We start from the raw sequence: 107,996 nt of genomic DNA, 5'->3' as shown, positions 1-107,996 counted from the left end.
TGAGAACTGTGTTGAGGTCCTGTGCCCATTTATTAACTGGATTATTAAGGTTTTTTTTTGTTGTTGTTGTTGAGTTTTTTAAGTTGCTGATATGTTCTGGATATTAATCTTTTCTGGATAAGTAGCTTGCAAATATTTTTCCCATTCTATTGAGCATTTCCTTTGCTGTGCAGAAGCTTCCGAGTTTTTTATAATCCCATTTGTTTAGTCTTGCTTTTGTTGCCTGTGCTTTGGGGGTCTTATCCAAGAAGTCATCCGCTACACCAGTGTCTTGGAGTGTTTCCCCAGTGTTTTCTTCCAGCAACTTCATAGTCTCAGGTCTTAAATTCAGGTCTTTGATCCATCTTGAGTTGGTTTTTCTGTATGGTGATAGCTTTGGATCTTATTTCATTCTTCCACAACAGCACCACTTGTTGAAAAGGTTAACCTTACTCCACTGTATGGTCTGAGCACTTTTGTCAATGCTCAGTTGGCTGTGTGTATGTGAATTAATTTCTGGGCTTTCTGTTCTTTTCCACTGATCTATGTGTTGGTTTTTATGCCAGTATTGTGCTGTTTCAATTACTATAGCTTTGTAGTAAGTTTTGAAGTCAAGTATTGTGATGTTTCCAGCTTGATTTTTCTTGATCAGGTCATTGATATTTACAATGCTGGCAGAGAAATAGGAACCAGCTAAGTGGGCAGCAAATGAGGGAAGAAATTTTTACACGTCACAAAAATCAATGAAAAGAGAGAACGATCAGTTGTGTTAAATATTGCTGAGAGGAGTCATAAAGTGTGAATAAAGACCCAATCACTTGGGGCTGGTGCTGTGGCATACCTGGAAAAGCTGCTGCCTGCAGTACCGGCATCCCATGTGGGCACTGGTTCAAGTCCCGGCTGCTCCACTTCCGATCTGACTCTCTGCTATAGCCTGGGAAAGCAGTGGAAGATGGCCCAAATCTTTGGGCCCCTGCATCCACGTGGGAGACCTAGAGGAAGCTCCAGGCTCCTGGCTTTGGATTGGCGCAGCTCTGGCCGCCTGGGCCATCTCGGAAGTGAACTGGCAGATGGAAGACCTCTTTCTTTCTCTGCCTCTGCCTCTCTGTAACTCTGCCTTCCAAATAAATAAATAAATCTTTTAAAAAAATGCCCAACCACTTGAGCCATCACCAGTGCCTCCCAAGGTACACAGTGGTGGGAAACTGGACTTGGTAACAGAGCTGGAACTCAAACCAAGGGTGGCATCTTAAGCACTAGACCAAATGGCCTACTCAGATTAAAGGTTTTTTTAAAAAAATATTTATTTATTATTTGAGAGAGAGGGAGGGAGAGAGAGAGAGAGAGAGAGAGAGAGATCTTCCATCTACTTGCTGGCTCACTCTCCAAATGCTCACAACAGCCAGAGCTGGGCCAGTTCAAAGCTAGAAGCCTAGGACTCAATCTGGACCTCCCCATATGGCTGGCAGGAACCCAAGTACTTCAGCCATCACCTGCTGCCTTCAAAGATGTGTATTAGCAGGAAGCTGGAATCAGAAGCCGAGCCAGGACTCAAAGCAAGCACTCTAATATGAGATGTAGGCATCCCAAGTTAATTACTGCACCAAATGCCTACCGCTAGACTAAAAGTTTTATTTCTTTATATTTAAAGATTTATTTGTTTGTTTGAAAGGTAGAATGAGAGACAAAGAGAGAGAGAGAAGAGGGGGGAGAGAGAGAGAGAGATCGCCAAATGGCCACAACAGCCATGGATGGGTTAGGTTGCAGCCAAGAGCCAGGAACTCCATTCTGGTGTCTCCCACATGGGTGGCAGGGGCTCCAGTACTTGGACCATTATCCGCTGCCTCCCCAGGCACATTAGTAGGAATCTGCACTGAAGTGGAGCAGCCGGGACTCCGTATGGGATGCCAACATTGCAAATGTGGCTTAACCTGCTGCGCCACAACTCTAGCCCTCAGACTAAAGGTTTTAAATTCAAGTTTCACGGCCCTGTAGTCAGCCTTTTTTTTTTTTTTTTTTTTGGAGGGGGGGGGAAGTTTCATTAAAATATCTCCATTTCTCCCCTAGAAACTGATGTCGCTTTCTGCAGGATTGTTAATTTGTAGTTGTAGTTACCGAAGGCTGAATGAGTTAGGAAAATGCCACCTGCTGTAACTAACACCAGCATTTCAGTGGCTGAACACAATACTTGTAGAATGATAGTTTATCCTCTGCCCATGTAATAATCCCATGAATGTTTTGACAAATTAGTGTGCAGTTATGTAGGGACCCCAGCTTCTCCTAAGTCAACAGTTTTGCTGTCCCTTAGTGGCTCAGGATTATTTGCTTGCCTGTGGAAGGACAGGCTAGAGAGGACACAGGAATATCTCAGGACAGAGGTGACACATACCTGATCTGGTTCTAATGTGGGAACTAACCACATGGCTCCCGCTAAGAGGCAGTGGGTTGTGGGAAATGTAGTTCCTGGCTGGGCAGCAGCGACCCCATGTCCTGAAAAGGAAACTGGAGTCTTGGTGGATACCACACATTGCCAGGAGCCATGCCACTCACTTGTTTGTTTATTTTCTAGCTGAAGAAGAGATCAAGATTTCCAGAGCCGGGATCCCTAAGAACTCTGAATTATTTTCCGAAAACCTCAGGTACAGGCATACATCATTGTTTAGGATGTAGATCACAAATGATTGCTGAATTTGACCCTCGAGCAGAAGCATCTGTCTGGTCGCTACTATTGGTCTCTTGGGTCCTAGTGGGCAAGTATGGGGGTGGGTGCATGGCGAGTCTGGCCAGCAGTCTCTACATTGGGTTTTAGCATCTTGCTCTTTTGTTAGTTTTTAAAGCTTTTTTTTTGCTATTAAAAGCTGCCAGTTGCTCTTTGGCTAGTTTTTAAAGACATTTTCATACTAAAGGCCATACTGTATCTACCAGTTACTACCACTCTATGTCTGCATTTGAACAGCCCTGAAGAAATAGGGGAGAGGATCTTGGGGTTCTTTGACGTCATCCTAACGAAAATGAAGACGTCGAAGGAAGACATCATCCCTCTGGAATCCTGCCAGTGTGAGGAGATCCTAGAGATTGTCATCTTGCCTCTGGCCCAGCATTTCCTGGCTTTGGGAGAAAACAACAAGGCCTTGTATTACTTCCTAGAAATCACATCTGCGTATCTCACCCTGGATGACAATTACATGGTAAGCTGTGCCTACCCCAGAACGTGCATCCCACAGAGCCCCAAGGGAAGCTCCAAGGTGTGGCTGCATCGCTCCCCGTCCTCGCTTCCTGCCAGGCCCCTTTCCTATGACGATCACATTGCTCCGAGGGGGAAATGATCTCAGACTCAGAAAAGGCAGTTGGGAAGAGCCACATTTAAAATACTGCTGCTTCGGGAACCTTGCCATGAGCCAAGGGGTCATATCTCAGTCCCCAAATGACACAGGGAGACTCTGAGTGGCAGTGCGTCAGGTCTAAAATACCCTCCCTCAGTGACGTCCCGGGGCACTCAGCCTCTGTCGTCTCCAAATACCCGTGAGCACGAAGTCCTCTTTCCAACGGTGCACAGCTGGTTTTAATCTTGTGATGTCCCCAAGAGGCACACCCATTTTTCTCTTCACAGGACCTGTGCCCAATTATCACACGTATCTGTACACCAGTGAAGCACGTAACTGTTTCTCTGTGGTAATTGTCAGTCAGGTCCCAGGGTAATACGCCCCTAGAAATGAGAGGACTGGCTACCATGAGGGGTCTTCAACGAGTTCACAGGAAATTCGTGTTATGAAAAAGCCATGTGCCAAACTTGTGGAGTGCACTGGGCTTGGGAAGGCACAGGTTTTAGAAAGTCGGCCCCCTTGGCCGGCACTGCGGCTCACTAGGCTAATCCTCCGCCTTGCGGCGCTGGCACACCGGGTTCTAGTCCCGGTCGGGGCACCGGATTCTGTCCCGGTTGCTCCTCTTCCAGTCCAGCTCTCTGCTGTGGCCAGGGAGTGCAGTGGAGGATGGCCCAAGTGCTTGGGCCCTGCACCCACATGGGAGACCAGGAGAAGCACCTGGCTCCTGGCTTTGGATCAGCGAGATGCACCGGCAGCAGTGCGCCAACCGCGGCGGCCATTGGAGGGTGAACCAACGGCAAAAGGAAGACCTTTCTCTGTCTCTCTCTCTCACTGTCCACTCTGCCTGTCAAAAAAAAAAAAAAAAAAAGAAAGAAAGTCGGCCCCCAGGGCTGTCCACATCTCTTCCTGGGACTCAACATGTTTGAGCATTAAAATAAGCTTAGCTTTTAATTCCACTTTTCGGCAACTTTTTGAAGTAATCTTGTATAGTTAAGTACTAAATCAGTAAGTAAGGTGGGTAGCATTGAGCCTAATGTAGCTAAGTCGGGTTCTTTTAAAAAACAATTATATTTATTTACTTTCATTTTACTTGAAAGGCAGAGAGATTTTTGTCTGTTTGTTTAAAGACTATTTATTTGAAAGACAGAGTTATAGAGAGGCAGAAAGAGAAAGAGATCTTCTATCTGTTGATTCACTCTCTAAATGGCTGCAATGGCCAGGGCTGAGCCGATCAGAAGCCAGGAGCCTGGAGATTCTTCCAGGTCTCCCACATGGGTGCTGGAACCCAAGTACTTGGGCCATCTTGTGCTGCTTTCCCAGATACCAGGGAGCTGGATCAGAAGTGGAGCAGCTGGGACTCGAACCAGCGCCCATATGGGATGCCTGCACTATAGGCAGTGGCTTTACCCTGTATGCCACAGCATTGGCCCCTGGAGTGAGAGATTTTTAAAGTCTACTGGTTCAGGGCCAGTGCTATGGCATAGCAGGTTAAGCCACAGCCTGCAACACTGGCATCCCATATGTGTCAGGAACCCAAGTACTTGAGCCATCATCTGTTATTGCACATTAGCAGGAAGCTGGATTGGAAGCAGAGGAGCTAGGACTGGAACCAGGCACTGTGATGTGGGATGTGGGATGTGGGATGTGGGTGTCCCACGTGGCAACTTAACCCCTGTGTCAGGTCTCTGAAGCTTCCAGGGGAGAGAGAAAGGTAAGGGCCAGGCTAGGGGGAAGGCATGTTTCTCATGGAGCAGCTGTCTGGACTACGCATGGAGATGTCTGTCTGAGTCTTGCCATATATGTCTGCGGCCATTGTCAGGAAGTTTCACACCCCCAAGGAGCAGTATCTACAGTACTTTGTGACCACACTGGTGGCCCAATAGCTACTGGTGATCCCGGCAGCCTCATCAACCTTCCTACCTTAGACTTACCTAAAATTTAAACAGTCAACCCTTCAAAATGCCAGGAAGCCCTTGTTTTCTCCAGTATTTATATGGAGAAAGTCGCCTACATATTCCCATGCACAAATGGTGTGGGTGGTGGTGCAGATGTGGCCAGTGGAGCTCAGGAAGAGGAGGCATGGATGCCGGGGGCACCTGTGCATACCCCATTTCACTCCACAAAAATGAGTGAATGATTGGGAAGACCATGACTGAAAGTGGGTCCCAGAGGCAACATCTCAGAATGTGCTGTATACAACCTCTCTCCTATCGGAGTAAACATGGTGGGACCGGGGCTGGTGCCAGTTTCATCACACCAGCCTCTTCTTGCCCCGACATGACCTGGAAATATTGCCTCCCCTTACGTTGTTCCACTCAGATCTTGCCTTGGTGTTCCCATGTGTCATGATTCACCTAACAATGTCAGGTTAAAGATGAAGAGAGGAGAGGAGAGTGAGTCAGGGCTTTGTCTTCTTGTTGGCTCTCCTAAAGATGGTCCTGGCAAAGGGAATGTGTGTGTGTGTGTTTGTGTGTGTATCTGTATGTGTGTGACGACTCATTCCAAAAACAGAAAGCAGCTTCTCCCAGATGTGGGGATGTCGGCAAGGGTGCAGGATTCATTGTTGGAAACAGGAAGGTTGGGGATGGAGTTTCCGAGAAATTACAGGAAATTGCCTTGGGGGAAACTTTAGGTAAGGCAACTTATGTGATAATGTAAGGAAAAGGAGAGATTCCTAGATTCTTTTATTTTTTAAGATTTGTGTTTTGAAAAAATTTATTTGAAAGGTAGAGTTACAGTGAGAGGAGGAGAGACAGAAAAAGAGAGAGGGAGAGAGAGAGAGAGAGAGAGAGAGAGAGAGAGAGAGAGAGAGAATCTTCCAAATGGCTGCAATGGCCTGAGCTGGGCCAGACTGAACCTAAGAGCCGGGAGCTTCTTCCAGGTCTCCCACGTGGGTGCAGGGGCCCAAGGGTTCAGGCCATCTTCCACTGCTTTCCCAGGCACATTAGCAGGGAGCTGGATCAGAAGTGGAGCAGCCAGGACTCAGAGCAGCGCTTATGTGGGTTGCCGGCGGCATTGCAGGCAATGGCTTAACCTATGCTATGTCACGATGCCAGGCCCGAGATGCCTAGATTCATCCTCTAGGTTGAATGATGCAGTGGACAAAAGTAGACATGAAGGAGGAGGCTTTACCCATCCACTCCTGCCTAGGGTTTGAGGCTCATTCTAATCAAAGGTATTGGGGAGAGGGGTGGAGGTGTTACCTGGGGTGGCCCCTGCTTCTCTTCTCTTCCAGCCCTGAGGGCTAGGGCTGAGGCTCCTCTGCAGCCGGGGTCCCTGGCCACTCAGCACTTTTCCCTCTGTGTGCTGGTTGCAGGCATACATGTATTTGAATGAGGGAGAGAGGCTGCTGAAAACCCTCAAGAAGGAAAAATCCTGGAGTCAGACTTTTGAGTCTGCCACCTTTTATAGCCTCAAAGGCCAGGTAAGACACCACACATGAGTTAACCTGTTGCTTGCCTTGGGCCTTTCCATGGAGGTGGAAGTTTCCACTACTATACCTTGTACTTCCCTCTCCCATTCCCCACCACCGATGCCTGTCCAAGACACTAGCACCCCAGCCCCTGGACTCCAACCTCACTGTGGTCCCTGCAGCAAGATCTTCCCTGTTCTCCAGGCTGCATCCTTATGAACTGTTTCCATAGCAACCTCTACAAGTGGATGTGAATGGGTCAGGTGATACACAGCAAAGACACCACATCCTACTCATTCAGCCTTCTTTCATGCACGCATCCAGTACATGCTATTATGCCGGGCACAAGAATCTCTTTCTGGGCCATAGATCACCTCTTTGGAAAGAATTCCCAAAGCATGAATTGAGGGACCCTAGCGACCAAGTCCAGGATGACTGCTTTGCCTCCTTCCTTCTCTCCCCTCTCATCATCCTCATAGGTCTGCTTCAACATGGGCCAGATGGTGCTTGCCAAGAAGATGCTGAGGAAGGCGCTGAAGCTTCTCAACCGAATCTTCCCTTACAACCTGATCTCCCTGTTTCTCCACACCCACATGGAGAAAAACAGACACTTTCATTATGTGACTCAGCAGGCCCAAGAGAGCTCACCTCCGGGGTAAGGGGGGAGCTGGGAGAGCTCATCTCACTCCCCGCAGGAGGGAGACCTACCTGTAAGGTAACAGTCACCAGAGCCTGGGCCTCCGGGGGTGCAAAGACTGCTGTGTGGCTCTGACCACTCGCTGGTGGGGAAGAGGGGGCTGCTCCCAGGCCAGAGCTGGGTTGCCCCCAGAGCACTTCCCAGGCAGCTCTTGCCAGTGGGAGCTCAGATGACAAAAGGTTAAAGAGACCACCTTTGCAAGGTAAGCTCTGGTGGCTCTCCTATGGTGTAGCCCACTGAAGCCCTGGCCATCCATGTTGCCATTGGAACCTGCAACATTGCTTCTGGAACCTCAGTCTCAAGCCCTCTTCCATTCACAGTCAAGACAGTGGGTATGGGCCCTGCCTGAAGGAAAATAGCAGGCTGTGGAGACGTTAGTCGAGGCATTAACCACCTAGTTATCTCCACAGGGATGTGGCTTCCGTGAGGACATCCACTGGCTAAAATCGTACAATGTTTTGTGCATTTCAGCACATGTGAATTTTACCTACAAAAGAACCTCAGAAAACAGTCATGGACTGGGAGAGAAAACAGTGAGAGGAGAGGGAGATGAAATAAGAAAGTTGACAGCTGAAGCTGGGTGCCGGGTTCCTATGGCTTTTGTTTGCTGTGTGTATGTTTGAAACTTTTCAGAGTAAAGGTTTATTTAAAAATTCCACCTATCTAGAAGCTCATACAGAGGGAAAGACCACCTTGTTGGGGGATCTAGAGGGCTGACAGAGAACTTCCCATCCATCTCGGGAGAGACCAGTAGTCTAAGACACAAACATCTGTTCCCATGAGCAAGTTACTACAACTCTTTTTGCGACCCCACAAGAAACTACCCTTGTCTTCTTCCCAGAGTGTTCCTTTCCATGTGGGAGAATCCTGAAATGGGAATGGGATGGAGCTGAGCTCCTTTGCAGGTTGGAGGCAGCTCCTGGGAATCCCTGGCTGCTCCTGAGACACCAGGAAGGGAGAGGTGAGGACGCGCTCAGAGATGGCTCTGAGAGGCTGAGAAGGAAGCAGCCCTTGGCTTACCTGGAGGGCTGCCAATCAAACACAGGATGCCTAGCTAGATTTGGATTTTGGTGAAGTTAAGCAATCATTTCTTTAGTGCACATTTGCTACAGGTCATATTTATTTAGGACACACACATTTGTTTCTTTAAAAAAAAGTTATCTATTTTTAAATGCATATTTAACTGGGCATCCAGTATTTTCATTTGGTAAATTGGATAACCTTAGTTTGCGTCCACATTGTATAAAAGGAACAAGAAGTACCTGCACAAGGGGAAAAGGCAGAAAAGTATTGTGTGGGGAAAAACCTGCAGAGTTGTTGGCTTCCGGTACCCACCAGTCAAAGGAGTCTCACTCTAAGATGAGGGCGGTAAGAAACAAACTCAGTGCCAGGGTGTCTAGCAGCGCTCTGGACTTCTTACACAGTAAGAGATTTTACCCTGTCCCCGTCTCCTCAGAACCTTGAAAAACAACATTTACAACAGAGTCAGTGTCATCTCTGTCTAAGCTGAGTGTAGCTGGAATTCTTCTTTAGGCTCTCCACAATGCCTTTTTCCTCCTTCCTTCTCCTTTTTATTGAAAATCTGCCTTTTGAGAAGCATTTCTGATGCTATTTTGTCCTCGTGGTTTTGTTGCGTCCCTAACAAGGCAGCCCTCTTGTTGAGGCCCCGTTCCTGTCTCACACACGCAGGATGTGGGGCTGCACGATCAGTGGCCCATCGAGGCTGGCACTGAGAGCCCAGACGTTCCTTGTGGAAGGTCATCCGTCTGTTCTCCCCTTGAATGCCTCCATGCCCAGGGCGGGTCACCATTGCCTGTGACGCTGCAGTCCACTGTCTGGAACGTAACTGTTAAAGATGCTCATTCCCTGTGTTGAGCTGAGACCCAGCTCCTAAGCGCAACGTGCAGTGGAGGAGGCAGTGCATTGACCAGACTGAGCTGAGGGTGGACAAGGCTTCAGTCCTGGCACCACCACTTCTAGCTGTGGGACTTCAAGGTAACTGCTTAATCTGAGTCTCACCTTCCTCACACTGAAGCTAATTATTCCTTCTTCCCGATAGGGTTGTCATTAGAATCAACTGTCATGACTTATGTTATCATACATTTTTAAATAACTGCATTTAACTAGCAATTTGGGGACAGGTGACCTGAGGTAGATGCCAATATAAATCATCTTAATGGTCACAAAGAAGGTAGCAGGTGAACAAAGTAGGTATTACGGCCCTCACTTTACAATGAAAAAAGCGTGGTTCATAAAAATGAACATGCCTGCCAGTCACAGAGGCGAGCTTCAGATCCGAGGCGGTGCTGCCTCCCGAGCCCGCAGCAAGCCCACGGTGTGCCTGCACCCCGCTAGCACACAGTGGCCATTCTGCCCTCTATGCGTGGTCCATGTGTGTTTACTTCGTGTCCTAGGAAGAAGAGGCTGGCCCAGCTCTACCAGCAGACCGCCTGCTTCTCCTTGCTGTGGCAGATCTACAGCCTGAACTATTTTTTCCACCACAAGTACTACGGCCACCTGGCAGCTATGATGGAGCTGAACACCGCACTGGAAACCCAAAACGACTTCCAGGTAAGGTGTGCGGTAGCTGCTCCTCGCATTTCTGAAGCTCGCTTGGAAAGAAGAGCCTCGCGAAAGCCCAGCTGGGACTGAAATCGCCAGGCTGCCACGGGGCCTTCCTCACGGCAGGGTTTCGCTGAGGGCAGCAGTGGCCAACTGTTTTGGCCCCAGGATCCCGTCACATGTTTACAAAACCAGTGAGGACCCCAAAAAGCTTTTATTAGTAGGAGCTGTACCTACTGGCCTATAGGAAATGAAAACTGAGGAAATTTATTTTTAAAATTTATTTTAAAATACAAATCATGAACGCATTGCACAGAGACAGCAAGATCTTCCGTCAGCTGGTTCACTCCCCAAGTGCCTGCAACAGGCCGCCCAACTGGGCTGGGCCTCCCAGGAGCCAGGAATTAAATGTGGGTCTCCCACTTGAGCCATCATCTGCCCACCAGGATGAGCATTAGCAGGGAGCTGCCTGGGGAGCAGAGCCAGAACCGGAACCCAGGCACTCCAGTATGGGATGCGAGGTGTTCTAAGAAGTGTCCTAGCTGCTTTGCCAGACGCCTGCCTCATCCTACTCATTGCTTTTTTATTAAGATTCATTTTATTTGTTTGAAAGGCAGAGTGATAGTAAGAGAGGGAGAGACAGAGTGAGAAAAAGATTTTTCCATTCACTGGTTAACTCCCCAGATGGCTACAACCCAGCCCAGGCTGAAGCCAGGAGCCTGGAACCCCATCTGGGTCTCTGACATGGTTGTCCGGGATTCTTCCGCTGTTTTCCCAGGCACATTAACAAGGATCAGAAATGGAGCAGCTAGGACTCAAACCAGCACTTCGATATGGTATGCCAGCATCACAGGCAGCCCGCATGACCATTTCTTTTCTTCTTTTTTTTTTTTTAACATATTTATTTACTTATCCATTTATTTATTTATTTTGAGAGGCAGAGTTACAGAGAGAGGGAGAAACAGCAAGAAAGGTCTTCTATCCACTGATTCACTCCCGAAATGGCACAACCCCCAGAGCTGGGCTGATCTGAGGCCAGGAGCCAGGAACTTCTGGGTTTCCCACATGGGTGCAAGGACCCAAGGACTTGGGACATCTTTCACTGCCTTCCCAGGCCAGAGCAGAGATCTGGATTGGAAGGGGAGCAGCCAGGACTCAAACCGGCACCCATATGGGATGTTAGCACTTCACATGGAGGCTTAGCCTACTATGCTACAGTGCCGGTCCCCATAACCAGTTCTTAAACAAATAAGCAACAACAACAACAAACTACCATATTTCCCCAAACAAAAAACAGTGAGAAGTGTGGCTTTGTATTAAGTTTTTTGCAAATATCTTAATGAGTGCTTCATAGATGACAACAAGATCCTCACACCTGCTTCTATCATGTATGTTGCCTCTGGGAAATGTCAGTATTTAATTCAGAAGGAATGAGAGTGAAGAAGGAGAATGTTAAAAGTGATTTTGGAGAGCCGATGCAGTGTAATAGAAAGTTAAGCCTCTACCTGCTGTGCCAGCATCCCATATGGGCACCCGTTCGAGTCTCAGATGCTCCACTTCCAATCCAGCTCCCTGCTAATGCACCTGGGAAATCAGCATAGGATGGCCCAAGTACCTGGGCCTTATCACCCATGTGGGAGACCCAGAAAAAGCTCCTAGCTCCTGGCTTCGACCTGGCCCAACCTCAGCCATTGAGGCCATTTGGGGAGTGAACCAGCAGAAGGAAGATGTCTTTGTCTCCCTCTCTCTTGCCTTTTCTCTGTGTATCTCTGCCTTTCAAATAAATAAATAAATCTTTTTTTTAAAAAAAAAGTGATTAAAAAATGAATAGCATATAAACGTAAAAGCAATGCATTTTAAAGATTGTATTTAACTCATTGAGTTAATCCAATGAGAGAACTAGTAAGATGATACAACTGACCCCAAGGAGTATTCATTTAAAACTAGTATAGTCCCAGGCCAATAATCACATGGATTCCACTGGACATTTCCGTTTCCATGAAAAAAACGATCGTATAGTTTACATCCTTCTACATTCTGGAGAGTTATAACACGGTTCAGACAGTGAAAGGTAGAGATATCTCAACTGGTGAGCTAGACAGGACACTCACTAGAATTGTTTTTCTTTTGGCTCATTTCAAACTCTCCTTTTAAATTAATTTATTTATTTGGAAGGCAAAGTTACAGAGAGGCAGAGAGAGAGATCTTCCATCCACTGGCTCACTCCCCAAATGCCTGCAATGGCGGGAGCTGGGCCGATCCAAAGCCAGGTGCCAACAGCCTCTTCCAGGTCTCCCACACGAGTGCAGGGACCCAAGGTCTTGGGCCACCCAGTACTGCTTTCCCAAGCCACAGGAGAGAGAGGTGGATCAGAGGTGGAGCAGCTAGGTCTCAAACCAGTGCCCACATGGGATGCCAGCACTGCAGACAGCAACTTCACCCCCTACGCCACAGCACCGGCCCCTCATTTCAACCTCTTTCACTATTTTTTTCCGACATAACTAATACTTTGATATGACGAAACTAGCTTTGACCTTGTGTGCTTTCTGTAAGGGTCTTGGACCAATGGGGGTCCTGGGACCAACTGGGAGAGCCACTAGGCAAAGACTTTGGGTGAGATGAGAAAGATTCCAGGAGACAAGATCAGGAAATTCTGAAGCCAAATCCAACTCGTCAACCTGGCTCCTTTATAAAAAATACATCAAGTCTGTGTTTCTTTTGGGGCAGTCACTTCCTCCTGGACTGCGAATGACCAAGGACTGAGGGAAATAGTCAAGTTGGAGGAGCTTGAATTGAAATAGTCAAGTTGGAGGAGCCTGAATTCCTAGCCAGGAGTCTGTCACCAGCATTAGCTGTTTTCATGAGCCCCGCCAGGCTGGCTCTCCCAGGACAGAGAAGTATTTGTAAAGCCCATCTGGCTGGTACCCCTGCCTGTTTCCATCCCCACCCCACCCAGTCCCCTGGATCACGAAGGAGCCACTGGGGCGGCCACATTGGTCTCTTTTGGTTGCTAAGACCCAGAAGTTCAGTCTCATTCTTGCACTGAACATTTCCTCTGCCTGAAGTGTTCATCTCCTGATCGTTCCTGGGCTTTCTTTCTTTTCTTTTCTTTTTTTCTAAGATTTATGTTGGACTTACTCTCTATCAGCTTAAAGATCACCTGCTCCAGTGAAGTCTATCTCCCTTAACAGAGCCACCCTTCACGTTCTAACCCATCACCCTTATGTTAGCAGATCTTGTTTGTTCACCTGTTAGCTCGTAGTCGGTCCCCATCACTAGCCTGTGACCTTGGGGACAGCAGGGCCTTTGCCACGGTGTTTACATCCTGTGAGCCTAGAACCGGGCCTGGCATTTGGCAGGTACTCAAAAGACACAGATTGAAAGAAATATTTCACTTCCTCTTCACACTTGAGGCAGTGGAGTTGGGGTACGGCAGGGCATCTGTGGTGGAGATGGGAGTGGGCGGGGCAGATCAAATGTAAAAACCAGCTTGGAAGTGAATTAAGAGACTGGTCAGGGGAGGCGTTTGGCAAAGTGGTAAAGACGCCACTTGGGACACCCACGTCCCATATCAGAGTGCCTGCGTGTGAGTCCTGGCTCCTCTGTCTCTGATCAGGCTTCCTTCTAGGGTGCTCCCTGGGGGGCAGCAGATAATGACTCAACTACCTGAGTCTCTGCCACCCATGTGGGAGACCCAGAATTGAGCTCCTGGCTCCTGGCTTTGGCCTCATGTAGCCCAGGCTATTGTGGGCATCTGTGGAAGTGAACCTGCAGATGGAAGATTCCCTCTCTCCCCCTTCAAATGAAAGAAAAAAGAAGAAAGAAAGACAAATGTCAAAAGACAGACTTGTTCTGAATGCAGAACAGCAGGGAAAGCAGTCTCTTCCATGTTTAAAAATGGCTCAGGTAGTAGGAGTGGGACAATGGCAGGAGCCAGCGTGAGAGCCAGGAGGGGTTTCCAGACCCCCACCTGTCTGCCTTGTGACACTGGCGAGCACGTGACCTCGGAGCTTTGCATTCTCCCCACTGAGTGGAGCAGTTGGACTCCACACCCCCCATTTGCAGTCTTGGGTTTTTCATTTCCCCACAGTTCTCTGCTCTCCACCACCATTTCTGACCAGCACTTTCAGAAGGAGGTTCAACCTGGGCAGAAAGGAGTGCCCTGAAGTGGAGTCTGTGGTCTAACACGTCCTCAGGGACCTGCTTGTAACACAGAGGGTGCGGGCAGTCGCTTTGCACCATTTGGGAAACTGCAAGAAAAAAGTCCCTACTCAGAAGTGCCTCCCCCACCCAACTGCTGTAACTCCCAGGACTCCCCGCCTTTGGAGACTCTCTGTCTCCTGTTTGCGTTTTCAAAGCCACTTCCATGAGCTCTGTTTTTATAGATGCAATAAAGCTGGTTTTTTCCATTTCCGTGGAATGGCTGGGGCTGGACTATACTGAAGCCAGGAGCCTGGAACTCCATCTGTGTCTCCCCTGTGGGTAGTAGGAGTCCAAGCACTTGGACCGTCTTCCACTGCTTTCTCAGGCATATTAGCAGGGAGCTGGACAGGAAGTGGAGCAGCCGGGACTGGAACAGGCACCCATATGGGATTCTGGCACTGCAGGAGACTTAACCCAGTGAGCCACAACGTTGCCCCCTTCCATTATTTTTAAAGGCAAATAAACCAAGCCTACTTTTTTTTTTTTGTCAAATTACAAAGGCAATACACACTTATTACAACAAATTAAATACCACAGAAGTACCTAAAGTAAAAAGCAAAGACTTTCTTCTCCCTCAGATCCCCCCGTTGCCTGCAGCAAAGAGGCAACTACTGTTTACATTTTGGGTTGCATCCTTTCAGGCTTTTTGCCATGCGATCAAATATCCATACATGTAAGCCATTGCTTTTATTTCTCATGGAAATAAAAATGTTTATATTTTAAAGACTCTGCGGGCCGGCGCTGCGGCTCACTAGGCTAATCCTCCGCCTTGCGGCGCCGGCACACCGGGTTCTAGTCCCGGTTGGGGCGCCAGATTCTGTCCCGGTTGCCCCTCTTCCAGGCCAGCTCTCTGCTATGGCCCGGGAAGGCAGTGGAGGATGGCCCAAGTGCTTGGGCCCTGCACCCACATGGGAGACCAGGAGAAGCACCTGGCTCCTGGCTTTGGATCAGCGCGGTGCGCTGGCCGTGGCGGCCATTGGAGGGTGAACCAACGGCAAAGGAAGACCTTTCTCTCTGTCTCTTTCTCACTGTCCACTCTGCCTGTCAAAAAAAAAAAAAAAAAAAGACTCTGTGGGCCGGAGAGCCCGTTGAGCTTGTCCTACAGGATATAGTAAATATTTGCCAGGAACTCTATTTGAGTTCCTTTTTTTTTTTTTTTTTTTTTTTAAGAATTATTTTATTTTTTTGAAAGAGTTACAGAGAGAGGGGAGCCAGAGAGAGAGAGGTCTTCCATCCGATGGTTCACTCCCCAGTTGAACACAACAGCCAGAGCTATGCCGATCCAAAGCCAGGAGCCAGGAGCTTCTTCCAGGTCTCCCACATGGGTGCAGGGGCCCAAGGACCTGGGCCATCTTCCACTGCTTTCCCAGGCCATAGCAGAGAGCTGGATCGGAAGAGGAGCAGCCGGGACTCAAACTGGCATCCATATGGGATGCTGGCGCTGCAGGCTGGGACTTTAACCCACTGCGCCACAGCAGCCACAGCGCCGGTCCCCTCCATTTGACTTCGGTATCTCAGACCATGGCTTTGGCCAAATGACCAGCTCTATTTCCAAGTTTCCCAATCCAGTACTTACTGGCAGACACTGGGTGATGTCCCTGGACTTTCCACTTTGTGTCCACCTCCATCTTTTCCCTTCTTGCCTCCCCTGCTGCCATTTCAGATCATTAAGGCTTACCTGGACTACGCCATGTACCACCACCTGGCTGGCTACCAGGGCGTGTGGTTCAAATATGAAGTCAAGGCCATGGAGCAGATCTTCAACCTCCCCCTGAAAGGCGAGGGCATTGAAATCGTGGCATACGTGGCTGGTAAACTGAGTTACATCAAGTTAATGACGGGCTACCTGGACTTGGCCATTGAGTTAGGTAAGGACTGGCTGGCAACAAGGCTCATGATGGTACAAGTAATATCCCCAAATACACTGCAATTGTTTTCTTCCCAGGCGCTCGAGCCCACAAGATGTGGGCATTGCTCCAGAATCCCAACCAACACTATGTGGTCCTCTGCAGACTTAGTAAATCTCTCTTCTTGAAAAACAGGTATTTATCTTTAGGCATTTTCCAAGTTAGGGGGAGGAAGCCATATAAGTATTATGGCGTGACCTGGCTCACTTACCCTGGTCACAGGGCAGGGAGGAGTATGGCTCGCAGGGAGATGACCAGATGGGTCTGAACCATGTTCTACTTTTGGACACTACTGCCCATTTAACTGAATGCTCCCAAATGCGTCCTCGCGAATCTGGTTGCTCTGCCCAGTGACAGGGTGGGGGCTGAGACAGTCACCCCGACTGTGGGGATCAGGTCCCTGCCCATCAAGTGGAGAGAAAGGGGAAAGTCCTATAGGGAGGCAAATACCCAGAGAATCACAACCAGGACCTGGGGGCCCTGGCCAGATTGGCTTCACTCTGGTCGCCCTGTTATAGAGGACCCATGAAAGAACAGTTTGGGGAAAGAGCCAATCAAATCCCTAGATTCCAGTCCTCAGCAGGGGTGGATTTGAAGTCTGTTAGTGAGTTGCATTTGGTTCTCAGTTCCTGAGCAGGACCAAGTGCTGGACCAGGATTGAAATCTTGCCTGTCCTCTCCACTCACTTGTTAATGCCCACATCTTGTCTCTTCCCTAGATACAAGCATCTGATCCAGATGCTGGGGAGGCTGTGGGATCTTTCTGTAGCAGAAGGCCACATCATCAGCAAGGCATTTTTCTATTTAGTCTGCTTGGACATCATGCTTTATTCCGGTGAGTGTGGCTTTGGGATTGAAAAGAGATTGGAGCTGTGGCCCCTGCACTGGTGTGATGTGATAGCTGCCAGGGATGGTTTTCTTTTTTTTAAGATTTATTTTATTTATTTGAAAGACAGAGTTACAGAGAGAGGTAGAGACAGAGAGAGGAGAGAGATCTTCCATCTGCTGGTTCACACCCCAGTTGGCCGCAATGGCTGGAGCTGCACCAATCCGAAGCCAGGAGTTTCTTTCTGGTGTCCCACAAGGGTGCAGGGGCCCAAGGACTTGGGCCATCTTCTACTGCTTTCCCAGGCCATAGCAGAGAGCTGGATCAGAAGAGGAGCAGCTGGGACTAAAACCGGCGCCCATATGGGATGCTGGTGCTTCAGTCCAGGGCGTTAACCCACTGCACCACAGTGCCGGCCCCAGGGCTGGGGTCTTGAGACCGGTAGGTTTCTGGCTGGTAGATTTAGAGGAGAGGGGAAGGAAGAGTCTGATGCTGTGAACCAGGGAGCTGTCTTGTAGGTGCCAAGGTTGGAATGGAACAGCAGCGAGGAAGCTGTTGGATCTAAGCTGCTGGCTTATTTGTCAGATTAATTTACACATAAGTAACAGTGACTGATATTGTCTTCCTATGTCCATCTTCCTGGAGGCATTTTTTGTATTTATATATTTTTTAATATTTATTTATTTGAAAGGTAGAATTACAGACAGACAGAAAGGTTCTCCATCTGCTGGTTCACTTCCCAAATGACCACAAAGGCTGGAGCTGAACCAGTCTGAAGCCAGGAGCCAGGAGCTTCCTCCGGGTCTCCCACGTGGGTGTAGGGGCCCAAGGACTTGGGCCATCTTCTACTACTTTCCCAGATGCATTAGCAGGAGCTGGATGGGAAGTGCAGCAGCTGGGATTCATATGGGATGACAGTAGCTCAGGCTGTGGCTTAACCCACTGGGCCATAACACCAGCCCCATAAAGTTATCTTTTAATGTTACTTTCCCATGAAGTTTCTGACATACCCTTGTATGTGCATATGATGCCACAATAGCTGGGACTCAGCAAACACAAGGCAATGCAGCCACGTGGTTGCCACAGTCCACGGGACACTTTGGATTGAAAAGGCAGAGACTGCTCTCCCTGCTGTGTGAAATCCTACGGCGAGCCACCAGGCCAGAACGACAACCACCCCCCAGCTACCAGCTAAGCTCTCTGGTCTCTCTCTCTCTCTCTGCTAGGCTTCGTTTATAGAACATTTGAAGAATGTCTGGAATTCATTATCCAAAATGAAGACAACAGAATCCTCAAGTTCCAAAGTGGACTCCTCCTGGGACTTTACTCGAGTATAGCTATCTGGTAAGAGAACATGGTGAGCCGCAAGAGGAGGTCTATGAAACCTGCGAAAACTTCATCCCTTAGACGCGAGGCCGCTCCAAGAGGCCAGCAGGATTCAGTCCATCCCCTGCCACCAAGAACAGAAAAGTGAGGTTGTCTCCATTGTAGTCAGTGCGATGGCTTTGTCCCCACACACATCATGCTGTGGTAGCACAGGAGTAAATAAGAAAAGCTTACAGTGCCTTCAGCCCGCCGTCTCCGTGGGTTCTGCATCCGTGGAGTCAACCAACCCTGGTTTGAAAACATTTGGGGATACATTTGTCTGTACTGAATACAGTCACTATTCCCTAAACAATAGTGTGTAACAAGTATCCCGTAACATTTACATTGTGTTATTAGGTATTTGAAGTCACTAGAGATTATTTAAAGCCTACAGGTAAAGCCTACGGGGTGATATGCATAGGTTATATGCAAGTACCATGCCAGAGTACTTAATAGAAGGGGCTTGAGAATCTAGATCTTGGTATCTGCGAGGTCCTGGAAGCAAATCCCCTCGGATGCTAAGGGTTGACAGATCTAGCGTCTGAGGAGTGCTGGGCTTGCGCCCACCCGGGTCCAATCCCACAGAACAACATTATAGTGAGGCTAAGCTTGGAGGATGTGGCTTACATCTGCAGGGAAGGTTCCTAGCCCTGAGCCCGATGAGCAGACTTACCCACGCAGCAGCAGGCAGTTCTGGAAAACCACGTTTCCCCGCCTCTCTTCCACGGGGCAGAGATGTGAGTACCACACTCCCTGTCCCCTCTATCCCAGGATAGAGAGAGAGGTCCTGCACTCCATTTGTCTACTTCCTCTCCTGGAGTCGCCAGCCAACCACATTGCTCCTTATCACTGGAGGAGTGAGAGGAGCAGAGCAAAGATCCTGGGTCCCTCATGTGAAGCAGCAGCACCTGTACCTCGTTACCTCATTAGGCCTAAGGCTTAATCCTTTTAACCTATTGAGCTGTTTTATTTATTTATTTATTTATTTTAATTTGAGAAGCAAAAAAGACAGAGAGGGCCCATCCACTGGTCCACTCCTCAAAGGGCTCAAACAACCAAGGGGCCAGGAACTCAATCCAGGTGGCAGGAAGTCAATTACTTGAGCCATCACCTGCTGGCTCCTGCATTAGCGGGAAGCTGGAGACAGGAGCCAGAGCTGGGAATTGAACATGGCCATTCCAAGTATGGGATGTGGGTGTCCCAACCAGGCTCCTGACCTCTAGGCCAAATGTTAGCACCTTATTTTTTCTTTCTTTTTTTATATTTATTTATTTATTTGAAGGGCAGAGTTAGAGAGAGAGAGAGAGAGATCTTCCATCCACTGACTCACTCCCCGCATGGCCACAACAGCCGAGGCTGGGCCAGGCTGAAGCCAGGAGCCCAGGAGCTTTATCAAGATCTACCATGTGGGTGCAGGGGCCCAAGAACTTGGATCATCTTCCACTGCTTTTCCAGGCGCATTAGCAGAGTGCTGCATTGGAAGTGGAGCAGCCGGGACTTGAACTAGTGCCCATATGGGATGCCTGTGTCACAGGTGGCAGCTTTACCTGCTATGCCACAATGCTGGCCTCCCTTATTAAGTGTTTAACTCAGTAGGCCTATAGCTATGAGGGTATCCTCAAGGAAGGAGATGAATGGTAAAGCTCCGAATGGGTGAACAGAACACTAATTAAATTTCTCCCACGACTTTCCTTAAGACTAAAAATTACCCTCCAAGGCCAGCGCTGTGGCTCACTTGGCTAATCCTCCACCTGCAGTGCCAGCACCCTGGGTTCTAGTCTCAGTTGGGGCGCCAGATTCTGTCCTGGTTGCTCCTCTTCCAGTCCAGCTCTCTGCTGTGGCCCGAGAGGGCAGTGAAGATGGCCCAAGTGCTTGGGCCCTGTACCTGCATGGGAGACCAGGAGGAAGCACCTGGCTCCTGGCTTCAGATCAGCACAGCACGCCGGCTGTAGCGGCCATTTTGGGAGTGAACCAACGGAAAAGGAAGACCTTTTTCTCTGTCTCTCTCTCTCACTGTCTAACTCTACATGTCAAAAAAAAATTACCCTCCATTCTAATCTACCTCAAATTATATGTAACCATGTTGTCCAGGGTGGTCCATCAGAGATTTTGTGATGAGATTAAATAACATGGAAAACATCCCTAGATGAAATACTACAAACTAGAGAAGTTCTAAGTTTGAGCACCAACATCCTCTTATTGTAAACTTGAGAGAAATTACAATCCAAAAATCAAAGTTCAGAAAGTCAAATTAACTTGCCTCTGTGAATTAAGGTTCAAGGAATATGACGTCCAAAACTGCTCCTAACTTCTTTCTTCCATTTCAGCTAGAGAGTTCAACAGCTGTGTCTTGGGTCAGTGCTCCTTACACTTGAGTGGACTTCAGATCACCTGGAGAGTTTGTTAGCTCAGACCCCTAGCCTCACTCCCTGAGTCTGATTAAGCAGATCTGGGTTGGACCAGAGAATGGACTTTGATAAGCATCGCCCAAGGTGACCTTGCTAATGTCAGTGTGTGGACGACACTCTGAGTAGTAGTACTTGGCCTGAGCCATCTGTCTTTGGAATTGGAATAATCTCTTCAAGTCCCTGAGCCTATAGCTCCACGTGTCTGATCTCCCTTCTTAAAATGATAGATGGTAGCTGAGTCCATTTTCTGTTGCCATAACTGAGTCCCACAGACTGGGGACCTTAAAAATAACAGAGCTTTATTCAGCTCACCGACTAGAGGTTATAATTCCAAGAGTGCGACACTGGCAGCTACCTGGCAGTCTGGTCAGGGTCTTCTTGCTGCATAACACAGTGTGGGGAGATCACATGGCCAGACAAGGCACGCGTGCCAGAGAGAGCTCACTAGAGCCACTCTCCTCCATAACTCATTACTCCAGTGGTCAGTTGATCCATGTATAGGTTAATCCATTCAGGAGGGCAGAGCACTCCTGACCCAGTCATCTCCCAGTGATCCTGCCTCCAAACAGCATGAGCATATGAATTTGGGGATGAAGTTTCTTCCTTGTAAAATTTAGACAATGCATTCCAAGCGTAGCAGTAGCTAGTGTTACCTGGGTGTTCCCGAAGATTCTATTCCTCTCAAACCATCAAAATGCTATGCCTTCTTTGCTGCATGTCCCTGGATTTCTTGCTGTTTGGGGGATTGTGGAGTAAGTGGGGTAAGCGGGAGGCAGACTTTCAGAAGCCCCAGCATTGGAAGCAACACATCCAGAGAGTCATTACAGAAAATGAGCCCATTCCAGGAGTGGGACTGATTTTCTTGTCCCTCTGTGCAGGTATGGCAGACTTCAGGAATGGGACAACTTCTATGTATTCTCTAACAGAGCTAAAACTCTAGTGTCAAGAAGAACCCCAACGATTCTGTACTATGACGGCATATCTAGGTACATGGAGGGCCAAGTTCTCCAACTTCAAAAGCAAATAGAAGAACAATCTGAGACTGCCCAGGACAGTGGAGTTGAGCTACTCAAGGTGAGGTGGTTCTCTGGCTTCAGGCACAACGTCTCTCCTTAAAGGGATTTCTGTCTGCCTCTTGTGCTAGTTTTTTTCTGACTACAGAATCTATACATGTGTTAGGCTATCATAGAACTTTATTCAAAAAGATGTCCTTTGCCCTCTCACATGTGATTTAATTTATTTCAAGTTTTCTCTTTTTCTCTCCAAATGCCATATGATTGCCCATCATTATCACTTTTATTTATTTATTTAGCACTTATTTATTTGAAAAGCAGAGTGGCAGAAAGAGAGACACAGAGAGAACTTCCATCTTCTGGTTCACTCCCCAAATGGCTACAAAGGCTGGGGCTGGGCCAGGCCAAAGCCAGCAGCCTGGAACTCTATCGGGTATATCAAATGGGTCACAGGAGACCAAGTACGTGGGCCATCCTCTGATGTTTTCCCAGGCGCAACAGCAGGGAGCTGGGTCGGAAGCAGAGCTCCCAGGACGTGAACTGGCGTTCCTATGGGATGCTAGCATCGCAGTGGGCCATTTGGCAAGTGAATCAGTATGGAAAATCACTTTCTCTCTGTCACTCTACTTTTCAAGTGAATAAATCTTTAAACAATGATATGGCTAGATGCCCTTTTTTAGGCATTTATCCTGTTTGATGTTCTCTGAGCTTCTGGATCTGTGATTTGGTGTCTGGTTTTAATTTGGTTATTATTGTTTAATATTATTGATTATTAATTTGATTATTATTATTTTATTTAATTGCTATTTTAACTGCTTATTTGTTTGTCTTTTTCTTCTCTTTCTGCTATTCCCATTATGCATATGTTATACCATTTGTAGTTGTCCCACAGTCCTTGGATATTTTGTTCTGCTTTTTTTTTTTTTCACTTTCTTTTCTTTGGTTTTCTTTCTACTAATATATCCTCAAGCTCAGAGGCTCACATCTGTGTCCAGTCTACTGATATGCCCAGCAACGGCCTTCTTTATTTCTCTTACAGTGTTTCCTTTTTTTAAAAGATTTATTTATTTATTTGAAAGGCAGAGTTACAGAGAGCAAGAAGGAGAAACACACAGAAAGAGAGGATTTCCATCTGCTGGTTCACTCCCCAAATGTCTGCAATGGCCAGAGCTGGGCCAGGTCAAAGCCAGGAGCCAGGAGCCAGGAGCTATATCCAGGTCTCCCAAGAAGGTGCAGGGGACCAAGCACTTAGACCATCTTCAGTTGCTTTCCCAGGAGTATTGGCAGGGAGCTGGATCGGAATTGGAGCAGCTGGCACTCAAACCTGTGCCCATATGGGATGCTGGGATGCTGGCATTGCAGGGGGTGGCCTCACCGTTATGCCACACTGCCAGCTCCCATCTTAACGGTGTTTCTGATCTCTAGCATTTCTTTTTGATTCTTTCTTCGGATTTTCATCACTCTGCCTATATTGCCCTTGCCTGCTCTCGACTTTATCCATTAGAACACTTAGCATATTCATCACAGTTGCTTTAGAATCTGGTCTGTTTTAAATTCTAAGCCTCCCTGCCATGTCTGGTCCTGATGCTCACCCCATCTCTTCCAGCTGTGCTTTTTGCCTTTTAATACGCTTGGTAATTTTTTCTTGTCGGTTGGACCCGACGCACCAGGTCACAGGGACTTGTGCAAATAAGTCTTCAGCAATGTGGCGATAAGGTGTGGAGGCAGGAAGCCTTCCAGAGTTCAGGGTTGGGTTTGAGCAAAACTCCAAAGTGAGCCTGTGGGTTTGGACCAGCGCTTTTCAGTTCCTCCTCCTCTAGGGCAGACAGGATGGTTCGAGCTGGTTCCCCTCGGCCACTTTCCCCTTCCCAAGTGGGTTAGGCGCTGGTTAAATAGTTTCTCCCCTGCGCAAACCTGGTTCACAAGAACGGAGTAATTTGGGTATTTCAAATTATTCCTCTCCCCTCCCTCTGCTGGAAACATAGGGGATTTTTCTCTAGGATTGACTGTGAGAATCTGGTCAAACTCCTGGACATAAAACTCACAAGTGTGGGCCCTCTGGAGGCTTTTATTTTACTTTTCATCCTTTTTTAAAATTATTATTATTATGGTCAAAGGCCTATAACCTAAAATGTGCCATGCTGACCATTTGAAGTGCACAGTTCAGTGGCATTAGTGCATTCATTACGTGAGCTTCCATCACCCCCGTCCATCTCTCCAGCTCTTTCCATCTTGTGCACCTGAAACTGTTCTCTTTAAGTGTAGCTGGGTGATTTATGGTGTTGTTTAAGTCCTCAGCTCCCTTGCTTATCTCTGTCTGGCCGTTCTGCTCATTCCTGAGAGTCTGCCGTGTTGTTGTTTCCATCTCCAGTTCTGTCCGTCTCTGCACCATGCCCTTTCATGCATTTGTCATGAGCTGCACACGTTTGTAACTGTTCTGTCTTCTTGCTCTAGTGACTCTCGCTAATTCATAATGCCCTTCCTCGTCTCTTGTAACCATTTTTGATGTAAAGTTTATTTTGTCTGATATTACAGTGTCTAATAATGTGATAGGTCTGGAAGTCTTATTTTCCTCCTTCTCCAAGGATTGCTTTTTTGTTGTTGTTGCTATTGTTTTTTGCTTGCTTTGGTTTTTTTAAAATTGTCTTAGGCTGTGTGCCAAGGATTGGCTTGAGGTATAAATTTAAGATCTTCCCAGGTCTTTCCTGAGTCTTTTCCTTTCCCTGGCCATGTGCAGTCACTTTCTAACTTTTCCCATAGAATGTCCTAGTCTTTAATGTCTGAATCTCAAAGTGACATTGGCTCTTTGAACTCCTTGGAATCCCTTTGACCAGAGTGGGTGGGACTTCAACCGTGGAGGCAGGTACAACAACAATGGCTGTTTGTCTATACATCTTTTAGTTTCTTTCTTTTCTTTTTTTTTTTTAATATTTATTTATTTGAAAGGCAGAGGCAGGGAGAGAGAGGTCTTCCATCCACTGGTTCATTCCCCAATTGGCTGCAATGGCCAGAGCTCCCCTGATCTGAAGTCAGGAGCCTGGAGCTTTTCCAGGACCCCGAAGCAGGTGCAGGGGTCCAAGGACTTGGGTCACCTTCCACTGCTTCCCCAGGCCATAGCAGAGACCTGGATGGGAAGTGGAGCAGCCAAGACTCGAACCAGCACCCATATGGGATGCCGGCACTGCAGGCAGCGCTTTGCCTGCTACGCCACAGCGCCAGCCCCAAGCAATTTACTGAGTATAGCTCAGGTTTCCCTATGCTGGCACAGGTTTCTCCTGGTGAGTGCCAGCTGTGATTCCCAGTACTCAGCTGACTCCCTCCAGTCTCTGACGCAGCAATTTGGCCTCCATCCTCACCTCTCTTTCAGAACCAAGAAGCGTTGTCGGTTTTTCTGTCTGTGCAGCTTTATTACTTGTTGCTAGAACCAAGCACTGACTTCCAAGCTCCTTGTATGTAGAGCTGGCCAATTTTTTTTTTTATTTGAAAGTCAAATTAACAAGGAGGGAGGGAGGGAGGGAAAGCAAGCTTCCATCCCCTTTTCACTGTCCAAACGCCTGCAACAAGCAGGGGTCTGCCAGGCCAAAGCAGGAGCCAGGAACTCCATCGAGGTCTCCAGGTAGGTGACAGAAACCCAGGTTCTCAGCCCATCGGCTGCCGCCTCCTAGGTGCGTTAGCAGGGAGCTGGACCAGAGGCATGGAGTAGCCTGGACTAGAACCAGGCCCTCTTATGTGGATTGGGGGTCTCCTAAGCAGCAGCTCTTTTTTATTTTTTTTAAAGATTTATTTTATTTGTTTGAAAGTCAGAGTTACACAGAGAAAGAAGGAAAGGCAGAGAGAGAGAGGTCTTCCATCTGCTGGTTCACTCTAGTTGTGCAGCTGGAGCTATGCTGATCCAAAGTCAGGAACCAGGAGCTTCTTCTGGGTCTCCCATGCGGGTGCAGGGGCCCAAGGACTTGGGCTATCTTCCACTGCTTTCCCAGACCATAGCAGAGAGCTGGGTCACAAGTGGAGCAGCCGGGTCTTGAACTGGTGCCCATATGGGATGCTGGCACTGCAGATTGTGGCTTTACCTGCTGTGCCACAGCGCCAGCCCCAGCAGCAGCTCTTAACCTGCGGCATCATAACACCCACTGCAGGAACTCATTAATTTTTCTCTTGAATTTTCAACAATTGACTTGTATTGCTTTGATCAGCAAAAGAAAATGTGTTGTTGTTTTAATTTCTGGCAGAGAAATATTGATGGGCCCTTCTTCTATCACATTCCCCGGTCCGATGGGCCTTGGGGGCCACTCCACTCCACCTGACACTTACCATCTTACCCCCAGTATTCATATCTCTGTAATACACTCCTCTGTTGACTCTTACCCTTGGAATGTCCCCAAGCCCCCCAGTGGAGGAACAACTTGGCAGCCAAAGACCCCTTTCTAATTCTGATCATGTTCCTGGTGCTTTTGTTTTTAATCCTAGAGCCTGGAGAGTCTGGTGGCTCAAAATACTACTGGCCCTGTCTTCTACCCAAGGCTCTACCACCTGATGGCCTACATCTGTATACTCATGGGAGATGGGCAGAACTGTGACCTCTTCCTGAACACAGCCTTGAAGCTCTCTGAAATACAGGGGAACGCGCTGGAGAAATGCTGGCTGAACATGAGCAAGGTGTGCACCCTCCCTGGGCAAGCCGGGCCGGGGACACTCACCCTTCCAAGAAACCCCAGACCCTGCTTCCATTGGGTTTCTCCAGGCATGGAAGGTCCTTGTCCTAGTCCATTTGGGCTAAAAATATCTTACATTGGGTCATTTGTAAACAACCGAGAGTTGTTGCTTTCAGTTTTGGAAGCTGCTGGCCAGTCCAAGATCAAGGTGCTAAGAGTTCAACGTCTGGCGAGAGCCTGTTTCTCTTTGGTGGTGCCTCTTGGTGGAGGGGAAAACTCACTCCCTTAAATGCTTGTGTTTATTTATAAAGTGATAGTGCTCTTTACCTGGAGAGTCTATTGCTTTCTCTCTCTCTCTCTCTTTTTTTTTTTTGCAAGATTTATTTATTTGAAAGACAAAGTGAGGGAGGGGGTAGGGTGAGGGTTTGAGGAGAAACAGATCTTCCATTTGCTGGTTCACTCCCCAAAGGGCTTCAATGGCCAGGGCTGGGCCAGGCTGAAGCCAGGAGCCAAGAACCCCATCCTGGTCTCCCATGTCAATGGCAGGAGTTCAAGCGCTTGGGCCATTGTCCACTGCTTCCCAGCCACTTTAGCAAGGAGCTAGATCAGAACTGGAAGTGCCTGGACCTGAACCGGTGCTTCAACATGGGATGCAGCAGCCCAACCCAGCTGCACCACAATACCCACCCTTTTAAGATCTATTTTTTAAAAAATGAACATATACATTTGAAGTACAGAAGTAGAGATAGAGACAGAGACTTGGAGAAAAAGAAAGAGCTCCCACCACCGGTTCACTCCCCAGGTGCTCTCAACGGCTGGGGCTGGGCCAGGCTGATGCTCAGAATCAGAAACTCAATCCGGGGCTCCCACATAGGTGGCAGGGACACAAGTACTTGGGACATCACCTGCTGCCTGCACATTAGTAGGAAACTGGAACTGAGCTTCGACCCAAACCCAGCTTAAGACAGCTTTTTAACAGCTAAGCCAAACCCTCGCTCCAAGCCCTTTTATAAAAATACTAGTCCCATTTATATATTAAGTTTGTAAGATTGATTTTATTTGTTTGAAAGGCAGAGTTACAGAGAGAGAGAGGGAGAGAGAGAGAGGGAGAGAAAGAGAGAGAGGAGAGATCTTTCATCCACTGGTTCACTCCCCAAATGGCTGCAATGGCTAGAGCTGAGCCAGGCTGAAGCCAGGAGCTTGGAATTCTGTCTGGGACTCCCACATGGGTACCAAGGGCCCCAGGACTTGGGCCATCCTCCACTGCTTTCCCAGGTGCATTAGCAGGGAGCTGGATGGGAAGCAGAGTAGCGAGGACTTGAACCAGCACCCAGATGGGATGCCCTGTGTCACAGGTGACTGCTCAAGTTGCAGACCACAACACTAGCCCCACTCAGCCCACTCCTGACCTAATCACCACCCGAAGGCCCCCACCTCTTCACGCCATCACCGTAGGCATCAAATCCTACATAAATCAAATCCCTACAAATCCCTACTCACATTCAACACAGGCCTTTCTGTGCCAGCCCCTGTGGTACACATTTGTGAGCCTCCCCTGCAGACCCTGTAAGTTCTCCTAGACTCTCCCCCCGACCCAACCCCCTTTAGCACACTCTCTGCCCCTCTCGTGTGAACTTACCACTGGGTGCCACATTTATCCACAAGTCTCCCCTCCAGCATTTACATCTCAAAGGCCAAAACCGTGCTGAGGACCCAGCACAGCACCTTACTGTCAGTACTTGTTGAGTTAGAGAACGAGTGTGCTATAACACGTGTTTAGTTAAGGAGGCCTATGTTGGTATCCTAGTTTGGGAAGCAAAATTCGTTTTTGTCCCTGGGTTCACCTGGTTTTAAAAGGACCCAAGGATGGGGCGGTGTTTTTACAGAGGGTTAAGCCGCTGCCTGGAATGCCAGCATCCCATATGGGTGCCAGTTCAAGTCCCAGCTGCTCCTCTTCCAATCCAGCTCCCTGCTAATGCACCTTGGAAAGCAGTGCAGCATGGTCCAAGTCCTTGGGCCCCTGCACCCACTGGGAGACAGGAAGAAGCTCCTGGCTCTGGCTCCTGCTGTTAGGGCCATTTAGAGAGTGAACCAGCAGATGGAAGTGCACGCTCTCTCTCTTTGTCTCTCTGTCTCTCTCTCTTTCTCTCCCTCTGTCTCCATATCTCTGCCTTTTAAATAAATAAATCTTTTTTTTAAGCATCTGAGGATGGGCCAGTGCTGTGGCACATAGGCTCAGCCACTGTTTCCAATGCTGGCGTCCTCTATGAAGCCCTGGCTAAGCGGCCTCTGCTGCACGTCCTGTTAATGTGCGCCCTGGGAGGCAGCAGGTGGTGGCTCAGGTCCTTGGGCCCCTGCCGCCCGTGGGAGACCCGGATGGCGCTCCTGGCTCCCGGCCTTCCTGTTGCAGCCATTTAGGGAGTGAACCAGCAGATGGACGCACGCTCTCTCTCTCTCTCTCTCTCTCTCTCTCTCTCTCTCTCTGCCTTTCAAATAAACAACTCTTAAATAGAAAGCTCCAGGGCCATTTAGCCATCTGTGGCACCAGGCCAGTGCTGGCCTCTGAGGCCAGGGAGCGCCAGCTGGTCCTTTGTTCTCTTCCCCTCTCAGGAATGGTGGTACTCAAACTGTACGCTAATGGAAGACCAGTGGCTGCATACGATCCTGAGTCTCCCGGCGTGGGAAAAAATTGTATCCGGCAAAGTGAACATCCACGACGTTCAGAAAAACAAATTTCTCATGCGAGTTAACATCCTGGACAACCCCTTCTAACGTGCTGGGGGTGGGGAGGGAGAACAAAGATGTTAACGAGATCCAGAGATCCACACCCTTGCAATGTTCTGTTTTTGATCCTTCTCTGTAGCCAGCACCCTCAGGGTTCTTTTTTTCCACACTCTCTTCTCTTGCAGTCACGGAGCCGGGGAAGTTGGCTGCTTCTTCCTTGGAGAGACAGAGAGGGTGGCCAGTGTCATGCTTTGCTTCCTCTAACATTGCCTTCCCTTTCTGTCTTTTGTTTAAAGCCCTGACCTGTGTATTTTAGCCCATGCAAAACTGTACCACATAGGAAGACGGTACAACACCTTGTGTTGCAACAGACCCGTGTCTGGTTAATGTATTAAACTGCAAGTGTTTTATTTTTAAATGTTCAGTTGTTAAATCTTTTGGAGAAAGCATGCCATCATAAGTAGCCAGCTCTGGGCATGGTCTACAAAGGCACATTTCTGTAGAGCCTACCTGGTTTCCACGGCCACGGTGATACTCCAACATGGTGATACTCCAGTCCACGCACCAAGTATCGACGGATGGCAATTGTTTTTCTTAAATTGAAGTATTAGGAATTTTATGTGGCTATCTTGTACATGCTTAGTATATAAAAAAAATAATAGCAATCATCTTTATTTCCCAGCTGTCAAGGCAAGGCTCTGCATTTTTCATCCTGATGTTGCAAATGAATCCCACAAAGGAGAGTGGACTGACCACATGGTACCTCCTGTAAGGTTTGCCACAGAGGCCTGGGGGTCTGGCACAGTGGACAGAGTACTAGGCTATGAATCCCAGATGTTTCTCATTCCCTGACCTCCCTATGTCAGCACCTGGTTGTATGGTAGAGAATACAGCATATTGGGGCTGACATTGTGATATAGAAGGTTAAGCCACCACCTGCGATGCTGCCATCCCATATGGGCGCCAGTTCCACTTCAGATCCAGCTCCCTGCTAATGCACCTGAGAAAGCAGTGGAAGATGGCTCAAGTGCTCCTGGTTTTAGCCTGGCCCAGCCCTGGCCATTGTGGCCATTTGGGAAGTGAACCAGTGAATAGAAGATCTTCTCTCTCTCTCTCTCTCTCTCTCTCTCTCTCTCTCTGCCTATCTAAGAAATAAGAAAAAAGAAAATTATAGTGTGTCATATATATAAAAACACAGACAACTAACTTTTACAATAAATGCATCAAGGGGTCAGCGCTGTGGTATAGTGGGTAAAGCCACCTCCTGCAGTACAGGCATCCCATATGGGAGCTGGTTCAAATCCCAGCTGCTTCGGTTCCCATCCAGCTCTCTGCTTTGACCTGGGAAAGCAGTAGAAGATGGCCCAAGTCTTTGGACCCCTGCACCTGTGTGGGAGACCCAGAAGAAGTCCCTGGCTCCTGGCTTTGGATCGGTGCAGCTCCAGCCATTGCGGTCAGTTGGGGAGTGAATCAGTGGATGAAAGACCTCTCTCTCTCTCTCTCTCTCTCTCTCTGCCTCTTCTTCTCTCTGTGTGTAACTCTGCCTTTCAAATAAATAACACTTAAAATGCATCAAATATTAAACTTCAAAAGCTATCTCCTTCAAAGTTGCCATCATGGAAGCTGGGTAGTATCCCATGATGCTCTGTGGAAATCCTTTGCTTTCTAATTGCCTCCGTCACTTTGTATATCACTCATCTAATTTCATTTTCTTTTTCACTCACCCAACAACATTTGAGGAATGAACTAGCAAATGGAAGAATGCTCTCTCTCTCTCTTTCTCTCCGCCTTTCAAATAAAAAAAATGAATTTTAAATTTTTTAAATGGACACAGAAAAAGATTAGAGGTTGCCAGGGGTTGTGGAGAGGATTGGATGGACAGGTGGAGTACAGGATTTTTAAGGCAGTGAAATTATTGTGTACAACACTGCAGCGGTGGACATGGGTCATTTTACATTCATCCAAACCCATAGAAAGGCAAGGGTGGGCTTTAATGGAAACTGTGGACTGTGGGTGATGGTAATGTGTTAGGGCAGGTTCTTCAGTTGTAGAAATGTCCCACTGTGGCGGGGGAGGCTAACAACGGGTGAGGATGTGCGTGTGCCGGCTCGGGAGGTAGATGGAAATTCTGCACCTTTCACTCAATTTTGCTGTGAACTGAAAAGGGCTCAAAAAAACAAAGTCCCTTAATGAAACCCAAACCAGAAACAAGCCTGAAGCCATGTGCACCAGCCTGCCCTCCCTCCACAGAGCATGCTGCTCTGTCCCCACTCCCGTGCCACCTGCTGCCTCCTCAGCCCCTCCCAGGGTGGGGCACTGGCACAGTCTGGTTGTCCCTGGTTCTTCTGTTTCTTCAGCACCCTCCCCACCTGTCAGCAGAGCCAGAAAACCCACGGGATACATCTGGAACATAACCACCGAGCACCACCTTCACCACTGCCGCCTTACACGGAACCGTGGTGGCTTCTCGCTGGGGCGATTGCAGTAGACCAGCTGACCTTCCTGCCTGCTTGCAGTCCCGGCCCTCCCTGACCGCCTCCCAACCAGAAAGCCAAGTCAGCCTGCTCCCTGCTATGTTCCTCCAGTCTCTTCCAAGGCACTTATTAGAAGAAGATGAAAATGACCTGCTCTGTTGTGCAAGTTCCACCCCTTGCCTCTCTGTCTAACTTCATGCCACTCTTCCTCAGCCCTAACGTGCTTTTTTTTTTTTTGACAGGCAGAGTGGATAGTGAGAGAGAGAGACAGAGAGAAAGGTCTTCCTTTTTGCCGTTGGTTCACCCTCCAATGGCCACTGCCTCTGGCGCATCTCGCTGATCCAAAGCCAGGAGCCAGGTGCTTCTCCTGGTCTCCCACGCGGGTGCAGGGCCCAAGGACTTGGGCCATCCTCCACTGCCTTCCCGGGCCATAGCAGAGAGCTGGCCTGGAAGAGGGGCAACCGGAATAGAATCCAGCACCCCAACCGGGACTAGAACCTCGTGTGCCGGCGCCGCAAGGCGGAGGATTAGCCTGTTAAGCCACGGCGCCGGCCAACCTAATGTGCTCTTTCACTCTAACCTGCTGGATGTCCCCAGAAGAGATTAAGTGATAGGTACTCTTTCTTCTCTTACAAAATTCTTTTTAAAATTTTTTTTCTTTAATATTTATTTATTTATTTGAAAGGCAGAGTTACAGAGACAGGGAGGAGAGAGAGAGGGGAAGGTTTTCCATCCACTGGTTCACTTCCCAAATGGCCGCAACAGCTGGAGCTAAGCCAATCTGAAACCAGGAGCCAGGAGCTTCTTCCAGGCAGATCTCTCAGTTGTGCAGGGGCCCAAGCACTTAGGCTATCTTTTACTGCTGGATTGGAAGTGGAGCAGCTGGGGCTCGAACCGGCACCCATATGGGATGCTGGCACTGCAGGCAGCGGCTTTACCCGCTACGCCATCTGTAGTGCTGGTGCCACAAAGTTCCTTTACCTACTGCCAACTTGGGCTAGGGCAGCCCTGGCTTGTCCCAGGGAGACCAAGTCACCTGAGGATGTTCATTTGGGTCTTGGCGTCTCCTGTTTGCTGCTTACTTCTGCAGGCAAAGCAAAGGGCAGTCCGCCTGAAGAGCTCCCCCTGGCTGGGAGTAGGAGAAGGGCACGCGTTGAGTGAAGGCGGGTGGGTGCCCATTGAGAAGCTAAGCTCAAGTGGTGCCTGCCCCTCACTTACTGGGAGAGGTGTTTGACACTGAGCGTCCCTCCGTTATGGGGAGGAGGCTGAGAGGAGCGTTCTGCACAGGCTGCTCTCTACCGCTCTACTCCGGTGCCAGTCCCTGCTGTCAGAGAACACTTGTCAGGGCTTCCATGTGAACAGCTGGCACCCTCGCACCAAGAGCAGGGGCAGCCAGCCTTCTAACACTTGCTCTCCAAACGCCTCTTTTGCACTTTAGTGACTTGTGAGTGAAAGCAACACGGGCCTGACAAAGAGACAGGAAGAGGCGGGAAAGGCTGGGCTGTAATGTTTTTGGAGATTGTATTTCCCCATGCATCTGAATCCAAGGTCGCGTGCAGGAAACTTACAGGAAGCTTGAACTTAGTTTCTGGGCAAGGCTTGGTCTCTTCTCGTCCATTTCCTCATCTCTAAACTAAAGAAGAGAGCAGGTCCCTGTTCCCCAAATCTGGCTGTGATCCGGCTTCCCGCGGACTCAATGGCTGAGCATGCATTTCATGCCCAGCCGGCAGGTGGCAGCACTGGCCCTGCTGTGGCTGCAGCCCACGGGACTGCACGGGTCAAGCTCTCCCAGGCTGTGGTCTCCAGATCTGCAGCCTCAGGTCTTAGCAAGGCTCCCCTCATCACCCACAGGAAGCCTCCAAAAAGACATTCTGGATACGACTATTTTTAGGAGAAAGATGATATAAACAGTTCACGAAGGCCTCAGGAACAGAGAGGGATGGAGAAGTGATTATTATTTTTTTTTAAATTCTTCCTACACCTGTGAACTTCCAGAGCCCCTAACTGTAGCATTAGGCTCAGTGCCTGACATAGAGCAAGGGTGCATACGGGATGCACCATAGGCAGTGGCTTAACCCACTGCTCTGCAATGCCAGCGCCTCCTTTCTTTTAGCTTTTAGAAAGATCTGTTTATTTGAAAGAGTTACAGAAAGAGAGAAAGAGATCTTCCATCTGCTGGTTCGCTCTCCAGATGCCTGCAACAGCTGGGGCTGGACCAAGCCGAAGCCAGGAGCCAGGAACTTTTTCTGGGTCTCCCACGCGGGTGCAGGAGCCCAGGCACTCGGGCCGTCTTCTGCTGCTTTCCCAAGCCATTAGCAGGGGGCTGGATCGGAAGTGGAGCAGCTGGGACTTGAGCCCATGCATACTGGCAGACAGTGGCTTTACCCACGTGCCACAGCAGTGTCCCCCCACCCCCTCCTTCCAACCCCACCTCCTCAAGGCCCCTTACTCATGTCCAGTTGCCTGTCTCTGTTGAGGGTACGCATTAACTACTAGTCTTTTCAAGCCTCTGGCCGTATTCTGCCAATGCTCGAGATATCTTCCTCAGTATTTCTGGCATCCTCCTGTCATCTTGATCCCACCGTTGCTGAAATGAGTTCCTCCAGCCTTGAACTCTGCAATGGCCGCTTCCTTAATCAGTCTCCTGACTGCAAATTTCCATCTGGTTTCAGATTCTCACCCATTGGCAGGGCAAGCTTGCTGAATGCAGGTCCCCAGTTGTCTCTCCTCTGCTTTAATCTGATTCGCCTTCAGGACAACACCCCAGTGTCTCCTCTGTGTGGCTTAGAAGGCCTGTTTCCCCTCCAAGTCCAACCCAACGCAGCAGTCATACTGGCTTCACTGTCTCCCACCCTGGACCCTTGGGACTGATCCTTCCAACTGGATAGGCCTTTGCTATCCCAGTCTTTCGGGTCTCTCCCAACCTGCTCGCAGATGCCCGAGCCCCAGAGCACCATCTCCCTGGTGGCCGCAGGCTGGGCTCACCGGTCGGTCCTTGTCATTCCCCAGCTCTCATAGGACAGCCATTGTCCAAGCTTATCGAAAGCAGCGATTCTATCTTGCTCCTTTTTGGTCCCACAGAACGTGGTGTGAGGTCAAGCATTCGACAACTTTAGCAGGCTCTGTCTTGTCCCCAGTTGCATCACAGCACTTTGTAAAGCATGGGACACGGAGGCAGCAAGTGTTGTGTGTGGGAACGAGGCTGTGTGTGCTCGCGACCAGAAAGTGGCAGCCACCATGGAGCAGTACACCTCACAACTCCAGACCAAGTGAAGAAAGAATGTAGGGGAATTGGGTGTGTATGCACACACACCTGTAACCTGGCACAGCTAATTTTTTTTAAAGATTTATTTATGGGGCCGGCACTAAGGTGTAGTGGGTGAGGCCGCCGCCTCCCATATGGGCACTGGTTTGAGGCCTGGCTGCTCCACTTCCAATCCAGCTCTCTGCTATGGCCTGGGAAAGCAGTAGAAGATGGCCCAAGTCCTTGGGCCCCTGCACACGCATTGGGGGGCCTGGAGGAAGCTCCTGGCTCCTGGCTTCGGATCAGCACAGCTCCAGCTGTTGCAGCCATCTGGGGAGTGAACCAGCAGATGGAAGACCTCTCTGTCTCTGCCTCTCCTCTCTTTATGTAACTCTGACTTTCAAACAAATAAATAAATCTTTAACATAATAAAAAAAGATTTATTTATTTGGAAGGCAGAGTGACAAAGAAAAGGGAGAGATAAAGATAGAGAGAGATTCCCTCCACCGGTACGGTCCCCACATGCCTACATCATCATGACAGCACTAGGCTGAAACCAAGAACCTGGAATTCCATCCAGGTCTTCCATGCGGGTGGCAGGGACCCCAGCACTGGGCCATCCTCTGCTTCCTCCCAGCAGCAGCAGCAGGAAGCTGGATCAGCTGTGGCAGCCTTGACCTGCTGTACCACAGTGCCCATCCCCCACCGCAGCTGGTTAAAAGGCTGCCAACTCTTCCAGAGTATACACTAGTATACTTTGGAACTTTGGTTGCCACTCGCCTCCCCCAAACTAGTTGGAGGTGTTGCTATAGAACCCGCTAACCTGGCCCATGCACGGAAAGCCAATCCCTGACACTGGGGCAGTGGAAGAAAGCAGGTGTTCATTTCAAAGAGCAGAGCAAGAAGCTGGGCAGCTGTTGCTTAATTCCTGCCCCCCCACCCCACCCCAAGGAGTTAGGGGTGAAGGTTCTTATAGACTGAAACTGGTGCCTCTCTGGCTCGTGCACAAATCCCTGGCTGGTCAGTGATGTTCGTTTGGTTGGTCAGTAATGCTGTTCTCGTTAGGGAATTTCTGATGGGCAGGTGGGCTTCAGTTGGTCCAGGGGCTCCATACAGGTGGTAGGTACCTTCTGCCCGCAACCTAGAATTTCCCTAAACATAGCCCTCCGGACAATACGGGCCAGCCAGGTTTTATCTGTTGGAGAAGCAAATGACTTCTTGGGTCTGATGAGTAGAGCCTTGTAGGGCCCACTGTCCAACTCTGTAAATGCAGTGGACTCCTTTTGATAGAGGCAAGAATACCCTGGGCTAAGGGAGACAGACAAGAGACTGGGCCCTGCCCTGCCATGATAGGGATTCGCTCTCACTTTCTGTGCTGAAGGGAATGGTTTGTATCTACACAGATCAGTATGGTAGCCATCGACGTGCAGCTACGGAGCACCCGAAACACAATTTGTGTGACTGTGGCTCTGGGCTTTAAATCCTATTTGCTTCTAATTAATTTAAACAGCCACATGTGGCCAGCAGTACCATCTGGGACAGTGGAGGTCTGTAGGATCTGCATTAACCTAAAAAAAAAAAAATGCCAATACAAAACCCCCAAGAGTTGACACTTCTACAGGAGACAATGGTATCAGCTTGCATTGGAAGGAAATAATTAATGTGTAGAAGAAAAGCCTCAGGTTAGATAGGCTAAACCTCTTATCAATATGTCGTTATCCAACTGGTGCCATCCCAGGGTGCAGAGTTAGCGCTTAATAACGGATAGGATATCTGTCCAGTGCACAGGTCAGGCCCTGGCTAAGCTACTTACTGCTCTCCATCCTCCCTCCTGCCTCCCTCACGGGAAGGGGTTGCGTTTTGCAATGAGTTCCTCGCACATCTGCTGGGAGAGAGGAAGAGGCAGGGAGGGGAGCTGCGGACGAGTCTCCATCTGCAGGCTCGAAACGAATTTAAATTGACAAACCAGGAACCAGAAGCTGCGACTTCGCTCTGCTGGTACCTTTTTTTGAGAGGATGTGGAAGGAAGCCAGTGGTATTGGCCAAGTACTGGCTCTTATTTCATTTCTCTCCCTTGGGCTTCTTTCTCTCTTGCTCAAGCTCAATTAGTCCACATTCAGTGATTAGCTCAACCTGCTCTGCAAGAGCCTGGGGTGTCCTGGCGCCCGGGGCGCTGTGTCACAGGGACCCATGGTAGCAGCGTCCGCTGTGCAGTCCCTTTGCTAGTGACAGACGGGGCAGTGTTGCTCCGTTTAAGCCCACGAGCTCGGGTCAGCTTCCTCAGCTGAAGGACCCTGAGCTTGCTGGGCGCCAGTGGCTGTGCGTTCCACACACGCTTTGCAATCTGGGAACCAAGATCCTGGCACAAGAGTTTTTCAGAAGGTGTTCCCTGTAGCAGATCAATGGCCCACAGCAATGGCCCACAGGTACAAGACCCGGCCTTTTTCTCACACAGGAACACCAGAGCCCCCCAGGCACTTCCCTAGGGTCACGCAGCAGCCTCAAGGGTCATGTGACCCAGAGGCAGAGGGTTCTCCCGCCAGCCTTATAGACAAACACCTGGGGGCCTGGCTGGGCCAGCAAGAGTGAAGGTGAGGCCTCAGAGGACTTTGCATGAAGTCAATGTAAAATGTTTGCTTCTGGGGCCAGCGCTGTGGCAAAGTAGGTTAATCTCTGTGTTGCCAGCATCCCACATGGGCGCCGGTTCTAGTCCTGGCTGCTCCTCTTCTGATCCCGCTTTCTGCTATGGCCTGGGATAGCAGTCGTAGATGGCCCAAGTCCTTGGGCCCCTGCACCCTCGTGGGAGACCAGGAAGAAGCGCCTGGCTCCTGGCTTTGGATCGGCCCAGCTCCGGCGTTGAGGCCATTTGGGGAGTGAACCAGCAGATGGAAGACCTCTCTCTCTCTCTCTCTCTCTCCCTCTCTCTATAACTCTACCTCTGAAATAAAAAAAAAAATTGTTAAAAAAGTATGCTTCTGTTGTTTAGTTATAAGAAAGTTTGTAATAATAATAATAATAAAGAACATTTAAAGGTAGAGAAAGAAACAAAAATGTGGTCTGGATTCAAAATTCAGTCCCCTTGGAGTCCTTCTCCGAGGAGAAACCTCAGACCCCAAGCAAGCTGCACTTTCGCCTCCATTCAGCTGCGGATCGCTGAGGCGACTCCATGCCCCACCACCCAGCAATAGACCGCCAGGCGGGCCAACAACTTCAAAGGCCAGCCCTTCCTCACATCCTGCCGCCCTCCAGGCCAGCTCCACCGGGCCCCAGAGCCCAGCGACGGCTGGACACGCGGATCCAAAAGCCGGCGCCAGGGACAATGGCCTCACCTCCTGTTTGCAGGAGGAAACGGAGCTGGCCTCCCTCCGCAGCTGGGCAGCTCGCGGGACGCCTGTGAGCTTGAAAGACCCTGGTTCCTTCCTCGCAGACACAGCCAGGCCTCCCGCAGACCCCAGGACGGCCCCCGCCCCTGCACACCCAGCTGTGTTCTTAGCAAATCAACCCGCAGACTTGAGAGCTGTGGCTCTGCAGCCCAGCTCTGGACTCTGATGGCTTCAGGAAGGATGTGAGGGGGGAGGGGACCGCCACTATTAATTAGACCCTGTAATTAGATCCTGTTTCCAAGCGCTGAGAGGATGTGTGTGACCCATCCTGGGCTGCTTTGCTGAGGCTGCAAATTACTCACACTGGACTTTGTGGATTTTTTTTTTTTTTAAAGAAACAATTTTATTTTGCAATTTTATTTAATCAAATGATCAATCTGCTGGATTTTTTTTTCCAAATATTTATTTATTTGAGAGCGAGCGAGCAACACGTTCCTTCCTATCAGCTAGCCCACTCCCCAAACAACTGCAATGGCCAGGGCTGGGCCTCCATCCAGGTCACCCATGTGGGTGGCAGGGACCTGAGTACTTGGACCACCCCAGCTGCCTCGCAGGCTGTTCACAGCAGGAAGCTGGAGTCAGGAGTGGAGCCCGAACTCAGACCCGGCACTCACATAGGAGATGTGGGCCTCCCACGCTTAACTACTAGGCCACACGCTAACCCTCCACCCCACCACCCTCCCCTCCCCACCTTTTATTAACTGTTCACTTACAGCATTACTTGTAACAGACAATAATAATGTTGGAAACATCTAAATGTGCAGAAGTTGGCAAGCGTTTCAGTATTATGGCGTGCCTATGAGAGCCCTGTGTTAATAACAGATGGCCTCGCTCTTTATATACCTACATGGAAACTTCCCTGGCACAACGCTGAGGGCCAGACGCACACTGCCCAGCACCACGATTCCAGCCTGGATTTTAACTTTTCAAAAGATTTGTCTTCCACCCACTGGCCCACTCCCCAAATGGCCACAATAGCCTGGTCCAGCCAAAGCCAGGAGCCCAAAGCTTCCTCTGGGTCTCCCACATGGGTGCAGGGGGCCATCTTCCACTGCTTTTCCAGGCGCATACACAGGGGAGCTGGATTGGAAGAGGAGCAGACGGGACTCTAAACGGTGCCCATATGGGATGCTGGCGTTGCAGGCAGAGAGTTAAACCCACTATGCCACAACGCCGGCCCCTGACACTGTCTTTCTAGAAGTGGGCTCGAGGTTAGCACTAGGATGAACTCACAGTGCCACTCAGTGTAAGAGACGCCCAGTGCCCAGCACACAGCACGTATCCAGGAAGCAGCTCTACCTTGTGGCTTCCTCGTGCTCACCACAGGGCCTGGCTCAGCACAGCTCTCAGCACAGTGGACTGGGTGGACTAACACACACATCCAGTCAGCATTTATTGAGTAACCACAGGTCTGATCCCAGACCCTAGGGGCAGAGCAGTGGATGAGACAACGAAGCCCTGGCCTCTTGGGGCTTAGGTTCTAGTGGGGGAAACACAAGAAAACACAGAGCTGCACAGAGGGAGAAAAGGAGACAGAACTGCTATGGTCTGCTCTCGGGACGTGTGACCCTATCCTGAGGTTGAACGTGGGTGGACTTACTCCAACAATGGGAGGTCTTAGGGAGGTACTGACGGTCAAGTGAGGCCATCGGGGTGGGCCCCGAAACAACTGGGACTGTGGCTTTACAAAGTAAGGACCTCTGTGTCACCCTGTACTGCCTTGGGACTCCGGGTCCCCACCGGCAGGAAGGGCCTCATCAGACACGGTCACCAGCCCCTTCAGCTCTGTTCGTGGGGTGCCACCAGGGAGGGAGAGCTGGATTCTTTACATATTGGGGAAGCTCGGAGACGGTGTCATTTGAGTAGACTCCAAATGAGACAGCAGACTACACAACGTGGGTAGAAGCTGTGTTTCTGGCCAGAGGGTGGGGTTGGAGACCAGGCAGACAGGTGCAAAGGCCCTGAGCAGGTTCATGCATGTCCCCTAAGAAGACCAGAGACTGAGGGGGCTGGGATGGTGTGAATGAGAAGGCATTTATCTTTATTCCATTTGATTCAGAATAACCACACAACACGATTCAGAAATTGGAAAAAAATGTATTAAAATATTCACAAAAGTACAGCTGAAAGAGAAAAAAAATCGAATGACAATGGGCTTGGTGGCTTTTTTTGCTATATTTCCATGGAAGAACCAGAGAGAGTCTGGGATGTGGATCTCACTCCCCCAGTAACAACCTGGACCCTGCAGGTCTGCATTTGGACAGGACCCGGAGCAGGGGTCAAAGGCTGCAGAGTAGACGGTGTGGGGAGTTTAGGGACTCTCGGGGATGTCTGCCCAGGCTTCAGACAAGCTTGTCCCGCGGGCCAGCCCCAGGGAGGGGTAAGAAGCAGATGCCTCCCTGGCCTCAGGGGGCGGGGACGGCCAGAATACCTGAGCGCAAGGTGTGCGGTTGGGCTGTCAGGTCAGCAAGTGAGGTGCGCAGGCGGGGCCTCCTGCCCCCCAGGGAGAAGCTCAGGGCTCCTGCCCTGGGGAAGGCTCAGGAAGAAGACAAGAGATCGGCCCCTTTCTCTGTCCAAGCGCGGCTGTCTGCAGGAATTCCACCCGGAATTGCACCCTCAGCCTCTGGACACCCGCGGCGGGGCAGAGGCTCGCCTAGGACCGGCATCACGGCATCATCAGTGTGAAGAGTGGGGACGATCCCCCCTCCCACACCCCCACCCCACTCTGCACCCCTCGCAGGCTCCTGGAGGGTTGAGAACAGACGCAGGGAAGCTCTGGGGGCCCAGGCCCCGGGCGGGAATGGCCGGCCCCGCGATGGGTGGGTAAGGTCCCAGTCCCGAGACCTGCGGGTGCCAAGGTGGGCCGTGCAGCTCAGCCCCGGCGCCTCGGGGACCCGGCCCCCGTACCCTCCTGCACAGAGCCCGTCTTGTGGCTCACGCGCCCGCGCCCGCAGCAGCTCTCGCTCCAGGGTCAGTGGCAATCCAGCGGGGCTCCCTTTATGCATTCTCAGGGACTCGGCCATCCCGCGCCCCCAGAAAGATGGCAGGGGCCTCAAACCTGGGGAAAAGTGCTCCCCGCCGCTCCCCCCCCCCCACTGTTCGGTGTCCAGACCAGGCGCTTCCCAGATGCATCGGACAATGTTAGAGGGAAAAGGCGATTCTTTTCAACAGTCCAGAAAACAGGGGGACGACAATATAAATAACCGTTCTTGGATCTTCACCGTGCATTCCATTCTCAGTAAAATACAAAAACACATATTTGGGGGGGGGGGGGGCGGAAAATGAGTCGGATTCCCAACTGCACCTCTCTCCATCGCCTATCAGCTGTGCGTCAAGTGGGGAAGGGGGCGGGGCAGGAAAGCAACACAACACAAGGGGAAGAGAGAAGAGATTCCCGAAGCAGCAGCCTCAGCCCTGCTTGAACTTCCCAGGCCGCTGGGGCCCCAGGAAGCTGTCACAAAGCCGCCAGTGTGGCTGCCCATGCTGGAAGCAGAGAAGCGGACCCCGAGAACGCTCTGGGGCACCAGAGGGGGCGGTCCAGCCCCACCGCTGCCCACCCACAAGGAGAGCAGCCGCAGCCCTCCCGGGCTGTGGGGCTCTTTAAGCAGGAAGGGCCTCGGCAGTGGCCGTAAATGACGCCTGTCCCCTGCCAGAGTGGACAGCACGCCTCCAGCAAAGCCTGCGTTTTCTACTGTGGCCTTGAGCCCGAGGTCCCTGGAAGGAAGTGACCTCGGGCATTCACCCACTCCTCCCCCGGCTATGAAGGAATCCGCTCACTGATCTGAGTGAAGGGCGTGACGTTAAGTCTATACACAACACGTGAGGCTGAAAAATCGCTTCGTATTTTGGAGAGAGAAAAACATCAAGAAAAACCTTTTCAAACTGTCCGCAAGTGGCACTACAGAGTGGATGTTTTCTAAAAGCGACAGCCGAACACCACACCGGGGCTGGCGCAGGGTCAAGCCACCGCGGGTCAGCTTCCAGGGTCGCACCTCCAAGCTCCACCTCTGATCGATGCTAAGACTGCTGAAGCCCTTCAGAAGAAAAGGCCGTGTCTACTGCAAACACTACACATCTGCTACTGTCTCCACTAAGGCAAACCCTAACTAAATGATGGGTTAGGCAAGGTTCTGAGAGCTCCCAATGGTAAATGACCCCGGGGAGAAAGCACAATAGCAAGACAATTGATATGTACAGAGATCCACACCACACCACCTTCGTCTTCTCCTCCTGCGACACCGGCGACACCGGCTCCTCACGTCGGGGAGATTAAATAGCATATTTATACATATCCTTTATACACGTCTCCTCCTCCCTCTGTGAGCACACAGGTGCTTGTCCTCGCCTGGGTCCCCAAGGCCACACGTGATTAGGGGCTGCACTCTCTGCACCAGAGTCCAGTCCAGGTTTGTCTCTTGCTCAGGATCCGTTCGGGAATCTCTTAGTTTTTCCGGATGTCTGCGTACACCACAGACTCTGACTTGTTGATCTTGTCACTGTGCCGGCCGCCAGAATGGTCTAGCTGCGCATAAATGACTGGGCCCTGGAAGAGAGAAGAGGAGTGAGAGGCTTGGAGAGGCCGGGGTCCCTTTAGGTGTAGGGGCAGAGGCAATGATTTCAGTGGTAGCATAGGCTTCCCTCCCGTCAATGTTCTCAAGGAGGCTTCTCAGGCGTGGTTTGTCCAGGACTGACTCTAACATGAGCCTGGGCATTTGTGGGTAGTTGTTAACACTGCTACATGGTGATTTGTTACATTTTTCTCTCTGCTTTTGCAAATATCTGCAAATTTCTTTAACAATATAATATTCCTTCTTTAGGACTATTCATTATGTATTCATTTGAGAGGCAGAGTGAGAGAGGGATAAGAGACAGATCCTCCATCCACTGGTTCACTGTCCAAACACCCACAATGGCCAGGGCTGGCTAGCCTGGAGCCAGGAGCTAGGAACTCCATCCGGGTCTCCCACATGGGTAACAGAAACTCAAGTCCTGGGCCCCTCATTCACTGCTTCCCAGGCAGGTTAGCAGGGAGTTGGAGCAGAAGTGGAGTAGCTGGGATGCAAACCAGCACTCTGACATGGGATATGGGCAACTCAAATGGTGGCTTCACCTGCAGTGCCACATCGCCCATCCCCCTGCACCTGGGGTCAGAGGGCACTTCTACCAAGCTGAGACATATGAACTGCAGGACAGTCATGAGAGAAATGAACAAACTTGGTGCAACCCTAAAACCTAACAAATTTGGACTGGTCACTTGATATAAATATTTCAGGGGCCTGGCATTGTGGTGAAGCACGTTAAAGCCACTACTATTGCAATGCTAGCATCCCACGTGGGTGACAATTTGTATCCCAGCTGCTCCACTTCCGATCCAGCTTCCTGCCAATACACCTGGGAAAAGCAGCAGAGGATGGCCCAATGGTCTGGGCCCCTGTAACCCACATGGGAGACCCTGATGAAGCTCCTGGGCTTCTGGCTTCTGCCTGGCCCAGTGCCAGCAGTTGTGGCCATCTGGGGAGTGAACCAGAGAATGGAGGATCTCTCTCGCTCTCTCTCTAGCTCTGAATTTCAAATAAATAAATATTTAAATGTTTTTTTTCTAATGCTCTTCAATACCAGCACTGATGGCGCTAGCTCTTCTTCATTTTAAAATAAAACTAAAAAGACAGCATTCTCAAAGTCACGCTCTCTAAAGCTATAAAGAAAGGCCCTAGTTGGAATAAAGTAAGGAAGGCCCCTTTACCAGAGCAGGAAGGAAGGGGTAAAAGTCCCAGGGAGCTGTGGGGTCCAATACAGAAGGAGGGAAGGGGGCGTTACATTGTTCTCTCTGCTTTTGCAAATATCTGGGACGGGGCATGTTGCCCTCTTTGAGGGGCAGAGGTCTAAGCAGAGGCTAGGGGTGCAGACCGACAGTGGGTGCCCAGCATGGCACTTCTAACCTGGACACCCCAAAACTGTACAACAGCTCTCATCTTAAAAGAAGAGTGCAATATAACCCCAAATCGGCTTTCTCCTAATTCACGGGAATTCTTCTTGAGAAGTCCAACAACAGTGGTTTAAGCTTTCAACTCTGAGATGGAAAGTTCCGCGGGCAAAAGCATGGGGTGTCAAACACACACCCGCACCCCCGCCCAGGAGCCCTCCACACTGCACTCTTTGGCTCAGGTGCTCCACCCTCCACAAAAGGAGGGACAGACCGAGCGGAGAGAGCTATGCCACGGTGCACGTCAAAATCAAGTTCCAAAACACCACTCACGGCCCAGACCCGCGTGAACTTGGGCCGAGCTGGGGTCCGAATGTAGGTCTCCCGTGATCATGGCAGAGACCATGTGGCCTGCAGCACCTCTGTAAATGTGCAAGCATCAGTGTGTCTCTAAAACGGCACTGACAGTGGCGTCTGTGTCTTTCAGCACTGTGACAATCTGACACGGACAACGTGGGCGGTACCGACAGTCCCTGACTCACCTATTGGGAGCACTGTGTTATCCAGACACCCTGTAAAACGGATCAGGTAAATCAAATAGGCGAACCGGGTTTGTTCTTTTTTTAAAAAGATTTATTTATTTATTTGAAAGTCAGAGTTACAGAGAGAGAGAGAGAGAGAGAAGTCTTCCATCCGCTGGTTTTCTCCCAAATGGCTCCAACGTCCAGCGCTGGGCCAGGCCGAAGCCAGGAGCTAGGAGCTTCTTCCAGGTCTCCCACGTAGGTAGCTGGGGCCCAAGGACTTGAGCCATCTTCTGCTGCCTTCCCCAGGCCACTAGTGGTGAGCTGGATCAGAAGTGGCGCAGCCGGGACACAAGCTGGTGCCCACATGGGATGCCGGCGTCGAAGGCAGTGGCCTTACCCGCTACGTCACAACGAGGACCCCGGTATGTCTGTCTTTATTCCACAGATGACATTCTACATGTCCTGGGCGGTATGAACAGGTCACATAGTCAATACTAAATCACAGAGCCTTTTCTGTATGCATCTCAGAAAGCTACAAGTTAAATGCTAATCCAAAAGGAAACAAAAATAAATTAATAGGGTAGGACCTTCCCGCCAATTAAATTAAATTATGCAATTGCCTAGGTAATAAAACCCCACACTGTAATTCCTGTTAGGAATTTTAAGGTGCGTTCCCGGAAGGAGTGTGACGGGCGGTGAAAACGGTCATAAACTTTGTCCTCTGGCACATCTTGCACCCTTTGCAATGCAATGCCGCAGAGTGCGACTCAGCCTTGTGACTTGCTGTGACCAACGGAACGAGGCAGATGCTGTCATGCAGTTCCCACACCTAGACTTTTCACTTGTTTTCTGATCTCGGAACCCATAGAGGCACCCAGCTACGCGAAGCTCAAGTGAGCCTCCTGGCTCTTGAGACACACGTGGCCCAGCTGACAGTGGCCTGCCAACTGTCAGGCCGCGAATGAGACCACTGTAGACGGTCCAGCGTCCCGCCAACTCTCTAGCCAGCTGCAGGTGCATCAGTGAGCCAGCAGAGATCAGCCGAACCGACGCAGACCAGAAGATCTGCCCAGCTGATCCACAGAACGGGAGCCAAGTAAATGGTGGCATTTTAGGCCACTACATTTCAGGGTGGTTTGTCACACAGCGGTGGATAACTGACGCACTGCAAGGGGAAACGGAAAGCGCACGGCAACCGGAGAAGAGAAAGGACATGAACTGTCCCTGAATCAGTCAGGGCTGTCGGACACCAGAAGGTCTGAGTGGGAGGCAGCGCTGTGCAAAGCAGAATACAACAGCCTGCTGACCGTGACCCCTGCTGTTGATGAGCTGGGTTTTCTTCAAGTGCTACACTGTCTGATGTTTCCCTTCCTGCCTTTCCTCCTTAGAATGGAATAAGGACTTAACTCATTGGCTTTGTTAACTCACTGCCTGCAACGGGCAGCCCGTACGTGATCCAGCAGGCACTGGACGAAGGGACGGATAAGCTAACAGACCTCAAGAACTGCTGGGTGTGGACTGAGACCAGGGATCTGCTCATGGGTCTTGCTCCAGCTGGAACAGCCCCGAAGTCTGGTTCTCAGTGCTCCTTGAGGGCCAGTGAGGCTGCTCAGACTTCACTTGAACTAAACGCACCATGGCTAAGACGGTCACTTTAAGTATGGAAGACCAAAGGGAAACCACCACACCACCACCATTGTCACCACCTGCATTCCCCTACTGTTTACAATGTCCACCTTGGCACTCACCCTCCCCTCATCCCTTTTTTTAGGGGGGGCAGGGCGGTTGGAGGGGAGACCTTTTCCATAAAGAATTACAATAATCAAGTGAAAAAGTTGGATATGTTTTCCCCAACTACTTACTACATAGAAAAGTCTTAATTACTGAAAATGTTTCAAGGAACAATCTGCTTGATGTAGGTCTATTTTATAAAAAATTTATTTATTTATTTGAAATGCAGAGTTAGAGAGAGAGAGAGATCTCGCATTTGCTGATTCACTCCCCAGATGATCACAATGGCCAGGGCTGGGCCAGACTGAAGCCAGGAGCTTCATCCAGGTTTCCCATGTGAGTACAGGGGCCCAAGCACTTGGGCCACCCTTTGCTGCTTTCCCAGGCCATTAGCAGGGAGCTGGATTGGGAGTGTGCAGCCAAGACTCAAACCAGCACTCATGGGATGCCGGTGCTGAAGGTGCTGCCTTAACCTCCTGTGCCACAGCACCAGCCCCATAGATCTATTATTTTAGCTACAACTAGAGATAAAATTAGCTCTGAAGGGCTGGCGCTGTGGCGTGCTGGGCTGGGCCTCCACCTGTGGTGCTGGCATCCCATATGGGCACCAGTTTGTGTCCTGGCTGCTTCTCTTCTGATCTAGCTCTCTGTTTATAGCCTGGGAGGGCAATGGAGGATGACCCAAGTGTTTGGGCCCCTGCACCCATGTCGGGGAACCTGGAGGAAGCTCCTGGCTTTGGATTTGCTCAGCTCCCACCACTGTGGCCATTTGGGGAGTGAACCAGCAGGTGGAAGACCTTTCTCTCTGTCTCTCCCTCTCTGTGTCTGTAACTCTACCTCTCAAATAAAGAAAATCTTTAAAAAATTTCTCTCTGAATTCTACTTGTATGAAACTTATTCTAATAGGAAAACAGACTGGAGAAGGTTAGGGGAAAAGAACCAAGAAAGAGGGTTCTAGCACAAAGACCTGGCTCTAAATACATATGAATCACCCAGAAGTCATCACATTATGTCCTGGAGCACACCTTGCATCATCTCTATAGCTTTTAAGAATTCTATTCTGGGGGCCAGTGCTATGGAGTAGTGGGTAAAGCTGTTGCCTGCAGTGCTGGCATCCCATATGGGTGCCGGTTTGCATCCTGGCTGCTCTGCTTCCGATGCAGCTCTCTGCTACGGCCTGGGAAAGCAGTAGAAGATGGCCTAAATCCTTGGGCCCCTGCACCTGCGTGGGAGACCCAGAAGAAGCTCCTGGCTCCTGGCTTCAGATCCACACAGCTCCAGCTGTTGCAGCCATCTGGGGAGTGAACCAGCGGATGGAAGACCTCTCTCTCTCTGCATCAGCCTCTCTGTAACTATGCCTTTCAAATAAAATAAATAAATCTTTTTTAAAAAGAAAAAAAGAATTCTATTCTGGTCCATCAGATATTAGCAGGGGTAGGAAACCTTTTTTCTGTCAAGGGCCATTTGGATAATTATAACATCATTTGTGGGCCATACAAAATTATCAAATTAAAAATTAGTCTGCTATAGATTTACTGAATTTTTGAGTCCTGCCTGTGGTTGCCTGGGCAGGGCCAGACCAAATCATTCTGTGGGCGTTTATGTGATCCACAGGTCAGAAGTTCCCCATCCCTGCCTCAGAGGAATGATGCCCCACACCCTAGCGCAGTAACACCAAGAAAAGAACACCTGCTTCCTCTGTGTACTCACTGCTGACAAAACTCCCTTTTCACTACTTGTTTCCTTGCTTTTTAAAAAAGTGAAACAGAAAACTGAAACATAGCTATGCATTCTGATTCTCTTTGAGATAAAGACTAATACTGATTGCCAAAATGTAGTTGAGAAAAACTGGACAGGCAAGATGGAATAAACATGTGCCCTGGAGCCAGACAGATTGAGGCCTGACGCCAGCTCTGACACCAACTGCTAACTCTGAGCAGGTGATGCAACCTCACTAGGCCACAGCTTCCTAGTAAAAGAACTTACTTCACACACACACATAATTCACTTGTGTGTTTGAGAGACAGAGGGAGAAACAGAGAGGAGAGAGAAACTCCCACCCGCTGGTTCACTCCCCAGACACCCACAATGGCTAGGACTGGGCTGGAGGCCAGAGCCAGGAGTTAGGAATGCAATCAGGGTCTCCCCAAATGGGTGTCAGGAACCCAATTACTTGAGCCACCACGGCTGCTTACCAGGGTGTGCATGAGCAGGAGCCACAGCCAGGAATCGAACCCAGGTACGACACCTGCTCCCTGTTATTTTAAGTTAGGTGTTCTGTTTTCCAGTTATAAGAAAACTAGTTACCAAGACAGATGCCTGCCTGGCATCTTTTATAAATTGCATCTTTTATACATTTCTCTCGTAGGGGACCAGCATTCTTTTCTTTCTTCGGGTAAAACCACATGAGTTATTTACTCATCCGAACAATAATTACCAATCTCTTTAGGGTCTGAGGTGACGCCTGCAGATGGGAAAATGGAAGGAGCATGTTATGACAGAACTCCTGGAAGAAAGCGGCTGCAGGCCTGCATGGACAGCAACTGCCTAAACTTGTCCTTCTCCAACACAGCATACCAGAGGCCCTGATAATTAAAAATGTGCGAATGAGAGGGGCTTTAGAGAGGAACTAGCCCCCACCCACGACTTCAGATGAGGGAACAGATGTTGAAGTTAAGCAATTCTCTCATTAGTTAGTTTCCAGCTTCAACACTAGTGTTCAGTAGTGGGTTTTTGCACACCAAAATGCCACCCTGGAGTTTATTTAAATACGAAAATTTCCTCAAAGTTGTTTTGCCGGAATATTAAAAACATTGTCTCTACATAATGGAAAAATCTAAATTGGACCTAAACCTTCCGGAATACACCAAGTTTCTTGAGGAAGGCACTGGGCGTGAGTCACCCCTACACTTCCAGTGACAGCTCACCCTGCGTGTGTGGCAAGCACTCAAACACCCACGAAAGTGATGAGAAGGCAGCCCAGGGGATGATGACACTGCTAAAAGAAATGCTATGCTTGGCTGTTCTCAGTGTGTAAAGGTATTTGTCACTCTCACAAATTTCCTAATGAGATGAACTTATTAGGGCTGGTGTAGTGGTGCTGTAGGTTAAGCCACTGCCTGTGATGCTGCCATCCCATACGGGAATGCAGGTTAAGTCTTGGCTGCTTCACTTCTGATCCAGCTCCCTGCTAAGCACCTGGGAAGGCAGCAGAAGATGGCCCGGGGCCAGTGCTGCGCTGCAGCGGGTTAAAGCCCCGGTCTGCAGTGCTGGCATCCTATATGGGCGTTGATTTGGGTCCTGGCTGCTCCTCTTCCGATCCAGCTCTCTGCTATGGTCTGGGAAAGCAGTGGAAGATGGCCCAAGTCCTTGGGCCCCTGCATCCACATGGGAAACCCAGAGGAATCTCCTGGCCCCTGGCTTTGGATCAGTGCAACTCTGACCATTGCAGCTATCTGGGGAGTGAGCCAACAGATGGAAGACCTTTCTCTCTCTCTCTCTGCCTCTCTGTAACTTTGCCTTTCAAGTAAATAAAATTAATCTTTAAAAAAAAAAAGAAGAAGAAAATGGCCCAAGTCTTTGGGAGGCTTCTGACACCCCTATAGGAGACCCGGTGGAATTCCTGGCTCCTGGCTTTGGCTTGGTCAGCCTCAGCTGTGTGGCCAACCAGTGGATGAAAAATCTCTCTTCCCCTCACTCTCCCATTACTCTCTGCCTTTCTAACAAATAAAATGAATCTTTAAAAATAATATGAATATGTCAGATCAAGTAAGTTTTTTTTTTAATTATTTATTTATTTATTTGAAAGAGAGAGAGATCATCCATCCACTGATTTACTCCCCAAATGGCTACAACGGCCAGAGCTGGGCCAGGCTGACGCCTGCAGCCAGGAGTGCTTGTGGGTCTCCCAGTGGGTTGCAGGGGCCCAGGGACTTATGTCATCTTTTGCTGCTTTTCTAGGCACATTAGCAGAGAGCTGGATCAGAGTGGAGCATCTGGGTCTCAAACTGCTGCCCAAATGGGATACTGGTGCTGTAGGTCATGGCTTAACCCGCTGAGCCACAGCGCTGGCCCCTAGTTTTTCTTAAACTGAGAACCTCTTTTCTGTCTATGAAGAACCTGAAGATAATGTATATCGTAAGGATTCTGATGAGAACAATTTCCATGAAACTCTGAAACAGCAGCAGCTCAGACACATCGACTGAAGGGAGCGCTGTCAGATGATGTAACAACATCCACTAGGGCCACTTGCTAGGGAGCCTAGGAACTTCATGGATTATCTGAAGCAAACTCTCTTTAAAAAAAATTTTTTTTAAAAATCTAATATGAAAGGTAGAGAGACAGAGATAGAGATCTTCCAGGTTCACTCCCCAAATGCCTGCAACAGCTGAAGCTGGGCTAGGTCAAAGCCAGGAACCCAGCATTCAATCTGTGTCTCCCACACCGGTGGCAGCTACCACCACCTGCTGCCTCCCGAGGTGCATATTAGCAGGAAGCTGAATCCGAAGTGGAGCTGGGACTCAAACCCAAGCCCTCTTGTATGAGATGCAGTCAGTCCTTGTGCCAAATTCCTGCCCCGAAAACAAACTTTCTACCCCTCGGACAGTGTCCCCTGTTATACCAAAGCTTGCCCACTAAAGCAAATCTAAATAGAAATCTGCCAGAACACAAGGCCCACTTCAACGTCTTTGCAAGAATTTATCGGCAGAGGATTTACAAATTCTAGGAACAGGTAAGGCAGAGAATAGTTTTAACAACAATTACATCTTTAAGGAAAAAGATACCAATCTGCCCCGAGACCGAGTAAGGCTAAGAACACCTCACGTGCACGGCACCGGAACAGAGACCCTGGCTCGCACTCGCAGCACGGTGGGGCGAGGGGAGGCCTTCTGTGGGCTTGAGCTGAGCCGGGGGTGGGGTAGGGGTGGGAATCAAGGGCTCGGCCACAGGCACATCCCAACCTTACTCTCAAAGCTGACCTGGCGTTGAGAACACAGATGCTGAAAGGCAACGTACCCTTCACCACCCTTCAGAAAACACGATTACAAGGTCGGACCTGGGCAGAAACCTCAGGGTTCACAAGGAAAGGAGCCAGAGTCTCTGACTCCAGGCCAGCAGGGTGAGGTGTCAGCCCTGAGGCCTGTAGGGGCCGCAGGGAAGTCCACACACTGACCACAGGGCCCGCCCCCTGACTGCCTGCACTCTGCTCCCAAGCAGGAAACTGGATGGCTTCTTTCTGAAGACTCAGGAGTTTCCACCCTCAAACTGACAGTGAGACACTCCTCAATGAGAGTCAGCCAGCACCCCACACCGTGAATCCCACTACTTACTAAGCACGTTTTTAGCACACAGAGCCTCTAAGCGGGATGAGTGCCTTAAATACGAATGACTAAGTAGGACACCGAGTATATGGTAGCTTCTATTGAAAAAACAGAAATTATAAGAGAAAAGGGAATTCAAAAGAAATAGGAAAATCAAGTCATTGAAGAAAACATAAAACAGAAGAAAAACATAATATACTCAAAGTGATGACACCTGAAAACAAGTCTATGGCATTATAATCAGAAAATAAGAAAAAGCTCTTGAAAAATATTTAAATGATACCAGAAGTTAAATCTTCAAAGTGGGAAGATTAAGTGGCAAAAATCTTCTAAAACACAGAACAAAATTTCTAAACAGAAAAAAATTAGAAAATTAAAGGACTGATCTAGGAGGTGGTCCAAGCCTAATAGAAATTTCTGTAAGAACAGAAAATAAAAGGAGGTACATTGCAAGAAATAAAGGAAGAACATACCCCCAAAAATAAGGACACAGTTTTCAGATGGAAAGGGCCCACTGAGCAAAACTAGCATCATGAATACAGACACTCAATTTTACAAAACGTCAGCACACTAAGGACGAACAAGATTCTGAGAGTGAGAGCAAGAGGAGACCCACACAAAGGGGCAGGACCCAGAACAGGGCCAGCTTCGAGTTCCAGGGCGACACGTCAGGAAGATCAGCAGAGCCGCACAGCTGCAGGAAAGTGATTTCCCAGGTGGAATCCTACTCGACCAGATTACCAGCCACTCTGGGGGAGGAGACAGTTTGACACGTGAGAAGCCGTGTGCTGCCGTACGTTTTGAGATCAGAAGTGTGCAATGTGTCTCAGAAGGCTGGAGTCAAGGCGGCAGCAGGGCCGCATTTCTCGTTTCCCAGCCTGCCCAGCTCCGCGGTTGATGGCCTCTTCCTCCCGCCTCAAGGCTGGCAGTGTAGCACCTGCCACCTCTCTTACTTGGACCTCCCTCCCTTCCTCCTACAAGAAGCGTAGTAACAGGGCTCACCTGCTAATCCAGGAAAATCTCCCTTTCTCAGGGCAGTTTAATTACACCTGTGAAGTTCCTTCCGCTATGTTATCAACCAGATTATATTTATAAGTATGTATGTTGTGATATATTACCACCTAGAATAATAATTACTCTGCCTGCTACACAGAGTCTCAACGTTTTTACTTCCTGTGCATTCTTTCTCAAGAAGTTCCAGACAATATGTTCCATTATAATGTGGGAATGAACGGAGAACAATGAAGACCTGGGCTCTAAGACAGGAATAAAGAAAATTCCTTTCAAGGGAAGCCAGTGATGACAGCTGGGGAGCAGCCTAGAGTGCCCCGGAGCCAGAAGATGTAAACAGGTGTGTGTTTCTAAGAATAAACTGAAGTCAACAGAGTATGTGGTATCTGTGTCACAGGTTTGCTTGCATTTTTTTTATAAAGGTTTACTTACTTATGTGAAAGGCAGAGTTACACACGAGAGTGTGTTAGTAAAATGGTGCAGTCTTATCTGTGGTGCCATCTTGGGCCCTGGCCCCTGTGACCACCTTGCATAGTAGGCTTTACCACTAGTGTCAGCTCTGCCCCCACCCTGAGGGGACCCGCTACTCCTACCTCCCTGCCCACCCCCCAGCTTCCGGCACACGTGCTCCCTCCTCACCCCTCCCTCTCTTACTCTCTCCCCCTCTCCCCCTGGCCCATCAGGCCTCCCCCATCTGACAATAAACCTTTCCTCCGGTGTTTGGTGTATTTTGTAGCAACTATTAAAATTAGCCAAAAACAAAACAAAACGTTCCCAGGAAAGAAGTTGAGGATGGCCTAAGTACATGCGCCCCTGCACTCACATGGGAGACTCAGAAAAGGCTCCTGGCTTCTGGCTCCTGGCTTCAGATCTGCCCAGCTCTAGCCATTGTGGCCATTTGGGGAGTGAATCAGCATGTGGAAGACCTCTCTCTCTCTCTCTGTCTCTTCCTCTCTCTGTGTGTGTAACTCTACCTTTCAAATAAATAAATCTTTTTAAAAAATACCATGAACTCTCAAGCAACTATCAAAGTTAGCAAAAACAAAACAAAAAAACTAGAACCAAATATACTTTCTAAAAAATAAAGCTATAAGAAAGTAAATCTTAAAACTTTAAAAATGGGCGCATTCTGTGGTATAACAGGTAAAGCCGCCACCTGCAGTGCTAGCATCCCATATGGGCACTGGTTTGAGTCCTGGCTGCTCCACTTTTGATCCAGCTCGCTGCTATGAGCTGGGAAAGCAGCAGAAGATGGCCCAAATCCTTGGGCCCCTGCACCCTCATGGGAGACCTGGAATAAGCTCCTGGCTCCTGGCTTTGGGTCGGCACAGCTCCCATCATTGTGGCCACTTGGAGAGTGAACCAGTGGATGGACGACCTCTCTCTCTCTCTCTCTCTCTGCCTCTGAATTTCTGTAACTCTGCCTTTCAAATAAATGAATAAATCTTTTTTTTTTTTAAAAAAAGCTTCAAAAATAGGCACATTTAAAAATGGATACAGCTAAAGAAACAAGTGAACTGAAATACAGAGATGAAGAAATCGTGTTGGCAACAGGAGAGACAATTTGACGGGAATAATATGCTCTATAAAGGACAGAGTGAGATGGTCTAATACACGTCTAATTAGTTATTCCAAAAGAACATAAATAGATAAAATGGAAAAACAAAAATTTCAAAGCGATGGTGACTGGGGATTTTCTAGAATTTACTAAAGACAATAGCCTTCAGGTTTAGAGATCCCAGTGAAATTCCAAATAGGAACAACAAAAGGTTCTTTATAAATAAAGAGTACACACAACGCAGAACACCAAAGGCTTACAGCAGATACGAAAAGCAACCAGAAAGGGAGATTATTTATAGGGTGCTTAGAGAATGTCTGCTGACTGTTCACCAGCTATTATCTTTATTATTTCTTCTGTCTGCCATACTATGTGGTGTTTAATTTGCCCTTCTTTTCTAGTTTCTTCATAGAAGCCTCAATCATCAATTTTAGGACTTCATTCTCTTCTTTTTATTGTAAAGATTTATTTATTTATTTGAGAGGCAGAGTTATAGAGAGACAGGAAGAGACAGAGAGAGAGAGGTCTTTCATCTGCTGGTTCACTCCTCAAATAGCCACAATGGTCAGAGCTGGTAAGATCCGAAGCCAGGAACTTCTTCTTGGTCATCCACATGGGTGCAGGAGCCCAAGCACTTGGGCCATTTTCCACTGCTTTCCCAGGCCATTAACGGGGATCTGGATGGGAAGGGGAGCAGCCAGGACTCGAACCAGTGCCCATATGGGATGCTGGTGCCACAGGCAGAGGCTTAACCTACTACACCACAGCACCAGCCGCTTCATCCTCTTCAAATAGAAGCAGTTAATGCTACAAATCCTCAAAACACTGCTTTAGCTATAACATAAATTTTGATATAGTGTGTTGCTGTTTTCACTCAGAATATTTTCTTTTTTTTTTTTTTAAGTGTCTTTTTTAATTGAAAAGCTAACAAACTGTCTAGTTACATTTCTCCCCACCCCCAAAACCACAAACCAGGTAGTAACTGAGTCTTCTAGGCAATATACTCAAAGCTGAGAGGATTAAAAATAAGAACAAGTCCTCAGATCCAGTTAAGGGAGCCCTGCTACACACAAGCTGATCAGTGCCAGTGGTCCTGACTGACCGTGCAGCTGAAAGACATCCTAATGGGCCCACTCAGAACGTTTGTTTCAAGTAGCCTCTTTCCAGTTTCCAACTCATGAATAAAGATAATATTTTTTTAATTCTATTTCAGAAAACTTTTTGGAAGTTGTTTTATTTACAATGCCAACTTTTAAAAGATCACTCAATTTAACTGGACAATAAACCAGGCAGCAATCACTCTGCGAGAAGAGAGGAAGCCCCAAATGCCACTTTCTATCGAGAACCCACAGTTCAGTTTTATTCAGAGCAAAGTAAACAGGAACTTTCAATCATACTAGAAGAAACTCGGGTTCGGAATCTGTACTCAAGCTACACATGCAGTGAGGACAATATTCTGCTAAAACAAATGATTTGCTGCTGCATTTGTCTACGTTTGCCTAATATTAACAATTATAGACAGAGCAGTGCAACTAGTATTTGGAACAATCCTTACAGTGTCACAGTGTCAGGCACAGCGTTTCACTTCTCTTCACACCACTGGTTCTCTTTGCGTACCTGGGCTGCTGCTTCTTCAGTAAAGTCGTTCTTAATGTTGAAGGTCTTGCGAATCTCCTCAGGAGTCTTCCCCTTGATCATATTGGCAACAGTCCTGCACGTAACGTCCAGCAAACCTTTGGTGTCTAAGTAGTTTGCAGCCAGAATAAGCTCCAAAAGTGTTCCTTGGTCAACTTTCAGGAATTCCTGGTCCCAAACAGGGACATCATCCGTTCGCTTTTCCTTGTTCTCATCGTCTTCAGGAGGAGGAGGATCATCCTTGTGGTGAGTGCACCACTGAATGACCTTTTTTAATATTGCTGCATTAACATTTGGTAGAGGAACCGGGTCATCATCTCCTTCATCATCCATCCCCAAATCTTCCAACATGGTCTTGATAGTCACAGACTGTTTAGCAATTTCTGCATCAACTTCAAAAATCTCTCCATCAGAACTCTGCAACTTTATTGAAGGCATGGTGTTCGGCTTTGAGGAGCCGGCGGGCCGGAGGCTGATGAGAGAGGGGCGGCGTCAACGCAAGGAGAAGAGAAAGGCGGACGCAAGGCCACGCCCACTCAGAATATTTTCTAACTTTTTGTGACTTCTTGTTTTACTCGTAGGTTATTTGAGACTTTCTAGGTATCTTTCTGTGGATTTCTGTTTAATTTCATTGTGGCCACAGAATGTACTCCACGTAATTCCAAGCCCTTACATTTCATAAGATTTATTTAACGGCTCATAATATAGCCTTTTGGTGATGATTTCAGGAGCATTTATACATGAATAAATCTGCCGCTGATGGAGGATTATTTTAAAAGCGTCCACTAGGTCAAGTTGGATCCAGGGTTGTTCAAGTCTTCTGTATCCTTTCTGATTTTCTGAACACTTGCAATTACTGAGACAGGAGTGTTGAAACGTCTATGACTGTGTTATGAATGTTTCTCTTTTCAGCTCTCTGAATTCACTTCATTTACTTTGAGTAGGACTGGTATATCTTCTTTATGAATCAGTCACTTTATCTTCATGAAAAGTCCTTATTTACTTCTGGTAATATTTGTTGTTCTGAAGTCTATTTTGATACCAGCACCCAGATTTCTTTTGATAGGCACTAGTACATTTCATTTTCCATTCTTTTCCTATAAAACAACTGTAGTAAAATGTGTTTTATGTAAAATTTACCATCCTGCTTGTTTTTAAGAGGACAGCTCAGTGGTCTTAGGTACATTCATATTGTTGTATCATCAACCTCTAGAACTTTTTCATCTGGCAAAACAGAAACTATACTTACTGAAAGCAACAACTCTTCATTCTCCCTCCCTCAGTCCCCCAACAATTGCCATTATGTTGTCTCCCTGAATCCGACTACTCTAGGCACAGCATGTCAGTGGAATCACACAGAGTTTGTCTCTAGATGCCTATTTCACTCACTACAGTGTGTTCAAGGTTCATCGATGTTATAGCGTGTGTCAGCATTTCCTTCCTTTTTAAGACTGAATATTCTATTGTTCATATATACATTTTGTTTATCCATTCATACATCAGTGAATATTTTGAGTTGCTTCCACCTTTTGGCCATAGTGAAAAATACTGCTATACAGATGGGTGTAAGGACCAGCACTGCGGCATAGTGGGTAAAGCTGCAGCATCCCATATGGGCAGTGCCAACACCCCATATGGGCGCTAGTTAGAGTCCCAGCCGCTCCACTTCTGATCCAGCTCTCTGCTATGGCCTGGGAAAGCAGTAGAAGATGGTCCAAGTCCTTGGGCCCCTGCACCCAGGTGGGAGACCTGGAAGAAGCTCCTGGCTCCTCCTGGCTTTGGATCGGCCCAGTTCCGGCCATTGCAACCATTTGAGGAGTGAACCAGCAGATGGAAGACTTCTCTCTCTCTCTACCACTGCTTCTCTGTAACTCTGCCTTTCAAATAAATAAATTAAAGGAACTTGATGCCTACATCATTGACCTCACCTCATCTCATCACGCAAGCATTGTTGCTTCCCCATTATCCCAGGGAGAAAGGTGAGTAGAGTCAATAAAATATTTTTAAAGAGACCAGATTCAATACCTTTTGTATAGTACATTTTTAGAATTATTATATCTTATTATTACTTACTATTGTTAATCTCTTACAGTATATAATTTATAAATTAAACTTTATCATAGGTATATATGTATAGGAAAACACGCAGTCTATACAGGGTTTGGAAGCATTCGTGGTTTCAGGCATCCAGTGGGAATCCTGAACTATATCTGCCAGGAATCAAGAGGCTGCACTTGTTTTTCATTTGCTCTATCTTTTTGCTCCTTTCCCACCCCTTTACTGCTCACTTTGAATTAACTTTTTCAATAACTCCATTATAGCTCCTCAATTGGCTTATTCACTATACCACTTACTTTTTTTAAAATATTTATTTATTTTTGAAAGTCAGAATTACAAAGAGGGACACACACACACACACACATACAAGCTTTTATCCACTAGTTCACTTTCCAGATGGATGCAACAGTCAGCCTTGGGCCAGGCCAAGCCAGGAGCTGCATCCGCGTCTTCCATGTGGGTGGCAGGGGCCCAGACACTTGAGGCATCTTCTGCTGCTTTTCCCAGGCCATTATCAGGGAGTTGGATTGGAAACGGAGCAGCCAGGACATAAACTGGTACCCATATGAAATGCTGGCATTTCAAGTGGTGGCTTTACCCACTACATCACAAAGCCAGCCCCTGCACTTCTCTCTCTCTTTTTTTTTTCCCAGTATTTGTCCTAGGATTTGAGTCAGAGTTTTATATATATATATATATATATATATATATATATATATATATAAAAAATATATATTAGGGTTACATATATACATATACACAGAGAGATCTTCCATCCATTGGCTCACTCCCCAAGTGGCCACAATGGCCGGAGCTAGGCTAATCTGAAGCCAGGAACTGGGAGTTCTTCCAGGTCTCCCATGTGGTGCACTTGGGCCATCTTCCGCTGCTTTCCCAGGCACATTAGCTGGATCAGAAATGGAGCAGCTGGGTCTCGAACTGGCACCCATAGGGATGCCAGCACTACAGGTGGTAGCTTTACCCGCTATGCCACAGTGCCAGACCCTTCAGTATATATCTTTAACCTATCACAATTTATCTTCAAATTATAATTTCATAGATAATGTAATAAGTTTACAACAATATTCTTCCAATTACTCCAATATACATCCCACCCTTTGTACTACTATTATAATATATTTTAATTCTACATATTATAATTTCATAATTGGGACCAGTGCTGTGGCATAACGAGTAAAGCCACCACCTGCAGCACTAGTATCCCATATGGGGCACTGGTTCAAGATCCGGCTCCTCCACTTACAATCCAGCTCCCTGCTAATGTGCCTGGAAAAGCGGCAGAGGCTGGTCCAAGTACCTGGGCCCCTGCAACCACGTGGGAGACCCAGAAGAGGCTCCTGGCTCCTGGGTTCAGCCTAGCTCAGCCCCGGCTATTGTGGCCACTCGGGGAGTAAACCAGCAGATGCAAGATCTCTGCTTCTCCCTCTCTCTCTGCTTCTTTGTAACTCTACCTCTCAAATAAATAAAAATAAATCTTTCAAACAAGAAAAATTTCACAAAATACTATCATTTTTGCTTTGAAGAGGCAATTTCTTTAAAAATTTTTTTTTAAATATGAAAAAGGGTCTTTCCTATTCCCCACTTATTTGCCATTTCTGGTGTTCTTTCATTCTTTTATGTAGATCCAAAATTTGATTTGGCATCCCCTTCCTTCTGCTTGAAGAACTTCCTCTGATATTTCTTATTCTGCTACTGATGAATTCTTTCAGCTTTTTTTTTTCTTCCACGTTTGAAATATATTTTAGCTAAGCACAGAATTCTAAGTTGATTATTTTGTTGCCTTCAGCAGTTCTATTGTCTTCTGGCCATGTGGTTGCTGATAAAAAGTTAGCTGTCACTCCCATCTTTGTTCCTCTATAATATCTTTTTTTTCCAGACAACTTTGGAGATTTTTCTGTTTATAACTGGTTTTAAGTAACTTGATTATGATGTGTCTTAATGTGGTTTTCTTTGTTTCTTCAACTTAAAGTTTGTTTTTCATTAAATTTATAGAATTTTTAGTTATTTCTTGAAATATTTTTAATCTTTCCTCTTCCCCTCGCAGACTCCAGTCAGTCTGCCTACTGGCTTACTGAATCACTATCTGTCTCCTCCACTCCCAGTTTTTCTCTCTCCTCATGCTTCATTTTGCAGTTTCTACTGCTATGCGCTCAAGTTTACTGCTCTTTTCTCCTGCAGTGTCTAATCCATTGTTAATAACATCCAATTATTTTTTCATTTTTATAAGTTCCATTTTGGTCTACTTTATGTATCTGTTTCTTTCCTTATTATATTCAGACTTTCCTTTTCATCCTTAAGTTTCCTTGTAAGATCTATAATACTTGTCTTAAGGTCTTTATTTATGAATTACATCATTTCTGTCATTTCTGAGTTTGTTTCTACTGAGTGATTTCTTCTGGATTTATGTCTTCTTTTCTTGCTTTTTTGTATGGCTGGTAATTTTTTATTGATGCCAGACTGTGAATTTTACATTGTTTGGTGGTTGGATTTTGTTGTATTCTTGTAAAGAATATTGGATTTTGTGGTGGTGAGCGGCTAAATTACTTTTGGATTACTCTGTTCTTTAAAGGATTCCTGTCAAGCTTTGTTATGGTGGGTCCACGGCAGACTTTACTCTGGTAAAACTTAGCTCTACTACTAAGCTGCGACCATTCTGAGCATCCCAACCAATACTCTGTGTGTTATGAGTCCTTCCACTCTGGCTGTTGGGAGCACAGGGCTTTTCTTAGTGCTGTGTGGGCTCCAGGCACGATGTAACCGTTCTCCTTAGGTGTCTCTTCCAGGTCTCAGAGAACTTCCACCCATGTATGCACAGATGTCATCAGCCAAAGGTCAAGGGGATCTCCCTCTAGATTTCTGACACTCCCAGATCTCCCTGTTTCTGTAGCTTCTCCTTTTCTGGTACTTTGGCTCATAAATCACAGCCACACTGGCCTCCCCAAACTCTGGTTTTTGCCTCGTCAATTCAGTGAGAGACAGCTGAGCTGTTCCCATCTTCCTCCCCTGCCCTGTAGTCTGGAATTGCCTTCAGGCAGTAAGCAGGGTACACGGGGCTCACATGACTTCTTTCCTTTGTATTAAGGATCATAGCACTGCACAATCTGCTTTCCAATGTCTTAAAAAATCATAGTTCCATTTTCTCTTAGCATCTTTTCAACAGGAAAATAACCTCCACTGAAACTCGCAGGCAGAACAAAAAAATTCAATGGCTTCTTGATATTATGCCTATCTGTAATTCTTATGTCTACATTTACAAACTAAGTCCCATTCACAATCCAAACTAATGAACCGAGTTATCTAAGGTATTTTATGCAATCCAATAGAGAGACAGACAAACAGAACAGGACCAGGCAATGAGCCTGATGCTGTGGTAGAGAACGTGCTATCTCCAAACCTGGGTTCTAACCCCAACTCCGTCACTACCTGGGTCAATGCTTTCAGAAATTTAACATCTTCACATCTTATTTTCTCCCTGGTAAAACAGCTTCCTGTCCTCATACAACAACTGTAGAATAAGACTACGGATACATCTACAAAACACTGTTCTTTCCTTTCCTTGCTCTTAAGTCCATACATGCTCCCCTTCCACCTCCTGCCCCCCACCCCGCCTCCCCACCCAAGCTAATATTCACAGGGCAAAGGTGTAACTTGCCAAATTCCTTAAAATGCTTACTACCTCCCAAGAGCCAAGCTGATAATAAGCTATGAAATTTCTGTTATGCCACCAACTATAGTTCAATTGGCACAGCCAAAACAGAACATCACAGTGCTAGACTCCTGTGCTAAATTCCTAACAGAAGTTATTTTTCTTCTGACTTTCTATAAAGAAAGCAAAAAAAATTTCTTGTTCATCAATCCTGTGAATCATTCAGATAAATGCTTATCTTCATTTTTTTCTGAATAATTCATTTAATTTTTTTATTATCAATACCAAGAATATCAGCCTTCTCCTGTCAATTTCTTGTCTTACAGAGAACCCCATCACAGAGCCAGGTTTACCAGATGTGCTTCCTTGGGCAATTACAGAATTTACATCTGACAACATCATTTCTTAATTCTACTTGAGCCAAAGGGTTTGATGCAAACCCTTACGCAGGGCAGATTCTTCTTTGCACATCTTCCTGTAGTCTTCCGAGGCCAGCCCTTGGACACACCACACCCTCCTCTCCTCTGTCTCTTACACAGTTCAGAATCTGTTCTCACACCCAGGGAAGTGACCCAGCACCAAACTGCAGAGCCCAGCACAGCAGAGTGCAATCAGCCGTTACCTGGTGAGATCCAGAAGGCAGGCTCTTTACCAGGCCCTCTGTATCGGAGGGGGACTTCCGCGGAGCCTGCTTAACCGCTGACAAACTCTCTGATGTACTGCAGCTGATGAAATGGCAATTTGGAGAACAGATGTAAAAAAAAAAAAAAAATTAAAATAAACAGAAACAAAACTATAGATAAATGTGATGACAAGATCAAAACACACAAAACAATGGGTATCAAAATGATCTTAAAGCTATTTTCTACTCCTGACATCAATAAATGACCCGGCTGCTGGGAGAGGCACAGAACCCATCGTGGTGGAGCCTCCTCACCTACTTTGCTGTGATGACACTGAGACGCTAGTCACAAAGCAGCACCCTTAACTAAGGGCCTTTGCCTTTCTCCTGCCGGGACAGGTTAAAAGCAGCAAGTTGTATGTTCTGACGAAATCTGCTTTTGTTAACGTAAAAGGCAAATGTCTTATGAATGTATATTAAAAGTTACAGGTTTATATCCAGGCAGGTGACCCTGGCTCCTCTCATTTCCTCCACTCCCTAGTTTCCCATACTTTGCCTCCCTGTGAATACCAAAACCAAACCAAAACAACAACACCAAATCCAGGAAGTCCTGAAAGGTGAGAAAGCCTGGAATGCCATGTCCCAGGGGCTGACTGGCTCCAAGGGTAGGCAGGAGTTTAAAAACAAGCACTACCACATAAATAAATCAGGCAAAGCCAATGCCATCTAATGAGATGCATCGGCAACACAGGTTAAATCCTTTATGATGTATTTGTGTAAAAATCTGGGGGAGGGGGGAGGACCACACTTAACAGCCTCATTACTAAGACCAAAGCATACATTCTACAAACTGTGCCTTCTCTGAAACAGGAGCCTCCATGCCCTGAACGAAATGGTTTGATTATTCTAACACAGAGGGTCTGACTCTTGATAACACAACACATGTACGAAAAAAGAAAACTAGCTTGTGCACATACACACACACACAGGCACTTTACATGATGAGCACATATATCCAGATGATAACAAAACCCCTCTGTCACCTGACAGCACAATTGCATCTGGCCCTTATGTGCAATGCGTTTCCAACACGATCACGTCACGTATTGGTGGACACGCCATAAACAGCTGTTGGGTTAGTTCGAGCTAGCTGGTTAGTTGTCGACAAGGGAGATGGGCTGAATACACGCACATGAATATTAACAGCAACGGGCAATGTGATTAGTTACCATGTGTCTAGTGGGAGTGGAAGAGGACACCCAGCCCTGTTACAGTCCCAACGTGTCTTCTATGTCAGCTTTTCTTAAGAAGTGGAAGATAAGCAGGATCTGATCCCAGCACACCAAGGTGGAAAAGGCAGGGAAGGGAAAAAAACCAAAGTAAGAAGAATAGCAGCATTCATGTTGCCATGCAGGACTCTAAGGAACACCTGCTATCCCCATATTCACCAAAAGCAAGAATTACAAAGACTGGCATGTCGGCACCCTGGGTTAGCTTCATGGTGAAACCCGTGGTCCCGCTGTATGTAATCATAAAACACTCACCATGCAGGGGGCAGGACAGCAGAAGGGATGCATTCCAAGCAATACCTGAATCTGAACACTCACGCTTGTTAAAACACAGCACTCCTAAGAACTCCAGATCAGCAGAGCCCAAAGATAGAGGTTCCCACTGTCCACCAGCAAGAGAGGTCAGGACATGCAATGCTCTCTGGTCACAGTGCCCTCAGGATGGTTAGTTAGATCCGTGCACCCCTGACATGACTCATGCTACCTCCACCTGAATCCAGCCTTCGCTCCGTCTTACCATGTGAGTTCTATATAGCTTATATGGGTTAGCTTTCCAGCTAGAGTGGGGGAAAAGAGAAGGTCCTTCCATTAGACACGCACCCTGTGCTCCAAGGTGTTTCTTTTGAGAAGCCATACACCAAAAGAAAGTCTACTTTCTTCACTGCTGGTATATTTTGTTGTCAACTCTTTTTATCCCAGTTGAGGTGAATCTAAGCCAAGAATGGTCAAAGCAATAAAATGGCTAAAGCTTGGTGGTGGTGGTAGTAGGGGGGCGGGGAGGCAGTCTTAGGGAAAAAGGAAAAGCCCTAGGTCATCACACTGGGCTGGGAGCGGGGCGGCTATTTGCACAGCTTCTGGATTACAGCTTTGCATGTACCCTGCTGACAAGGAACCGATATGCGATTATCGCCAGGAAACTCAAATGAAAGCCTAAAATGGGGGTGGAGCTTAAGAACACCGACTGCAGGGCGCGTGGTGGTGAAACACGGAGCACAGACTGCTGAGCAGTTTGCTTCACCAAACCTAGGAAGGCAAGGCTGGATCAGCATCATATTCCACAGTTAATAGCAGGCCGCTGAGCTCTGCTTGCTCATTTGGGCGCACCGCCTGATTCGGACACGACAGCAACAGCAGCTGCTTCTTCACCAGCTTTTTTCCACAACAATACAGCAGGTTTCACAGACCCTGGTTCCTCCCTCCCCCCCAACCCATGCTCTTACCCGGTGTAGTCCCGTTTAGAGCTTTTCCTTCTGTAGAAAACAGCCAGAACCATGCTGGTGAGCAGAATGAGACCTAGGACCACAGCAGAAACTATACCCACCACCACCCAAACTGGAAACTCGGGCAAGCTCTCTAGAGAAAGAACAAAATCATTTTAAGGTACATTGCTACAGAGGGAACACATGGAAGCTTATTACATTAACAGCAAGTGCCTTCCCTTAGCAGTCCCCACACCCTTGTCAATGCTCAAGTTATCTAACTGATGACATAGAAATGTTAGCTGAAAAAGATGAACTGCAGAACGAGGTACCCACTGCCCACACCCACAACCTCTCTCAGTGCTCCACAAAGAAAAACTGGAGATGCAAATTTCTCTCCACCTATTCCCCAACAGTGCAAATTATTTCAAACTGAACCTACATTTTCTGCTCAGTCTCAAAAAAAAGGGAAAAAATAATGATTGTTTTTGGAAATATTAAAACTTTCTCCCGGGCACCATGACAACAGCATTACTGTCCTTCCACACTGCCCACTGCGTTTGACCACAATTAATCTGGTCTTCCTTCTAACTGGCAATGAAAAGTTAATACTCTTCAAATCAAATCAGCAGGTAAATAAACGGAGACACTGGCCACCTAGTGGGATTGAGCCGCAGCTCCCCGCCACACTCACACGCACCCCAGGTGTGTGTGGTAGAGCCACGGGCCCACAGAATCATGGAGCACAGCTGTATGGTAAAGCACTCCCTTCAGACATACCCTAAAAGGGGACTCATATTCTCCAACTAAACACAAGAAAAAGGGGACTGTGTTGGCACTGTGAAAATACTCAATTCGGAAGTACCTTTTTCTACGACATACAGCCTAATGTGTCCAGGTTGAACCACGATGTCAGGAGGGTTTTTGACATCACAGATGTAGGTGCCGTTGTGTATAAACTGCATGTTTTCTATGTTGATCGACGCGTCTTTCTTGTCAAGGTCTCCGGCCCAGCTGATTCTGTCCTTAAATGGTGGATAATTCCCGAGGTAAACTTGTCCTTGAGAATAGTGGAAAAACTGCAATTAGAAAAAGCAAAACAAACAAACAAAAAAGTTATTCTCAAAGACAGAATTTCTAAGCTCTATAATAGGTATGCTGTAAAAAGTTATCTTAAAAAAAAGGGTAGATTATTTATTTGAAAGGCAGAATTACAGAGGGAGGGAGAGAGAGAGAGAAAGAGAGCAAGAGGGGGAGACAGTGAGATGATCTGTTGGTTCACTCCCCAAATGGCTATAATAGGTGGGCTGATCCAGGAACTCCATCTGGGTCTCCTACATACATGGGTGGGTGGCAGGGGTCTAAGCACATGGAGCATCTTCCACTGGTTTCCCAGGCACATTAGCAGGGAGTTAGATATGAAGTGGAGTAGCTGAGACTGGAATCTGCATTCATATGGGAGGCTGGTGTTGCAGGTGCAGCCTAACCCACTGTACCACAACGCCAGTCCCTACAACACTCTTTTTAAAAGAGACTTCTTGGGCAGGCATTTGACCTGGTAGTTAGGCTGTCAGTTAGGAGGCCCGTGTCCCACACTGGAGCGCACGGCTTTGCCTCTGCTCCTGACTCCAGCTTCCTGCTAATGTACACTGTGCAGGCAGAAGATGATGACTCAAGTGACTGGGTCCCTGCCATCCATGTGGGAGACCCAGGCTCCCAGCTTTGCCGTCACACTGGCTGGCTGTCATGGGCGTTGGGCATTTGGGAAATTAATCAGCAGAGGAGAGCTCTCTTTCTCTGTCACCTAAACTTAAAAAAAAAAAAAGACTTCACACAGAAAGAACGCAACATCACATCAAAATTCTCAAGTTATAGAATATAAGTTAGACAAGTCTGGCCATCATCGGCTTTGACAGAACTGATTTGTAGATTATCTCCAATCCTCTTAACATCCTATTGATATCACTACTATTACCCAAATTGTTATGAAAATGGAAATGCAGATTCAAAGAAGCCATTTTCTTTTTTTTTTTTTTTTTTTTTGACAGGCAGAGTGGACAGTGAGAGAGAGAGACAGAGAGAAAGGTCTTCCTTTTGCCGTTGGTTCACCCTCCAATGGCTGCCGCGGCTGGCACACCGCGCTGATCCGAAAGCAGGAGCCAGGTGCTTCTCCTGGTCTCCCATGCGGGTGCAGGGCCCAAGCACTTGGGCCATCCTCCTCTGCACTCCCTGGCCACAGCAGAGAGCTGGCCTGGAAGAGGGGCAACCGGGACAGAATCCGGCACCCCAACCGGGACTAGAATCCGGTGTGCCGGCGCCGCAGGCGGAGGATTAGCCTAGTGAGCTGTGGCGCCGGCCACCAAAGAAGCCATTTTCACAAGGTCACAGTGCTAGTAAGTGGAGGACCCAGGGGTCAGAACCAGGCCCATCTGACCCCTCAGTACCAATGCTCTTCTGACAACTCCATGGCTGAGCCCAGGGAATCCAAAGCTCCCCACACAAAGGCGTGAAGAAAAAGAACCCTCAACACCACAGATGACTCGGCCTGTGGGTTTTGCCCTCTCACACGCTGCGCCGTGGAAAAGCCTCGTTTATGCAGAAAGAACAAAGCGCAGACACAAAAGCGCTTACCTGCCCCTGAAGCCCCTTTCTCTGCACTCTCCACTCTCTCCCCAGACCTGCTTTCACCAAAGGAACTTCTTTGCAAAGAATGGGGCCAAACCCGGTGCCTTGGAAGGCTCAGTGGGAGGGGATCTGTCCTCATACCCTCTCTCTTTAACCCAAGCAGTCCTGCTGGAGGCTGGATGTCTTTGTTCTCATTCATGGATGGGGGAGAGTGGGGGAGAGTGGAGCTGGAGGGATAGAAATCAACTCCCTTGGCAATACAAATAGAGGATTTTAGAACCCTCTTGAGGGCCGGCACTGTGGCATAGTGGGTTAAGCCACCGCCTGCAGTGCCAGCATCCCATATGTGCACCGGTTCAAGACCCGGCTGTTCCACTTCTGATCCAGCTCTCTGCTATGGTCTGGAAAAGCAGTAGAAGATGGCCCAAGTTCTTGGGTCCCTGCACCCATGTGGGAGACCTGGAAGAAGATCCTAGCTCCTGGCTTCAGATCGGCGCAGCTCCAACTGTTGTGGCCATCTGGGAAGTAAACCAGCGGATGGAGGAGCTCGCGCTCTCTCTCTCTCTCTCTCTGCCTCTCCTTCTCTCTCTGTATAACTCTGACTTTCAAATAAATAAATAAATCTTAAAAAAAAAAAAAAAGAATCCTCTTGAGCATGTGGAAGGTCCCTGTGCAATCTCCTTTGTCCCCTGCCTTTGTCAGCTCTCCACTTCTCTCTCATCAATAGCATCCCTTGAACTCTGCACCCTTCACTAATTGTCTCCTCACTTCACCACAGGTCACCCTCGGCCCCCTGCTTGTCACCTACTCCTGTAAACATCATCTTCCACCTGTGTATGTCATCCTTTTTTTTTTTTTTTTAAAGGTTTTATGTGTTTATTTTAAAGGAAGAGTGACACATACATATGGCTGGAGTAGAGGAAGAAACATAAAGATAGATAGAGATGAGAGAAAGAGAGAGAGAATCTTCCACCTGCTGGCTCCTTCCGCAAATGGTTGCAACAGCTGGGGCTAGGCCAGGCCAAAGCCTGGAGTCAGGAACTAGGGTGGCAGGAACTCAGCTGTTTGAGCCATCCTATGCTGCTTCCCAGGTACAGCAGCAGGAAGATGGATCGGAAGCAGAGTAGCTGGGACTCAGTCCCAGGCACTCTGACATGGATTATCCTTCTGCACCACAGCACCTGCCCCTGTAACTCTGTTCTGGCTGACGGCCACTGCTCTCATTGGAACATTTTTGCTCCCTCTCGAACTCACGTTGAAACTTCTTCCTCATTGCAAGTGCTGGGAGATGGCGCCTGGTGGGGGGTATTTGGGTCACTAGAGTTCCATGCTCGTGAGTGGACTGAGGCCACCACGAAGACAGACAGAGGGAGCTTGCTGCGCTCTGGCTCTTCTGCTCTCCATCATGGGATGGCATGGTAAAAAGGCCCTTAGGAGACGCCAGGCCCTTGATCTTGGACTTCCAGGCCTCCAGAAGTGTAAGGATTAAATCTCAGTTCTTTACCCAGTCTGTGGTGCTTTGTTACAGCAGCACAAAATGTACTAATTCGGCCATTATTGGTTTCCCAAACCATGTATTTTGGAACAATCCTAGATTCCTCCGTGTAGTTCCCTTGTCAATCCACCTTACATCTTTCTCTCTGTCTCTTTTTTCTCTTCATTTCCCACCACCAATACCTGATTTCTGTTGTCATCAACTTGGACCTCTTAATCGGTATCCAACTCCACCTTCCACTTCCCATAGTTTATCCTCTACAATGCCTAAATGGTCACTGACAAATAATAATAATGATAATTATTATTATTACCATTTATCAAATATATCTTTAATTTAATATAGCCTAAATGCTTGGTAAGAACCTTGAAAGGAGGGACTTGCATTTCAGCACAAGGGGTTATGCTCCCGCCTGCAATATCAGCATCTCCTATGGGGTGCTGTTTCGAGTCCCAGCTGCTCCACTTCCTATCTGGCTCCTGACTAATGTCCTGGGAGAGCAGCAGAGTACGGCCAGGTGCCTGGGCCCCTGCCACCCATGGGACACCTGGAAGTGGCTCCTGGTTTCAGCCAGCCAGCCCAGCCCAGCCCAGCTCCAGCACTGCAGCCATCTGGGGAGTGAATCAGCAGACGGAAGATTCTCTCTCTGTGTCTGTAACTATGACTTTCAAATAAATAAACCTAAAAAAAAAAAAAAAAAAAAGGTGAAAGGTGGGGTAGGCATTGTGGGATAGAGGTTAAGACATCGCCTGGACTCCCTGCTTCCTATATTAGACTGCCTGGGTTTAAATACCTACCTGCTCTGTTTCTGATCCAGCTTCCTGCTACTGTGCATCTTGGGAATCCGATGATGGTTCAAGTATTTGGGTCCCTGCCACTCACATGGAAATGCAGATGGAGGTCCAAGCTCTTGGCTTTGGCCTGGCCAAAACTGTTGTGGGCATTTGGGGAATTGAAGGTCTCTGTCTTTGTCTCTATCACTTTGCCTTTCAAATAAATAAAAATAAATAAGTGAAGGGTCTAAGATTTTACCTTCCTTGTAAGCTAACAAAGGTTCACAGATGATGGCAGAAGACATGGACTCCTGTGAGGTCCTCACTCCGTGAAGAAGACTCCGGGACAAAGGACTATTACTTATGATGTGGCAGGAAGCACGTGTTCATCCATTCTTCTTGCCAACAAGTCCCATGAGGAGGTCATGGAGGGATCAGGTGGATGCTGCACACGAAGAAGCATTGCATCAAAGCCCATTTTTTCAGTTTTTTTTTTTAAGATGGGCCAAAGGCATTTCTAACATTTGCCCTGAAGGGAGACAATATCTTTACTCTACTAGACAGTAAGTGGATCTGTCCTCTACCGTAGAGGCAAACACCATCTCTGTCTTCTAAGATAGACACTAACTTTATAAAAAGTCTGGAACCAACACAGCCGGTGCTTCGGCTTGCGACGTGCAGAAATGTAAAAAGACTCACGGAAAAGTCTCCTGACAACATTCTAATGCTCTGCAAGGTGTGATTTACCTGCCTGGTATTTCACAAATGAGGAAAGTGAGGCTCTGAAAATCTTAATGACTTGCCAAGGAAAAGTTTAATGATTTGCTGAAGAGGAACTGGGGTAGATGGGCCAGGGCAGAATGATATGCAAAAACAAGGAAACAAGCTGCTTTTAAGAGATGCTGAACTTATTTTTTTCCTGTAGTTTGAAGCAAGAAAAGGGCTTTGAAGTCTATAATACACAACAAATACACTCGTTTTAGAAATGAGAAATGAGAATAATGGATAATTGATTCCACTGCAGCAGTAAAGAAACTCGTGAGGTAAGACTAAAGCATTCTTACCGACACAGTGGTGTCAGACCCCTCTGGCTGGAAGCTCCAGGAGACCGAGGTCAGCCCGCTCGTGGTGTTGGTAGACTTGAACTTGCACGTAAGCCTCCCCTGTGTCCCATTTGCCACGAAGATTTCTTTTGGTGTGTACACCTCCAAGGCTGATACTCCAGCTGTCACTAGAGAAAGAACACAGATGGTTTTAAAGTAGAACTCAGTAACTTAGCATAAATACCATTGTGCATATTTATAGAGAAGATGGGGAAAAGACACAGGAAGTGACTAGATATATACAGTAATCCAATGCCATTATACCATAGATTCTGGCAGGTAATTCAGTATCTAAGTACTTCCTACAAATAGAATAATTGCTGACATCTGAGTTTTTACTTCTTAGTAAGATTTTTAACTTAATATTTATGTTTTTAAACTTAGAAAGACTATTTTTAAGAGCATTTTTACTTTGGCAAACACTGAGTGGAAGAGATCCCACATATTCCTTCTCTCTCTCTCTCTCTCTCTCTCACACACACACACATACACACACACACACGTCCATTTCCTCTATTATGCTTCTCTGGCATTAGTGTGATGTATTTGTTTCTAATGAGATCCAACATTGTTACATTATCGTTAGCTACACAGTACTGTTAGTTTCACTCTGTTACACAGCCTATGGATCTCCACAGACATGTATGATGGCCTGCATTTACCATTAACGTAACACACAGACTAGTTTCATTGGCCTAAACATCCTCTGTGCTCCAGCCACTGATCCCTCTGAAGCCCCTGGCCACCAATGGCCATTTACCGTCTGTATGTTTGCCTTTTCCTGTGTGTTACATAGTTGGAAGTCGTACACTGTGCAGCCTCTTCAGATGGGCTTCCTTCATTTAGCAGCATTCAGGCACCCTTCCGCCATATCTTTTGGGGGCATGATATCTCACCCCTTTTTATTGCTGAATAATTCTCCATTGATCTACAGCTCCATCCACTTTATTCACTTATTGAAGGCCTACTGCATTGCTACCCTGATGGTTTTGTTTTTAATGATGTGGCAGTCACATTTTTATTTCTTTAAATGGTTCTCACATTTACCTGTTATACATAATTGTTGTCACGTGGAATTTTTTTAATCTTTGATATTTAAAATCTCTCTAAAATCAATCAATCAATTGATTAATTAATTTATCTGAGAGGTGCAGAGAGAGGGACTGAGTGCTTTCATGTTGGTTCACTCCCCAAATGTCTGAAACAGCCTGTGGCGGGGGCTGAAGCCGGGAGGTGGAAACTCAACCCAGTTCTCTGCACGCGGGTGATAGAAACTCAATTACGGGAGCCATCGCTGCTGCCTCCAGGGGTGCATTAGCAGGAAGCTGGAACCGGAGTGGAGTCAAGTATCGAGCCCAGGCTCTCTGACGGAGGATGCAAGCATCGTAAACTGGCCCAGATGCCTGCCCCTATCTTCAATATTTAAAGCAACTAAAACTCTTCTAAGACATCATTTCATTTTAAAGCCAAATGTATTATGATTCTTTTTCTAGAAAAAACTCGAGGCAGAAAACTGTATAATCTGCGAAATCTCACTGATGGTGTGTTAGGTACACGGCCCTCAAGAAACAACTGACCGCACCGTCACGTTTGTATTCTGCCCCCTGAGGTTTCCTGCTAGCTGAAGCCCAGAGCATAGCAATTAAAATGTGTTCCATCACGTGCAACATAAAAATAGCTCTTCTTCAACATCTGCAATCAGAGGCCACTGCAGGAATTATGGACTCCTGCTAAAATAAGAGTCTTCACTCAAAAAGAGACTTCCAGGTTCAAAATGACGTCACCAAGAAACTTATGTGGCCTAAAGTTGGTAACATAAAACACCCATCTGCAAGAGAAGATTTTTTAAAAGAAACACTGCAATAAATATCTGCAGTGTTCCAATTATTCTTAGAATGTAATTTTCAGAATTGTTTTCTTCTTGAGAGCTTAACTGTGGCTCCAGGGGGCGGGGGGACAAGGGCACCCCCCACTCCTCCCAACCATCTTCCAAATGTTTATTCTCAGGACACAATGGGCACTTTTGGCTATTCTTTTAAATAAACTGATAGCCACACTGCATCCAGCAGAATTTTTTTCTGCTAAAGAGGGTGGATTATTATTATAGGGAACAATGGATTATTATTTGTGGTCCAGACCTCAACACAAGCCCTTCTTTCAGAAGAGAAGCAAACAAAAGACATGCCTTACTGTTGTGGGCAGGCAGAAAAGTAGCCCTGGGGCCCAGGAGTTCAAAATGAAGGGCAGCACAAGACCCGACGAGCTGCACAGCTGATGCCAGGACACAGCACTGCTGTGCAACCCTGACTCATTCTGTGCGGCTTGGACTGGTTGCCTCCATGCTGAGGAGCACTGCACGTGAAGCCCCGCAATCTACAGGCCACACAGGCTTCCCAAAGGTTGTTGTAAACCAGACCCCTGCCTCAGGAACCGGCTTCGAGAACGGTGCCCCTGAGACGTTATTTCAAGGCGGAACCAGGCCAAGTGTCCAAGTTTACAGTCCCAGAATTTTGAGCAAAAAAACCCCAATCGATCCCTAACCGGCTTTCAGGTAGTCTATTTCAGATAGACTTAAGTGGCTCTTTAGAACAAAGGGAAAAAAGGCCATGCAGCCCTTAGAACCAGGAAGGTGAACTGCACCTCTCTCCAATCAGCTAGCTCCTTTAAAGAAAGGAGGCTTCACACACAGTGAGCTAACTTCCCCTCATCCGTGGCTGTCTATCCTTCTATGCAACATTACTCTTGCCAGAATTGTTGAAGCCTCTGTTAGTTCTAAGATAAACCTTTTAAACCCCTGGCACACTAAGAGGAGGTCTACCCTAGCCACCTATTCCTACGGTCATTCCCTAAACCAAGGCTTCTCTGTCTTGGCGCTGCTGATAATTGCATCAGGTGATTCTTTTTGGTTTTGTTTTAAAGATTTATTTATTTATTTGAAAGGCAGAGTTTACACACACACACACACACACACAGAATCTTCCATCTGTTGATTCACTCCCCAGATGGCTGCAATGGCCGGAGCTGATTCAGGCTGAAGCCAACAGGCTGAAGCCAGGAGCTTCTTCCAGGTCGCCCACATGGGTCCAGGGGCCCAAGGACTTGGGCCATCTTCTGCTGCTTCCCCAAGCGCATTAGCTTGGAGCTAATTAGCTTGCAGCTGGACTGGAAGAGGAGTAGCTGGGACTCAAACAGGTACCCACATGGGATGCCGGCATTGTATGTGGCAGCTTTACCCGCTACGCCACAACACCAGTCTTAGGTCGGATGAGTCTTTGCTGTGAGAAGCTGTCCTGTACATCATACAATGCAGTAAATGGCAACTCCAGCCCTCCAGTGGCTGAGGCCAAAATCCTGGGATCTTTCCTTTCTCCTCCTTCACACAACTTACTTCTAAGCCATAGGCAAAATATATCTTGAAATTTCTCTCTCCCTGCCCTATCTGGTGGTACCATCTTGGTCCAAGCCACCATCATCTTTCACTTGGACACTTCAATGCCTTTCTCACTGGTGTCTTTCTTTTCCAGCCTTACTCACTTAATTGTGGTGGCTCCCCAGGGAGACCAGAGAGCTCTTGCTAAAACCCAAGTCGGATTACATCACTCCTCTGCTCAAACCCTCCTAGGGCTCCCCACAGCAGCCAAGGTCAGGCCAGTCCTCATGTGGCCCCCAAAGCCCTACACGAACTCCCAGCCACCACTCAGACCTCATCTCCCACCCTTTACCCTCAAACACGCTGCAGTGGCCATGCTGGTCACCTTGGCATAACGCCCCTGCCGGTACAGAGTATGCCAGAAGATACACCCGGACTACTCTCCATGCAGCCCAAGCACAGCCGTGTGCTGTGTGTCAAACAATGGGGAATGGTGTGCTTTGTCCGGCCCTCTCCTCCTACCCTCTTTAAGTGACTAGGAGTATTATGCAAATGCACAGTAAAATGACTGTGGAACTCAGACAGCTCATCTTCAGAGTCACAAAAGGGAGCTGTTCTTAGGGGAGAGTTAAAATGGCTAAAACTGCAAATGCAAAGAACACTGGGATTTGCAGAACTTACTGCTCTAATCCACACTCCGTGTCACTGAAGACTGGAATACTAATCCAGTAAAATACCAAATAGGTGCTTTTTCAGGCCTGGGGTTCACAATGACGGGATAGCCAGCATGCTTGTGAAACGCATTAAAGCTCCGGTTCAAAAAACTGCAGATGGAAGGGAAAGAGTTCCCTGTGGACTGCGTGGGAACAAAAACACAAGGATGAAAGGAGACAAAATAAAAACAGGAAGTGATGAACAAATGTTTCAAATCCTGCCAAATGTGAATTCTGAGCTACACACCACCTTCAACCTTCCTGGTAATGGGAGCTGAGCTCACTTTCTCCCTGGGGAAGGCAGGAGTGGAAGACCTTGCTGAACTATGTTACAGTTTAAAGAGCAAGAAAACAAACAAACAAAACCCAAACAACCCTTCTCTTAATGTAGTGTGGAGAATAAGGTTCCTAGACAGTACTATATTGCCCAGGGAAGTGACCCTGGCCCTCCTCGAAGGAGCTTAAGCCAAATGAACCAAGGCGGTGGAATCACCTGACAAGGAACCAGAGCCCGGGGTCATCTGACCAGGGGACAGTTCTACCACTTCCAAGTCCCAAAACTTGATTTTCTTACATTTTGGATGGCTAACAAGCACGTTTTAGAAAAACGAAAAGAAGAGGGAGCCACTAAGGAGCACAAAACAACACCCATCAGGAACACAAAACATCATCACCACAAAGGAAAAGCGTTCACCAATGGCTCACCCAAGAGGCTGTTCCCTATTTCCAAACTGTGAATTGCTGAAGTATTACAAAGTCACTAATGTCTCCCAAGGCCAAGCTGATCTTACTCCAAGAAAACTCAAACTCTCAAACCATAAAGTCATTTGGAATATTCCGGCGCGGCATTATCATGAATGAACATTTTCACAGCCTCGGTGGGGATCTTGAAACTGTTCCTGGTTGAAGCAATTCCATGTTATGTTACTGCTCCATCCAATTGCAGGACCCTGGTTTGTAAAAACCTTATCTTTTAAGCAAACCCTGTGAAGGCTTCCCTTGCCATTGAAAGGCGGCTTTTGTTTTGAAAATTGTTTTGAGGCACTTTGATGTTACCAGTAGTCTCCTGCTCAAAAGAGTACAATCCAGTAATTTATTTAAACAGCTTTCTGGCCTATCTTGCTCTATGTTGGTACGCAGTAACAGTCTGATATTGTAATTTCTCCTAATGCAAGCATAACTATGACCTTTTAGAACACATTAAAAGAAAGGAATGCAAGAGAACAGTAAACACAGAATCCAGAGCGTGGTCACGCCTGGAGCAGGGTGGCAGGGACAGGATGTAAAAGGCGCACACACTGGGCAAGCTCTACTGCCCAGGCTGGACAGTGAGCATGAGGGTGCTCTTGTAATAGTTAACTCTGTAAGCTTTACATGCATGTTTCGGTATATATTTCATTTTTCACAATAAAAGCTTTTTTTTCTCAAGGAGAAAAGGAAGATATTAGGGATGTGATAAAAATATATCTGTTTAAAAAAAAATGCTTTATTCATTTGAGAGGCAGAGAGATCTCCAATATGCTGGCTCACTCTTCAAGGGCCTATATCCAGATGTCCAGGGCACTGGGAACCCAGTCCAGGTCTTGCACATGGGTGGCAGGAACCCAATGACTTGAGCCATCATCTCTGCCTCCAGGGTCTGCACTGGCAGGAAGCTGGAGTCAGGAGTCAGAGCTGGCAGCCGAGCTCAGGGACTCTGATTTGGGACACAGGCATCTCATCTACTGTGCCAAAAGCCTGCCCTCAAAATTTACTTTCTAAAAAATATACATTTCTTGGGGGCCAGCACTGTGGCATAGTAGGCTAAGCCTCCAGCTGCAGCGCCGGCATCCCATATGAGTGCAGTCATGTTCCAGCTGCTCCTCTTCCAATCCAGCTCTCTGCTTATGGCCTGGGAAAGCAGTAGAAGATGGCGCAAGTCCTTGGGCCCCTGTACCTGTGTGGGAGATCCAGAGGATCTATAACTCTGCCTTTCAAATAAATAAATAAATGAAATCTTTAAAAAAAAAATTCAGAGGAAGCTTGGAAATACAACATACATACTTTCAAGCCAAAAATGTATAAACTTTTTAAAAATTTTTATTATTTTTATTTGAAAAGCAGTATGTGTGTGTGAGAGAGAGAGAGGGAGAGAGAAGGGAGAGAGACAGTCTTTCATCTACTGTTCACTCCCTAAATGCTCACAACAGCCAGGGTTGGCCTAGGCTGAAGCCTGTAACCAGCAACTCCATCCAGGGCTCTCACATGGGTGGCAGGGGCCTAAGTACTTGAGCCACCACCTACTGCCTCCCAGGCAGCGTATTAGCAGGAAGCTGGATTGGAAGCAGAGGCAAGACTTGATCCTGTGCCCTCTGACATGGGATGCAGACATCCCAAGAGGTAGATAAACTTACTGTGTCACAGGACCCAGCCCTACTTTCCAAATTCCAGAATGCTTCCGTCAAAGCATTCAACACAGGATCCCCTCCCAGTGTCAACTCTGACTCCCATGCTATTGCCTTCAGGCTGGATAAAGTGAAAGCAGTTCAGTGATGGTGAGTGGAGACCCTGCAGGTGCAGAGCTGTCTTGCTGCCCCTGACCAGTGAGAGGCTTCAACCCTCTCTTCAGACCAGGCCACTGCAGCTGAGGCAGCCTCTTTTAGTCCTGGAAGCCCAGCTGCTATTTCGGGTTTCTCTTGGCTGATGGCACAAAGGAGGAGGAAGTTACAAAAACATACTCCATTCAAGGAACCCCGAGTATTAATAAATTGAGCTTTTCATTCCTCAGGAACACTCCTCTGTATACTCTCTGTGTAGACGTCATGCTTCAGGCCGCAATCTCAAAGTGACTTCCTCCCTCCACACCCTGCGCACCCTGCCATCCCTCCCGGGTCAGCGTTCTCTTCGCACTCTACTGGAATGGCTGGCTATCTGCAGCCTTCGGTCAGCAGGAGACCATGTCTGCCTTGATCACCACCTTACCCTCAGTACCTGACAAGTGCCTGCCCCTTTCGCAACGTCTCCAATAAACATCTATTTGAAAACATACATGAATGAAAGGAGAAAAGACAGAGTGAAACATACCAAACCCAACTCAGACAGGCTCAGCCCTCAGAGTCACCCTGGTTGGCCCAGCGCAAAGAATGTCTGCAGAGACCGCTGGAGGTCAGGTCTGAATGCTGACACCGCCTGTCTTAGAGGAGGGTCAGACGGACTCCCCCCAACAGTCTTCTTCCTATTTAGATGAGAAGCACAGAGGAAACTCGTCTTCTCAATCACTCACATCTTTTTTTATTTATTTTATTTACAGAGAGAATTACCGGGCGGGGGAGGGGGGGGGTTCCATCCACTGTTGGCCATTCACTCTTCAAATGGCTGCAATGACTAGGACTGGGCCAGGCTGAAGCCAGGAGCCAGGAGCTTCTCCCAGGTCTCTCATGTGGGTGCATGGCCCAGGGACCTGGGTCATTCCTCTGTTGCCCTCCCAGGTGCATTAGCAGGGAGCTGGATTGAAAGTGGAGAAGCTGGGATTCGAACCAGCAGCCCATACAGGATGCCAGCACTGCATGCAGCGGCTTAACCCGCTATATGACAACGCTGGGTCCAAAATACTCAATTTCTTAAAATCCATGCACTTTTGCTAACCCACAGAATTACCAAATCCCGTTTGGAATCAATTCCTTCCACTCAATGATCCATGTCCAGCTGGCCACTTCTCCATCCTTAACCTTTCTGCACCAACAAAGAACTTTCTGTTTCTCCACTGAGAAATGTTCAAAAGGTCTGAATCGGGCCAGTCATTGAACAAATCACTTGAGTCCGTCAAGCCCTGGGATTTCTTCTTTGCACTCCTCTGTGTGTCTACTGTTCATCTCTCTCTCTCCTGTGACTATTTTCGTATTTTCAATCAACCATTCATTCTTGCAAACACATGCTGGGACTAGCCTCTGCCCGATGTAGGAACAACCCAGTGGAGACAAACAAACATCTACAGTGCAGCAGCAGACACAGGCCTGGTGTTGGCCCTTGGGATGCACCAGTGCTATTCTGGAGACTTCCCCAGGGCAAGACTGAAGGCTCCAAACAATCAAGCAAGGGTGGGTGTTTGGCTCAGAGGTCAAGCTGCTGCTCAGGATGCCCCACGTCCTATGTTGGAGTGTCCAGCTCCTCTCCTAATGCCAGTTTCCTTCTAATGCACACGCTGAGATGGCTCAAGTACTTGGTCTCTGCTACTGACGGGGAAATCCAGATGGAGTAACCCAAACTGTTATGGGTATTTTGAGGAGTAAACCAGCAGGTAAGAAATCTATCTTTGTCTCTGCTCTTCACATTAATAAATTACATTAACTTTTCAAAATGAAGGGCTGGCACTGTGGCATAGCCAGCATATCATGTGGGTGCCGGTTTGAGTCCCAGCTGCCCTGCTTCCAATCCAGCTCCCTGCTAATACACCAGGCAGGGCAGCAGAGGATGGCCCAGGTCCTTGGGCCCCTGCACCCACGTGAGAGACATGGATGAAGCTCCTGGCTCCTTGCTTTGGCCTGGCCCAGTCCTAACCATGCAGCCATTTGGAGAGTTAACCAGCAGATGGAGGATTTCTACCTCTCTGCCTCTCCTTCTCTGACATTCTTTCAGATAAATAAATACCCTTTTCAAAAAAGAAAAGAAAAAAAGGGAAGAAACAAAAATACTGATGTCTGGGTCATATCCCTAATCCCCAGGGGTTCTGATTTAATGAGCACGGGTGTGGCCTGGGCATCGGGATTTTTAAAAGGCCTTTAGGGAGTTCTAAACTGTAGCTGGCTTCCAGCACACCAATGAAATGCGAGACTTCATGCACAAAACTATTGTACAGTAAGAGTGTATCTGAAGTAGATGAGCCAAGTTGTACTGGCGTTTGACCTGGCGTTGAATTCAGGTATAGGTATATGTTCACCTGTAAAATAAGCATGGACTTGAATTTTTCAAAAGACCGGTGTAATATTCTACTGCCTTCCTAATAACACATTTACAAGTTTAAATATCTACACAGAAATTGCAAAAACCTACTGCCTTCTGAAGACTACACTGGCAGACTGAGTTACACAGCAGAGGTCTCCAAGGTCCCAAAGTCACAAATATACATAAACTCTCCAAAGTGTGTATGTTGCCCTTTCTTATTTCAGTGGTTACAAGTATACCTAACAAACAAATGAAAGGGGGGCCAGCATTGCACAGTGAGCAAAGCTACCGCCTGCTACGCCGGCATCTCATATCAGAGGGCTGGTTCAAGTCCTAACTGCTCGGCTTCTGATCCAGCTCCCTGCTAATGAGCCAGGAAAGCAATGGAAGATGGCATAGTACTTGGGCATCTGCCACCTGTGTGGGAGACCTGGGCTCCTGGCTTCAGCATGGACCAGCCCAAGATGTTGTGGCCATTTGGGAAGTAAACCAGCAGATGGAAGATCTCTCTCTCCTCTCTCTCTCTCTCTCACGCTCTCACTGTCACTCTCACTCTCCCTTTCAAATACATAAGTCTTGAAAAAGAAATAAATGAAACTGCACCAAGCTTTAGGAGGCTCTAGAGCACTGTGGCCAGAATCCGCAGGACTACTGAAGGGAACTTGAAAACCACCGCACTGCTTGGTTTTGATAGTTCACGTCTACTGCAGGGATGGAAAACCAGTCTGCCGCCACAGCAGCCGAGGCTGGACAGAGAGACTCACCATACCTTAACCGCAAGGGGAAGTGAATCAAACGGCGGAAGAAATTTCATAGTTCCTCTGCATCTGTGGGGATCGGTTCCGGGATCCCCTTACACACATAAATCCTCAGAGGCTCAAGTTCCTTATGCAAAACACAGTAGTATTTGCATAGAGCCTGTGCACTCCCCGCCCCCCGCCCTGTGTACTTTAAATGATCTCTAGATTACATATAAACCTTATAACGCTCGCTTCGGCAGCACACATACATATAAACCTTACAAGGTGTAAATGCTATGTAAACAGTTGTTACGCCATATTATTTAGGGAATAATGACAAGAAAAATGCTTGCATGTATTTAGTACAGATGTAATTCCCCTCCAAAACACCTTTCATGGGGGTTGGCTGAATCCATAGATATGCAGGGCCAATTGTAAAAGTGCCTTCTTTTTTTTTTTTTTTTAGAGCTGTGGGCATTCTCAGAGCTGTGGCGACTATGGGGTTATGCTTTGGGCAGGTTCTTAATTTGAACGCCATGCAGACTTGTGCATGTCAATGTCTTGCTTAAAGCTCATCCAGTGGGCCACAATCCTCAGCCTGGCACACTGGGCTCTTCAGTGCAACGCCCCCTTCCCTCGCCTTCCACCTGGCCAGGGCCACTGCTGCTGAGCCGGCATCGGTGTGGGGTCATTTCTCCGGGCACCTGACGCCCTAGTCTACTGAGGCTCACCTTGGTAACACCACAGGATTTCAAGACTCTGCCTGAACATGGCTATGGTAAAGCCTTCCCTGAACTGACCACCTCTGCACCTGCCCACCACTCAGTATTCCTGATGCACTGCTTCGCAGCTACAGCCTATGGAAGCTGCCCTTTCCAGTGATGAGCAGCATCTCACTTTTGGTCCTGGGACTACAATTGCCATGAGCTCCCCTGGTGAACCCAAAACGCATCTTGGCCTCAAACTGTGTCTTCCTTGGCCTTTTTGTGCCCAGGCCTAGGTTACCCTTCTAATGCTCAGAAAGCTTCCAAAAAATGTTCAAAAAGACTGAGCAGACAACAGCCAAATTTTTTAAAATTCCTATAATGTGAAGTTATGGGTAATGAAATGCATAAGCAGTAATTCCCCTCTACCCCCGCCTCCAACACAAGACACAACCTTAAATGAACACCAGTTAAGCTTCTGGCTCCCAGAAAAATCCAGCTATAAGAGGTCCAGATGAATCAGCTCTAGTTTTATCACTGCCAGAAAGAGTTCAAAGTGTAAATGCTCACCCTGGGACAGGAAATAAAATATGAGAGGAGTGGAAACATCTGTCCCCCACTCCTGTAGAGATGTGGGCTTTATTAAATAAAAGACAACAGTGCTAATCAAGCAGTTTAATTATTAAACAGTAATAAGTGCTAGGTTCTGACGGGAATGCATTCCCATCAGATTGCACCATGGACACACACACAAGAATGTAAAAAGCCAACACTGGGTACCTCCAGTGTGCAAGCATACTGTGTGCAGACACACTATGTGCAGACACACGATGTCTAGGCATAATGCAGGGAGTGGGAAAATGGCTGTTGAAGCAGGGTTACACAGTATCTGGTCTGTGTTTCACTTGTTTATACAACCTTATCTTCCCTATAGAAGTTTCTACTAAATTATCTCTATAAGAAGCAAAGAGACCATAAGTAGCTAATTAAAAGCTGAAGTTCAAAAAACGAGGAGGTCAGGAAATGCTTTATAGGAGATGTACTTGAAGTTCATCTGGAATGTTGAAAAGAATGAAGATGGGAAGGGCATTTTGCAGACAGGAAAACATGAGATAATGTTTTTAAATGAATTATGTAGATTAATTTGGCTGGAGTAGGAGAAAACGTTTAAGCTGACAAAGCAGGCTGAGCTTGGATGAGAAGCTGGAATTCGGGGACTTGTGCTGTGGGAAAGCAAGTTAAACTGCTGCCTGAAGCACCTGCATCCCATAGGAACACAGGTTCGAGTACTGGCTGCTTCACTTCTGATCCAGCTTCCTGCTAATGCACCTGGGAAAGTAGTGGAAGATGGTCCAAGTGCCTGGGCCTCGCACCTATGTAGGAGACCTGGAAGAAGCTCCTTGCTCCTGGCTCCGGTCTGGCCCAGCCCTACCCATGTGGCTATTTGGGGAGTGAATCAGTGGATGGAAGACTTCTCTCTCTCTCTCTCTGCCTCTCCCTCTCTGTAACTCTGTTTTTCAAATAAATAAATAAATCATTAAAAAAAAAAAAAGAAAAGAAAAAGAAGCTGGAACTTGATCCTGGAGAAAGTGGGTACCACTGAAGATTTTTTAAGCAGGGTGATTGAGTAAAAGTAAACTTTTTGGTGGACATGTTAAGATATACAAAAAAAGGAGGGAAAAAGAGACACTGGAATAACATTTTTCCCAAAGGATTTTTGTTTGTTTCAATCTGTCCCCAACACTGGATAAAACAGACTTACAGACACTCATCTCTAAGGCTTCCAAAAACAATATCGGGGCAGGCATTTGGCATCACTGTTCAGATGCCAACATCGCGTATGGAAATTACCTGAGTTCAATTCCCAGCTCTGGCTACTGACTGCAACTTGCTGCTAATGTTGACCCTGGGAGGCAGTGGTGATGGTCCAAGTAAATTGGGAAGCTAGACTGAATTCCCAAATCCTGGCTTTATCCTGGCCCAGTCCGGGCTGTTGTGGGCATTTGAGGAGTGAACCGTGGATGGGAGCTCGCTGTCAGCCTTTCGCCATCTCTCAAACAAAGAAATTTTAACAAATAGAATTGTTTTTACACATAGAAGCCTGGATATTTTTAAAAACTACGCTGTCAGGCTGGCACCGTGGCTCAACAGGCTAATCCTCCGCCTAGTGGCGCCGGCACACTAGGTTCTAGTCCCAGTTGGGGCGCCGGATTCTGTCCCGGTTGCCCCTCTTCCAGGCCAGCTCTCTGCTGTGGCCAGGGAGTGCAGTGGAGGATGGCCCAAGTGCTTGGGCCCTGCACCCCATGGGAGACCAGGAGAAGCACCTGGCTCCTGGCTTCGGATCAGCGAGATGCGCTGGCAGCGGCAGCCATCGGAGGATGAACCAACGGCAAAGGAAGACCTTTCTCTCTGTCTCTCTCTCTCTCTCACTCTGCCTGTCCAAAAAAAAAAAAAGATGCATTGCATGACAGAGTGACTATAATCAACAGTAACATACTTCAGTTTGAATTAAATAAAAAGGTACATTTCAAATTTAAAAAAAAAACTACACTGTTGTATATGTCTCATTTTTTGAAACAATTAGGATTTATATATGATTGTATATAAGGATTTATATATGATTGTATTTGTTAAACGACTGCTCCACACTCCTGGAACTAATTTTTTAGAACACTACAACCATTTTAATACAAACTGTGGCGGTCTCCTTGGCCCCTGGCAATAAGGAAGTCCCTAATAAAAATGTCCTGTTGGGGTCGGCGCTGTGGTGTAGTGGGTAAAGCTGCTGCCTACAGTGCCGGCATCCCATATGGGTACCAGTTTGAGTCCCGGCTGCTCCACTTCCAATCCAGCTCTCTGCTATGACCTGTGAAAGCAGCAGAAGATGGCCCAGGTCCTTGGGCCCCTCATGGGAGACCTGGAAGAAACTCCTGGCTCGTGGCTTCAGATCAGTGCAGCTCCAGCTGTTGCAGCCATTTGGGGAGCGAACCAGCAGATGGAAAATCTCTCTCTCTCTCTCTCTCTGCCTCTGCGTAACTCTGCCATCCAAATAAATAAATAAATCTTTTTTTTTTTTTAAATGCCCAGCAATGGGAAATCACTATCTGCCTGAGATATCTACCTCCCAGGTTACAATCCACAAAGCAGCAGTCAGCGGCTCTCCCACTGCTCCCTTGCAGTGTATTTTACTAAACCTAACTCTGCTCACTCCTGTCTGTGTTCTACTGCTAGGGAATTCTTTGACCACCTGTGATGCTAACCTCAATCAGTGGCTTCCCATGACAAAAATCTTGCTAAAATACATTGTTTTCACTTGTTTCATAGGGAGTGAAAGTTAGAAACAGGATATTTACAAAATTTTAAATCATTCCCCACACAATAATTACTAATTTTTTAAAAATTTATTTATTTATTTGAGAGTCAAAGTTACACAGAGAGAGGTGAGGCAGAGAGAGAGGTCCTCCATCCGATGGTTCACTCCCCAACTGGCCGCAACAGCCAGAGCTGTACAGATCTGAAGCCAGAAGCCAGGAGCTTCTTCTGGGTCTCCCATGTGGGTGCAGGGGCCCAAGGACTCGGGCCATCTTCTACTGCTTTCCCAGGCCATAGCAGAGAGCTGGATCGGAAGAGGAGCAGACAGGACTAGAATCGGCACCCATATGGGATGCCAGCGCTTCAGGCCAGGGCATTAACCCACTGCACCACAGCGCCGGCCCCAATAATTACTAATTTAAAAGGGGGGAAAATATTAACAGTGGAGACTCATGTCCCAAGTGGATCATTACGCGGTGGTTGTGTAAGAGGGTGGCCTTAGCCTTTAGGAGACACTCATTAAAGCATTTAGGGAGACAGGAGCAGGCCTGCTGCTGTTCTCACACAGGGGAACAGTGAGATTTAGCAGATGTAATAAAATGCTAACATTGGAGAAAGTGGAGGGAAGAGGAGATGGTATTCTTTACATTCTTTTGCAACTTTTCTATAATACTGAAATCATATCCAAATGAAAATGGAAAAGAAAGACAAGACAGCGTTTTGTTTACTCTTTAGTTGGTAACCTGGGATTCGTGAGGATCTTAGAAACACAATATAATGAGTACTGACTGCCCTCGGGGCCATTGCAATCTGTAGGGTTTCTGCCCGACCCAGATGTCCCAGGCCCTGATGAGTTCTGAACTCTTCCAGATGCTCTTGACCTTCCCCTCCATCTGCTCCACTCGGAGCTCGCCAGCTGACTGCACTGCCCCCATCTGCCCAATGTCACCTCCTAATTCACTGCCCTAATCCAGCATAGTCCCGCTGGATCATCTGTCCAGCTCACATTCACTTTACAGATGAAAACAAACAAACAAAATCTCCACCCCAGAAAGGATAACTCATTGAAGGTATCTAGATCACAGAGAACAGGAACAGCAGTTGGACACTCCCCAAAGCGCTCTCTTCTGAGACCTGGCGAATTTGATCAGCGCATAACAACGTCTTCGCGAAGACCTACGTTACAAGCAAAGCCTGGGAACTTGAAGCAGTGGACTTTGTCAGGTCAATCTCCGCTTCCCTCTGGCCTTCTGTTTACTTTCAAGTGGCCAGATAAGCCTCTGCAGATTAATAAAGTGTTGGTGTATTTCAAGGTTTTCCTCTACACTTCCTCTTTAGTTAACAAAGGAACCCACAAGTTTCATAATCTCCGGATATTTTATGGTTTACTGAGTGGCCGGCGGTACTGCCTGAAGTTTAGACTATTACTCACTCTGACTTCAATACGCAGAGAGACCACAATGCAACCAAAGAACAAAAGAAGGCAAGGCTGTGAAGTCACTGGAAAGGCAATACAGCTTAGAAGGTACAACATCGTGAAGGACCTTGCTCCTAGAAGGGATTTTCCCAGGTATTTTCAGATAACTGAAAGAATATTCTGTTTTCTAACGTGCTGTCGCCTTCAAAGTAATGAAAGCTGAACTTCTTGGAGTTCCCCTGAGGACTGGCATTTATTGAAAGTCTTCTGGGTGGCAAGAGCTGCCTGGAACAACTGCGTCTGTCAAATGGCTAGAGCTGCATTGCAAGGCGGCTGATAGGAAATAACTTTTCAAGCCACAAGGCATTTTGAAATAATTTCCGAGCCCAAATGTTGACGTAAATTCCCATGAAATGAGGTGTGTTTAAATAAGTCACAGAGTATTTCCACAGAAAGGAACAGTATAGTATCATAGGAAGGAGGGAATTCTTCTAAAGGAAGAAAGAACTTCCTTTTAGTACTAGTATGGAAAGATCTCCAAGAGATATTAATCTGTTTTGAAGATTTATTTATTCATTTGAAAGTCAGAGTTACAGAGAGAGACAGAGGGAGATAGCTTTCATCTGCTGGTTCACTCCCCAGATGGTTTCAACAGTCAGTGCTGGGATAGGCTAAAGCCAGGAACCAAGAGTTTCTTCTAGGCCTCCCATATGCGTAGCAGGGGCCCAAATACTTGGGCTACCCCTCCACTGCTTTTCCCAGGCTATAAGCAGGGAGCTGGATCAGATGGAGAACAGCCAGGACAAGAATCGGCACCTATATGGGATGCCAGCATTGCAGGCGGCAGCTTTACCTGCTACACCACAACACTGGCGCTTCTAAGAGATATTATTAAATAAGAGAGTGAAATGGAGACATTACAGACAAAAATTAACTCAAATGGATCATGCACTTAAATCAAAGAACTAAAACTGTAAAATTCTTAAAAGCAAACATAGGATTAAGTCTTTGTGATCCTGTGTTAGGCAATGGCCTCTGGGATATGACACGGAAAGCAGAAGCAACAAAAGGAAACAGAGACAAATTGGACTTAATTGAAATTAAAAGCTTTTGGTTTCAAACCGTTGAGAAATCAAGAAGACAATCCTCAAAATGGGAGAAAATAATTGTATATATGATAAGGGACTTGTACCTAGACATATAAAGAACTCTTATAATTCAACGAGAAGTGGCTGGTGCTGTGGCATAAAAGGTTAAGCCCCCGCATGCAGTGCCGGCATCCCATGTGGGCGCTGGTTCAAGTCCCGGCTGCTCCACTTCTAATCGAGTTCCCTGCTAATGTTCCTGGGAAAGCAGCAGAAGATGGTCCAAGTGCTTGGGCACCCACGCCCACATGGGAGAAGAAGCTCCTGGTTCCTTGCTGCAGCCTGGTCCAGCCCTGGCTGTTGCAGCCATTTGGAGAGTGAACCAGCAGATGGAAGATCTCTCTCTCTCTCTTTATCTGCCTTTCAAAAACTAAATAACTATTTTTAAAAATTCAACAAGAAAAGATAAATAAACCAATTTAAAAATGGGTATATAATTTGAATAGACATTTTCCCAAAAAATACAAAAGGCCAATAAGGAGGGCGGAAAAAAAGATGGTCCAATAACACTAGTTATCAGGGAAATGGATATCAGAACTTCACACTCAATAGGATGGCTGCAATCAGAGAGACAGGGACAGGTGCTATAGTGCAGCAGCTTAATCCACTGCTCAGGATGCCCAAATCCCCTATCAGAGTGCCTGGTTCCCGTCTCGTCTACTCTGCTTCTGATCCAGCTTCCTGCGAATGCACCTGCGAGGCAGCAGATGATGGCCCAAGTGCAGGGATTTCTGCCACTCATGTGCGAAAGCTGAATGGAATGCCCAGCTCCTGGCTTCAGCCTGGCCCAACCTGGCTGTTGTGGGCATTTGGGCAGTGAACTGCAAATAAAAGATCTCTCTCTCTCTCTCTCTCTCTGTCTCTTTCTCTCTCTCCTCCCTCCCATCCTCCCTTCCTCCTCTCTTACTCTGCCTTTCAAATAAATAATCTTTAAAGAGAGAGATAGAAGACACAATAGCACCCACTGAAGTGTATGTAGAGAAATTAAAATCCTCTGTGTTGCTGGTGAGAATATGAAGCAGGGGCCAGCACTATGGTGTAGTAGACTAAGCCTCTGCCTGTGGCACCAGCATCCCATATGGGCATCAGTTTGTGTCCAGGCTGCTCTGCTTCCAATCCAGCTCTCTGCTGTGGCCTGGGAAAGCAGTGGGAGGATATCCCAAGTGCTTGGGCCCCTGCACCATGTGGGAGACCTGGAAGGAGCTCCTGGCTCCTGAAGCAGCAGATGGAAGACCTTTCTCTCTGACTCCACCTCTGTGTCTGTAATTCTGCCTCTCAAAGAAACAAATAAAATACCTGGGAAAGCAGTGGAAGATGGTCCAAGGCCTTGAGGCCGTGTACCCTGTGGGAGACCTGAATGGAGTTCCAGACTCCTGGCTTTGGCGTGGCCCAGCACCCACAGTTACAGCCATTTGTGGAGTTAATCAGCAGATGGAGGATCTCTGTCTGTCTCTTTCTCTCTCTAACTCTGGGCAATTTTGCCTTTCAAATAAATAAATAAATTTTTAAAAATTTTTTCCTTAAATTTAGTGATAATAGCTCCCTGTGTCACAAGTTATAATTTGCAAGATTTTTTTTTTTTTCAGAAGGATTTATTTCTTGAGGTCAGCACTGTGGTGCAGCAGGTTAAAGCCCCAGTCTGCAGCAACTGCATCCCATATGCGTGCTGTTTGTGACCTAGATGTTCCACTTCCAATCCAGCTCCCTGCCAACGCACCTGGGAAAGCTGCGGAGGATGGCCCAAGTCCTTGGGTCCCTGCACCCACGTGGGAGACCCAGAAGAAGCTCCTGGCTCCTGGCTTCAGATCAGCCCAACTCCGGCTGTTGTGGCCATTTCAGGAGTGAACCAGCAGATGGAACATCTCTCTCTCTCTCTCTCTTTGCCTCTCCCTCGCTCTATAACTCTTTGAAATAAATAAATCATAAAAAAAGATTTACTTTAGTTAAAAGGCAGAGTTAGAGAGAGAGAGAGAGACAGACAGACAGATAGAAATCTTCCATCTGCTGGTTCACTTCCTAAATGGCTGCAATGGTCCAGGATGGGCTAGGTCAAAGCCAGGATCCAAGAGTTTCATCCAGGTCTCCCATGTGGGTCCAGGGGTCCAGGGACTGGGGTCCATCTTCTGCTGCTCCCAGGTACATCAGCAGGGAACTGGATCAGAAGTGGAGCAGCTGAGACTTGAACAGTCCCCATAAGGGATGTTGGCATTGCAGGTGGCAGCCTAACCTGTTATACCACAAAGCTGGCCCCTACAAGATATTTAAAAGAATAATACGTGACCCTTAATTTAAGAATCAATGACGATTAGGAAAAGCTATACTCTACTCCTAAGTTTCCATCCAAATAGATTAAAATTGCCCTCTGAATGCCTTTCTCCATTTTCAACAACTCTGTCACAGAGCTAGCTCAGAATGAGGCTTCTAACCCGGGCTACCACACCTCAACTCCAACCCTAGCAGGAGTCGAAGGAAACAGGCCCCTCGGTTCAGGTCTGATTCTGCGCTGACCAGCTGGATGGGGGTGCAGCTCCTTCCAGAGAGTTCTGCGCTGCAGATATTCCTTGGCATCCGGCATTATCCACACTCCTGCTCCCCCAGCTGACACAATGCACCCCAGGCGCCAGCTCAGCACCAGCTTCCCAGTAGGACACACGGAGCCCCTCGAAGGCTGGCTCCAGGCTGCCATTCCGGCGGGCTTACCACTCTTCCCCATCTACCCCAGAGCCTACATTTCTGCCACATGAAGCTTCTTGCTTTTTTCCCAGCACAGCGTGCTCTTTATGATGACCGTATGCTTCGTCCATGCTGCTCTGTCTGAACGCCTCCTCCACAAACCCACTCAAATCAGGCCACCTCCCACTCTTCCTTCAAGACAACTCTAGGACAGCCGCTGTGGCCAAGTCTCCCTACCCTGTGGCCATGGCTATTTCATCTGAAATGGAAGAGAAGGATGTTGTCTTCCAAATCGTCATTTATCTAGAACACCTCTCAGTAACTGCTCCCCAGTCTCTCCTAGGCCTTTGGCACCCGAGACTCCAGATTTTACTCAAATTTGACCCCCAATCCTGATATGCAGCTCAGTACCTAAGACATGCACCGTAAAATAAGAATCACATCTGTTTATTTGAAAACAAGAGTTTCTGTTTAGTAAAGTATGAAAGAAATATGATATGGGGCTGGCGCTGTGGCATAGTGGTTAAAACCATCACCTGCAGCGCCGGCATCCCATACAGGCGCCAGTTCGAGTCCCAGCTGCTCCACTTCCTATCCAGCTCTCTGCTATGGCCTGGGAAAGCAGTAGAAGATGGCCCATGTGCTTGGGCCCCTACACCCACGTGGGAGACCTGGAAGAAGTTCTGGCCATTGCGGCCATTCGGGGAGTGAACCAGAAAAATGGAAGACTTCTCTCTCTCTTTCTCTACCTCTCTCAAACTCTACCTTTCACATAAATAAATCTTTTTTTTTTTTTTTTTAAAGAATATAATAGGGCTGGTGCCATGGCTCACTTGGTTAATCCTCCACCTGCAGCGCCAGCATCCCATATGGGCACCGGGTTCTAGTCCCAGCTGCCCCTCTTCCAGTCCAGCTCTCTACTGTGGCCCGGCAGTGGAGGATGGCCCAAGTGCTTGGCTGCCTGCACCGGCATGGGAGACCAGGAGGAAGCACCTGGCTCCTGGCTACGGAACTGCATAGCTCCGGCCGTAGCGGCCATTTGGGGGGGGGTGAACCAACGGAAGGAAGACCTTTCTCTCTGTCTCTCTCTCTCACTAACTCTACCTGTCAAAAAAAAAAAAAAAAAGAATATGATAAAACAGAAATCATTAAGGTCATAAAACTTGGAAAAAAAAAAGTTTCTTGGCCCACTACGGCCAAGGCAGTACGGAACGTTTCAGGATTTGTGTTTAACCCAAACACAACATGTTAAGGATTTTCAGTGTTTCTAAAAGATACACAGGATATGTCCTTGTGTCCAAGATTCCAAAAATATCCTTGACATTAGAATCCACCGACTCCTCTGTTTGCGACACTAGATTAATGTGACACAGTGTTTACTTCTTCATAGATAATATTTTTGTCCCATAACATAAATGATGATAAGCACCTAAAAATATCTGTAATGAAGAATCTGATTCCACTTGCAATGTCTGCTGATGGCAGGCTGTAAGAAAGCCCGGATGAGCCCTATTTCAGAGCAGGCGGGAAGGTGAAACCAAGCCCTAGCTTGAAGGGGACGTGGGTACTCTCAGTCCAAACCCACCATCTTCGCCACAAAAGCAGAGCTGGTCCCTCTCCCTGCTCTCTCAGATCGAGTTTGGTCCTTCCTGGGAGGCCTACCCTGCTCTCACCAGGAAGCCTCATTGAGAAGTCAACCCTTACACATCCTCCTGGTGCTTCTGTGGTATCATCAGTGGGGAAGAGAATTTTGCAAGGGGGAAGAGAAACAGGGGTTCTCGTCCTCTTCTAAGGAATAGGCACAACGTGTATTTTGGAACTGATGGGAGCAAATATTATTCTATTTTGAATTTATTCCCAATGTAATGGAAGTAAATGTATGAAATGGGTAAAAATATTCACTGTTGGAAAGGGTCCACCATGATATAATGACTTTTATTAAAACCTACCTGTGTGACCTTGGGGGGCGGAAGGGGCAACTCATTTGTGTATTCAGAGGTTCTTATAGAACCGTTGGACTTTATTCAGATATACACACCAAAAGCTGTCCCCCAAAGTAAGTTTTTTCTCCCCTTTTTTTTAAAAAAAAAAAAGATTTATTTATTTATTTGAAAGGCAGAGTTACAGGGAGAGAGGGCCACAATTCCAGCCCCTTTTAATTATCAATTTTTTTTTTTTTTGACAGTGGACAGTGAGAGAGACAGAGAGACAGAGAGAAAGGTCTTCCTTTTTGCCGTTGGTTCACCCTCCAATGGCCGCCTGCAGCTGACGCATCGTGCTGATCCAAGGCCAGGAGCCAGGTGCTTCTCCTGGTCTCCCATGCGGTGCAGGGCCCAAGGACTTGGGCCATCCTCCACTGCACTCCCGGGCCACAGCAGAGAGCTGGCCTGGAAGAAGGGCAACTGGGACAGAATCCGGTGCCCCGACTGGGACTAGAACCCGGTGTGCCGGCGCCGCAGGTGGAGGATTAGCCTATTGAGCCGCGGCGCCGGTCTTAATTATCTTTTAAAAAATTTATTATTTAAGTTTTTTTTAACAAGATCTCTAGACAGTTTTCCTGAGGAACTACCAGTATGGCTAAGCGGCCTGTGATGATAGAAGTTAAGGGGGGCTGTTGGAGACAACAAAGAATGGTACGTGACCTTGAACAAAACCCCTTCCTGCGTGCTGTATCTTCTGCAAATGTATCCCAACAGTAGAGTGTCATTATAATAATGAAATGAAGCACTGTGGCATAGTGGGTAAAGCCACTGCCTGCAGTGCTGGCATCCCATATGGGCACTAGTTCAAGTCCCAGCTGCTCCACTTCCTATCCAGCTCTCTGCTATGGCCTGGGAAAGCAGTAGAAGATGGCCCAAGCCCTTGAGCCCCTGCACCTGCGTGGGAGACCTGGAAGAAACTCCTGGCTCCTGGCTTCAGATCGGCGCAGCTCCAGCCATTGCGGCCAATTGGGGAGTGAACCATCAGAAGGAAGACCTCTCTCTCTCTGCCTTTCCTTCTCTCTCTATGTAACTCTGACTTTCAAGTAAAATAAATAAATTTAAAAAAATAAATAATAATGAAATGAGAAGCAGACACTTGTGGTTAAGATGTGGCTTGGGACAGTCACATTCCACATTCAAGACCCTGAATTCAAGTCCATAGTCAGGAAAACTCTATTAAGTAGTACAATTGTGAGTCTTATAAAGCAGGCTTTCCCTGAGATCCCTTAAAAACAAGCAAACAAACAACAACAACAAGCCTGACATGATACCACAAAACCATTCAAAGATAGACACTGCAGGGAGCCAAAAGCATAGTGGTCCAAGTACAAAGCAAAACCAAGGAAAACACATGGAGCAGCTCTAAAGAAATAAATAAATATAAATCTTTAAAAAAAAGTTAAAATTAAACAATATATTTATATTTAGGCTTTTTTTTTTTTTTTTGGACAGGCAGAGTGGATAGTGAGAGAGAGACAGAGAGAGGGTTTTCCTTTTTTCCGTTGGTCCACCCTCCAATGGCCGCTGTGGCCGGGGCATCGCACTGATCCGAAGGCAGGAGCCAGGCGCTTATCCTGGTCTCCCATGGGGTGCAGGGCCCAAGCACTTGGGCCATCCTCCACTGCTTCCCGGGCCATAGCAGAGAGCTGGCCTGGAAGAGGGGCAACCAGGATAGAATCTGGCGCCCCGACCGGGACTAGAACCTGGTGTGCCGGCGCCGCAAGGTGGAGGATTAGCCTGTTGAGCCGCGGCACCGGCCAAGGCTTTTGATATTACTAGAAAATAGGAATAATTTGGTAAGACTGAGGAAGGGTTTTAAAGAGAAGAGTAACAAAATCTAACTCAAAACAGTTCTTGCTGCTATGTAGGAAATGGGATGGAGGGAAAAGCAGGCAGGAGCAGGGGACCCGTTAGGAAGTTAGCGCGTTTCCAGTGCCAGGCAGTGCAGTGGTGATCCGCACCGCAGAGGAAGAGACGGAGAGAGAAATGGGTACCAAACAGGATCTCCTGCTTAGAGACTGGAAATAGGGGACAAGAAGAAGGATGAATGAAGAAGAATCGTCAGGTTTTCAGTTTGAACAACTGGACAAATAAAGGTATCTATGGAGCTAGAAATTGAACCGAAGGGAGAGAACAGACAGCAACCTGCACTACGGAAATGTTAGGTTTGGGACCTTGAGACTGCCCTGTGGAGTCGCGCAGGGAATTGGATACGCAGGTCTGAAGCTCAGAGACGCCTCTCTGTATTCAGACTTTGGAAGAAAAGAGCAGATAAGGGGAATTAAAACCACAGAGGGCCGTCACTCTGGGAACTAATGGAGAGAAGGACGAGCCAGGATGAAGCTAGGGTGGTGACAATGAACTGGAGACTTCCGGCTGGAGAGGGAGAGGGAAGCTGCCAGCAAGTGACTAGTGCCAGCAAGAGAGGGGGGAGGGATCAGAAGTGGTGACGAGCTCCAGGAACTGCTGCGGGGAAGCTGTGACGGTGCTGGGAGTGTGTGTGCCGAGACCTGGAGGTGCCACATTTTTTGGTAATGATGCAGTTCAAAGGTAAGAGGAGAAGATAAGAGGGGTAGGAGAGAGGGCCAAAGTGCAGGAAACAACCTCTCAAGAGAGGCTGGGCATCTGCAGGTGACAGTCATCAGACATGACAAATAGACAAGAAAACCCAAACACCCTGAGTGTGAGGCACAAAACAAGTTCTCTGTCCCCAGGTATGTAGCTGCCTCCCGGGCTCCCAGGGACTTCCTGGAGTGTCATGGCAATGCTCAAGGCTTATGCAAAGACAGTGCCTACAGGGAATGTCAGAATTCCATTTCCATATTTGTACAAGGTAAACTGTATGTTGGGATTTTGTTAAAAAGATTTATTTATTTATTTGTAAGGCAGAGTTACAGAGAGAAAGGGGGAGAGAGAGAGAGAGAGAGAGAGAGAGAGAGAGAGAGAGAAAGATCTTTTAACCACTGGTTCACTCCCCAAATGGCCATAATAGCTGGGCCTAGGCCGGGCCCAAGTAAGGAGCCTGGAACTCCATCAGGGTCTCCCATGTGGTGGCAGGAGCCCAAGCACTTGGGCCATCTGCTGCTGCTTGCCCAGGCACACGCAGGCACATTTGCAAGGAGCTCAATTATAAGCAGAGCATTTGGGACTCAGGCACTCATATGGTGCTTAACCTGCTGTACCACAATGTCAGCCCCTATACCTTAGAAATTCAGAAAGCTTTAGTTATTACTTTAAACATGCAAAAGCTTCTCTACTTACAACTGTCAACTAACAAATTTCAACAAAGCATGGCAATGTCTCCGCACCATCAATACATACACTCAATCAATGCCTGTGGGATTCCAACCATGTCCCAGTCACCTTTCTGGGCTGCAGCAGAGACACACTCTAGTGAGAAACTCGAGAAGCAATAAACACATCAAGACAAAAAGGAATACATACCTAGCTATAAACAGTAGAGAAAATATAAAAACTAGAGCAGCGAAACCAGTGAATACTGGGATGAGTGTTTAGCTGTACAGACATTTTATTTTGTGTCATGTGTGCTGTGTTTGTGTCCACTCTGGCTCCTAAGTCCATGTTCTTTCCATTTCACAGTAGAAAATAGTGTATCTTGCAATGCAGTATAGGTCTGATTGTTTATAGCAATGGGGGATGGGTACTGAACACTGAAATAAGAAATCTCACCATTCAGTGGGCGACTCTGTAGAAATAATCTACTCTATAGAGAGAGGAGAGAGAGAGAGAGGAGAGAGAGAGAGAGAAAGAGAGAGAGACCTCTCATCTTCTGGTTCACTCCCCAAATGCCTGCAAAAGCAGGGGCAGGGCCAGGTCAAAACTAGGAGAAAGGAACTCAATCCATGTATCCCACATAGAAGGCAGGGACTCAACTACTTGAGCCATCACCTGTTGCCTCCCAGGGTCTACATTGGCAGGAAGCAGGAGTTAAGAGCTAGAGCCAGGTATCGCACCAAGGCACTCCAATACAGGCCAGGGGTATTCTAACTGGCATCTTAACCACCAGACCATGCACCTGCCCTGAGATAATGTGTTCTAAATGACAGACTCTCTGTCCAGGAAAACTCTCCAGATAGAGGATAAGTTCAATCAAGGTTTCTAGGCTGTACCCTCATATCTAAAGTTTACTGACAGGATACTACACCACTCTCTCCTACTGTAGACAGGCAGCTGCTTCAGCCTATCACAGCCTGAGGACCCCAACCAAGGGGCCATTCAATAAACATCCGCTGAACTGATCCTATCAGGTGAGTACAATGCATCTTGGTGTTAATAACTCAGTCCACTTTAGCACTGCAGCCACACACACCCTGCTTCCCACCCCAGCGTTTATAAAGATCTGTGTACGTGAATAAACTGACACCATGCTCTTACTGAATGCCATGCCCTTGAGGGCTTGCTTTAACAGTGTTGCCCCTCAAGCCACATCACTGTCAAATCCAGTATGCAAAGACTGGTTCCACATTCCACATGTGCCGGCATCCCACATGGGCATCAGTTCCAGTCCCGGCTGCTCCCCTTCCAATCCAGCACCTGCTAATGCACCTGGGAAAGCAGCAGAAGATGGCCAAAGTCCTTGGGCCTCTGCACCCACATGGAAGACCCAGATGAAGCTCCTGGTTTGGGCTTTGGCCTGGCCCAGCCCTGGCCTATGTGGCCATTTGGAGAGTGATTCAGCGGTTGGAAGACCTTTCTCTCTCTGCTTTTCAAATAAATAGGTAAATTAAAAAAAAAAAAAGTGTGAAATAAGATCAAAGTGGGCAACATTGTCAAGGAAAGCAAAGAGGTCCAGGAAGACAAGGCCATGAACAAGTGAGTTGGTTTGGTGATATCAGGTGGCCTTTATTTTAAAAGCCTGTCAGGTAAGTGAGAAGAGGCAGAAGCAGAGAGCACTGAGTTGAGATGTGCACATAAAATGCTGAATCAGAGACAACAAAGGACAGAATTATTTACAATCAGGGGAAATGAACAATTTGAGATCTCTATTTATGGCTTATTTTTTATACCTCATTACCGGTGTGATGGATAATCTTATGTGACAGCTAGTCCATGGTGCCCAGATATTTAAGCAGACCTTACTCTGGAGGTTTCCATGCAGGTGTTTTTAAAAATAACACAGAAATGGGTGGATTTTAACCACAGCAATCACCCTCCACAGTGTGAGTGGGCCTTATCCAATCAGGTGAGGGCCTTGATACTACACAGAATGAGCAAGGGATTCTACCAGCAAGAGTGGCCTTCAGACACACTGCAGCCACTCTGTCCTGCCAGCCCACCTGCAGAGTGTGCACTTACCAAGCCCTCACAGACACGTGAGCCAACTCTTTAAAATAAATCTCTATCTGTCTGGGACAGAACATCAAGAAACACACACGGAAAGCTCTGTATCTATATCTGTAAATACACGGCGAAGGCACACACACTCACATCTGCTAACTCTGTTTCTCACGAGAACCCTGATAAGCAAAGATTCTGGGACCAAGAGGGGTCCTAGAGGAACAGAATCTTGAGGATGAGTTTTCTAAACTGACCTGCGGGCTTCTGGAATTGGCTCTCCAACTGGATTCGATTTAAAGCCACTAAGGACCCTACTTCCAGAAGTAAAGAGAACCCTTGGAGCTCATGGTATGATGTGGAGTTAGAGATCTGCAAAATACCACCAGTCACTCCTAACCCAATACACGTTAGAAGGAAGGTTCTAGGTGACCCATGTCTAAGATACCGTTGAATATTTTTGTCAAAGTAATGTGTGTGATAAGGTTGGCTGGCTGCTCCCATGCCACTGGACAGAACGGGAACAGAGAAGGATGCTCGTTGGGATGCAAACTCCCAGCTCAATAACTGGCCAGAAAATTCCTCTACCTTGAAAAACACCTGTATCTTCTGAAGCTGCAGAGCTAAGATTGCTCAAGATCAAATCCAGAATCTTATCCTGTTGAGAGGCAGAATCACAATGCAAACTGAATTCCCAACCTCACAGCGTGTCTGCTACTAAAGTGAGGGCCTTGCTAGGAAGGAGTGAGACCTTGATAGTTGGAATGGGGACGCATGGGGAGAACTGGCGACAGCTGGGGACAGTGAGAACTCCTACATTCTGCTGAGTCTTCTTTGATGGCAGAAGCAGCCATTCCACCCCCTCCAGGGAGATTAATCCTGCCTTGTCTGTAGAAACTGTACCGGCCTCTCCCAAGGCGGCTGCCACGCAGGGGGAGGCCGAGTCCACTCAGGAAGCACTCCTGTCTCTCTGCTTCCAGACCTGGAACTACATTCGAGACCCAGGAGGCCACTAAAGGTGATGTACAAAGCATGTCCCACGAGCTGTGCTACACTCCAAGAGAACTAGATACTTCAAATTTAACATGGGGCTACACAGAGACTCTGCATTCAATTTAACTGTAACTCAGGGAGTTATAAAGGACTCTTGTTTTTGGTCTGTTGGCTGAAACACGGACCAAATGTTCCCCTGTAAATGAACTTCAATCCCAGATCTGCCTCTGCTTGCTGTGGAGGAAGGGACTCAAAGGCTTAGGGAGACTGGAATGTTAGAGTGAGTTTATCATCTAACATCCTCTCTCCAGCCCTGGGTGCAGAGGACACACCTCTCCCTACTTAACTATGAAAGATAAATCCAGGAGGGGAGCTCCAGCACACTGGAAGAGCTTTGTAGGCACACTTCTCCACAGAGCAGACTTTGTGGTGGGATCTACATCCCAGCTAGTAGGACTCTCACAGACATATGGGGTTGGCAAACTGATCATGGTGTTCCTACAAGCCCAAGACAGAATTCTGCACCATTAGTAAGGACGGCTTCAACACGGTAGCTTTGTCTTCCCACAGCAGGTTGGTGGCGTCAGGGATCCTGGCACAAACAACATCAACATGAAGAGGAGGAAATGGGGATCACCCAGAACGCTAAAAAGCCTCTCTGTAGACACTTACGACACCCCAGAGGCTGCCTGAAAGATGGTCAGTGACTCTGAAGGGCAAATTGTATAACACAGCAGAGGGGTTGCAAATATATACTTTGTAGTTTGAGTACCAGCTCACCATACACCAGCTGCGTGACCTTAGGCAAGTTACACAAACTGAACCGTAGTTTCCTCATATTTAAAATTAATAAAATAATGATCAGGCACAGTTTGTGAGGAGTCCATGAGATAATGTATACAGATTGCTTAGTACATGACAAGCACTCAGTAAGGGCACAGCAAAAGATGCAATGTGAACCTAATTCTGTGCCCAAACTTCTAATGGGTAAGAAACAAGAGAGATGGGGCTGGTGCTGTGGCGCAGCAGGTTAAAGCTGTGGCCTGCAGTGCCGGCATCCCATATGGGCGCCGGTTCAAGTCCCAGCTGTCCACTTCCAATCCAGCTCTCTGCTATGGCCTGGGAAAGCAGTAGAAGATGGCCCAAGTCCTTGGGCCCCTGCACCCACGTGGGAGACCCAGAAGAAGCTCCTGGCTTCGGATTGGCACAGTTCCGGCTGTTGCAGCCAATTGGGGAGTGAACCAGCGGATGGTTCTCTGCCTCTCCTCCCTCTGTGTAACTCTGATTTTCAAAGTAAAATAAATAAATCTTTAAAAAAAAAAAAAAAAGAAGCAGTGCAGGGCACAGATATAGAATTTTTCCAATGGCTCCCTCCCGCCCTCTCTCTACACTTCTTAGTTATGTAGGAAAGCTCAAATATTCACGTGTTAACACAATTTTTCTCTTAGGAAGCTGAGCCCTTTACCCGTGCTTCCTAGTCCCCAGCAAGTGAAATAGTAATTACAACCTAGACTCCACTAAAAAGTAACTGTAACACACTGTCTGACCACAGGGCCATTAAGTTCTCAAGGAAGCTAAGTTCAAAACAGCACCCACCAACTCCTCATCTTTCAAGGGCTGTCTGAAAGAAGTACACGATTATGCATACATTTCTAGAACTCCACATTGTGTTCTTAATGTTTGAAGAGAAAAGAACACATTTCTTAGTTTTGACCAAAGCAATTTTCAAGATGGTTTTAAAACACATACTACATTGGGTCAGCGCCGTGGCTTAACAGGCTAATCCTCCGCCTTGCGGCGCCGGCACACCAGGTTCTAGACCCGGTCCGGGCACCGGATTCTATCCCGGTTGCCCCCCTTCCAGGCCAGCTCTCTGCTGTGGCCAGGGAGTGCAGTGGAGGATGGCCCAGGTCCTTGGGCCCTGCACCCCATGGGAGACCAGAAGCACCTGGCTCCTGACTTCGGATCAGTGAGATACGCCGGCCGCAGCGGCCATTGGAGGGTGAACCAACGGCAAAAAGGAAGACCTCTCTCTCTCTCTCTCTCTCTCTCTCACTGTCCACTCTGTCAAAAATAAAAAAAAGCAAAACACATCTGGCTCCTGGCTTCAGATCAGCCTAGCTCCAGCCATTGCAGCCATTTGGATGGAGAGAGCTCTCTCTCTACCTCTCCCTCTGGCTGTAACTCTGCCTCTCATAAATAAAATCTTAAAAACACTAAAACCTCCCCATTGGCACAGCAGGGTTTTTTTTTTTTTTTTTTTTTTTTTTTTGACAGGCAGAGTGGACAGTGAGAGAGAGAGACAGAGAGAAAGGTCTTCCTTTTGCCGTTGGTTCACCCCACTATGGCCGGTTGTGGCCGGCGCGCGGCGCTGATCCGAAGGCAGGAGCCAGGTGCTTCTCCTGGTCTCCCATGGGGTGCAGGGCCCAAGGACTTGGGCCATCCTCCACTGCACTCCCGGGCCACAGCAGAGAGCTGGCCTGGAAGAGGGGCAACCGGGACAGAATCCGGCGCCCAGACCGGGGCTAGAACCCGGTGTGCCGGCGCCGCAGGCGGAGGATTAGCCTATTGAGCCGTGGCGCCGGCCGCAATACCAGCATTCTACATGGGCACGGGTTCCTGACCTGGCTGCTCTGCTGATCCAGCTCCCTGGTAACGCACCTGGGAAAGCAGCATAGGATGGTCCAGGTACTTGGGCCCCTGCCACCCCCGTGGAAATCTGGCTTTAGCCAGGCCCAGCCCTGGTCATTGTGGCCATTTGGGAAAGGAACTAGCAGATGGGAGATGGTTCTCCCTCTCTCAGTAACCCTGCTTTTCAAATAAATAAATATTTAATAAAATAAAATCTTTCTAAGACTGAAGTACACATGGGAGGTATATCCTACATGCAGAATTCAATCTCAGATAAAAGATGAAATCTAAACTTAAAAAAAGAAAAAACCTTAGTTTCGTATAGAAGGGTCTAGTCACCCAGGTGATGTGAATGAACTAAATTACCTCTGTGAGCATGGGAGGACAGGTGAAAAATATTTAGGAGACAGACCAGCATTTACTAGATGGAGAGGAGGCAGTATCTCTGAAAAGCTGTATTTTTCCCCATTAAATTATATTTTAAAAACCTAGTGAGGGGCAGGTGCTGTGGCATTGCAGGCTAAGCCTCTGCCTGTGGCACTGGCAACCCATTTGGGCGCCGGTTCTAGTCCCGGCTGCTTCTCTTCCCATCCAGCTCTCTACTGTGGCCTGGCAAAGCTGTAGAAGATGGCCCAGGTCCTTGGGCCCCTGCAACCACGTGGGAGACCCGAAAGAAGCTCCTGGCTCTTGGCTTGGGATTGGCACAGCTCTGGCCGTTGCGGCCATTTGGGGAGTGAACCAGCAGATGGGAAGACCTTTCCCTCTGTCTCTACCTCTCTCTGTAATTCTGTCTTTCAAATAAATAAAATAAATCTTAAAAAAAAAAAAAGTACTGCAAATTTCTGTAGTAAGTGAATCTTAGTTTCTTAAAAGTAGTGACTGTCAGGAATTCAGTATTTATCTGAGTTTGAGCCTCCCACCTGCCACCTCCCACTGGCATCTAGATTCTCTGATGCGTCCTGTACATGAAACAGAGCCCAGTGCTCAGCAGGTGTTCATGCAATTGAAAAAGTGAGAAAGACATCATAAAAAAAAATTTGCATTTCATTTACTTTCACATATAGCTAGCTATCTTTCACTTAACATTTATCTTTATTTATTTATTTTTTGGGGGCAGCTTCTGAACTGAATATCCTGGAATCATAGTAAAAATAAGTGGTAGAATAAATGTGTTTTTTAAAAGACTAAGTTTTTTTCCCCTATCCCAATTAGTAAGTAAACAAAAGGCTGAGAGAATTGATAATGACAACTGAGTCTTTTCAACTATAGGGGTAGTGTCTGAAGTCTAAATTTGGTTAGCAAGCATCACAAAAATAAAAACATCCCACTTATAAAACACTTAGGTACTGCAACAAACATGATAAAGTCACTGAATGTAACAGCAACTGTTCCCAATTCTGCAATTATGGCATTTAAAGTAGTGGACGAATGTTAATATGTGCTTCTATCTCTGGAAAAGAGAGAGAAATGGTAACTAAACAGTAAAAATAACCAGATAATGCATGAACTTGCACTTGGAAAGAAATTATTCAACATTCACTGAATACTTGCTACGTGCCATGTTAAATTCTAAGTACATGTTGCAAACCACTAACAAACTGTAGTCAAGACATGCCTAGGGGGTGGGCATTTGCTGGCCAGTGGGGACGCCCACATCCCCTACTGAATTCCTGGGCTGCAGTCCACTCTGATTCTAGCTCCCCGTTAAAGCACATCCTGGGAGAAAGCAGGTGATGGCTTAAGCAGCTGGCTTCCTTTATCCCATGTGAGAGACCTGGCTTGAGTTTCCAAATCCTGGCTTTGGCATAGCCCAGCCCTGGCTACTGTGGGCATTTGGAGAGTAAACCAATGGATGGTAACTGTCTCTCAAATAAATAGCATTTTAAAAAGACATGCCTATGTCTCACTGCCATTTAATAAACACTTGTTAGGATTTACCATGTACACTGTGCTAAGCCCTAGGGACGTATCTGTAACAAGACCAATGCTATCTTTGTCCTCCGTTATGATGCAGAAGAAAAGAAATAGTTAGAAACTACAATAAGGAGGTAAGCAAAGGACCAGTAAACAGTAAGAGGAAGGCAGCCTAAGATAGAGTGGCTGAAGAAGGCCTCCCTGAAGAAGTGACATTTATGCTAAGGCCTCAGGGGTAAAGGAGCCAGTCCTGGGCAGTTCTGGGGAAAGAGGCCACAGCAGCAGCAGCAGCAGGTGCTAAGCCCCGGAGTGGGAATGAGTGTCAAAGAGCACAAAGATAGCAGTATGGTTTGATTATCATGAACAAGGGGTGAATGGCACAAGCTGAAGCCACAGTGACAGAACAGACCACACAGCTTTGCACAGCATCAGAAGAAGTTTGGATTTCATTCTAAGGACAAGATGGAATCACGAAGGATTTTTTTTTATTTTAAAGATTTGTTTATTTTTAAGATTTATTCATTTATTTATTTGAAAGGCAAAATTACAGAGAGGAACACAGAGAGATCTTCCATCTGTTGGGTCACTTACCCAAATGTCTGCAAAGGCTGGGGCTGCCCAGGCTGGGCCAGGCAGAAGAAAGCAACTCCATCAGGGTTTCCCAAGTGGCTTGCAGGGGCCCAAGTATTTGCGACATCTTCTGCTGCTTTCCCAAGTGCATTAGCAGGGAAAGAAGCATCAGCAGGGACTCCAACCAGCACTCATATGGGATGCTGGTGTTTCAGGCTGCAGCTTAACCTGCTACACTGTAACAGCCCCCATTAAGGATTTTTAAACAAGAAAGCAACATGATCTAATTTGCATTTTAATAAAAATCATTCTTCTACTTGTATGAAGCATGGATTTAAAAGAACCAAGACTGGGAAATGAGGGAGACCTGCAAAAAACTGATAGTGACTTTGACTGAAGTGCTAGATTGGAGAAAGAAAAAAAAGAGAGAGAGCGAGCAATTCCACATGCACGTGCAAGATGGGAGAATGGCCTGGGTACGTAGGTGGGAGGAGGAGGAGTGAAGGTGGAACCAAGAGTGGATCCTAGGTTTCTAGGTTGAGCAATTAGATGGGTGGTGGTGCCATTTACTGAAACAGGTGGTGCAAATTATTGAGATTTAGTCTTCATATTCCATGTGCTCATTTCTACCTAGGGCTTCCAAAGATAATCCAAATGCCAAATCCAGTAAACCCTTATTACATTTACTCTGACTTCATTGGAAGATGTTAACCATGTCCTCTTTTTTTTTTTAAGATGTATTTATTGGGGCCGCCGCTGTGGTGTAGTGGCTAAAGCCACTGCCTGCAGTGCAGTGGATGCACATAGGATGCAGTGCAGGCATTCTATATGGGCGCCGGTTCAAGTCCCAGCTGTCCACTTCCAATCCAGCTCTCTGCTATGGCCTGGGAAAGCAGTGGAAGATGGCTCGAGTACTTGTGTGCCTGTACCCACATCAAAGAACCCAAAAGAAGCTCCTGGCTCCTGGCTTCAGATCAGCCCAGCTCTGGCCATTTGGGGAGTGAACCAGTAGATACAGTATCTCTCTCTCTCTCTCTCTCTCTCTGCCTCTCTGTAACTCTGCCTTTCAAATAAATAAATAAATCTAAAGATTTATTTATTTATTTGAAAGGCAGAGTGAGACAGAGATCTTTCACTCCCCAATTTACTCCCCAAATGGCTGCAGTAGCCAGGACTGGGCCAGGCCAAAGCCAGGAGCCAGAAGTTCCTACATGCGTGACAGGGGCACAAGCACTTGGGCCATCCTCCGCTGCCTTTTTTTTTTTTTTTTTTTTTTTGCAGGGAGCTGGATCACAAGTGGAACAGAAGAGACTCCAACCAGCTGGCCCCACTTCCTCTTTCTTAAACTTCATTCGTTCTTGGTTTCTAAAGTACCAGACTCTTTGAAAAGTTTTTCTCTTTGAAAGTCCCTCACGTTCCATTTATCCTGGGGCTCAGCTGGGCCCTCTACTACTTCCTTGATGATCTCACCCAAGCAAGGCAAGCTTTAGCTTCTGGCTGCATAATCCCTCCCAAATCTGTACTTTCCATCAGAACTTCCTCCTTACCTCTGGAATATGCACCTGTCTTCTACCCACCTCTTTCTGGATGTCTCACCAGCATCTCAAAGTTGACACATTCAAATGTACTCCCACTCCCCCCCTCACCCAGCATCTACCAACTCTGGGAAAAGCTAAACCTTCAAGAAACATCTTGAGTGGCAAAATGGGCCTAAAATTCAAAATGAGACCAACCAGCAATTACACACCTACTTTGTTATGCTCTGTTTTCCTGGAGGGAAAACAAAACAAAACAAAACATTTGGCATTCCTTCCGGAGCTCAGTTCTGTTTCAACTGTGGAAAACAACCTTCAAAATCCAATTTCAGCATCAGAATGTGGCCAATGAACTGTGACCTGAGGTCAACTAAAAAAAAAAATCAGCAAATCAAGATGGAGTGCCCGCCCCTCGGCTTGCCCTCATTTGCATAGCAGGTCTGAGAGGGGACTTTATAAGATCGCCTTCACTTTGTTCCTCCGGGGTGAAAGAAATTCTCTCTTTATCCTCAATTCTTTCCCAGTGGATATTTGCTGACAGCTCCTGTTCCATCATCCCATGTTCTCCAGCTGTGAAAAGCACCATCTTCCAAAAATGTGCCCGCAAGCCCAGGACCCGGGGCATCACCTTATCCATATCAGGTCAGTTTCCAAGCCCTGTCAAAATTATTTTCTCACTAGTTCTCTTCACAGCTCATCGCTTTCATTCAGGTCTTCATTACCCTCCCCCGGATTATGACATTAGCACTCGGGTTTGTCTGGCTTCAGCCTCACCCTACTCTAGCCCATCCCTCATATGACAATAGACAGAGAAAGCCTTCACTGGATTGAAGGGTGGCAGACAAGGCCCTTTGTGAGCTGGTGCCTCTGGCTGGCTCTCCTGCCTCAACTCTCACCATCCCCCTTGTAATAACCATCCAAGATCCTAGCACACTGAAACACCAGCAGGTTCCATGCCCCCGTGCCCCTGGGCAGCTCCAACATGCGTTCCCCCAGCAGCCTGCACTAAGATGATGGCCCTTCCTCAAGCTCCCACTGCACAGCTCTATCCAGAGTTTTTAGGGTCCTTAGCATGGAAATTACTTGAGAACAGGATAGTTTGATGCTGAATACTTAGAATTGCTTAGTAAACAGTTGCTGAAGAACTTTAGAAGTTTCTTCTGTAAAAGCTGTATCTCCAAGCAGGAAAAGGCGATTTGGCAAGAAGAAACGTTCGATACTTTCCAAAAATTAACCAAGAACATAAGCTGCTGATTTTCACACACCAGCATTCATCTTTCAAGACTGAGGAGGGATTTCCAAGGTGTATGTGGCTATGATCCTGGCGGTATTTTCAGTAATAGTTTTTTTAGTGCTGCTACTCCTAACCCCCTGAGTTTAAGATCAGCTGAGAAGATGGCCCAAGTCCTTGGGCCCCTACACCCGCGTGGGAGACCCAGAAGAAGTTCCTGGCTCCTAGCTCCGGATCGGCACAGCTCCGGCTGTTGTGGCTAATTGGGGAGTGAACCAGCGGATGGAAGACCTCTCTTTCTCTCTCTCTCTCTCTCTCTCCCTCTGCCTCTCCTCTCTCTATGTAACTCTGACTTTCAAGTAAAATAATAATAAATAAATCTTTTTTTAAAAAAAAAAGATGAGCTGAATGTTTTGTCGACCACAGCCACGCCTGAGATCTTGTGCATAGTAATTCTGAAGCACTCAAGATTTCTGATAAATCTTGGTTTCCTGCTATTTTCTATTTATTTGCTTAAACACAGATACAACCAACAATCACAACAAAAAATGATCCAAGTTTGTTTTTTTTCTTTCTTAGAGACAGAAGACAGAATGGATTGTGTCTTACACATACAAAGTGTATCTTCATGGATGAGCCTCCCTGGAGCACTACATGTCACAGCCTGGTGAAACGGAACCGTGACGGCCCACAGAACTCACCTTTTTCTACCCTCCCCCCCCCCCAGCTCTAAAGGTTACATTAAGAACTTTACTACGAAAGAAATGACTGCAAACTCTGGTATCTACATACTGTGATGCAACTGACATTTTGCAAAACAAAAGGAATGAAACCTCTCGGCGGTTTCTTAGCAGTTGGCCATCCGTACAACCATTACTTAACTAAATTCCGAGACAGTAACAAGTACTTTGCTTTGAAAGGCAACAACACAAAACAAGTCCTGGGCAGACAAGACCTCGGATATCTAATTCACGAAAATCGGGCCCGAGGTTTACCTTGGATCCATGAAATTTGGTAAGAAAAAAAAATATATTTTTTTAAAGGACGAGTACGGCTTTTAACCCTCTATGTTTTGCCAAGTTGCGGTGACTATGCCTGAAAATATTACGGATTGGACCGAGTTCTTTTAAACTGGGTCATCTCACTGCTGTCCCCAGCTCTTTGCATGCTAACCCAGAAGCAATGCAAATGCGCTCTGATGCTTTCCAGATCAGAGACGAAAAAAATGAGATTCCAGGACTCTTCCTTCACGGGGGCTTAAAAATGGGAGCATTCGAGATAGAACTCACAAGGTAGTGCAGAACACAGGCGTACGGCGGAAACAAACCAACAAAGGCCCCACCAGTGAAAAACCTGCAGCCTTCCGCCACCTCCCGAAGGTGCAGGGCGGCTGGACCGCCGGCTCCGGGGTCGGAATCCCGGAGGCCCCGGGCGAGCCGCAGCCGCCGGGAGGGCAGGCAGGGGACGCTCTGCGGCTCCCGCTGCCCCGGGAAGCCCCCGGGGAACCGCAAGGTGGGCGCTCTCCCCTCCTCCGCCACACTCGGGATCCAGGAGGCAACAGAAAGAGGCTCTGCGCCTTCCCGGCCCGTCGCGGGCCCGCGCTGCCCGCCGGCTGGGCTCCCCCGGCCCCAGAGCGCGCAGGCCGCGCCCCCTCCCCACCGCGCGCCCAGGGCCTGGGACCGCGGCGACGGGCGGGTGCCGAGCCCCGGGAGCCCCCCGCCCCGATCGGGCGCCGGCATCACTCACAGAGTCCGAGCGCCGCCGCCAGCACCGACCACAACCCGCGCCTGCGGTCTGAGGCTGCAATCGCTGCCATGGCTCCTGTGGGCGCTGCCATCGTCCTGCCGCCGCAGCCACTGCTGCGCCCCTGGACCTCGGTCCCCGATACGGTGGCTCCTTCGGCGCAGACCCGCCGCCGCCCGCGCCCTGTGGCACCTCCACGCCGCGGTCCCCTCTCCCGGCCCCTGCGGCGGCCCGCCAGCGGCCAGCCTCCGTCCCAGCCCCGCCCCAGCTGCCAGCCCATTGGCCTTGCCGGCCCCCTCTGCGGGACGCTATTGGGCAGTCTGCCTTTCCATCACCCCTCCCTCGGGCGGGCCCCACCCCCTGGGTCGCACCCAGAGCCGCAGCCCTGCCGGAGGCCGGGGCC

General features: G+C 47.7%; 3 protein-coding genes across 9 annotated transcripts in view; 1 reads left to right on the top strand and 2 right to left on the bottom strand.

The window, feature by feature from the left end:
- Positions 1-29,464, top strand: part of ADCY10 (adenylate cyclase 10) — a 93,362-nt gene extending 63,898 nt beyond the window's left edge. For 2 of the 4 annotated variants that reach the window (XM_062192694.1, XM_062192696.1), the window contains 11 exons: positions 2,549-2,618; positions 2,936-3,167; positions 6,619-6,726; positions 7,194-7,369; positions 9,826-9,982; positions 15,840-16,044; positions 16,122-16,218; positions 16,802-16,917; positions 18,135-18,252; positions 21,560-21,755; positions 26,162-26,712. In XM_062192694.1, the coding sequence (XP_062048678.1) occupies positions 2,549-2,618; positions 2,936-3,167; positions 6,619-6,726; positions 7,194-7,369; positions 9,826-9,982; positions 15,840-16,044; positions 16,122-16,218; positions 16,802-16,917; positions 18,135-18,252; positions 21,560-21,755; positions 26,162-26,635 (1,949 nt within the window). In that variant the 3' untranslated portion in view covers positions 26,636-26,712. Of the gene's footprint in view, positions 1-2,548; positions 2,619-2,935; positions 3,168-6,618; positions 6,727-7,193; positions 7,370-9,825; positions 9,983-15,839; positions 16,045-16,121; positions 16,219-16,801; positions 16,918-18,134; positions 18,253-21,559; positions 21,756-26,161; positions 26,713-28,956 lie in introns of those variants that run through there. The other 2 variants (XM_062192695.1, XM_062192697.1) reach the window with 2 other exon arrangements.
- Positions 29,465-41,993: 12,529 nt separating this feature from the next.
- Positions 41,994-107,796, bottom strand: MPZL1 (myelin protein zero like 1). 4 transcript variants are annotated; one of them, XM_062192690.1, is made up of 6 exons: positions 107,597-107,796; positions 70,667-70,833; positions 65,575-65,788; positions 64,731-64,803; positions 62,222-62,324; positions 41,994-42,714 (listed from the first exon to the last, which is right to left on the bottom strand). In XM_062192690.1, exons 1-6 carry the CDS (start codon positions 107,685-107,687, stop codon positions 42,613-42,615), a joined length of 750 nt encoding a protein of 249 aa, XP_062048674.1. In that variant the 5' UTR covers positions 107,688-107,796; the 3' UTR covers positions 41,994-42,612. The 4 variants fall into 4 exon arrangements, with proteins under 4 accessions (XP_062048674.1, XP_062048673.1, XP_062048677.1 ...); XM_062192689.1 differs by having other exon boundaries at positions 64,731-64,863; positions 107,597-107,792; XM_062192692.1 differs by lacking the exon at positions 41,994-42,714 and adding an exon at positions 43,788-45,080 and having other exon boundaries at positions 64,731-64,863; positions 107,597-107,793.
- LOC133760353 (S-phase kinase-associated protein 1-like) lies at positions 54,144-56,556 on the bottom strand. Its single transcript, XM_062192688.1, has one exon. It carries the CDS (start codon positions 56,310-56,312, stop codon positions 55,821-55,823), a length of 492 nt encoding a protein of 163 aa, XP_062048672.1. The 5' UTR covers positions 56,313-56,556; the 3' UTR covers positions 54,144-55,820.
- Positions 107,797-107,996: the final 200 nt, after the last annotated feature.

The sequence above is a fragment of the Lepus europaeus genome, chromosome 5, assembly GCF_033115175.1.
Source record: "Lepus europaeus isolate LE1 chromosome 5, mLepTim1.pri, whole genome shotgun sequence".
Taxonomy (NCBI): domain Eukaryota; kingdom Metazoa; phylum Chordata; class Mammalia; order Lagomorpha; family Leporidae; genus Lepus; species Lepus europaeus.
This window is presented reverse-complemented; position numbering and strand designations above follow the sequence as displayed.

Coding starts and splice junctions, on each gene's coding strand:
- LOC133760353 (XM_062192688.1), bottom strand. CDS start 56,312: ATGCCTTCAATAAAGTTGCAGAGTTCTGATGGAGAGATTTTTGAAGTT.
- MPZL1 (XM_062192689.1), bottom strand. CDS start 107,687: ATGGCAGCGCCCACAGGAGCCATGGCAGCGATTGCAGCCTCAGACCGC. Junction 62,325..64,730: donor TCTAAACGGGACTACACCGG/GTAAGAGCATGG, acceptor CCATTTCATCAG/CTGCAGTACATCAGAGAGTT. Junction 42,715..62,221: donor TGCCTTCTGGATCTCACCAG/GTAACGGCTGAT, acceptor TCTCTCTTCCAG/GGCCCAGTCATTTATGCGCA.